Here is a 131,156-nt window from a genome sequence, read left to right as displayed (position 1 = left end):
CTGGCAGACCTTTATTTCCATGTAGCTGAATTCTACAGAAGCACACAGAGAAGACATAGAGGCACAGAGCTGGAAGGGATCTCGAGGGCCAGTGAAATGAAGCTACTGAGAGAGGCATGAGCAGTGCAGGGTTCATGTTGAAGTTTATCCAAGAGACTCACCCCAGGAAATGGCTTTGTAAAACTCAGCCATGTGTTGCTTTCCTACGCCCTCTGTCTTGCCACAGAACCTTTGGTGTGTCAGCCTCTGAGGGTGCCAGTTAGAATAAATGGTGACTGTAAATTTTATTGCATGAACACCTATCCAGTTTGAACTGGCCTAGGACCCCAGATTATATGAGCAAGGTCAACTAATCAATCTCAGGTGTTAATGAATTTTCCACTGTTGAGCACAAACCGGATTCAAAGCAGATGTCAGAGTTGAAAGCTCATTATTCCATAACTGATTTTACAAGCTACTCAGTCTCCACTTCCCACCCATCGTGGCTGAGCTTTCTTTTTTCAAAAAACAACAAAATCTGTTGCTTAATACAAATTCTTCTACGTTCAATAAAGCTTGGTGGTAAGTGTTCTCTGCTGGCTTTGTCCTGACCCCCAATTACCAAACACTGATAAAAATCAGAAAGTAAGTGGCTGGTATTATTTAACAAACGGAAGGTCAGAAGCACTGTCTTTCATCAAGGTCAGAGGTTACCATCACTGTCATTAAACAATATGAAAGTGATCTCTCCTGTGGGATTGCTAGATCTTTCCCAGGATTAGACTCCAGTATCTTAAGAAACATGGTCTTGGAGAAACTTATTGCCTCCCTGATTTGGTCCTTGTTGCTGCTTCTCTTCTCTCGTCTGTTTTTACACTTTGGCTCTCAGTATGCTGAGAAAGATATGAATGAGCTGTAGGACCATGGCAAATTGCAATGGGACATTCAGGTCCACTTCCCATCTTAAGAGTACTATGGAAAGCCAGCCCATGATTAGCAACCATGCTTTATTAATGCTGTGTGCTTAGCCCAGTATCTAGTTGTTCTGTGTTAACTGCTTTGAGAGTACTTTTGTTGAAAGATGGTCTAGAAATATTATGAATTACCGTAATGAGAAACTGGACCAAATCAAGGATTCATCTGGTAAGCTGTGAACATGAGAAGCAAAGAGCCATAAATGTTTGGGCGGGGGGGGGGAGAGAGAAATGAGCATAGAAAACAATATTCAGATGTGACGTGGGCTTGGTTTATATCATGGTTTGTCTGTATAAAATGGTTTTATGGGACGGCTAGCTTACGTATGCTAATAGTATTGTCTCTTTTAAGATGTCACACTGATAATCATCTGAACAATGATTGGGAGCACATCACAAAATATCATGTCTCATTCCTCTCCTCTGCTTTTTCCTGCTGATTCTCCTGTTCTTTTCATGGTTTGACCATAATTTGCCATGACATCCAAATCAGGCAAACTGATCGAGCTAACTAGACTGCCTCCAAATAGGTTTGTTGAAACAGGTTTGTAATCTATTGTTTGGAGACAATCCCAGTAGCACTAACTATAGTTTATCCAATTCACATGTCAGAAAACCAAGAAAGGTAGAGAGGAATATGGGTGTAAGAGAACAGGAGAGTCTGCAGTACATTCCAGATTTTACAAAAATGTGAAAGATCACATCTACATTTTATGCATTACATTTATACAGTTATATCCCATCTTTCCTTTACAGTGGATCTGAAGGAGACATACACGGAGCTCTCAAGCTATCTCATAGACAATCACTGACCAGCTCCAGACTTGAGCAGCTTCAGCAAAGTTGCTGCATTACATGTCTTCCCACCATGCCTTGGAATAAATATATTGAGCCATTTTGTACAACTTTGCTCATTCTGCGGCATAATTGCTCTTCATTGCAGTGTGTGTATAGAGTTCCTGCTCTAGAATGGGCTGATTTGTTCAGCAGGAACTTGTTACTAAATACAAAGTCAAGGAAAAAGATGCCACAGAATATGAGAAGAAAAGCTTCTTGGAGATACTTGGCATTTCCCTTCCCTCAGTACTGAAGGAGTGTGTTTCAAGCATATACTTATGTTTTTTATTTGTAGCACTTTGTTCTTTGGCTATCTGACAATGTGCTAGGAACACACTGTTTGTTTTATTACCAAGAAACTGTAAGATTTACTTCAAAGAGAAGGAACCAAGCACATTCTCTAGGAATACACTCTCGCTATACAGTTGCTAGTGTACAGTATAAAACAGAGCTCAGCCCACGGGGGAACTGAGCTTTTCCTCCCCACTGCTACACCCATGCCCTCCCCAACCCTAAAGCTTTTCCTCAATAACACCTCCTACCTCACCCCATAAACCACTGGGGACTTTTCTCACACCTCTTAGTAATGAATTTGAAAAGGGAGTACAATAAAAAAAAATTAATGTGCATAGCTCTGTATAAAACAAACACAAAATGTTTTGCAGACTAACTCAATCCAAACATTTGTTACCAAGGGACAGAGGGCATCTTTTATCCATGTTCATTTCTTCTCATTTATTTGCTCTCTGGTCTTCCCAGTATACCTCTGGCTTCTCTGTGTTATTCCAGGTTTCTACCTCACTTTTTTCAGACTCTATAATCAGGCTTCCCATCCGTACGTCACCATTTTGCATCATGGCTTGATTACGATAACTGCTTTCCTTTTCAAATAAAGGGACATTGTGCTCCAAATACATGAGTATAATCCCTAAAAGTACTCAATCCCCTCATGATGGTTCTACCGATTTCATTCAGTTTAAGCTACTAATTAGATTCCTAATTATTTTTCATTACATTTTAAAGGGACATTTAAGCCCTTAGATTTTCCATGCTGTTTAAAAGTCTTTTCTTTTCTATCAGTTTACTTGAAGTCAGTGCTTCACTTATTTTTTTTTCATTTCACTTGTGATACCATTCAGAGTTACATCTTTCAGTGCTAAGCTATGCCAACCTTTTCTGGTAAGAAAGAAAAAGTCAGACATAAGTCTCACGCTTCCAAACGTGTATTTAATTAATTCAAATAGTGTTGATTATGTGTTGGAAGCCACCCAGAGTGGCTGAGGCAAGTAGTAGTAGTAGTAATAATAGTAGTAGTAGTGAGTGTGAAGTAAGGAATGACATCACATCCACACCATACATTTAAAGCATATAGCTTTCCCCCCAAATCCTGGAAGCTGTAGTTTCCTCCTCACAGAGCTACAATTCCAAGCACTCTTAACAAACTACAGTTCACATGTTCTCTGGGGAAAGCTATGTGCTTTAAATGAATGGGAATGAACTGGATACCCACATGGTCATAAAGTTAATAATACCAAAAAGTGCCCTCGGTAAAATAAATAAAGGAAGGAAGGAAGGAAGGAAGGAAGGAAGGAAGGAAGGAAATAGAGATTGCACCTAAAGCCAAAATTATGTATACTCAAAATACATTGGGTTCAGTGGCAGGTGGGATTGCCAAAGTCTTTTTTCCACAGATGCCTGCCCCCTTTTTAAAAAATTTGCCAAGCTCATAAAGCTGAATGTGCACAATTTAAATGTGTGTAAATTGTGGGCTTGTTGTACACACACAAACAACACACGCACACAGTGAACAAACCCCCTGGAAGCACATATTGCCATGTTTCTTCAGTTTCCATGAAAAGACGAGGTGGGTAATTCTAAATGCGCCAGTGCCCTGGATGCATTCAACATCTGGAACCCCTGTAGTAGCATTTCAGCAAACAAACCCCAACAGGCCAGTGGGTCATGATCAGAACATCTGTGCTGAGGAGTTGTATAGCATGTTTTCACTGCCTTCTTTTGGCATGATATAGGAAGGCAGTGTGCCCAAAGAGTGTGATTATCATGCCCAGGTCCAGGAGAAGACAGGCAATAGGCGCCAAAGAACTGCCTTAATTAAAGTATGTGGTTACATGTAGTTTTCTCATTCTTTTTACTTTATTCAGCTCTTTCCAGGGAATTTTATTCCCAAATCATCTGTTGCCACTAAGGAAAATATAAAGTTACTGTACAAAAAATGCTGGTATGCTGCTCACAATGTCCTGAAATGAATGCAGGGGTTGACAGAATGCAGGGCTGCCAACTTGAATAAAATAGGGGAGGGGCAGGTAAGCGCCATCCCGCGAAATCGATCACATGACACAGCGCACGTGCACCATTTGAATGGCAATGCCCGTCAACTTGGGGGGGGGGCTCAAATATTTTATTGGAGTTGTTTTATTGGAGTTGTTTCCTATGGCAACCAACCTACATTCAATCAATCAGTAGTGACTGGCCAGATCCAGTTGGTTGTGGTCTGCCTTGTGGCAGTTCAGCTGGACAGCTCTTTCCAGAAGATGGTACTGAGGAGTTTCTGCTCAAACCAATAGCACAAGTTTTTATTTTATCCCTGTGATGTTCAGCATCTACATGAAATTGCTGAGCAAAGTCCTAGAGGGGTTTGGATTTGGATTTGGTATCCCGCTTTATCACTACGCTAAGGAGTCTCAAAGCAGCTAACAATCTCCTTTCCCTTCCTACCCCACAACAAACACTCTGTGAGGTGAGTGGGGCTGAGAGACTTCAGAGAAGTGTGACTGGCCCAAGGTCACCCAGCAGCTGCATGTGGAGGAGCGGGGAATCGAACCCGGTTCACCAGGTTACGAGTCCACTGCTCTTAACCACTACACCACACTGGCTCTCTGGCTAGAGGGGTTTGGTCTGTGATGTCATCAATATGCAGATGACACACAACTTTATTTCTCCTCACCGGAGCCTGGTGAGGGTTTGCAGATGCTGGACTAGTGCCTGGCCACAGCAATGGACGCTTTCCTCAAAAAAATATGGCATCCCTGCCACAGAAGCACAGCTTTGATGGGAGACATGTCCTGTCTTCCATCAAATGAGCAACAATTTCACATTTATTGCACAAAAGGTATTTAGAAAGGCCTATAGAATAAAACTGGTGATGAGGAAGGGGTATTCCTTCTGGTTTTCAAGATGTAGGAAAGGGAGCATTGGCTTCAGAGAAAGCTTTGCCCTGTTCCTGAAATCCAATCCACACTCCCCCTTCCCCAATCTTGTGGTTCAATCTTGTGATCACATCAGAAGAAACTTGAGCCTCCTGGATGGCAGAGAGTTGTAGAGACTGGGATTAAACGATTTAATTTGCTAATACCTTTCCCCAATACTGGCACCCAAAATTCTTCAGTACCTTTTATGTACAGACTGGGTATGCACTTTCAAAAACAAAGGACCTGAATATATGATTGTTTATATATCAGACCAACCTTGTGTTCAATACCTTTTTACTCAGAAGTAAGTCCCACTAAATTGAATGGCACTTTCTCCATAGCAGGTACATTTAAAACAACAGCCTTAGAAAGCGCATAACGCTGCTTCATATTAGGTTGCTAAATTCAGCTTTAGAAGCAGCTTCTCTTATGTTAATGGCATAGCACTCTTGATTTTATGTGCTGCATCTGTGTCCCATCCTTCCCAAAAGAGGTCAGAGCAGCATTGCTTTATCAGAGTGTCATTAGACTGAGAGGCAATCTTGCCACATGAACCTCAAATGTTTGTTCACTTTATTGGAAGTGAGTCCCATTGAATTCAGTAGGATTTCCTTCCAAGTAAACATGCATGAAATCGAGCTGTACACTCATATAAACATACATCTAATTCAGAACAGGAACTGTCTCTTTTAATTGCAGATATGAGCTCCTTAAGGGGGGTTGCATGAGAAATATTTGAAATAGTTAATGGATTTATACCCCCAGCTTAGCAACAGCAAAACACAGTAGAGCATATGTAGCTTACAGTATATTAAAGAGTGAAGTAAAGAAGCTACCCTGTTGTGTTTTATATTGTGTTGGGGAAAAGTTTTTGCTGAATGTTCTTTTTCATTGGCTATATTCAATCTCATGATTCAAAAGATGGCACCAGTAGGGACGTGGGGTGGAAAATTGGTTCGTTTAATGTGAACCTACTTAATTCATACTTTCTGAACGGATACACAAACCAAAGCACACTTGTTCTTTAAAATTCATCTTTAAAATTCAAACTTCTCTGACTATTGTGATTCTTTTCTCCAGCCAAAAAATGCCTACCATAAAAGTGTATATTAGGGGGAACTGTGCATTAACATGCTTATATTTGTGAAATGATATACTATAATTTCCCTATAATAGGGAAATTGCTTGAAAAATGCATATATTTTGTGAAATGTACATGAAATTCTGTGAGGGTTTTTATGCAGACCTTTTTTAAAAAATGCAAACTGATTTGGAAAGGTGTAGAATGGGGCTCAGCTATACAGCTGCAAATACACCTTGGAAATCGAACAGCTTAGTTCCTGAATGTTTTGGCTCCCGAACAGCGCAAACCCAGAAGTGACTGTTTCGGTCTGCAAACTAATTTTGGAAGCCGAACTACCAACGGGGCTTCCATGGCTTCCGATTGGCCGCAGGAGCTTCCTGCAGCCAATCAAAAACTGTGCTTTGGTTTCCAAACGTTTTGGAAGTCGAACGGACTTCCGGAACGGATTCCGTTCGACTTCCAAGGTACGACTGTAAAATGTTTTAAGTGTGTTTTAAGTGCAATATACAATGTGACACTAGGCTGGTGATGGTGAGCCTTATGGAAAATTCAATGTGTATTTTAAAACACTTTTTAAAAAAGCATTTTCAAAACAGTATTTATATGTGTGTAGATTCCACCTACGAAATGAGAACTGTCCATCCCTTGCCACTAGCAATGGAAAGAGAACTAGTAATTGAGAGTGAACACATCCATTTTTATATTAATGGGTGACAGAACAGTGCCTGCCTTTTAAATAAACTACCTGTACAGTGGTACCTCGGGTTACATGCGCTTCAGGTTACAGACTCCGCTAACCCAGAAATATTACCTTGGGTTAAGAACTTTGCTTCAGGATACGAACAGAAATCATGCTCCGGCGTGGCGGCAGTGGGAGGCCCCATTAGCTAAAGTGGTGTTTCAGGTTAAGAACAGTTTCAGGTTAAGAATGGACCTCCGAAATGAATTAAGTTCTTAACCCGAGGTACCACTGTAATGCATTCAACTGTATTTTGTCTTTGCCCTTCCTGCCTGACTGATTTTTGTTAGCTCAAATGACCTAATTATAGAGTACACTTCCTATGGTCTCTCTCTCTTCCCCCCCCCCCCGATTTGTGCCTTCCCACCCTCCAGTATAACAGTGTAAAAGAAAGGAAGACCTTTGTGGGTTTTTATTAAAAAAAACAACAACACAACAATAACAAACCATTGTATACGCCAGCTGACCACCCACATTGACCAACTTTGTTAATGCCATCATTTTATTTGACTTCTAAAGTAGATGGGCAAGCATTGCACCTGAAAAACTCACCGTGTGGAGAAAAGCTCCCTGGAGAGTGATTTACAGCAGCTTCCATGTGACGAGTGTTTTATGTGCGCAGGGCCTTGGCAAGTAGAAAATGTTCATCAAAAACAAATGATCATGGTGAGCAGGATTGAGACTCCCTTATCTTGAGTGTTCTGCTAAGCAGAGTGCAGCAGTTTGCTGTCCAAACGCAGCTGACAGTTACAAAAACAGGCACAAGATGTTTCCTAGGCAAACACAATCTGTTTTAATAATACTTTAATGGGTGTTATATGGCCTTTTTATTTCTATTACATTTTGATGGAGTGCAAGGGCAAATGAAATCACGTTCCCAAAAAGCAGAACAAGCTTTGAGTACATTAAGTGGCATAGGATTATGTGGTTTGGAGAGAAAGAAAACCCTTCTCACATGTGAAGCTATTCGTGCACGGGGGCGGGGGGGACTTTACTGGGTCCTCAGAGCATTCTAGTGCCCCAGGAAATGTGGTTCATAGGTGTAGCATGTAAAGATTGCCTTCTGCTGTGCAACTTTGCACCAGGGAGTAAGCAGTGGCAGCTTCTGAGGGGGGCGAGAGGATGGAATGGAGGAGCAGGGCAGTAGGGGAACAGTGTATTTCATAGGTGGGAGCAAGATATCCCTGAAAGAGCAACTACAGTATATGTCATGGTAGTGCCCCCATCCTAAACAAATTCTATCTGAGGTAACTCTTAAATACTTTGATGGTGTTAACTTTCAAGTTTGTATGCTTAGGACTGCAGACTTGTTTTAATTCCCAGTTTATCATTGTTATAATTTGTATATGAAAATGCCAGCAATCACAGGGGTCAAGCATTGAGAGGAAGTATATGCTCTATGGCAAGCATGTCCAAACTTGGCCCTCCAGATATTTTGGGACTACAACTCCCGCCATCCCTAGCTAAGAGGACCAGTGGTCAGGGATGATGGGAACTGTAGTCCCAAAACATCTGGAGGGCCAAGTTTGGCCATACCTGCTATATGGGGTATCTGCCCAGCTTTGCTGCCACCTGTGGCTAGTAAGAGACATTGCATGAGGCTAATTGAGAGTGCAGTCCCAGGCACACAAAGGTCCAAGCCACACATAATGCTTAGCATACAGCATGCAGCTATAGCTTCAGTTTTATTTTAATTAATAACAGGAGCAGAAGGAACAATTGTTCTCAGGATCACAAGGCACAGGGAGGGGAGGTTTATTCTTCCCTCCAAGCCAGGATCAGGTAAAAAACGGCACTGCCTCCAGCACAGCTACAACAGTAAGGAAAAAATCTCCATAGGTGCTAATGGAAATGTTTTCTTAATCCTTGTAGTTGCATTGCAGGGCAGGAAGGGATAAACGTCTTCTCCACTCTTCAGATGCTGTGATCCCGAAAACAGTCAGAATTATGGGCAACCTGCAATTATAGAAATATATAAAACTTGGAGACATAACTTCACTCTAAACAGTGCTTTTTAAAAAAATGTTTAGGGGAACTCTCATTTTGACTCAAGAAAATCACCATTTTATCATTCAAATTGGGGAAAATACCATAAATACAGTAAATGGACAAAAGTACAAAGATTCACAAAATGTTTAGGGGTATGCACACCCCTGCGCCCCCCCCCCCAGAAACAAAAGCACTGACTCTACATATCAAGTGTAATGTGTAGTTTGGCCTTTAGAATCCCAGAATCTGAAAGAGACCTCTAGGTCATCTATTCCATCTCACTCTTAATGCAAGGAATCCACTGCGAGAGCTTTCCCTGAAAGGTGCAGGTGGCCACTCAGCTTCTGTTCAACAACCCCTCCTCCTATGAAGGAGAGCCCACCGCCTTGCAAGACAGCCTGTACTGCTGTCAAACAGCTCATACAATCAGGAAATTCTTCCTAATGTTCAGTCAAATCCCTTTTCTTGTAATTTGAGCTCACTGGTTTGGGTCCTACCCTGTGGAGCAACAGATGTTGAAGCAAATTTGCTAGCTTTTATGTAAGCTACCTTGGGCGCCTCTGTTTGAGGCAACGAAGTGACTTAGCAATGGGGGATAAATTCAATTCAGATTGCATTTAAATATGAACCTACCTAATCTCACGGCTTCTGAAACACAGTCATGGAAATTACACTTCTCTGAACTTTGCAATGGAAGCCAAGTAACTAACTTTACAAACATGCCTATATTGGGGTAAAATGCATTAAAATGCATGTATTAGTTAATATAAAATACAAAAAATCATTTACATCAGGGGAAATTGCTTGGGGGGGGGAAAGGTGTACGCTGGGCAAGACTGCATACAAAAATAATTTTGCACTAAAATGCTGATTAATTTTCAAGAGGCTTTGCACACACACACACAAAAAATTCCAGTGATGTGGGAATCTGGAGAACTGAATTTAAGAAATTAGAAAATTAGAATAAATTTCATGCTACTCCAGCTGCTGTGGCTGAATTAGGGGTACAGGACTAGCCTATCTGATTAAGTAGTTAAGCTACTAAACCCATTGGATGTAACTTTTTATTGTATAATTGCTGTTACCTACCATGTGCTATGGCAGATTTATCAATATAAAATAAATTACTGTGTGTTACAACAGAGTTTACCTGCTTTGTTAGCATTGGGGAGGTACCCTGGCAACTGCAACTTTTTCTAACAGGTTGGGTGTTTGATACTTATCAGCCTAAATGCAAGTCGTTTCTTTGCCCTTCAAAACTCTCCAGGGAAATCTCTGGAGCCATTGTGCTGATTGATCTGGGTGTTCTGTGACTTGTGTTTGCAAACACCAGCGTAATTGTTTTCACAATGTGGAAGCAATTAATGGTTCCTTTTCTTTTTATGCAAAATGCAGTTGTGCCAGCTTAACATCTGGTACTTTGTAAGCAAGGAGATGGTATCTTTTAAGTAACAAGCTTCAGCTCCCACTAAAGGTAGGTTAATGTTTCTTGCCTTGTTTTTAGGGTTTTAACGAAGTTGGAGAAGGGTTAGAATAGATTAAAACCACATAGCACTGGATGACTAAATTCCAGACTGAAGGAAATTCTGAAGATGGAACAACTCAGTCTCATACAAGCCTATGACTTGTAGTGCAAGAAGTAGATTCTAAGATTATTTTAGAATATAGTTATGTATTGGTCAGATTTTGGAAATCAAATATTTCCTTGTGTGAGAAAACTCTGTGGTTCTCAGTGTGTGGAGGTAGACCTCCTTAAGGACCAACCTTACAATTTCCAACCTTCTGTTCAGTTCTCCTCTTTTCCACATTACAGTGGTACCTCGGGTTAAGAACTTAATTCGTTCCAGAGGTCCGTTCTTATCCTGAAACTGTTCTTAACCTGAGGTACCACTTTAGCTAATGGGGCCTCCCACTGCCGCCACACGATTTCTGTTCTCATCCTGAAGCAAAGTTCTTAACCCGAGGTACTATTTCTGGGTTAGCAGAGTCTGTAACCTGAAGCATCTGTACCTGAAGCGTCTGTAACCCGAGGTACCACTGTAGTTTGCAGCTAGAGTCAGTGTGGTGTGGGGGTTAGAGTTTTGGGAGACCAGGATTCAAATCCCTACTCTACCACGAAGTTCTCTGGGTGACCTTGGGCCAGCCACTGACTCTCAGCCTAACCTACCTCAAAGGATTGTTCTGCAGTTGAAATGGGGGGTGGAGTGGGCAGGGAACCATATAGCTCCTGGGAGAAAAAAATTCATCAGCTTTTTAGTACCAGTTTTCCTAAGCGACATATTTTTATATTCAATTTTACCAATTATATATTTTTTTTGCAAAGCAATGTTCCCAAATATAGTGCTTTTTGTAGGTTATTTTCATGAACACATGGATATTTATGCATTACTTGGCTGGAGAACTGCATTGCAAAATTCAGAAAAGTACAAATCTTAAAAGGATGACTATGTTTCAGCTAGCACAATGTTCCACCAAGTGAGATTTAGGTAGGTTCGCCTTGAAATGAGAACTGAATTGAATGACTTCTCCATCCCTACTCCCAGTTCAGTGTGTATAGGATTACAGCCTTAATAAAAAAAAATCTACTTTTACTGCCAGAGAAAAGGAGAGGTGTTTGTGGGGCCAGTAATTTGGCCAGCCTTTGGTACTGTGCACCTTGCCCTCTGGGGCCAGCCCTGATGGGTATACAGGGAATTGTCATAGGAAACTTGGGCTGCCTTCCTGAGCCTTGAGTGTCCCTATTGGCTGAATAATCTGTGTAGCAGTCCTTGCCTTCATTGCTGCTGTGAAGGATATTTAGTAGAAGTAGTAGTAGTAGTAGAAGAAGAAGAAGAAGAAGAAGAAGAAGAAGAAGAAGAAGAAGAAGTATTTCTATACTGCCTTTCTCCCAAGTTGGGGTTCAAGGTGGCTTTCAACATTTAACAAACATTATTATAAAATAAAGGTAAAGGTAAAGGGACCCCTGACCATTAGGTCCAGTCGTGACCGACTCTGGGGTTGCGGCGCTCATCTCGCTTTATTGGCCGAGGGAGCCAGCGTATAGCTTCCGGGTCATGTGGCCAGCGTCACTAAGCCACCTCCAGCGAACCAGAGCAGCGCACGGAAACGCCGTTTACCTTCCCGCCGGAGCGGTACCTATTTATCTACTTGCACTTTGACGTGCTTTCGAACTGCTAGGCTGGCAGGAGCAGGGACCGAACAACAGGAGCTCACCCCGTCGCGGGGATTTGAACCGCCGACCTTCCGATCGGCAAGTCCTAGGCTCTGTGGTTTAACCCACAGCGCCACCCGCGTCCCTTTATTATAAAATACTAAGTAATAAAAACAAACAAAAGATATATGGGACAGCCATTATTCCCCTCATACTCACATGCCCCTGGTGCCTTCAAGCATGTAGTGTTTCGTGTGATCCTGTTTTCTTTCAATCATTGCATGTCTTTGGGCCTGTGCTCATCACAAGATAGGATCGTTACTAGTTGAGCCTGTCAGTATAAAATGATGCTTGGATAGCCATTTCCTGGCTTGGAAAGGGCTGCTCTCGGGAAGAGTTCAAGAATCTCTGCTTGAGCTGGCAACATGATGTGGGAAAATAACTTTATTGGGGTTTGGCCTCTGGATGGCAAGAACACAAGTGCTGTTACGAGAAAGGGAGAGGCTGTAGAAACCTCTGTAGCTGCAGGAGACAATGTTTTTGGTTTAGCACAACAGGGATGAGGCCCTTCAGCTGTCAATGCTGGATGAGGCTGACAGATTACTAGAAACAGAACTTTTGCAGCTAAATATGTTTATTCACAAATCCGTTCCACTGAGTTCCATGTGGCATATTCTAGACTGAGTTCAGGATTACAACCTGAACAAAACAGCGCTACTCATTCTTTGTCCAGGAAATTTGTTTCCTGCATCATGCCACAATGTGAGAGCGCACCGGTTCTAACTCACACAGGGGGGGATTTCTGGTTATATGGTTACAGTTGTATAACTGTACTAAAATGCATTAAGCTGATTGCTCAAGCCGGTGGTAACCTTGACGGATGACTAGCTGGCTCTGTGTACCCTATAAATCCTGCCTTGTAAACATTCCTAGACTCCTTACATCCTCTGTCCTCATAAGAATGTCAAGCAGGTAATTCCTCTCATACAACATTTAGGAAGCCACTCCTGGGGAAAATGGCTTGCAGGAGATCTAGTTTGTAATTTAAATATGTTCCTTCTGGGGATTTGCATGAAGCAAATAATTAATGGTGATGATGATGATTTAATTTCTTTTATCTTCTTCTTTCTCCAGTCAGACAGAATGATTTAATCTAGCAGAATGCTAGGGCAGGGGGTGATGAAAAGTGAGGTGCTTTGCTCTTTTTGTCTGAAGAATAGATCTACTTTTTTCTTTTTCTTTTTTAATCTGCTCTTTCTGTAGAGCTCCTTATTTCTCTAGGTCATTGACCTTTTTCAAACACATCTGGACAGGCCAGAAGGAGCCATCTCTCATTCCCTACGTACGGTGAACAGATGTGCTCTGTGTTCGATGGACAATTTATATGGACTGAATGTTTCATTGTGATGATGGGGAGATAGTAAATTAAACGGTTTAGAAAGGGTGGCGGAGGCAGCAGCCTTCAGGAAATTGAGAGCAGGGCAATATGTCTTTGGAATGATCTCCACATAGGGAAAAGAAACTTAGACAATGCTGCCCTCTTGCTCCAGAAACAGTATTACATCACACACACTCTTCACCCTGCATAACCAAATATGAGAAACTTTCATTGTTCAGAGCCACCTATTTAAACAAATCTGGTTTAGAATATAAACTGGCTAAGCCTCTGTAGACAACAGCAAATATTTGTTGAGAGGAATTTTCTTCAAGAGCATGAATTTGTGTACAGGCAGAGAAAGCAATCAATAGGAAATCTCAGGGATTCAGTAGGTGGAGGGGACCATAGCTGTCACCTTTTCTCTTTTTTTAAGGGAAATTCCCTTATTCCGAATAGGATTCCTCGCAGGAAAAGGGAAAAGTTGACAGCTATGGAGGGGACACTGGACCTGACACACAGTATTAGTCCAGGAAGGAATAGTGGAGCCACAATTAGGGTGTGCTCCTTCCCCAGTGATGTAGCAGGAGAGGCAAGAGAACTTAAGCAGAAGAAGGACACCAGGCATGAATAAGTTGGCAGGAAAGAAGAGCAACAGTAGTAAGGAAAGAGCCTGGAAACTGAGGCAGCATACACACTATACCTTTAAAGCACATTCAAAACAAATTTCTCCTTTCAAAGAATTCTGGGCACTGTAGTTTGTTAAGAGTTTCTGGGAATCATAACCCTGTGATGTGTAAACTGCAGTGTTCAGAATTCTTTGAGGGAAAGAATGTACTTTGAATGTGCTTTAAAAGTATAGTGTGCAGTGCTTTCTTTCTAAAAAAAATGTTTAGGGGTATTCTCATTTTCCTACTCAAATTGAAATACTGCCCCTCAATGAGGCCAAACTTAGATTCACAAAATGTTTAGGGGTATGCGTACCCCAGCGTACCCCCAGAAAAAAGTACTGACAGTGTGTATCCCTCTTCTTCCCCAACCTTATAATGTACTCAACGCTAAGGCCTCACAACAAATGTAACCGATCTGTAGAAAAGACCTTACAACCCGGAAAAAAAGAAACAATGCACATACTTTTGTAAACTAATAAAATCTGTAATAAAAATATTTTTAAAAAACGTATAGTGTGTTCACAGCCTGAGGCGCAGAGTCAAACTATTGTAAAGGAACATTCTGGAAGATGACCAGAAAGTATTTATAGGTAGCTAAAAGTCTGTAGTTCAGCTGAAGCCACTGAGTAGAGAGACAAATGTTGATGGAACCAAAGATATTCAAGAAAACCAGCTGAGCACATGTTTCATGCACACTGGGCAGTAACATTAGGAAAATAATCATCTGAATTCAGTCATAGAATCAGAGACACTGAAGGTACCTCCAATGTCATATAGTCCACTATTTCCCCACCATTGCACAGGAAATCCATTGCTACCTACAGCATCTTCATAGATGGCCATCCAACCTCAGCTCAAAAACTTCTAATGTGTAGAATATTATTGAGGAATATATATTTTTTATGTTCTGAGCACTTTCTTCTTCTGGCTGAGGCAGACGTGACCAGAGTCACTCGGAGAGGGAATTGCTTGGCTGAAATAAGAATGTATCTTGGAGGTGGACAGAAGAATATTTTCATAAGAGATAGCCAGTGTGGTGAAAAAAATAAACATAATCCCTGTGGGAAGGAGATTTCTGACCTTAATGACTTCCTCTTTGGGGACAAGATCTCTAAAAATGATTATGAGTAACATAGTAATGCTTTGAAGACAAGTTGAAACTAAGCACAGTTTGTACCTTTTCTGGATTATGTAGTTTGTGTTTTTGTTACGTCTCTGGCCTAGCTACCGCTTTTTCTAATTCTTGGAACTAAGATGTCCCTAGACCTCCAAAGTACCTGGGTGCTTGAGCCAGGCACTGCAGCTGTGTGATTGTTGACCTTTGAGCTCCATCAGCCAAGTCTGCTACCCTTCCAGATCCCTCTCTGCAACTGGGTGCCTCAGCAAACTTCTTTCTATCAAGCCAAACAACTCCTATATAAACACAGATCTGCTTTTTTTACTCAAAAGCAGAACCATGCTCCAGACATGGAGTATTGGGTAGTTCTAGCTTGAGTACCCAGCATAAGTCACCCTGCACACAGTAGAAAAACACATTGGGGGAACAATTTTAGCCTAGAGCTCCCTCTGATGTGCTAGTTTACTACACGATGCAGGGAACATTTTACATATGATCTGCTCGTCTGTAGTGGCATAGTCCACAATTCTTAGTCTACTCCCTCAAACATGCTGCCACAAGCATAAACCTAATCAAGTCCTTAGAAGGTGCTTCTGTGCTATCACCAGAAAGTATGGATGACAAGCACAAACTGGGGTCTTTTAACCATGGGGTGGCAGATAATGAGGCTCATCTCAGCAATAACTTCACCCCCAAAGACATCTGCCAGAGGGCATTGCCACCACATATTAAAATAGAAGCCTCTGAAGCCACATATCCTGTAGTTGTCTGTTGATCCCTCTCCTCAGATCTAGGTCATGTGCACCAGCATGAGGTACCAGGTTTATGGTTTTAAGAGAATTTCCCCATAGGTTGGCTGACACTGAGCTAAGGGGCCCTTTGTCCCATATGGCACTCCAGGTTTTGGGGTCTAGGAGTTCCCTCAAATCTGTTCCCCATGTTCCTTTGAGGCCATCAAAATTATTTGTGGAAAGATGGTTAGGACTTTTTAAGTCTCATTTCATTTGTATTGATTTCCATTTGTAACCATGAAATGTGCACTTAGCAGCATAACTCATGACAGTAAGGCAGAGCTGCCAGCGAGCAGTAAAACATTAACTAAACTGATGGAACTGAGATTGAACAATCAATAGGAAGGCATTCGTATGATGTATAATGGCTGAAATATTATTAATTCAGCTAAGCATTCAGACAGTTTACTACACAGGCAGGACAGCTCCCAGGTTCAACTTTTATTATAACTTTCAAAAATACCCTTTTTAAGGGCAAAACGTTGCCAAAGCAGCTTACAGCAGAACTATTGTATCAATAATACATTAGGGTTTTTTGAAAATTAAAATATTAGAACCTTTAAAAAGCAGCAGTTGAAGCAAGACAGTGACCTACAGATTTTTAAAACTGTTTGAAATTTAGAAAGTCTTCAGGGTCTATTTAAAAGCCATTAGAGTAGGGGCCATACATATTTCTCTAGGAAGAGAATTCCACAATTCCACGGGGCCACTACTGAAAAGGCAATCTGTCTCAAGCCTGCCAACTTAACATCTTGATGTTGGGCCCCCAAGCAGGGTAAGGTCTGGGCCAGTTCTAACATAACCTGATCCTAAGCCGTTTAGCGCTTTAAAGGCCAGAAACAGGCAACTAAAGCAGCTGGTACAGTATAAGCCAGCCTTCCTCAGCCTCGGCCCTCCAGATCTTTTGAGACTACAATTCCCATCATCCCTGACCACTGGTCCTGCTAGCTAGGGATCATGGGAGTTGTAGTCCAAAAACATCTGGAGGGCCGAGATTGAGGAAGCCTGGTATAAGCATTAGATGTTCTGACAGCTTTGGCCTTAGAAACATCCAAGCAACTACATTCTGTACCAGCTAAGGTTTCTGAACTGACTTCAAAGGTAGCCCCACTTAAAACACGTTATAATTGTCTTGCCAGAGCATGTGTGTATTTAAAGAAAATGGGCAGGGTTAGCTATAAGCTGAGCATGTTGAGCCACTGCAGAACTTGAAGCCATGTTTGGTGTCTCACACAGGGCATGTGCATGACTCAGAAGGTATGTCAGTACTAACTCAAACCACATGATGAAAATGACTTGGATAAGAGAAGCAAGAGGAAGAGAGTGCTAAAACTAAAAGGAGAACTGATGAACTGCTAATGTTCATTCCATGTACTGTACATTCCCCATAAACTCAGGCCCCTGGAGTCAAACGAGACCTGGAGAAAGAGCATCTTTCCCCCCCTCCTGAGCAGGTGTCCTGACCCACTCCCCGGAAGTATTTGCTGTTCTCTGTTTGCAAATCTCTCCTCATTTATCAAAGAAGCCGGATCACTCTTCACCTCCTAATGTTAATGCTACCTAATGGAGCCACCAACTGCAAAAGTGGCCAGGCTGTCACGCTCCAGCTCAGTAAAGGTGGAGCCTCGCTTGGCAAATATTGACAGACCTGAAAGCACCAAAGGGAAAAGAAACCTTTCAGCAAAGAAGGATTCCTGGTTCTTTTGCTGATGGAAGATCATGGAAGCTCTTAGGCTGGTGGCACTGTGCCTCTGTTTACAGAGCAGATGGAGGAAGAGTATTTAAGCAGCTGGAAGGACAATAGCAAGTTGATGAGCAGATGAGTAATTGGCGGGCTACTCAATTGCAGCACACAATGGTTGCAAGCAGCACATCAGCATCCGGAACAAGCAGCATTGCCATCTCTTGTCCCCAAGCCCATCTCTCAGATAATCCAGGAACGGATTTATTATGGGGAAGTCACAGACATACATATATATTGCTGAACCATCTCTTTCTTCTGTTGTCAGTTCTTTCTCTTCCAAAGCAATGCACAAGGCTATTATAAATCTGGATTAAATTTACCCCTGAAAAAGGGACTGAAATGCATTGAAACAGGGTTTTTTGGGGGGCGGTTGAAGGAGTGGGGGCAGAATGCAGGAAACAAATGAAAGATAGAAATTCTCCTATGTTTCCCACCCCACACCCCTCACTCATGTCCGTGCACTAAGTGGTCACTGCACGGCTGTTTAACCATTCTGAATACACTTCTGCACTGAACAGATAGGAATCCCAGATGGAACCTTATGGAATAAGTTGCCCAAGGCAACTGTGGGTTGAATCAACTGTACCTAACTGAAGTGGTACAGTCCTCACTTGGGGACATGCAAACTCTGTATGTGTGTTGTCTCCTTCACAGGCTATACCAAGCAAGCAAAGGGGGTTAGGCATGATCCTGCTCCCCTTCTATGCCTCTTCAACCTAAAGTGTAAGAGTTTGAGAGACAGCACAAGAGGTGGTGGACTCTCCTCCCATGGAAGTTTTAAAGCAGAGGTTGGGGACTTCCGGGTTAGCGCCATCGGCTAATGGCGGATTCCCTCCGAGTTCCGGAGGGAATCGGCTCCACAGGATTAGGGTCTTACCGCTGCGGCGACGCAGGGACCCTTAAAAATCACAGGCGGTGAAGCCTGTGAACCTGGTGACTCGGCGGGCACCATTTGCGCCCCCCCCCGACCTGAGAAGGAGCCTTTTTAAAGGCTTCGGAACGGGGGACGGGGTGAGCGGCGCAGTGCTGAGAGTCGACTGCTTTTCCTGCGGAGTGAAGCCGCGCTGCCATGGCCGGAGAGCGCTGACTTATTCTTGTGATTTGGACTCTAAAATAACAACCCGTGAGTATTACGGAAATTGGATTTCTAAGGAAATTTTTCTTTTGTGAATTAGGCACGATCGGGGAAGGCGTAAACAGGAAGTCCGTCTCCCCGTCCTGTAAACAATCTAAAGCAAGGACCTGCTAACTAAGGTCGAGAGAATTCTTTCTTTTATTATTGGGTAAAAGATATTAATTTCACGATTTGGCACTAGAAGAAATTTTACTGGAGGATAAGAGCTAATTTTGGGAGCTGAAGTGCCACCACCCCCCCAGACCCAGGAGTGATCTACGAGAGAGCCTGTTGAAAAGACATCGAAGAGTTTGACAGCTGTCAAATTAGCTGTCAAGACGGAAAAAGAGAACTTTGTTTCTGCTGCTTCTGCTGGCTATATTTGTTACAATTTGACTATACTTTGTTGAAAATAAGGAAGAACTGATACAAACTAATTTGACTTTTGGATTTGAACTGGAAGGAACACTAAGTAACCAAAATCCCTCTAGAGGGGATTTTGGGACATTACAAGAATGGCTGAAGGAGGGAAAATTCAGGCTGAATTGGACAGAGTGTTTCTTCTCTTGGGAAAGCTACAAGGCCAAATTGATGTTTTGGCTACAAATGTTGCAACTCTGGACTTAACAGTAAACAAATCCATTGAATTTGATAAGGACTTGACTCAGGAAGCCCATGCAGCTGGACAAGAAGAGAAACTTGAGAGTTTTGAGAGTGTGAAGAAAGAGATATATGTTGTTTCTGAGGAAAAGGAAGGAGGAGATGTAATGTTGCAGAAGACAAAGGAGAGCCAGAGGCCTGACATGATGGTTACAAAGGAAAATAAGAACTTGATGGTGAAAATTTGGTTTGAATTGGAGACTGAAGAATGGAGAGATCTCCTTATGTGGAGATCGGAAGACCCAAGGATTACAAATCTGATTAAGGTGGAAGTTGGAGCTTTGGGGACATTTGGACCTGAAAGGAGTAAGAAACAAGATTCAGGCTCCACTTTTAAGTATGGAGGTCTGGCTGGAAGAAACATGGACCCTATTGGACTAGTGCTTCTCCGAGATTTGGTGTTTAATACCAAGGACTATCAAAAAAACCGGCAGAGAGGAACTGAGAGAATTAAGAGCCTCGGACGTGAGATCTCCAGGCTGATAGTAGATTGATTGATGGACGTCTGTTGGGGATTGAAACCGGGAAAGGGGGGGTGGAGTTTGGGAATCCAAAGGGTGTATAATTATAATCTGTTTTGTTTTTACTTTTGCTATCTGTTTGAGAATCAAGGAAATCGTGGAAGGGAATTTAGGCCGACTTTAGAAAAAGGTTTTAAGAATAAGCACTGATGTATTATTATTGATGTTTATAAGGCAAAATTGGTTTTTTAAAATGAACTAAATATAAAAAGGTTAAAAATTAGGGATAAGAACTTGTTGAACCAACAATTTGAATTGGAATACAAGAGGGGGAGGTGTGGGGAAGTCAGGGAAATATGTTATTGAAAATAAGGATTGTGAATTCTATGTGTTTTTAAACTTTTTTGTTTTTTCTTTTTTGATTTTTTAACGTATTACAATGGAAAATCTTAATAAATATTTTTTTTAAAAAAGGAAGTTTTAAAGCAGAGGTTGGATGGCCATCTGTCATGTATGATCTAGTTGAGATTCCTGCATTGCAGGGGTTGGACTAGATGACCCTTGCAACTCTCCGATTCTACAACAATAAGATAGGGAGCCTTATGCTACAGACAGCAAGTAAGGAATTGGGAATGTGTGTTGTTGATGAGCCAAAATTTTACCAGCCCATCCAGAACTTCAGCCTCACAGTTGATCACCATAACGTATAGCTGGAAGCAATTCCAGATGCATTGCTTTTGCTCTTTGTGCAGATACATGAGCTGCCATAGTACAGCCATCAGTATAGTTAGCAGGTATATTTTCTGACATATTTTCCACCACTTTAATACATATTAGTATTAATGCAGTGACAGGTGTTTTGGGGAAGGAGGCCAAGAAAGAAAGAAAAATTTGAAATTTCTGCAAAGAATGCATCATGGGCCCCTTGTCTTTCTACAGAAGCATGGATTTAATCCCACAGCTAATGAGACAGAAATATGTCATTTTAGAGTTAAAATAAAAACTGACATGTACAGGGATCCCCACCACCACTGCACCCCACTCCAGATTTTATTGCTTGCCTCTTCCTTCTTGTCTCCTGCAAGTAAGAAGAACCAGAATCCCTTATCATTCCACAATTCCAAATTAAAACCCTGATGGAGTCCCACCTAATGGATGTTGCGTATTGCTGCCTTGTGTCTGACCAAGGTAAAAAGACCAGGCAATGAGCTATATACACTGAGGTGGATCTGGAGATGTGATGCTACAGTGCAGTCCTGGAGAGGGAGTTGCAACTTGACGACTGTTTATTTTCCCTGGCAGTTGCTCCAGGACTACACAAGATCTCTGCCTGCAGGCTGATTTCCGGGAACAAGTGGTTACACATTTGTACTTGAGCTGATTGTGTCCTGTTTATAATGGCCTCTTAAAAACTGAATGCAGTGGTTGTTGATTTTAGAGATAGAAGGATGATGTGCTCCTGTATGACAAATGCTTAACAATTTGCTATGCATAGACTAGAAAACATCAACTATGATCACCGACTAACCTGTGCCTCCAGACAGGTTTTTTGTGTGTGACAAGACTCAAGTGAGCAGACATGCACAAGCCATCATAGGGCTGTGCCAATTCCTGTGCTGATCTCTGCTGGTCCTCATCATGGCAATGTGGGGACTAGTAGGAGCAGAAAAGGTGGCAAGACTAACAGATCACAACCTTGCCTCATGATCTGTTGCTTGATGCTTTTATTGTTCTCATGGTTCTTTCTCTTCCCTCCAACTCATTTCAAATTTAATAACTACAGTTCTATACCAGCCATAAGGAGAACGGCCCTCTGGCCAAGCACTTTCTCCTGGACAATGAAGAACCGTCTTGATGGCCCAATATCCTCCAGACAGCACAGGTGCCTTGCCAGTTAAACTAGTATGCAGCCAAAGCTGTATGACTAAAGTCAGTTAAGACCTTCCCAAGATCGATGTTGGCATCCCTCTGTCTCGGGAGACAATGGAGGAGGAGTGAGCTTTTGGGGGTGAAGTCAAACCATTGGATATGGAAACCAGCTGGGCTGCAGGAGTTGCAGGAAGGAGGTGTACAAGGCATCAGCCAACCGCCTTAGGGACTTCACTCTGGATTTGTGCAGGGTTTACTCTTTGGCCTTTTCTTCTCCCAGAGATGTCCCACAAGGCAACAGGTATGGATTATTCCTCAGCATTTACTCAGGAAATTCACAACGATATCTGACATTTCCTTTAATTGCTTAGCTGCCCTTTCTACTGTAGGGACCGTTCTCACTGAGAGGACCGTTGCCCCCTGAGCCCTGGATACACTTTTATGAACTGCACCCAGGTTGCAGGGGATTGTATGGGTTAAGACAGGGGTAGGCAACCTAAGGCCTGGAGGCCGGATGCAGCCGAATCTCAATCCAGCCTGTGGATGTTCCGGGAATTAGCATGTTTTTACATGAGTAGAATGTGTGCTTTTATTTAAAATGCATCTCTGGGTTATTTGTGGGACATAGGAATTCGTTCTTTTCTTTTCAAAATATAGTCCGGCCCACCACATGGTCTGAGGGACAGTGGACCAGCCCATGGCTGAAACAGGTTGCTGACCCCTAGGTTAAGATGTCCTGCATGTTGCAAACCGCTTGTTAATCTTTGCATCCTACTGAGCTTTCAGTGGCATCAAGAGGGGATACCTGGCAGGCCCCAGGTTCTTTGCTGAAGGTCTGAGGGATTAAACACATGTTGAGTATTTCCCTTTTTCTGGTCTGACCTATTAGGCAGCAGGCTCAGTGACGTTAAGATGTGCCAGCCCTGCAGGCGAAACCACAACAGGTGAAGGTCACGGCTGTTGTGAAAAAAAAGGAAGCCACTTCCAACTCTACAAATCTATGATTCTATCCAATCTCCCACACATGATTGCAATACTGAAGCAAGTGATAACTGCAATCAAGTGTTGCAGTGTGGAGTGCTTCAGCTCAGAGTTCTAGCCAACCACACAAGACCCTTTCAAAGATATTCACTCTGTTCGCATTCTCATCCAGTCCCGGTTTTCTTCCACCACTCCTTCAACGCAAACACTTGGCTTGCTGTGGCTACTGACCATGTTCAGTTCTCATTGAGCTGTTTGGAGGCAGATTGTTGACTTAGTTCCCCTCTCCCCAGATCTTCTTGTGCTTCTGCAAACTTTGGGGTTCCCCTTAGAATGCTGATACCTCCCTCTTGTTTCTTAGGCTGGGTACACACTATACCTTTAAAGCACATTTGAAACACATTTCCCGCCTCAAATAATTCACTCTAATAGGGTTGCTGGAGATTGTAACTCTGTGAGGAGGAAGCTACAGTGCCCAAATTCCTTGAGGTGGGAAATGAACTTTGAAGCCAACCTGTGTGGCTCTGTTTTGATTTCTGAGATGTTGGCACTCAGCACCTGATTTTGCTGTTAGAGGGAGTGATGGTCTTACAGTACAGCATTGAACGTTGAAATACGTGGAATGGCCGTATTACAGTATAAATCACTGTCTTCTGGAGCATCCCAGGAATCTATGGAGTGCTAAAACAAACAAACAAGCTAGTGTCCCACCACCAATTGGAAGCATTTGAGTTCAGGACAGGGACTGTGCAGGGGCCAAGGCAGGGCCACTCCTTGCACAGAAGAGTTCCTGGCCAAAACACAAAGAAATAAAAGATTTTTAAAAGCACAGATGCTTTCTGTGCATGTCCACCCTATTCCTGGGAGGCAGCCCACTGCAGCTGTTGTCTGCCTGAGGCTCTGTTCACTTAGTCCGGCCAGCACTGAACCCTCCAAGCCATTTTCTCTGTGTTTGCCCCTCCCCCCGACTTTTGTACAAATACAGAGGAGACTGTATTTGTATATCCACAAGAGCTTTCTTCGTATTTTCCTTTTGGATCATCCCAAAACAAACCAGAATGTTCCTGTGGAATCCAAGCAGCATGTAGCTATTAAGACTATCACTTTCCTAGAAGAAAGATGTTAGCGTGTACAGTGTTTGAAACCAACTTTCAGGTCATGAAAGTCTAGGGCTGTGTACACACCATACCTTTAAAACACAAATTTCCCCCTGCGCAAAGTAGTAATATACTGTACTACTCACAGAGTTGCAATCCCACAAATGGATCTACTCATGAGAAATATTCCCAGATTATTAAAGGGTAGCTCCCCAAATAGATCTGCTGGCAGGAAACTGCAAAGCTTGACTTTCATTACTAAGGTCCCCAAAGTGTTCATTTTCTAATATTTTTCTTTGCAGAAGTCCAGTTTCATGCCCATTTCTGCCATCATTGGTTTTTTTTATCACAGTATAGTGGATCCAATAGCCATTGCGTTATGCAGTGCCTGAAGAACATGACTGTCTGCACTGACATAGAACACAAGAAACTGGATAACATATTATAATTTGAACACTTGGAAAATCCAACATCTTTAAACAGAAAAACAAAACCTGAGAAACACTGTCTGGATCCTATGCAAAAAAAGGGGGGGAGGCTAACAATTCAGAGATTATTACGCAAAAACAACAATAATCTTAAAAGTCCCTTTGAGCAGCTTACTTGGGATAATTCAATTTGAACACTCCGTATGGAAGATTTGGTATCTATCCAGATGGTGTAGTCTTCCTTTGTAAACTGTGTTGTCAAAATTAATCCACTCAGATTATATTAGCCCAGCAAACACGGCTATTACTGATAAATTTACTGTTTCCATTTCCTTGGGAAGAGCAGTAGCAGACAGTATGTAGGGCTGTCTCCTGTTGTCCTGTTGGTCACTGCCACTTAACAGGAGGTAGAAGGGGAAAGCATGGGATGCGAGTGGCGCTGTGGTCTAAATCACTGAGCCTCTTGGGCTTGCTGATCAGAAGGTCGGTGGTTCGAATCCCCATGACGGTGTTGAGTTCCTGTTGCTCTGCCCCAGCTCCTGCCAACCTAGCAGTTCAAAAGCATGCCAGTACAGGTAAATGAATAGGTACTACAGCAGCAGGAAGGTAAAGGGCATTTCTGTGCACTCTGGCTTCCATCACGGTGTCCTGTTGCACCAGAAGCTGTTTAGTCCTGCTGGCCACATGACCCGAAAAGCTGTCTGAGGAAAAACGCTGGCTCCCTTGGCCTGAAATGAAATGAGCGCCGCAACCCCACAGTCGCCTTTCACTGGACTTAACTGTCCAGGGGTCCTTTAGTTTTACCTTTAGAAGGGGAAAGGAGAAGCAGCAGATTGTCAGGTAAACTGGGAAAACTTCACTGTTTATCTGAAAAGTAAATTTCGTTTTAACGCGATATCCAGTTCCAGAAGGCATCTTAGGAGTTTTCATAATGTCAGTGAAGTGACTAAAGCCTTTTAAGAATAAAAATTCTCCCTGAAGCGGATTTACAGAAAGTCTTATTGTTTCCACAATAGTTGCCTGAGTAAAGTTGCTGTGGCATCCTCAGAGCTAACGGGGGCACATGCTTACAGGTGCATGAGTTGCAATGAAACTCAGCAAAAGCAGTTCTGCATTGTGATCACGAGAGGTCACAATGCGAAAAGCCATTTTTATATGTGGGGTTTACTGCAGTTGCTCTATATTGCAACAGATTGGCCAGATTTGTATTTCAAAAAATAAGGAACCTCAGAGAGATGTGGCTCCAAGTGGTTGTGGACATGTTGGTGACAGAGAAGTGAGCATGGTGTTAGTTAACTTTATTAGACCTTCTCCCATTTCTGTGTCTTACCCAGGGTTTTTCAGAAGCTCCAGGGTCAACAAAGCTTGCTGCCATTTGAGCATCCCTGACTTTCATATATAGCACAGGTTCTGTCACGTCAACTAAAACTAGGCAGTCTCAGACATGCATATAGTGTTAGCAGCACACTAGGGATTTGTGGTATAAGTACAGTGGTACCTCGGGTTAAGTACTTAATTTGTTCCGGAGGTCCGTTCTTAACCTGAAACTGTTCTTAATCTGAAGCACCACTTTAGCTAATGGGGCCTCCTGCTGCTGCCACGCTGCCGGAGCACGATTTCTGTTCTCATCCTGAAGCAAAGTTCTTAACCCGAGGTACTATTTCTGGGTTAGTGGAGTCTGTAACCTGAAGCGTTTGTAACCTGAAGCGTATGTAACCCGAGGTACCACTGTACTGAAGAAAGAGAGAAAGCCAGGGGGCGCCATTTGCTGCTCTGCCTCAAGGCAGCAACATGTCTTTGACCAGTCCTGCTAGCCATCATGGAAAGATGCCTTTAGGCAGTAGATGGCAGTAGGAAACTATGTAATCTTTTTGTTTACTCAATGTTACTCAATGGAGTACAGGGAACAGGCAGTTGAAGGCGGAAGTACGTAGCTAGGAAGGTTTTTCCATGGGCATTGTCCGTGGGTCAAAGCTGAACTCTTGTTGATTCATAGGCCCATCTTGCAGACATGTGGCAGCAGATCCTGCAGAATGTCAGGTGAGTGTAAAGAGGAGGCAGCAGGCGCTGCTCTTGGGGGAGCTTATGGGGTGGGATAAGCTGGACTTGGTATTTAGCTAGAAGCTAAATGGCGAGGGACTGGTCTGAATGCTGGCTGCAGAGTCGTGAAGCCAGGGCAGCCAACCCAGTTCACTGTGCTCTGAAATTAAGAAGCAAAGGGCAGTTCAAACTCCTTATTTTTATTGTGGAGCAATGAAACTAGAATAGCTACCAGCCCAGGTAGGTAATCACAGTCATGTTTCAAGTAGATCGGAATACCTACTTCCTACATAAACATACATAGAAAAGAGGTCTGGACATGGGCGTAGCCAAGATTTATGTTAGGGGGCGGGCATGACACCCACCTGTCATCATTCTCCGTCTGGCTCTGTCAAACAGATTCTGAATGAAATATCTCAGCAACAGTTGTTTTAAATTACTTTTTTTTTTCACCCCAAGTGCTCAGAAAAGTCTGTCAAAATCTTTCTACAGTTTCTCCTTTTAGTTAAGTATTTTTATTTATGCGCTTGATGTAGGAACTGCCCCCCTGGCTACACCCATTGGTGGGAAGATCCCCCAATTTATTCTTTTTATCCACAAGCGGGTGTTCATCAGGTTGCTAAACACCATGTAGCTCTTAATTTAAATGCATAGTTAAGTAGAACGGCTACTTTGTTTTTAAAGCTTCCTTCAAATATGTACCAAAGGACAGTCTGAAAGGAGCCTAGGACTGTTTGCCGCGGAAGTGCTGGAAAGATAGACCCCTCCATAAAGCCATCAAGTTCTGATCCTGCTTGAGGCAGATTAGCACCACTAAAGCTGCTTGGTGCTGAATCAACGCCATATCTTACCAGGATAAGGCCTCTGAGTAGCTAAATCCTTGTGAGATTTAAATAAACAAGGATCTGACTACTCTGCTTCTAAGGAGCTCGGAAACTTAGAAGAGGGGGAAGTTCCTGGCTTGCAGAAATCCAGGTGTCCCTTAGTAGCAAAATTGCTCACTATGTCATATGTACCCAAACTGGTGGTTTCATGGAAAGCTACTTTCTCCTGCCACAAACTCACCAAGTGGCCTTAAGTAAATCATTGCCTCTCAGTGGAAAACCTCAACTGCAAAATGAGGGTAATACAGGACATAAGGATTGCAAGAAGATTGTGCAAAGCATTTTGAATGTTCAGAAAAGCACTGCTTAACTGCTTCTGCTGGTTCCTCTATTGTGCTCGGACAGGAATTGAAATGCTATGTGCATTAATAAGCTTGATTTTTGTTACTGTTGTGCCTGGGACAAAGGGCAACCCTTCAGAGAGGCATTGGCAAAAGAGCCAAAGTGCAACCCACAATCACATGCCAGGCGCACAGTTTACATAAGAGAATGGAACAAAGTTTAGAAAGAAGGATGGGTTAGCAGGCATTCACCCACTCACCCTACCGCTGGGATTATTTGAACGAAATGCATATTCAGTTATAATCTGTAGCCTGAAAAGTACAGTTGATAACTGGAAATTATTAAAACAAGGCTGCAATCCTAATCATGTCTACTTGAAAGTTCATGCAATCAAAATCAATAGGGTTTACTTCTGAAATATGTTTGGGATTGCAGCGTTCGTGTAAAATATACTATTATTTATTTTACAGAAACCTAACACATAGACCAGGGACACAGGTGGCGCTGTGGGTAAAAGCCTCAGCGTCTAGGACTTGCCGATCGCATGGTCGGTGGTTCGAATCCCCGCAGTGGGGTGCGCTCCCGTCGTTCGGTCCCAGCACCTGCCAACCTAGCAGTTCGAAAGCACCCCCGGGTGCAAGTAGATAAATAGGGACCGCTTACTAGCGGGAAGGTAAACGACGTTCCGTGTGCTGCGCTGGCTCGCCAGATGCAGCTTGTCACACTGGCCACGTGACCCGGAAGTGTCTGCGGACAGCGCTGGCCCCCGGCATATAGAGTGAGATGAGCGCACAACCCTAGAGTCTGTCAAGACTGGCCCGTACGGGCAGGGGTACCTTTACCTTTACCTTTACCTTTAACACATAGACCAAATCTTGCCCTATAATCCCCTTTGTGTCTCCATCGACCCCAATCTTTACTTCTCGGGCCACTGCTGAGCCCAACAAAGAATGAAATTTCTGTTTATTACCTCTTGCAAGCATAAAAGAGTGATTAAAATGTTTAAAGAACACTTGCATATACAACCTTTGATTATATGTTTTTTCAGAACTATTTTTTTGTCCTATTAATTTATACTAAGCTACAATTTTAAATACCGAGAAGCATTTCAGTGAAAGCCCACCATTTGCTTCTAAGGAGACTTGCAAGTACTCCTTCTTTTGCACACATAGATTGCTTATCAGCCTTTGCCTCACAGAATGTTGGGTGCCTTTCTAGGTCTTATGACACACCCCAGAAAAACATGATTGCAGCTTCTTGTGCGCTCGGAGGTGGAGGCCTCCTAGTATATTGGCTTCTGTCTAGGCAGAGGACGAAGACCCTAGAAATGGGAGATGGATGGTGGGGCTCTGGAGAGAGACCACATACTGATGAAGAAGATAAAGGAATTAGACCCTTCAAAGTAACGACATCAGAGGAGGAAATCCAGGTACTAATGAGAAGAGGGAAATGGGGGGGGGGGTGTTATGTGTAAAATTCATGGTACAAACGCGTTTACCCTGGCTTTTGACACCTGAGATGTATATTTTTAGGACCCAGCTTATTTTTGTGATTGTTTTAAACTGCTTTTAATATTGTGTTTTGATGTTCTAACTGCCCTGTGAGAGCTTGAGAGTGTGTAAGTCTGCCAACTGAGTAGGATCACACTAAGGATTGATCACATTCCAGTTCTGTAGCTGCCTACCTTCTTTTCAGCCAATCATGTTAGTCATGCTTTTTAGGTCAGATGAGGGTGCTGGTAAAGCCCAAACTGGCCAGGCCAGTTTTCCTGTGTCATTGGGATACTATGCTAGCAAACAAGCTTTGTATCACTGTGACTCTCCAGCTACTAATTACTTGAACTACAGGTGATCCTGAGGTGGCCATGCCATGCCATCTGATTTTAGAAGGCTGCAGAGGATTGTGGTTTAGCTGAAACAGGGGGAGGGTGTCAGGTTTCATCACCCTAGCAATTCAAGCATTACTGTGTTGGAGGAGGGCTGGGAAGACCTCTATACATTGCCCTACACATTGTTGAACTCCCCACCGGGGTAGAAACCATATATCGAATAGGTGGAAAGCTCTTTTAACTTGAGTAGGCTGAAAGCAAAGAGTAAGGTTACCATAACTTCCATCATAGAGCTTCAGTATGCTGATGACAACATACAATAGTATGTGCACACTCAGAGGATGACCTCCACTTTTCCTACCTAGGCAGTTATATTTCCACAAGGGCAGCTTTCTCCCGATTGAAGTGCAGAGTGTTTGAGGACCGGGACATTCGCAGGGAAACCAAAATGCTTGTTTACAAAGCTATTGTACTACCAACCTTACTGTGAAACATGGACCACTTATAAATGCCATCTCCAACTCCTCAAAAAATTCCATCTACGGTGTCTCTGAAAATTTTTGCATATCACTTGGGAAGACAGGTAAACTAATGCCAGTGTACTGGAAGAAGCAAAGATCACTAGTGTTGAAGCAATGATTCTTCAACATCAACTTCATTGGAGTGGTCATTATAATAATAATAATAATTTATTATTTGTACCCTGCCCATCTGGCTGGGTTTCCCCAGCCACTCTGGGCAGCTTCCAACAAAGATTAAAAATACATTAAAATGTTGTTTGGATGCCTGAGTATTGTCTTTCAAAGCAACTACTCTATTCCAAATTTAAAAATGGAAAGCATAATGCTGGTGGCCAACAAAAGAGGTTTAAAGACTATCTCAAGACAAATCTAAAAATCTAAAAAAATGTAGTATAAACACTGACAACTGGGAAACACTGGCCTGCGAGTGCTCCAGTTTGAGAACAGGCTTTACCAAAGGTGTCATGGACTTTGAAGATGCTCAAACTAAGGATAAAAGGGAGAAATATGCTAAGAGGAAGGCATGTTTGGCAAACCCTCACCGTGATCAGCTCCTGCCTGGAATCCCATGTCCCCACTGTGGAAGGACGTGTGGATCCAGAATTGGCCTCCACAGTCACCTACGGACACACTGTTAAGACCGTGTTCATGGAAGACACTATTACACTGCTATGAGTAATCGCCAAAGAGAATAAGAAGAGAGAGAAGACCTCAACTAATAAATTGTCACCTGGTAGCTTATATTGGCAATATGCTATCATTGACATGTTCAAAGCAGCTTCAAAAATTGCAACAGCCCCTTTTCTGTAAGGGACTTGAAAATCTTTCAAGATGTTAAGATATGTTTCGATGGTCACATTTTCTAAATAGGAACAAAATTAATCATGCTGTCTAGCACCAGGAAAGCTCTCCTGAGTTTTGACTGTTTCAGAATCTTTTACCCAGTATTTGGCATGCATTTTAGGACATGGAACACTCTCTACGCTTCCCATTCCCCAATCATACAAAACAAATAATTCTTCCTAAATGAAATGAAAGTTTCTCTCGTCTGTTTTTAAAAAAACTCTTTTAGTTTGAGGCCTTCAGTCAAAGTCTTTATCCAGCCAGAAACCCATATGAACAACACTGTTCTGCATAATATTCCTTAGGGCCATATAGAAAGCGCAATCTTTGTGCACCCCTAATATATAGTGGAAAGCCTTTGATCCTCTAAGAACTATTCATAGAGGTTAGGATGCCTCACTTTTGAAAGTATTTTTTATGGGGACTCTCTCTCTCTCTCTTCTCTGTAGGATTTGTACCAGCGTCTCGATCAGACCCGCTACACACCACCCCTAGAAGGGGCTGCCTTCAACTACGGTTTCAACTCCAACTATCTGCAGAGAGTGGTCTCCTACTGGAGAACCCAGTTTGACTGGCAAAAACAAGTTAAAATCCTCAACCAGTACCCACATTATAAGACAACCATTGAAGGTGAATTCTTTCCCCATTGAACTACACATAAATATATCCTTAATGGGATTAATCCTTTCAGACCAACCCCAACCCCATTTTCCACAGTGAGCTTTCTCTGCTGCAGCTAGCACTTAAAACTTGTCTGTTGGATTTCTGGCAGGAATTGAAGTTCATTTCATCCATGTGAAACCATCTCACACCCCGAAAGGTCAGAATGCTAGGCCGTTGCTGATGGTGCATGGTTGGCCTGGCTCCTTCTATGAATTCTATAAGATCATCCCACTGCTTACGGACCCTGCTGGTCATGGACTGAGTGGTGAAAATGTGGTGTTTGAGATCATCTGTCCATCCATCCCAGGTTATGGTTTTTCAGAGGCCCCTCACAAACAGGGTAAGTGGCAGATAAACCAAGGAGGGATTTCCAGGGCACTGCTTTTAATTAAAAGCTGTGGTAGATGTCTTTTACTGATACAGTACTTTTTGTCCCCACTGACAGGCTTTGATTCATTGGCTGCTGCTCGAATCTTTCACAAGCTAATGCAGAGACTCGGCTTCCAGGAATATTATCTACAGGGTGGAGACTGGGGTTCCAAGATCACCACAAACATAGCCCAGATGGTGCCACAGTAAGTGGTGGAGGTCCTTCTCTCTATTACATATTCCTCAATATTCAACATAAATTAGTGGCTGTGCATATCTATACATTATAAAGGTAAAGGTAAAGTGGGTGGCGCTGTAGTATAAACCACTGAGCCCCTTGGCCTTGCCAGTCGGAAGGTGGTTCGAATCCATGCGACAGGGTGAGCTCCTGTTGCTCTGTCCCAGCTCGTGCCAACCAACAGTTCAAAAGCATGCCAATGCAAGTAGATAAATAGGTACCGCTGCAGCGGGAAGTTAAACTGCATTTTTGTGCGCCCTGGTTTCCGTCCCATTGCACCAGAAGCGGTTAATTCATGCTGGCCACATGACCCGGAAAGCTGTCTGTGGACAAACGCCGGCTCCCTCGGCCTGAAAGCGAGATGAGCACTGCAACCCCATAGTCGCCTTTGACTGTACTTAACCGTCCAGGGGTCCTTTACTTTTACCTTAAATGTAAAGGGACCCCTGACCATTAGGTCCAGTCATGGCCGACTCTGGGGTTGCGGCGCTCATCTCACTTTATTGGCCAAGGGAGCTGGTGTACAGCTTCCGGGTCATGTGGCCAGCATGACTAAGCCACTTCTGGCGAACCAGAGCAGCGCACAGAAACGTCGTTTACTTTCCCGCCAGAGCGGTACCTATTTATCTACTTGCACTTTGAGATGCTTTCGAACTGCTAGGTTGGCAGGAGCACGGACCGAGCAATGGGAGCTCACCCCGTCGTGGGGATTCGACCCACCGGCCTTCTGATCGGCAAGTCCTAGGCTCTGTGGTTTAACCCACAGCGCCACCCACATCCCTAATTTTACCTTACATTTACGTTATAAAGCAGGGGGTTATCTAGGCATAATCTTTCTTCATGCAACTTGGTTGCAGGGGTTGCAAGGGTTGTTGTTTGCAAGGAAGGATGTCGGAGAATATAATGAGCATTTGTTGTCAAAGCAGGACTCATGGAAGTAATTGAGAACAGAAACATACGTTTTGGATTACATCTGCATGAGGAATCAATTTCTGCCCTGAAGAAAATCCAGATTTTGCTCCTAATTGAACTTATGGCAAGCAACTGAGAAATGCCAGCTTGCACAAGAACCACTATTAAAAGCAGTATTAAATAACAGCAATATATCCCTGCCTGTGTATACAAGGGATGATTATGTCTCTTTCCTGGATGTCACTTCTCCCAAGTATTTTCTCATTGTTCTTCCATATTTGCTGGTTCTGACTCTAATGCTAGCCAAAGCACATTTACTAGAAAGTTTAGGAAAACTCTCCATGCCTTCTTTTCAGATCTGTAAAAGGGCTTCATCTGAACATGGTTTTCATCAGTAACATTAGCTTGGTTGGTTTACTACTGGGAGCCTATGTACCATGGCTGGTGGGCCTCACCAGGGAAGACGCACGTCGTTTATTCCCATACTTTGAGAAGCACGTGTATGAAATTTTGCGAGAATCTGGTTACTTACACATCCAGGCCACCAAGCCTGACACAGCAGGTTTGTTGATCATCCTGTGTTTTGTGAAGCCCCCACTGAAAAAGAGGCATTTTAGTCTTCCCCATACAGAATGAAATTATACTAGCTAAGGCACATAGGAATAACTGCAGTAAATTATAGAGATTTGGATTAATCAGGCTTCATTAATTATAACTTTCTATTGCAAAAGAGGAGTGTATGGGGTGTGAGGGGATGGGTAGTAGCACTGGTGGGGGAACATGCCATGCTCCTACTGGAGTAGCTTGTCCACCTTTGGTCCTCACTCTGCACTCAGCTCTCACCTGTGGCTCCTAGAAACCTTCATCCCCAGAGGTGGACTCCAGTGTCTTGAGACTGAAGGATGCCAACAATTGCAGAAGCAAATGAGGAAGGGCAAAGTAATACAGTAGGATTACAACTTATGTGCATTTAACCTGCATGATCACAGCTGTACGTGCTTGGTAGCTGGCCAGCTGATATTGCACAAATTAAACACACACAAGGCAGAGAGCTCAAAAGCTCTTTCCATGCCAGGTTTTCCCAGCACAAAAATAGCTTTTAAGCTCTCTGTCCTGCTTACCAGGCTCTGGGAAGGTCTCACACTTGCTCTGTCAGGTAAAATTCCAAGGTGTTGTTTCGGCTATATGTGATTTCATATTTATTCCCCTCCCCGGAATGTAACACCTACACGAGACTACTGTACACACACACAGATCTCTGCCCCCCACTTTTACAGACAGCAAAAATAACTCTGCAAGTAAACAAGATTCACACAATAAGCTCCCCTGGTAATGGGCTTACATGGAGGGGGGGTGGCGGGGGGAGAGCAAACTGCCAAGGTACCATGGATGAGTCAGCAGCAACCCCTGTGCTCCCAGTGGCCAGTTTTCTAGCCAAATGCTTTTTTTCTCCAGCCAGGTTAGCTAGATCCTTGGAAGAACCAGGCCCTTGCAGTTAAGACATCCAGAATGATGTGGCATTAAGTTGGTTGCAATCCAAAGCCCTAGTTCTCACTTTGATCTCTGAGCAAGTCCCATGCAGGGCCCAGTTCCTAGCCAGAGGTGGTGCAAGTGTCTCATGTAAACGGTAATATGCTGTTTCCCTGATCTAGGCTGTGGATTGAATGATTCTCCTGTGGGACTCGCTGCATACATCCTGGAGAAATTCTCCACCTGGACAGACAAATCATTCCGGAACATGGACAATGGAGGTCTGGAAAGGTCTGTACCACGAGTGTAATGGGGTAAGGATCCTTTTTAGGAAGGGGGAGGGGAGTTCTCATCTCAAACAGCCAATAAAATTGGCATTTTTTTTAACCCATTACTGCTTTTTTCAGTATACTCTTAACACACCCCAAAGGTAGCATGTTATTAGCTCACTTTCTATTCTGTATTAGTAGACCAAATTGCAGTCAAGTACCAAAGGTATGATGGTAAAACTATGATAATGCTTTAAACTCCTCTCTTTAGGAAATACTCTCTTGATGACCTTTTGACCAATATCATGATTTACTGGGTCACTTCCTCCATTGTACCATCAATGCGCTTTTACAAGGAAAATCTTTCCCAGAATCCCCAGAATGCTCCTGACAGCAGGTAAGGAACAGGATCCAGAAGCTGTTTTAAGAGAAGTCATTGCACTGCAAAGATGCTGTGCTTTCTGTCTTAAGGCATTTTTATAGCTGTTATGGTGATAGTAGCAATAGCTGGTTACATAATAGAAGCACAATACTCCTGTTTCATCACATCCAGAAGTATTTTCTCCAAAACAACAAATTTGCTTTTGAAAGCAAGTTTTGAAATCTTACATGCTTTGATTCAAAGGAAATAAACAAAGCCCCAACTAGCATTATGGAATTCTTTGGCCATGCCTAAAGATCAGGGAATTGTTCTCCAAGTTTTAAGTTGTCTAAATGATTCACTAAGAGAACAAAGTCCATGATGGCTTCTTTCCCAATTACCAAAACTATCACAGGTCCATTGTTGCTCTAAAGCCGGAGTAAAAGCTTCAAACCAAACTCTCTTGGAACACATCTGCAAGAAGAGAACCATTTAGCCCTCATGGTTGCCAATATATTAGTATTCACTAGTAAAGTTATATTATTTCTCCTATAAGAGCTCAGGGCAGCTTACAATTAAAACATTTGAGTGCATCTCTAGATACAACTCCCGTAATGCAGCAGACAAGACACTATTGGAATCCAGTTCACATTTATGCCCCCAAAGTCTGAGCCTTCAGTGCACTCCTGAAAATTATCCACTTAGGTGACAGACATTCTGAAATGGGGTACCACCAAGGAGAAGGCCCTATCTCTGATCATTACACAGCAAAGGGACCTTGAGCATGGCCTCCCTCAAAGATCTCATAGCAGGATTCAACAGGTACTTAAACCCCATACCATATAGACCACATTGTGGAACGCTTCCACATCCAGTTATGTGGTTATTAGAACAAGAGTTATAAAGGCAGGTTGTCCCAGTCCAGGAACGGCTATAACTAGTGAACCAGCCATAGTTTAGTTTGCATGCGTGGTAAAAAATTGGAGAAGACAAACAATGCAATATGTATTAATGGGTGGGCTATGGAAGAGCATGTTCTCTTAACTTGCCACAGTGAGGCTTACTAAGAAAAAGTGTTTTGCAGTTCCTATGTTATCTAGTAAGCTCTTGAGAAGTTATGGTATCTTCTGCTACAGGGTTGAAGTCTATGTTCCTACTGGTATTGCTGCCTTCCCTGGTGAACTTACTCATATCCCACGTTCCTGGGCAAAGAAGTTGTTTAAGAACATTGTCACCTATTCCTACATGCCACGGGGCGGACATTTTGCTGCCTTCGAGGAACCAGCACTTTTAGCTCAAGACTTCAGGCAGTTTGTGAAGAAGGTGGAACACCTGTAAATTAATATTAAATGGCACAAGCATTGCAGAGAGCTCTATGAACCAAAAGTTGGAAGCTTTCCGACAACTAAACAATACTTAAAGCATGTATTTACTCCTTATGTTTTGGGTAGGCAAGTATTTTTCTATGAGGCTAGCTGTGGAAGCCATACAAAGTTGTGTGAAAAAAGGGAAAAGACACTGTTTACATTAAAGCAACTTCTTTTTAAAGCCAAGGTAGTAGAGTTCTTGTCTTATTATGATTTTACAAGATTTGTTACAAGACAGATTCCTTTTACATTTCATTTCACCTTCACAAAAATCAAACAGAAACATTTCCCAGGGATGAGGAGCCTCCCCATCTGGCAAGCAGCCTCTCCTCTTTCAGTCCTGCCTCACCCAGGATTATGCTTTGTGCAATTATGCTTTAGAAAATAGGCTTTAGCTGCTTCAGTGGAAGCAAATTGCCATGCAAGGACGACGATTTTTGGTAGAAAGTTACAGCTGGGAAGGAGCTCCCCCCCCTTGTGAAAAACAGCTTGCATTGGTGCCAGTATAAGCCTAACTGCTGTGCAGGGGAAAAGGTGGCCTGAGAGAGAGAGGCAAATGGAATGAGGGTGTGTATTAGTGGCTATGAACCTCACCCACTACTGCCTTGTAGTCCCCCAACAGATTTTCCTCAAGGAAATATGGCAAGTGGGAAGAAGCAGTTCCTCAACCTTTTTAACACAGCGTTCTGCATTGTAAGATTATAGTAGATTACCACTGGGTTTGTACGTAGGGGCTGTAAAGTTAGAATTAGGAACACTGTCAAGTTAGAATTAGGAACACTGTCAAGGGCTGAGCTCCACTATATAGGCAGCCTTTTAGAAGGCAAGTCAACTTTCCTCATAATCCATGCTATTTTCTCTGAAAAAAGTGTTGTTTTAAAAAAATACATTCAGTAGCTATAATATTTTGTTCTACAGTAACCGATGCAGCTTCTTTTGTGCTTCTGTTAGCTTTCAACAGGCATTTTTTAAAAGCAGGATGTTTGTTTAGCCTCTCCCAGAACAATTAGAACACAATACAAAAATGTCCCACAGGTCAGAAAATGCTGTTCTGGCCCAGAACAGGCAAGCAGCTTTGTAAATAATAGTTTAAATGGAGCTCAAATGCCTTTGGCCCAAGAAGTAACATATGTTCTTAGATCTCCCATAGGTCTCAGCTTTAACCTGAAAACTTCAAGCAGAACAAAATCCAGCTTGCAGTTCCTTATTACTCATCCTTCCCATCCCAAAAATATTTCCTTAGGGAACTGAGGAAAACCTATTACATCCAATTATCCTTACATCTGTCTTGAGCTTCTTTTGATAAATGTTACTCCCACCTAAACACATAGGAATCTATCCTCAGGAAAGCCACGCTTCTCCAACTAACTAACCTCTTCCCTCACTTCAGTGTAAAGCGTTCAGACCCTTCATAGTGGGTATGTTCACATTAAGTAAAATGTTGCCCATTGGTTGGGAACAAGATGCTAGTTCTCTTAATGCTTGCTCAACAGTGGTTGTCCCAACCCCCCAGCCCTACCCTGCAGTTTACCTTCATTGATGAAGAACATCAGTGCCATGGTGCACTGTGGCAAATGAGTAGAGAACCTGCCTTGTCACCTGCTTTTACATCATCAATACCAACTTTATTCCCTGTAGATGCTTTGGATAACAGCTCACATCCTTTACCACTGGGTATGCAGGCTGAGGTTGATGGGAGCTGGAGTCCAATAACACCCAGAGGACACCAGGTTGGGGAAGGCAAAACTATAGCTTCACTTTGATCACAGCAATTGAAGATGAGCAAAACATCTTGTGCAGCTTTATAGAAGCTGATATTACAGCAAAGATTGTGCTTCAGAGCCTTTTCCAAAAAGAGCACATTTACAATGTTAGCTTCTAGTTTTGACTAACAGAGACAAACACAGGAGGAGGCTTAATCAGAGTACTCATGTACGCAAACTGTTAGGAAAGCAAAATGAGCTTTTCAATACGAGAGATAACATTTGTACCCTACTCTTCAGCCAAAAAGACTTCCATTATTTTACATTCCACAATTTAGAAAGTGTTTTCACCCCAATTTGTAATTTTTCAGACAAATCATTGTTCACAAGCAGCCTTCCCTAGTGCCCTCCACATGCTCTGTAACTCTCAGGACCTGAAGCCAGCATGATCAATGGTCAGGGATGGTGGGAGTTGTCATTCAAAGCACCTGCGTAGCACCAGATAAATATTTTTAAACCAACTTTTCCCACTCTAATTATCCTGTGGGGATGCAAACTTTAAAAGTTATTAGGCCTCCAGTGTTGAGGGGATTTGTGCTGCTCTTAATTATGGCCACAACCCTTACAATAGCTCCTTAGACATTTATTACTCAGGAAAAAGCAGAAAGTTATATGGCTTTTGCCAGATTCTTGAACAGTCACAGAAACCAAAGTAATTCATGAACACTGTAGTTATCTACCTGTAAACATAGTCCATAATATAACATTATGTAGGAAGTTCCCCCCGCTGGTATAACTATTTCAAGTAACATGTAATAGGTTTCGTAGGCCTTAAAGCAATCTCTTTTCCCTTTTGAATCAATTCCCCAAAGGCCCTTCCTATAGTCCTAGGTGGATCTGCTTCTAAGCTCCATCATTTTGAAAGGAAGTTAACTCTGGAGAATATGATAGTGCTCATCTGCTCATCACAGATTTCTAAGGGGTCTGGCAAAAAGGTTCAAATGAGGGGAACTTGTGGCTGCAGCTGATCAGATTTATTACAAAGCAATATGGAGACAGGAACTTAAGCATTCTCTCTTAAAAACGTTGTCAAGAGTAACGAAAGCCCTTCACTGTCACTGGAGCTTGAAACCATATGTAATCATCCAAGTTAAAGTTCATCTCCTGGTTGGCAGAAAGGGATGTATTCTTGCTGTGACTGCACGATAAGCTGACCGTCAACTTCCTCCCTCGGGCTGGCACTTTGTAGTTTAGTTTTGGTCTGAACCAGTTAACACCACAGCTGCGGTGCCCTTGAACCATAACAACGACACCCATAGTGGGAACGGCTTGAAGCTCGCTGAATACATCTGCCAGGAAGAGTGAACGGAAAAGCTTGCGAATACAGGCTCCTGTCTGCAGACTCTCATCAGCACTGCTCATGGAGATACCTTGCAGATTGATCTCATAGAGTTCTTTGGGACTGACAGCGGTGCCCCCAAGCAGAATAAGAACTCGTGGGACCAATGTCAAACTGAACATGTTTTCTAAGTGCTGAAACATTCCTTCAAGTTCACTCAGTACTTGCTGACACTTCTTGTTGTTGCTGTCTTGATCTTTTGGATTGATTTTTTTGACCACATCTTCATCCTGTGAGGTTAAGGTGGTTGAAATGATGTCAATATTTTAGGTGAAAAGATGACAATATTTAATCTTGAATATAGTTATTTCACACATTATCTCAAAGTCTAGGCATATCATTGATAACATATAGAACAAACCAGAAAAAGTGTCATAATCATAACTTACCAAAATCACTACTTAAATAAAACAAGCCAGTTACTAATAAGGTGGTTTGTCTTCAGTGACCACTTTTCTCTTAACTGCTGCACAGCACCCATTAAATTATGGAAATTCATTCCCCCAATAAATACAAAGACTTAATATTTCTGTAGTGCCATTTCACCTAAAGTTTCTCTCACACCATAAAATCTGCATCAGAATATGATCATGTTTGGGAATGGTATGTCTGCCCTTTGAAAGGTGTCAAAACAAGTATAAAAGCAGGTGTTCCCAGTTTCATACTAAATCAACAAACATACAATAGGCAAGTTCCACAGAAGATGCAGCCTTGGCTAGGAAGATATAATGCAGGAGTTCAAAACGCTGCTTTAGAAATTGGAAAATGTGAGGTTTTGTCTGCTTAGTATGTTTCATACAATGCATAATATTCCTATTAATGCAAGAGCCATTCCAAGTTCAGTTGTCGTATTGAAAGGAGCTCTGGTAGGGGGCCAAAAGTGCAAATCTGAAGAACGACTGCCAGTCAATCAGAACTCTAAGCTCCGGAAGATGCCAAAAAGGTGTAGCTGGTGAGTACCTTAACGTACGAAGCTAGCCAGGGGTTTGCCATATTGTAAGTCATTTCTATAATAGCTAAATTTGCTGTTATTAATATTAGCAGATTAGGGACAATTATTAGAATACTACAACTGCCTATATGCTAGGAAGTATCATGTGTGCATAGTAGGTTCATGGCCATTAATTATAAGCAGTGAATCTTTATTTTAGGATTTACCTCTTTGCTAGGAGCTAGTCATAATGATGTATTATACTATGTTCACTACAGACCAGCTCACCACATCATTTGTTGTTTTTATTATTTTATTTATGAATCTCTTCCCATGAGTCATCTATCTAGATGTGATTTACAATGAAGCGACATATATAGAACTGTTGCATATATAAAAAGTTTAAAAGCAACTTTTAAACTTTTTTATATTCATAGTTTTTTAAACAGCAACACATATATATACATAATATCAATTCAGATCCTGGGCAGATACCAACTGGGATAAAGATTTTAGAGGACTTGTTGAAAGAAGAACTTCTTAACCTGGCACTGATACATCAATGGAGAAAGCTGCTGCCTGATATGCAGTGGGAGGGAGTTTCAAAGGGCAGGTGCTGCCACACTGAAGACACCACTCCAACATGGTGTGTCACATACCACCTGGTAGAATGGTACCTGTAGGATGCACACTCCAATACCAAGCTCTGTAGTCATTTGGCAGCCAGTGGAATTCCTTCAGCAGAGGCATAATGCAATGGTCATATTCTGCTGTTTTGCCCTAATAAGTAGTCCAACTGCCACGTTTTGCATTTGCTGCAGCTTCTGGATCAGCCTCAAGAGCAGCCCCACTTAGTGCATTGCAGTAAACCAAACTGGAGTTACCAGTGTGTGAATAACTGGTCAGGCTAAACCGATGCAGGAAATGCCACAGCTGTCTTACCAACTGAAGCTGATGAAAGGCTGCCCTAGCCATTGAGGTTACGTGGACCACTAGTAGCAAAAGTGGGTCCAGGAGTACCTCCAGATTGTGAACCTGAATCTTCAGGGGGATTACAACTCTAGCCACAGCAGACAATTGACACCATGGTAAAGACTCCAAAGTGGTAAAGGCACATTATCAAAGTTTATAATAATGAAACAGTAGTATAGCGGGAAGGTAACAGTGTTTCCGTGCACTGCGCTGGCTCGCCAGAGCAGCTTCGTCATGCTGGCCACATGACCCGGAAGTGTCTCCGGACAGCGCTGGCTCCCGGCCTCTTAAGCGAGATGAGCACGCAACCCCAGAGTCGGTCACGACTGGCCCGTACGGGCAGGGGTACCTTTACCTTTAGTAGAATCATAGAATTGGAGGGGACCACAAGAGTCATCTGCTCCAACCCCCTGCAAGGCAAGAATCTTTTGCCCAACGTGGGGCTGGAAGGCACAACCCCATGCTCTACCAACTGAGTTACTCCCTCCTTCCAGTAATACTGCATTTTCCAGCACATGATTGTTGCAGGTACATATGCCAAGAAGTAGGAACTGTTTGTGGGTCCTTGTGATGTACACAGCATCAGTAGCACCCATTACTTCAGAACTCCTGATTAATCCAGTCCTAAGAACAATTATTATTAGTAATTAAAGCCATATGATTTAACCTTCAAAAATAAATGAAGAATCCAACCACATGCATCCATCACCCATATAATCAGTGAGGTAGGCTACTCCACCCTATAGAACCTCAAAGCATAAGAACATTTTCACCCAATGCATCTGAGTTAGCCTGTGATGCTCTCAGTCACCCTGTTAGACTCATAATCAGGAGTTTAATAAGGTATGATTGCTCCCATTTTTAAAATCCCTTTTAAAATGCACAAGTTGTTATCACCATGCAGAGGCTGCCCCCAAATACTTGCCATAACCATATGAAGCCACCGAAGATAAACTGCAGCTAAATCTTCAGCGACCTCCAGAACACAGGAAATACTTTTAACCAAGTCTAAACCACCCAGAGGTAAAGCGAAGATCCCAATTTGTATTTGTGGTTGCAAGCATGAGGAAAAGGAAGTTGAATACATCCGCACGTGTGGCTTAATAGCCTACCCCCCCCCATCAAAAAAGCCCACATTCTCTCGTCTCTGAAAACATGCGGAAAACCGTGCGAGAGACCGTTTTTTGCCACACAAGTGAACATCCTGGAGCCAGTGTCGGTTTGATGCGCCTGAAGCGAAAGCGAAAAACTCAGCCAGCGCTTCCCCGGGTGCACAGCTTGTAACGCGAGGATGCGATCCCGTGTATGCGCGAACAGCCTCAACTCACCTGGCCGGGTGATTTCGGAAATTGCCTCCGGGAGAAGCAGGCGAGCTGCTCGTAAGGCAAAGGCAGCTGCTGCCTCTGGTACAAGACGTGCTTCATGAACTCGGAGGTGAAACGGAAGCAGCCCTCGCGGGTCACGAAGCCGGGGAAAACCACAGACACCGAGGAGGCGCCGCCGGGAACCGAAGCCACGGGCGGCGCCGGCGCCACAGTCACGGCAACGGCGGGAGCGTCGCGCAGTTCCAAGCCGGAGTCGGCTGCGCAGAAAGAGAGAGAGAGAAGGCGGAGCGGCCTCGTCACTCGGCCGCGGTGATGCAGAAGGCCCAGAGACCCAGAAGGGAAGGGAAGGGGCCGCCGTGGAAAACCCAAAGCCCGGCCTTACCTTCTCGTTGCGTCGCTCCGGGCGCGGCCATTTTCTGCTCTCCGACGTCGCTCTGGTTTGAATGGCCGCGCTCCCGGAGCATCATGGGAACTTTTTAGGGACGTCAGTGGGCGGGGAAAGAGATCGTGGCGCCAGTAGGCGCGCCGCCCTTCAACCCAAAGGAAAGGTCGCCTTTTAACTCAAGGCTGGCCCGAGACGTTTTACTGCCTGAGGGGAGTGCCGCTTCCTCTCCCCACTCAAGCCAAGTCAAGTTATATATATTATCAAAATATGTTGCACCAGAGACTGAAAATCAACAAACTCCGTTTTTTCTGGAAGTAAAAATACAACAGTACTTTAATGAAAATCACAAATTGTTGTACTTTCATGACAACTAGTGCCAGCCCTGGTTCTATTCCATGTTATAAAATGAAATACATTTTATTAAACTTGAATTGCTTTTTATTTCGCTTATTACTTTTGTATCCCTTCTCTCCAAGGAGCACACCACAGTTCTCCCCGCTCCTCATTTTATCCTAACAAGCCTGTGAGGGAGTTTAGGTTGAGAGACAGTGACTGGTCCAGTAACCCAGTGCAATTCATGGCTGAGTGACTATTTCAATCCTAGTCTCCTAGAAAGAGGCATAACAAGGGTGGAGAGAGATTGGTTGTGTGCAGATGCGATCTCTCGATTCCTTGGGGGGGGGGAATCCTGGAGAGGAGGGGACTTATGCAGCTGTGGGGATGTGGGACCTTCAGTACAGTGGTACCTCAGGTTAAGAACTTAATTCGTTCTGGAAGTCCATTCTTAACCTGAAACTGTTCTTAACCTGAGGTACCACTTTAGCTAATGGAGCCTCCAGCTGCCACGCAATTTCTGTTCTCATCCTGAAGCAAAGTTCTTAACCCGAGGTACTACGGTATTTCTGGGTTAGTGGAGTCTGTAACCTGAAGTGTCTGTAAACCAAGGTACCACTGTATCAGCAACTGCTTCATGGGTGACAAGATCTACCGGAGATGAGTTGCTGTGCTCATTAAGGCTGACAGGTCTGTGCCAATCACATCTTTATGAATGAACTACTGCCACAGTGTGATTTACTACCAGCTCACTCCTGACAGATGTGCTCTATGGGGAGGTGGCTTCAAGCACCTGGTCCTGGTTACATCACTACCCTTTCCCTAAACTAAGCCCTCTTCATCTACAGAGGGAGAGAGGACTCCATTCATATTATTATTATTGCTGTTAATTTTTTTATTTATACCCTGCCCATCTGGCTGGGTTACATTCTAACACCTATTTCCTTTGAGCTGCTCATGGTTAATCCCCCCAGACAAGTAGTTTTCAACCAGTGTGCCGTGGCACCCTGGGGTGCCTTGAATGGTCATGGGTGCAGTGGGCAACACTGGCCTCTGTCCCTCTTTCCTTCCTTCTCTCCATCCTCTGATGCCCTCTTGCGTCTCTGCCTCCCAAAGGCTTGTACAGCCGTTAGTTGCAGCAGTTCTGGCTACAAGCTCCGCAGATGAATGGTGCCTCTGGGGCTGGCCAGGGGGTAGTGGCTGTCAGGAGTTGAGGCAGCCTCGGAGTAAGCAAGCAAGCGGGCAAGGGAGCCCAGCCAGCCAGTCTACCAGCCCTTCCTGTTGGAAAGGGACAGGCAAGTCCCAGGCCCCTGTGGGGCAGTGTGAGGCAGGGGTGGCAGCAGCAGCTGCCCAGAGGACTCTCAAGGAGGCAAGAGAGGAGAGGAGGCTGAGGGAACACTCCACAAGGGAACATGTTTGAAAAAAGGGTGAGGGGTTACCAGCTCTGCAGGCAAGGGGTGACATAACTGGGCTCCTTAGCCCACAGGGGTGCCACAGAAAGAATGAAGATGTTCAAGGGAGCAGTGGACTCAAAAAGGTCGAAAACCTCTGCTCCAGACGGTCTGATTTCATTAACACTTGTTGATTTTACTAGGATTACAGTGTCCAATTTGACCAAACTGCGGGAGGCAGTGGAAGACAGAAGTGCTATTTAAATGATAATTGTGTCTTTGCTATGGATAGCCCTAATGACAATTAACCTGACACAAAGCATCACATTTAACTAAGTTTTACTTAGAGTAGGACTATTGAAATTAATGGACCTAATTTAGTCATGTTCATTAATTTCCGTTGGTCTTCTCTGAGCAAGAGCACCCACAGTGACCGCCTTTATCCTATCGTAAAAGCGGTTTCAGTAAGCAAATATACTTTTAGTAGTTCCTGGATGGAGTAGTTGTCACAGCAAACAGCTGAGCCACACAGAACATGCCCTGAACTTTCATCTCAACCTGATGTAATGACCGTATTAAAGAGAGCAATCCCTTCCAACTGATGCAATGCGTTGCCATCAACAGAGACTTAGCACCGAGGAAGTTCCTGAAAGAAATATGAAGATGTGGCTATACTATTTGAAAACAAAGCCTCGCATGAATGGGGGAGGAGCTCAGTGCATATGTTCCGATTGCATGATGGTATTTGTAGTTCTGCTGCTTTACTAGTGCACTTAGCCTTTCGTTATTTTGCATTTCTACGGCGTGAAGATACATACCAACGTATCGTGTATCTGAGACTGTTACTCTGAGATGACTTGTATTTTTGTGTCGCTATGCAATTGCTAAACTGCACTCCTTTTCCATTAAATTGATTTTCGAGAGTTGCAATAGATGCAAGAAGCAAATAAACTGCACCTCCATAGCTCTCTAAGCAAAGGAAATCCCGGCTAATCCTGAGGACCGTGGTCCTAACCTATTAGTGTCATAGAAGAAACAAATCTTATATCTATTCAGATACGCAGCTGCATAAGTCACCCCATATACGTTGCTGGAAACGGTGGTTCTGCACCCCGTCCCGAGATTCGTCCCTTAACGCTGCCCGACCCGCTGTCATTGGAAGAGAGCGTGAGCGAGAGCGGCATTCTATCCGAACGCGGCCCGCGCGGCGAAGAGGACTCCGGGAGTTGTAGTCCAGCGGCTCTACTGCCCTGTTTCCCGTGGTGCCTTGCGGTTCTTTCTCACGTCAGGAGCCGGAGTTTAGAGAGCCGTCATAAGCCAAGTCCGGGGCTGGGAGGCGGCAGCAGCATCCGTGGCAGGGGGAAGGGCTGGAGCGGGGCCGGGTGTCAGGCCGGCCCAGGATGGACTCGGGGGTGTCGGAGCTATTTGGGGGCTGCTGCCGGCCTATGGGGGGCGGGAACGGCGGTGCCCTGCGAGGCCGCGCAGGCAGCGGCTCCGGTAGCGGCGGAGGGTCTTCCAGGGGGAGGAAGAAGAACGGGAGACACCGGGGGGGCAAGGCCAACAACCCGCCCTACCTGCCCCCGGAGGTGAGTGAGGCGGGGCTTCGGTGGTCGGCTGTCTTTGCAGGATCCTCCTCTCGTGTTGCATCCGATGGGCTTCTCTCGGGGTTTTCCTCCCGCTTCTGCCTTTGTGGTCCCCCTGACTTTGGGGAAGGAGGTGGCAAGCCCCCTGTGGCAAATCGGGGTGTGGGGGGAGAGAGGGAGATGCTGAGCCTCCGTCTGGAAACGTACAAGGCTGGGCTGCATTTTAGGGGAAAGGGGTAGAAGACCAACCTACCAAGACTGCATAGCCCTACCGAATAGGGCCATTTGATATTTTGGACAGCTGGTACTGCCATCGGCTTCACACTCGTAGCCCGGTTGTTTTGCTCCGCAATGTACGCACATTTCAGTTGCAATATCCTTGGACTGAAATGTGTGGTTTTATAGTAGAGTCTCTCTTTCCTTCTCTCCCCCCTCCCCGCACTCCTTTTGCCTAATAGATGACAGCCACACTTTGAAGTTTCTCTTGACCTCTCTGACAGTGAATGACTTGAGCTCTGAAACTGTAGGTTTCCTGAGTGTCAAAAGGGAAATAGATACCATTTTTGTCAACTTCTAGCAGTGTTTCTTTTCCTCTCTTCCACTTGTGGCGATTCTGAGTCACTAAAGTTGTGCTTTTATTGGTTCATACAGCTGTTAACTTGAAACGAAGGCAGCCAGTCCAATTTGGAAGGACTAGGACTCTCTTAGACTGAAGCTTAAGTTCATTAGTAGTTCCAAATGACCTTAATGGGCAAATATATTTAGTCCATATCTACTTGGATTGTGGATGGGAAACTCTGTAGTATGTTGTTCTCAGTGCTATTTTTCTAGATAAAGAGGTGCTGGAACTCACCACAAATGCCTCCCTTGTTCTTTTATAATGGCAATGGCGCCCACCTGAGAGGTGCCGGAACTAAGTTCTGGTGAGTTCTGACTGAAAAAAAGCCCTGGTTGTTCCTGTGGAAAGCTCTGTCTAGCTCTCATTGAGGTCTTCTGTCCAATTTAATTCTCCAATTAAAAAGGTCAGATAATTTGTTATATGAAAAACCTTGAACCAAAGCCCATCAGATCTACTGCCAGACAGAGTGTTCAGTATTCAGTTAGATGGAACAATGGTCTGACTGAGTATAATATAGGTTTCTTTGAATTTCAATGGCATGCTTCAGTCTATAGTTAGGGGCTCACATAATTGCATGTTCTTCGATCCTACTGCTATCTCTTAACAGTTGCCTGTACATAGAAAACATGATGTCAGGAATTTCTTTTTAACCTAGTGTTTTCACTAACATCTAGATTTCTATGTGCAGGTGGTCTTTTTTTGGGTTGTGATATAGAGAAGCACTGTTAAGTGAGCCCCTACCTGAAACTGTACAACCTAGACATAGGTTTACTACTTCTGTTAGAACTAGTCCCTACTGTGTGTCACCTGGCAGTGGCAGATTAGCTTGAACGTGGGCTGGACCTTGATGCAGATAGTCTAGAGCAGGCATCCCCAACCTTTGGCCCTCCAAATGTTTTGGACTACAATTCCCATCATCCCTGACTGGTCCTGTTAGCTAGGGATCATGGGAGTTGTAGGCCAAAACATCTGGAGGGCTGCAGGTTGGGGATGCCTGCTCTAGAGACTCAAGGCTTAATAAAGCTGTATTACAGTCTCAAACTCATTCTGTTATCCTGGCTCATTTTCATTCAAAACTCATATATGCATACACACATATGCCTCTTCAATTCTTTCATATTAGTGAAGGTTGATCTCTTACTGTTCTGTTTGTGTGTCTCATCAAGCGTTGATAGCAGTCAGAATCAGTGTGAAGCAAACCATGTAAGATGTGCAACAATATTATTAATAATAAAAACTTGGTCCTTTGTTTTAGGAAGGTGAGCCTTCCTTTCCCCCCTGAATTAGTCATTTCATCCCCCCTGAGACTTTATTGGTACTGTACTTCCTCTCTGCCCTCAGTTGACTTGAGTGGACTATTTTGGGGCATGCCTAAGCTTGTCACTTTTTCTGCATCACTTCTACGGCAGCTTCAGTAGATAAAAGTTAAACAACTTATTGCTTCCTAAAATACATTGATATGTTGTGTTTCTAAGGCAGTGATTTCCTAGGCACTCTAAACTCAAGCTGGTGGGAATGGTGCTACATGAATAAAATAAAAGCTAGAAGATTGAGTGGGCATATTAGGAGAAAAACTCAGCATTATACCTGTCTCATTTCCAGTATGTAGGTGGTTTATTCCATGATGTTGTTTACTATGTGTTTCCCTTGCCACCAACATTTTTTAGCTAGAAAATAGCAGCAGGCTGCATGGAAAGAACTCTGAATCTGCTCATAGAGGGAGTGTGATAATTACTTCCAGAAAAACAAGATTATTTCAGGAAGAATTGAAATTTGAGTGGATCAGATTTCATGCTGCTGTTAGTCTTGTTTATTACACTTTCCTTCTGCGCTCACACCACTGTCTCTGAACTAAGATTAGCAGGGTACAATTCAATGTCACATATCTACTTTTTAGAGATAGTCTGGTCTCCCCCACCCCACTTGAGTAATTTTTAGTACTAGCTATTAACACTTAGCTCATATGGGGGTGTCTTCTGGAGAAGTATTTTCTGAGTACTTAGGGAATGTCAGAAGTAGCGATCTGCCTGTGGATCTGCCATGGCATTGGGATGTTTTTTGTACTACAAGCTGGTTACTACCGTAGTTTCTTCTCCCTCAGCTGCCAGTCACATTAGTCATTCCAAGCCCTGTGTGCTTGAAGGAAGAGACCAGCATAAGGGACATTTGTTAGAGAACTATGCTATTTGCTACAGCAATATGAGGTAGTGCAGGAGAATACCTTGGGAGGGTGAAAGGAGGAAGAAGATATCTTTAAGACACAGACAGTGCTTGCAGGTGTATGGCTTGGTTATTGATTAATGAAGCAAGGTGTTTTTCTCCTCATGTCTATTCCAGTTTCCTGACTTACTATGGAGCTAGATGGTAGTCAGTTGAACTTGTTTTACAGATTCAGAATTTTTGATATTGTTGATCAACATAAGCTGTTCCAGTTAGTTGTAGAAGCTGAATTTGTGAGTTCTTACTCCACTTCAAAAAATAATGTCTATCCACAGATTCAAAAACTGGCAGCCAGCACACAGATGTCAGGAGGTATCTTGGAGATAGAGGCCCAGTGAAGGATTCAAAGTGATTCATGCAGGCAGAGTAGGAGACTGGGTCTGTTTGAAATACTGACCTGAGATTTACTTTTTCTTAAGAGAATGATTTCTGAAGCCTTCTCCATGATCTGAGCTATTACAGCAGCTGGAAATATACTACTAAAACTCACAGTCAGCTCTTGTGGCATTCGTAAATCTGCTTGTTGTTTTGTTTGCAGAACAGTGATGACCCAGGCAGGCATAGTTCTAAAAGTGCACTATGGGAGACATCTCATTACAGTTTGGTCCTTTTTATAGATATGGAGCCCAGAACTATAGCATTTAGCAACTCTTGATATAATTGATTCTTTCTAAATCAGGCACTGCAATGTGCTGGCTTCCCTGAGCTGACAAATGAGATGTCAAGAGTTGTATGCAAAATGATGAGCAGTGCAGAATTCACTAACCTGTCATGTTTTCTTCTTTTAATTAGGCAGAAGATGGGAACATAGAATACAAGGTGAGTTACTTGTGGGATGGGCTCTTGATACCAAGTTCTTAAGAGCCATATGTCAAATTATGTTACGAGTCATACTAGTACCTAGCAATTAGAGTATATTGCTGCAAACAAAACAATACTTTTTGGAAGACACAAAGCAAATGAAATGTTTGTGGTTGTATTGGATATCTCGTATTTAATTTTACTGAATCTGGGGACCTCTCTTCAAAAACTAATATTAAGTAGTAGACAACCTGTAATAATTAATCAATATATTTTTGCTCTTGGATATTTTTTCAGATTTGTTACCCAGTGAATTGTTTTTTTCTTTTATTGAGCTGCCTGGAGTTTAACTGCTGCATCTGAACTTGACAGTCACTCAGAACAAATGATAAACTGTTCAACCCAATTCATGACTTGTATAAAAATGGTCAAACTCTAGTGAAGAACTCTACTTTTTTTCCTTTAAAAAAAAGCAAATTGCTTGCCCATATCAGATCTCCTTGCTTGTTGACTGTAATCACTCCTTTCTTTGGGCAGCTGAAACTAGTTAATCCTTCCCAGTACCGCTTTGAACACCTAGTAACGCAGATGAAGTGGCGACTACAAGAAGGCCGTGGTGAGGCAGTGTACCAGATTGGTGTAGAGGACAACGGACTGCTGGTAGGACTGTCAGAAGAGGAGATGCGTGCCTCTCTCAAAACACTGCGGCGGATGGCTGAGAAGTATGTGCATCTGTCCTACTTCTGGGCCAGAGCAAGCAAATTATGCTTCATTATTTCCACAAATGAGCTGGCATTCTGGTTTTGCTATCCCACAGAATATTTCCAGCCTAGGAAAATGCATTCCATGCACCAAGTCCTTTGCCCTAAGGGTTTTTTCTCACATTACCATAATCTCTTAAGTGCACCTACTGGCAAGTCACACTTGTAAGAAGAGAGTGTTCCTTAAAAAAAAAAAAATCCTATGTAGTTTCCTTGCATAGCAGGTGCCTGATTCTGTCTGAAAAGAAGCCAAATCTGGCTGGTTTCTCACTAATCAGTGCTAATACTGTCACTATTCCTCTCTATTAGATTTATTTAATGAGAACTACATAGTTTGCTATATTTGCACACATTGTTTTAACCCACTTTACTCCTCTATGGTGAGAACTTTATATGTCTGTGTTGTCATGTCTAGTGATTTCAATTGAGCAGCTGTGTGGTCTGGCTAGTAAATGGTTTGTGATATGTGGTGGCGTACATTTCCCTAGAATCCTTAGTTATTAAATTTGGAAAACTGGGCTAATATCTATGCTGAAATGTCACATGTGAATGTCCTCACCCCCACAAAATTGGCAAGCAAGCTATTACTTAATGGTCAGAGATCAATGAGGGCTCGCCAAATGGGGAAGCAGACAACATTTTCCCTGAATTTGTAGGCTGTGTCCAAATGAGGCCTTTCTGAAAGACACAACAAGATAGTCCTGTTCCATCACCTATTGAGGAAGTCATTGCAGTTGATGTATTAACACCCAACGGCTTTCTGTTTTATAATGTGCAGAGTAGGAGCTGACATCACGGTGCTACGGGAAAGAGAAGTGGATTATGACAGTGATATTCCCAGGAAAATAACCGAGGTCCTTGTCCGAAAGGTCCCAGATAATCAGCAGGTAACAACCCACTTGATTCAAATGCCCTCTGATACAAGCAGTTTGTTATTTAGAAAGTTGCAACTGGAACTTCATGTCCCATGAAGGTATTTCAAAGGATGCTCCATTGGTTAGTGCTTTGGAGAGCTGCCACACATCACAGGCAATTATACAAATTGTCCTAGTGATTTTGGATCCCTTAGTGTTTTACTCTGCAAGGCAGTCAAGGTCTGAATCACACCTTGCACTTCAAAAACTCTTCTACAGGTTAGTTCTGTTTCAAAATATGCTTGTACAGCTCTTCATTTCCCCCTTAAGTTCCTAGATCTGCGAGTGGCTGTGCTTGGGAATGTGGATTCAGGCAAATCAACTCTGTTGGGTGTCCTGACTCAAGGAGAGCTAGATAACGGGCGAGGTAGAGCTCGTCTCAACCTCTTTCGGCACTTGCACGAGATCCAATCTGGGAGGACGTCCAGCATCAGCTTTGAAATTCTTGGCTTTAACAGCAAAGGAGAGGTAGGTTTGTGCTGCTTCGTTGCTGTCTTGCTCCTTTGATTCAAAATATGGCTTCTTGACTTGGCTTTTGAACACTCAACAGCAGTGTCTTCTGTCTAGGTGGTCAACTACAGTGATTCGCGGACAGCTGAAGAGATCTGCGAGAGCTCCTCTAAGATGATCACTTTCATTGACTTGGCTGGCCATCACAAGTACCTTAAAACCACTATCTTTGGGCTTACAAGTTACTGCCCCGATTTTGCAATGCTGGTGGTGAGCGCTAATACGGGAATTGGTAAGCTGCATGTTGCGTGTTATGATTTAATCATATTTTGAGACCTAGGCATGACACATCTCGTTCGGAGATGATGTGCAGTCAATAAAAATCAACACCTCACCCCTTGTAGCACAGTAATACACATGCCCATTTCAAGCAGAATGTAAACTGCTCTGGGGTCCCATCTTCTCAACTTGTTTCCTCCCTGCCATCTTATCTCTTGCAGCAGGCACAACACGAGAACATCTTGGCTTGGCTATGGCCCTCAAGGTCCCCTTCTTCATTGTCATTAGCAAAGTGGACTTGTGCTCGAAAGCCACTGTGGAGCGGACAGTGAAGCAGCTGGAGAGGATCCTGAAGCAGCCTGGCTGTAACAAGCTCCCCTTGCTAGTAACATCGGATGACGATGCCGTCACTGCAGCACAGCAATTTGCACAGTCTCCCAAGTAAGAATCACTTGCCCTTCTCGGCATGGGAGGGAAGATCACTTGGTGACATGGGTGGTGCAATTGCAACGAACTCGCTAGAGGAAGAGTGGATTTAAGGAGAAAGGTGCGAGTACCTCCAGGTCTGTGGAATATTGCAGTGTGACTAATGGGATCGCTCTCATGTTCTACTTTTAAAAACCTGTATGGATGAAGTCCTTACCCCACTGGCTTAACTAGGTGGTACAGGGGTTAGTAGTTCTAGTGCTGCATTATGGGACTAGATAACTTATGCCTCCGATATGATTGCAACCTGAACTGTTGCAGCCTGTAGTACATTTCCATGAGAAGGAGAAACAAGCCAGGTTCTCTCTGTTTTGAACGGACTTTTTATGTTTTTGTATTTTATTTAAATGTGAATTGTTAATGTAAGCCTTCCCAAGGACTCCTGTTACAAGGCAGTATTTAAATAGGTAAAATTATAAAGGCAAGTGGGACTGGGACTGCAGTACAGAGCTAAGATCAGACTTATTTATGGGCACAGCAGCAAGTTCGTGTAATCCTAGATGTCTCCTCTCAAACTTCTCTGGGAGCCAGTCATAGGGACTTCTTCCCTGTGCCTATTTACTTGTAAAAGTCAACTTCCCATTGTGTTCAATGGCAATCGTACACAGAATTGCAGCTCACTATCTTATTTCTTTCATGTGTGTTGGCAGCATCACTCCTATCTTCACCTTGTCCAGTGTTTCTGGAGATAACTTGGATCACCTGAAAGTTTTCCTCAACATCCTTCCTCCTCTGACAAACAGCAAAGAACAGGAAGAGCTCATGCAGCAACTCACTGAGTTCCAGGTACGCAAGGCTCTCTCAATGTTATTGGGAGTCTCAAACAGTAAGTACCTTCATGTGACGAGGGCAAGGACATCTTGGAGATGGAAGGATGGTTGCCCAGTGAGATTGTGGCTGGCTCTTTTTATGGTTGGCTTTTATACTAAGAAAGGGATTTGATTTAGGTCCCTGGTATCATTTAGTTGTGGTTCTCAACCTGTGGGTCCCCAGATGTTATTGGACTACAACTCCCATCATCCCTGAGTTCTGGCCTTGCTAGCTAGGGTTGATGGGAGTTGTACTTCAACAACATCTGGGGACCCACAGGTTGTGAAAGGCTGTGTCTAGGTTATTTCATTTGTAGACAAACATAGGAAACGCCTGCAGAATGAGGAGTATTCACGTGAGAAATAGTGTAAGGAAGAAAGTGCTCAGGAATGGGTCCTGAGGTCCTGTAGACAGAACTGTATTGACATTCATGGGGGGGGGGCAGGCCTAGCCATATAGCAGGTCTCAAGCTCCCGATTTTGTCTTGCTGCAGGTGGATGAAATCTATACAGTACCAGAGGTGGGCACTGTTGTTGGAGGAACTCTGTCAAGGTGGGTGTTGCTATTTGCATGGTGCCTTGGGGTCAGTATTGATAGGGAGGGGATGCAGAAGAGCTTCTGTCCCCCATCAGGGGAGGACTGGCAGTGTAGTTTAGCATTTCCTTCCTCATTGTAGGCTTGGGAATACTGTGCAGGTGGAAGCCGAACACCTTGTCTCAATAATCAAGGGGATACAATTTCACTTCAAGGACAGAAGTGACTGTGAAAGAGAAACGAGAATACATACAAAGGGATTCATTCCATGTGGGATACAGAGGGTAGTTGAGATGGGAAAGACTGTAAAGAAACTGCCCCAGGGTATGTTTTAAGAAGGTAGAAAGCAAAAGCTTTCCCTTTCTATGAGAGCTAAATACACACTCCTGATTTTTGTGCCCTTGCCAGCGGGATATGTAGAGAGGGAGATAACTTGGTGGTTGGTCCAACTGATGATGGCAAGTTCCTCCAGCTGAAAGTGTGCAGTATGCAGCGAAATCGTTCGGCGTGCCGTGTGCTTCGGGCTGGGCAAGCTGCCACGCTGGCTCTTGGGCACTTTGACCGCTCGCTGCTGCGCAAAGTGAGTCCATCTCCTATTTCTGGGAGCTGTGGTTTTAAAAAGCTTCCCCCTACCCTCTTGGGAACCATGTGTTGTGAAGGGATGGTATTGTGAGGGACTGTGGTTCCTCTGGAACTCCTGCTTGAGAAGACACCCTAAAATGCTGCAGACAATATAAATTCACTTAAGTTATTTTGATTCAGGATCAGGGGTTGGGAATAGTTGAATCCATGGCTTTGGGTGGTTTGCTTCCACAAAAAACTACAATAGTGAAGAAGATGGAGTGAAAGCCATTGAGCAGAAGGGGGCAATTAAACACTCCCCACACATCCTCACCCACTGTTAGTCTGTCTTCATCATGTACACACTTCTTATCTTACCCTTCCATTTTTTGGCTTTCTGTGGAGAGGCCAGCTTCCTGCAAATGGAAAACTGGGCACTTCATGAAGGACAGTAGCAGTCCACCTAGTGTGCATGTATTGGGGAATAGAGGAGTACCATTGTCAAGAGTATTGGTTCAGCTGTCTTGCTGTCACTTAGGGTATGGTGATGGTCAGCCCAGAGATGAATCCCACCATTTGCTCAGTGTTTGAAGCTGAAATTGTTCTGCTCTTCCATGCCACAACTTTCCGGAAGGGATTTCAAGTAACGGTGCATGTTGGCAATGTACGGCAAACAGCAATTGTGGAGAAGATCCATGGGAAGGTAGGTCTTTGAGAAGAGGGGTGCTTTTCTAGTCTATTCAAGGAATCCTTCCATTGCTTTCACGTCTTCATCCTGCATCAGTTATTGTAACCATGACATTAGGACTCCCTTCTGCAATGCCTTCACCATTTCAGAAGAGAACCTGCATAGTTAAATCCACTAGGAGTTTCATAAACACGCAAAGCATATTGGGACTGAATTGCTCAGTGGCCTTAAACATCCCCCTCATTTCTTAGAATCCCTAAGCCGAGTAGCTAGGCGACTGACCTTGTAACTCCTATTATTTCCCTCCTTCAGGATAAGCTGCGTACAGGAGAAAAGGCTGTGGTATGTTTCAGATTCATTAAACATCCTGAATATTTGAAGATAGGAGCCAAATTGCTGTTCCGTGAAGGAGTTACCAAAGGTATTGGACATGTCACTTATATCCAAGCCATCACCATCGAAGAGAATGGACTGGATCAGGGCTTAAGTTCTGACCTGGTCAATTTCTGACTCACAAAATCAGTGGGGTTTCCTGATGTTAGCAATAGGGGAAGGGAAGAAAGTCTCTCCCCACTGTCCAGAGCTGCTGCTGGCCAGTCAATTTACATGGACAAACCCCTTCTGCTCCTGCGGAAGCTAGAACTGCTGCTTGGATTGAGTGCCCCTCCTGGAGCGAGTTAAGCATGTTGTTTGTTCATCACCTGCTGCTTTCATGTCCCTTCCCCGGAATAGATGAGAGCGGCTGCATCTTTGCCTGGACCGGCAACTCTTGGTTCTGTTGACTTTTGTTGGGAAGTTACTGCCGGGTAGAGGGCAAAGCCATTAGTGTGTTGGACTGCAGCTTGGGGATTCTGCTTCCTGAGGCAGCAATAGTGGACATCCATTGCCCACAGCACTCAGACTCCATTGTCCTGCTGCCTGATTTTTACAGGCTGCCTGTGACAGATGAAGAAGCTTCAGCTGAGAAGTTTGCATTGCCCACAGTACAGCTCAGGATATTTGTGATTAATTTTAAACTGTTTGTTGGTTTCATTTTAATCTAATGGCTTATTGGGTCTCTCCCTCCCTACTACCGTTGTGTGCTGATTTTTAACAGCTAATTTCATTGTGGGATTTTTGTTTCTGCTTCTAGAGAAAATGTGGGGTTGGGGGTGTGGGAGAAGAGGGACATTTCCCTTAAATAACCCTGACCTGATGGAAACCACTGTCCCCATCTCATGCAGCAGGTACAATCACAAACATCTTAAGAGAACTTATTCCTGGGCAGAGGTGAGCAGCTACCCTATATATAATGTGGCTTCCTAAAGCAGAACCCCCCCTTTAGCTTTGACACTACTCAATACTTGGCTGGTGGTTTTCTGAGCCGCTTCTGTTCACCATCTTGACTGAAAGATTGGTACTGTCTGGCTTTTGTTAGGAGTTCAATAGCACCCCAATCCAACTCGTTCCTTGGGAAACATGCCTTACTTTCTCAAAGCCAAAGCAGCAAGCACTGCTTGATTATCCCAGGAAGATTTGAAGTGTTGCTACAATTACTATTACTACAGTTATCAACGCTGCCTACTGCAGCAGTTTGTCTATATTGCTGGTATGCACCACAGAAAACCATACGATACCTAAGATTTCAATCAGTCCACTTAAAGCTATAGTGAATGCCTAGAGTTTGCAATAGAGCAAGACAGTCAAACATTGGGGGATATTTTTAACATTTTGGTAGGAAATTATATTTTAAAAGTCAGCAATACATTTCTTGTTTTTGCTTATCCCCATCTTAGCCACTGTTGCACTGAGTGTTCAGCTGCTACAGCCAACATGGCCAGTGAAAACAACGATCCATTTTTATTCACTATAAAACGCACACCCTTCTGCTAGTTCACCTCAATCCAACAGCTGTTTATTTAATGCAAGTACTCTTTGAGATTTAACTTGTAGCTGCGCAACCATACAGCCAGCTTCCAAGTTGATGCTTTTTAAGTATAACCCACAATCATTTATCTTTCTTCTAATCATCCTTTTAATAGCACAATGGACACTTAACTATAAAGTAGTAGCAAACATGGCCCAAAGCATCATGGCTATTTGCTGATTAAATTGGTTTCTCTCTCAATTGCCCTTTAATCACTTGGATTGGTTCTATAAGAGGCATTTTTGGATCGCTTGTTTTAGAAAAGACGAAGAAAATTTGCTGCCTAATGCACTCCTCTAGAGGGTTTGCTGTAACCCATTGCCACTACATAGTTGTCCTGTGGGAGGAATAGGTGCTTTCCCTGCAATTTACAGTTCTGGCAGAGTTAACCCCATTGCAGACAAACATTCAAAGGTGCTCTTTCTGGTTGTCTTTTCCTTGCCTTCTGTTGTGTGAGTGTTCTCGGTGCCATGCTTTTCATATTCACTGTTTGTGGATTCTTTAAAAATCAGAGAGGTGTTTTCATCTCTCTCTATATATAGATATATAATGTACAAAATAAAGATGTTTTATTGAAAAGAATAAAATTGTGCTGTACAGCTGAACAGCAACTTGTGCCAGCATTGAGACACCAGGCAATATGTGGAAGCTTTCCTGTTAGTTTTCCATGCAGATGAGTGTTTACAAGTTGGTAGCACATGCTTATCTGACATTCCGCAGTGCGTGCAGAACTATCGGCCTGACCACAGCAGTTTTGAGTATAAAGGGGAGGATTGTATGCTGCTGCTTGCTTGCAGAGATAGTGAATTTTTGAAGGTTTCTCTACTCCCACACTATGCCAATAGGTCTCTGGATAAAGATAACGCAAGAACTTCTGCCACTTGCATTTGAAATAGCAAAGTGCCACACGTTTTGCCAATTATACGACTAGTTCCTTTATCCTAATAGCACTGACTCCACCATCTGTGGGATGAAGCTCTTGCTTAGCCTGTTTGTTATGTTAGTAATACTGCCTAAAATCGGGTGCTGTTGCTAGCATTGTTTCCATCCTATTGTGGACAATAACAACAAAACAGGCTGCAATTTCTATGCAGAAGCCCCAAACCTGCCAATATTTCTTTCAACACATAAAATTTCCCCTTATTCTGCTTTACTGGATAGTATTTTTGCCTATGAGGAAAATTCCTTTCCAGCAACTTCCACAGAAAAGGGGAAAAAGCAGACCAAGGTTTTAGCAGCAAGTAAAACAAAACAAGACCAGATAGATATCTTGTGTCTGTAACCTGTGCCTAATAATGCACTCTCTAAAGCCCTATAACTAGTTTGAAATCCTGTCCCTGATACCACCGAGTGCTACAGGCTGTTAGGTTTTACACTAGCAGTAACCACATTTCAATGGTTCCAGAATATAGTTGAAGACTTCATACATCATGGGTTTCATATGGAATATACTTAACTATAGCTCACACCCAAGGAGTTAGAAAGCTGCAATTGGACACTTTTATTTATATCCTACCTGTCCTCTAAGAAGTTCAAAGTGCCATACATGGTTCTCCCTCCCCCCCTCATTTTATCCTCACAAAACCCGAGTCTAATTAGGGTGAGAGGCTGACTGGCTCAAGGTCACACAACAAGTTTCATGACAGCGGTGATTTGATCCCTGTTCTACCATCTCCTAGTCCAATACCCTAACTGCACCATGGGGCAATAAGTGTATATGTTTGTAACTATCCAGGTAGTAAAGTTAAAGGTGTAAAACACCCTAAATCATACTGGACAATTTTATTTAAATAAGGTCCTGCTTTTTCATATAGATAAAACCTATACTCATCAAGTAGATCTTTAATCAAGCCATCAAATTAAAGTACAGATGTTATAGATTTGCCTCAACTTTCCATATGTATACACTGGTTTCTACACTTTATTTCATAAAATTTATACACCACTCGATTGGAAAAATTCACAAGCATACTTTAAAATACACAAGTTAAAATATTAAAGACAGATTAAAATCACCTCAGCTTTCTAAGCATCTGGTTAGGCTTGTCTAAACAAGAATGTTTTTAGCAGATGATGAAAAGAGTACCATGAAGACGCTTTCTTAATCTCAGTAGGCGGGGGTTCCAAAGTGCAGGTGCTGCCACACTAAACAATCAGATTCTTAAAAATGCAGAACAGTTATCACATAGCGCCTAGATAGCACCAATTCCGCTGATCAAAGTGGTCAAATGGACACATGTGGACTTTCACAGCGCATATTCCAGTATCCATTCAACTCTTAATGACTGTCTTGCCTATGGAAGGGCAATCCCCACCACAGTAAAAGCCAGTCACAACCTACAACTCTGATCTAAGCAGCTCAATGAGAGAACACATGAGCAGGATGCAGAAGGGCCCAAGTTCATCCCTTGACATTTCGTTGCCTAGAGCAGGCCTTGGAAAGCCCACGAGCAGCACCTCTCTAGATCTTCAAAAGCATGTACAGTGGACGCTCAGGTTGCAAACATGATCCGTGCAGGATGCACGTCCGCAACCCACAGCGGCACGTCTGTGCATGCGCGGGTTGCAATTTGGCGCTTCTGCGCATCCGCCAAAACTCAGAAGTAACCCGTTCCACTACTTCTGGGTTTTGGTGGTCCGTAACCCAAAAAAACGCAACCTGAAGCGTCTGTAACCCAAGGTATGACTGTATTGCATTTAATACCTCTCTTCTGCCAAGGCAGTTTACAAGTTTAAAATACTAAAACAAATGAATGACGTACAATGTAAAGATGGTCCTGTGGAGGGGACAGTCTGACTAGAGATGGCCCCAATGACTACCATAAATTGGCAGTATCATTAATATGGCACCTTGATGCGAAATCTGTCACCATCTGAAGCTACAGAGCAAGAACGTGCTACAGAAGGCATAACAACCTTGACTACCAAGTGCAGGTTCTTGTAACAACAACGGGGAGTCCTGTAGCTTTCCAAGCACCTGTTTGGAACAATTTATTATCCTGTTTATTTACTTACTTATGGATATTAGATAAAGGCAAATAAAATTGCACCTTCTTTTTCCAAGGTAAGCTGCTCAGATGAGCTTCATCCTAAGGAGGTGGCCGCTTAAAAAAGAAATCCAAAGTCCTATCTGTGCTTTGCCTTGGCCTTTTGGCCCTAGAGGCTGTGGGTGTCTTCTGTTTACTTTTGCCCTTACTTGGAGGGCTGGTGGGAGGCAAAGATGGCCTGAAGGCGTCAGTTCCTGAGAAAGAATTCTGCAGCTCCACAGCAAAGTGGTAGTCCGAGTGTTCTGTGAACTCCCATACCAACACCTGTTGATTACATTTCTCGCACAGCATCGTGTCACCAGTACAGGGCTGAAGAGCCCAACTATCAGCCCCTACCTGGGAAATTCCAGCAGCAGGATGCACTTCCTTTTCCTTGCACAGATCAGGGAGCTCTGAAGAGACCTCAGGCACTTCTGTTTCTAAAGGGGTCTCCAGGAGCCCTGCTTCGGAGCTGGCCACAGACTGCTCTACCGAGAGCTGTTTCTGCATGCAGTCTGGGTTGCTCCTGGTGATACTTTGTTCCGCAGGAGCTTTTGGAATCTGGCTGTTAATGGGGGTGAGTCGTTTATCCTGACAGATACTGGACTCTGGTACTGATGGTAAGTTCATTTCATTGCTGACACCAGGAAGAGAGTTCCTGACCATAGCCTGGGCCTGTTTCTTTTCCACTGCCCTCTGAAAAAGCATCTGAATAGGATTGGTTGTCTTCTTGAGGGTCTCCTTTTTGGGGCTTTCAATGGACTTGCCATTTGGGCTGGATGCACTGGTGCAAGTGGCTTGGGTACCTTGGTTGTCAGTCGTCAGGAAGGATGTAATGTTCACGGAGGAAGCACGAGCTTCTGAAAACTTGCTCGCAGAAAGCTGAAGAAGTGTAATTGGAGGAGACCTGTAGGCGAGGGCACATTAGCAAACAATTCAGAGGGAGTAAACTCAAAAAACAAGGTTACACAGATATTTTTCAGCAGTTTGCTAAGCCTGGAAGATGATATGTGATGAGCAACCCTCATCTTGGCTCTAATCGGAATAAACGTTCTCATATCATAAATATGACTTAACAGCATGGCTGTCCAGCCCACTAGCAGTTCATTTTCTGTTCTAGCACAGACTCTGCAATATGTACATTGGAAGAAGGGATAAAGCTAACATTTCCTCCTCTGCAGTTACACTCATGTGTCCAAGGGGAAAAAAAGTTCTCACCATGCAGCCTGCTGGCCACCTGCAGTATTGCAGTTCTGGATTAGCACAAAAGCATCTCTGCTGATTTTATGGGCGTCATAATTTGCTAAGGCACAGCAGCGGGATAAGCTGTTGGCATGTTTATAGCCCTGCATATGGATCCCAATAGTCAGCTGTTTAGCTACGCGGTTGTTCTGTTGGAAGAAAGATATACAGTATATAAGAATCCTGACAAGAAATACTTCAGATATCAATAACTTGGATTTTAGGAGGACATTCTTAAAAAGGGGTAGTGGATATCAGGCTGGATCAGGCATAGGCAAACTCTGGCCCTCCAGATGTTTGGGACTACAATTCCCACCATCCCTGACCACTGGTCCTGTTAGCTAGGGATGATGGGAATTGTAGTCCCAAACATCTGGAGGGCCAGAGTTTGCCTGGGCTGGATTAATCCAGATGTGTTTCAGTACGGAGCTTAACCCTACTGTCTTTCTCCATGATTCTCCAATGAAGCTAAAAATGTAGGAAGACTACAAGGAACTCTAGTCTTTAACAAGAGCTCAGTGCTCATGAGCAGCTCACCTCAACCGTGACATCTGTAAGGAAAGCCCAATGCTATAAAGGGATGTATCTGTGTTATTTTCAGGAAGTGATCTAAAGGCACACGCTTTAGTCAGCTTAATAAAATGAGCTGGTGCTTAGCGGAAAGATGGATATACCACCCATAGGCTTCATATGCTAACTAAATAATGGCACAAGTAGAATGACATCCATTCTGCAATGGGACTTGGTCGTCCTCTCTGTGACTCCATCCCTGCTCCCAAATTACTACAGAGGACTGGCGGGGGGGGGGGATGGGGACACCCAGAACAGATTGAGGGGACATACCCCTGATTTGCTGAAGATACTTAACTACTACAGACCTCTAGCAAGCTACATCCAGACAAATGATATGTATGGTTACCAGAGGCAGGCACACTTGCTCTTCTCAACCCAATTCACAGAGATCTCCTTCAGGCATCAAGTACTCAATGAGATAATAGGACTCTATCTTTCTCTACTTACTTGGTCTCTGTCCTTGTTCAGTCTCTCCTCCAGCTCCAAGGCCAGCTGCAGAAGCCAATGCTGCACCTACATACATAATTACTGGGGTTTTTATTATTGTCTTGGGACACTGCTCAGTTTACTACAAATAGAAAACCAAAATATGCAAGGAACATCCACAGGACATTTTTATCAGATGGAAGGCCAAGAAGAACAACAAAAGCTTTGGGATCTCTAAACAAACAATACTGTAGGGGGAGAGTACTGTTTTCATTTCTGGTTATGTTTGTGTTTCTATATTGTAAAGCACCCTGTGGTCTTGGGATGAAGGGCAGTATAGAAATTTAATAAATAAAATAATCTTGAAATGATCAGAAATGTTACCATGGAGCAATTCAATTGCAGGGAAAGATGTGGTTACAGAATGCTCAAAGGACAGGACACCGCGCTAGATGCTAAAATGGAACAAGGATCTCATTTGCTAGCACCTCAGAGAGAGATCGTGGTCCAAGGAATAATTCCTCCTCTGCTATATTAGCTCATCGGCAGGTCACAGGAGACATTTGGCACTCCCCTCCCACTGCTAGAATTCTTCAACAATTTATTGACCATTTCAGAGCAAAGTGATGCTGAAAGGTGATGACCAAATTAGGCTTGAGAAAGGGTGCAGCAATGTGTGCTGCCTTATCTTTTATTCCTGCTCTCAGGACAAACTTGGTTCAGCTCTCTGGACACTCTCTTACCTGCTTCTGAGTAACCAAAGCTGTTTTCCCACGGAAATTCTTACTACAGCCAATGGATTTGGGCAATTGTCTAGGTTTCACAGGCTCATGCTCCATCCCTCTGCACAAGTCATACAACCAGGAGCTGCAAAGCATATATGGAAACCCGAGTTAAATAAATAAGTGGTTCCAAGGTTGGAAATGTTACTTATTTACTTAGAGACATCCAATGTATCTGGCACCTGCACACAAATCAATGGAGATGAGGATCAAGTCCAAGAGTTAGATTCTAAAGAGAATACAGGCAAGGCAAATGGAGAGCTCCCTATCATAAGTGTCTCTGCCACTTAACAGCACATCTGAATAGATATTGGTATACAAACTGTATGGAGTGGCTATTAGTGATGCACCCTAATCTGCTATGACATATTTTGCTGGGGTGCAGTGAATCAATAGCAAGGACCAAGCTGGATATTATGGGAAGAACATGGAAATATGATCCTGGTAGATCAGCATCAATTTTGTGTCCAAAAGATAGTTGATGACATAACCCACTGCTACCATCTGTATCTTTCTTCTTCCTTTGGTGATTACTTGTAGCCAAGGACAACTGTCTTCCATAAACATGGTTTTAGCAATGAGTCCGTAAGTGAGTGTAGAGGCTAATTCTAGATCCACACATCCTTCCACAGTGGGGACACAGGTTTCCGGGCGGGAATTGATCATGGTGAGGGTTTGCCAAGCATGCCTTCCTCTTAGTGTGTTTCTCCCTTTCGTCCTGAGTTTGAGTGTCTTCCGAACCAATGACACCTTTGGGAAAGGCTGTTCTCCATTTGGAACGCTTGCAGGCCAGTGTTTCCCAGTTGTCAGTGTTTATACTACAGCCCTCTGTATAAAACCCCCAGAGGGTATATTGTTTTGATTTCATAATAGCCTTATTGGGTTAACGGAGTCAGATAAACTCTGTTGTCCCACTTGGATAAATATGTAATTACATGACAACCTCATCTGCTGTAGAAGCGAATATGTTAAATAAATTGCAGCTTCCTGCTATGGGTGACCATGAATAGAACATTTGGACAGTAAAAACAACAGTCTATTACATATCTATCACCTGAGGATGACACTCCATATGCATCTAATGAAACAGACTATCCTTTGAAAGCTTGTGCCATAATAAACCTGTCAGTCTTTAAAGTGACCCAATAGTCTTTTTGCTGCAGCTAACACAGATACCGCTATAGAATTTGCACAGTATATGCATAACACTTGCTTCCCTTTTGTTATTTTGTCATATTAAGTGTTACTTCAATGCAATGACTAAAGTGAGCTTTTTTAAAATGCACGTGCTGCAATCTTCTCTGAATCTTGTAGATGTTTCATCTGGCTTTAAGCAAATACACTGCCTCTTAATGTGTTTGTGTCAAGTTCTCAGTAGAAATGAGACTTTGGAAACTCAAGACAGACCCTGTCGTGAGCAGAATCCTCAGCAGCATAAGCAAACATGAATGGAACCTGAATCTGTAGCAGAGGCCAGAACTTTAGTGAGCAACTTACCCAGTCTTCTCTCCAAAGTGGGTCTGAAGCTGTGATTCGCTGAACTGGATCAGCTCTCCTACATACTCCACGCCCAGAAGTTCAGTGATAGAGGCCCCAAGCTTCCCTCCAAGGTTGCGGCTATGGGAGAAAAGGAAAGCTGTCATGTGTAAAAAAGCAGAAGTCTTCAGACACAGGTTCTTATGTACCAGCTAGCAGAAGGCAGACAGATAAGCAGGACAAGGAGAAAAAGCAATGCAAAACTTGGCTTTTTGAGACAAGCATGGAAAATATCCCAATGGAGCAAGATATTAACAAGCAGCATCTTCCTTATCTACACTAGTATGTGCAGGAGAAGAAATCAGCTAGGAAGTTAATATAATAAAACAGCACCACATATTTATTAGAATCATTTACATTTGCAACCAGGCCTGAAAAATCCCAGTCCACTCCCTAATAATAAACTGGCATATAAAAATATTGATAGTTTATCAATTTTTGCACAAAGGAAGGATGGCTGAAACATAATTATGGCTCCCCAAATTCTGGTGCTTGCACGAGGAATTTTCCCCCCTCTAGCATCCATTCTTATTATTATCTCTTGACTGTCATTGGTCTGATGCTTACAGTATACCCAGAATAACCCTAAACAATAATGTGCAGAAGAAAAATGCTAGTTCCGCGATTCATGAGTGCAATCTCATATGGGGCTTCTAGAAGCAGATCATCAATTTTACATACATGTTGCTGATTGGCATCTTGCTAAAGAGCTGAGGGACGGAACCCTGTGACACCAGAGTCTGACGATTAGGCTTGTTGAGACCACAGGCCAGCTTTGCTAATACCTAGAATAAAGAAAGCATTCAATTTAGGAAGCTTGGCTTTCCAAGTTGGGTTTCCAACACACACCTGGTCTATCAGAGTTTATTTTGTCATCTTAGAGAAAAGGCTGAATTGAATACACAAATACTGCAAGTAATGAGCTGGCAATTTATGTTTTCAAATGCTACCTTGGATTGTTTTCTTTTGCAAATCACACCCAGTGTTTTTAGAAAGGAATTCAAAATTAAATGAAACTAGACATTGCATTTGTGGCACTAGAGGGATAGAAAATCTCTCATACTGTCAGATTTTGGTTCTTATAATCAAAGAATAATTACGTCCTGCTGAATTTCTTAAACTGAAAGTTTGGAGGCAGGGAGAAGAGAATCTCTACTCTAAAAACATTTACTGCTTCAGAGCTTATTATCTGGGCTAATCTTGTCTCCTCAAAGGAAACCTCATACAATGATACCCTCTTTTTATTTGGGTATATGACTTTTGTCTACAGCCTGTGGCTGAAAGATCCAACAATAATTTGTTTATTCCTAATGTTTTGAATACAGAATAATACTAATCAAGTAAATAGTACTACTTCTAAGGTCTACTATATACACTAAATCTAACATTTTGCAGAATAGCTGTGTGGAAGAGGAAATCTACTATTCTCACTCTCAGGTGCTAGGTATCCTAGCCTCCACCTGTGGCATCAATACAGTTATTACCTAGGGCAGGAATGGCTAACTCCATGTTTTTTGTTATTACAACTTGCATCATCTCTCCCTCTATTAATCTCTTCTATAAAAGTGCCAATAGTTTTAGAGCAAGAAACACAATAAGATGTTGTGCCTGCATGCTATAACAAGCAGTTTTCCTAGCTTCCGAATCTGAATACTTCATTCCAGCTTGATGCGCTCTGTATAAGAAGGTTCAGAGGCAACCGCCATTAGTAACTGACTAGGTCCACACAAATGTGATCAGTTGAAACCTGTTGAATAACTCAATTAGCTAGCCACACATCTATGTCTAGGAAGCTTACAAGAGGCTCAACATGGAGATGTATTCCTGTAAATCCTGCTCTACGTTAAGATGCCAAATTCTTCAGTCTATCACATCATCCAATCTCACATTCTGGAGCTGTTCATAAAAATACATTTTACCAAAACCAGATTGCTGATGGTATTTACTACAATCATTGGGTCTAATCCTATCCTGATTTCTCCATTACTGTTTTCTGTGCCAGGTCACAATAATAATCTGTTCAGAACAGATTCCACTGAATACATAGAGCAGCCAAGAGGTACACCACTTTAGTAAAGTTGAGTTCAAAAACACAAACATGCTGGTCGTACATATACCTTGTTGTGAGAAATGCCAGCAGAACACCTAAATCCAGTGACAGATTCCACAGCTGCCCTCATTTCTTCCATAATGACAGCTCCCACAGTCAGCTGCAGCTCTGGACTGCTGGGATCTCCAAAAGGCAATGATTCAAGCCACTGTCGCAAACCACGTTCCCGCAGTTCTTCTAAAAGGGAACACAAAGCAACCTATCTCCAATCTTGAAAGAATAATTATTGTCATGGCAGAGTGGCAGGTCAGGAAAGCTACAAAAAGCATACAGTGTTGTAAAACATCTAGTGAAGAAGAAAACAGGAAGAAATCAGAAAGCCCTTTATAAGGCCATCCTTGGTCAAATAAGCCCAAGAAAGAAAGAAAGAAAGAAAGAAAGAAAGAAAGAAAGAAAGAAAACTTGCAGGGCAAGCAAATAAACAGGAGGCGGCGGGGGGGATGGTTTTGCATTTTTGTAAAAATGTTTGCAGCCAAAGGAGGGCTACCCTTTAGGCAAGTCTCAAAGATTAGATTAATCAAGGTAAGAATGCAACAAACAACCTAGCATACAGCTCTCACAACAGGGAAGTTTCATACCATTTGGCCTTTAAAAGATGTTCTAACACTAGTAGCAAGGTAGCTGAAGATGTGCAATACAATCATACCTCGGGTTGAATGTGCTTCGGGTTGAACACGTTCGAGTTGCGCTCTGCAGCAACCCGGAAGTAATGGAGAGTGTTACTTCCGGGTTTCGCCGCTTGTGCATGCGTAGACGCTCAAAATGACGTCATGTGCATGTGCGGAAGCAGCAAAACACGGCCTGCCCACGCACGCCGTCGCTTGTTACGTTCGCTTCAGGATGCGAACAGAGATCCCATTCACATCCCGAGGTACCACTGTAAACTTAAATGGCTTAAAATAAATTTCCAAATTTGGAACTGAACTAAAGACAATAGCCACATGGAAAATAGCCACACAGACTTGAGCAATAAGCTCTCTCAAAGTACATCAGTTTTGGCAATTCCTACTGCTTTTACTCTTAACCTTTCCCCAGATCTCTCCACTTGCAATACTGGCCTTTCAGCAGCGGACTAATCACCTTCCTTTGTTCCTGCTGCAGGTTAGAAAGCAGACATGTCTTTCTTCTTAGGGAACATTTTGCTGAGGTCAAATTAATCTGGTCTTACAAAGCTGAACAAGAAGTGCGCGAAAGATTAGAAAGTGACAAAATAGAGAAAATATACTTGTATTATAAGCTGCAGCTCAAGAAGAAAATGCTATGGTACCATATCCATTACCTCTGAAGGGCACACTTCCAATTTCATACCATCCCTTCAAACCTTTAGTACCCTCACATGAACATTGAAGCAAAGAGAAAAAGAAAAATATATGCTAAACCTGGGAGTCGTGGATTGGCTCCAGACCATCACCATGCTCTTCTGTAGGCACACAAGTTTGAGAATGAAAATACCTCTGTATGGAATTATAATCTACACAGGATTAAGAGCAAGGGAAGTTGAAGTAAGAGTGGAACAGTATGTCTGAAGGCATGCAATACCTTTGTTGCCTGTATTCTCTTCTGCTGCGAGGCTGTCTGGCCATCCTTGGATGTAGGTAGTTGCCAACAGCTCTGCTACAATAGCCTGCCCTTTCATCTTCTGAATCCTTTCCTGCACAGCGCTAGTCAAATCCATGTAGGCTTCATCAATGCTGGCACGTTCAATCACAGCAAAGCGTGACATCACTTCCATCACCTCCACGCTGGCTTCTCGGTACCTACGTAGGAAGGAGACCCAACAATGCTCTAATATTCCCATTCCATCTTAACTGATAATTGGGGTAGCTAATTAGCAATATGCCATCAACAGTGGTATTCCAGAAAGCAGCAGTTGTCGTCCCCGCCCCCACCTCGCATGCTGCTAACAGAGCTATCTTACCTATTACAGATAAACTGGCTGAAAAAGTACTGAGCTCAGTTCACTATACTCTGAAGAAAGCCTGGATTGTTCAATTTGCAAAGAACGGTAAAAATAATTTCTAGAGAGACTGCTGCCTGAAGACCCAGAATGAACAAACTGTATCCACACTGGAAAAGAGACAGCAAAAGGGGATTCCAAAAACTTTCCAAGAAGCAAACCTTAGCCCCAAAGCAGAAAACTCATCAAAAGCGTATCTGATCAGTAACCATCCTGAACCCTATTTTGTTTCAGAGTACTTCACAATCACATGGACAACAATAGCTGCAAGAAATAATCAATCCAGGACTTACTTGGTGAGATCTGCTTTACCATGGGCCTCTGGTACTCGCGCTAACAGGAGATCCGGACATAGTTTCTTTGCATCAGCAGCAAACATGTTTCTGGTAACTCCAAAAGCTCGAGCTTCGTAGCTCACTGCAATGATTCTGAGTTGGGTGAGGAAGAAATGATGAGCTATTAAGTTATGAGTTTAAGACAGTGAAAGGAACACACAAACCCAGGCACTTTTTTGGTTCAGTTTAGCATTAGATAATGAGTCTTTAACAAATTAACATGTTAAAAAAAACCCCCACCTACAAATTACTGTAGCTTAAAAGAAAGGAGAGTTATCCTTGCACGTTATAATATTTTAGCCATCTTAAGAGGAAGATACATTTTTAAAGGTTTTGAGGAGATATTGAGAGGCTGGTGGAAGACTATAAATAGTTTATGGAATGCTAGAATCAAATTGAGTCCAGAAATAGATAATTGTTAGTTGTATAATGACTCAGGGAAGTGGATTCCATTATGCTGCATTTGGCTTTCCCACCCTGAGAGGTGAAAACCGAAGTCAATTTTAGACTGGGAGTGTGCAGGAACGCATCCTATCATTTTGGGGGGAGCGGGTAGAGGGGGAAAAACAGAAATATGGGTCACAGGAAGGAGTATTATGAAGCAGTTGGGATGGGGAGGCAACTTAGGAAGCCGCCCTACACAGTATTGACCCCACATCGATCGATCAGCAACGATTGTGGCGGCGGCAGCAGCAACTCGGCAGGATTTCTGGTTTTGTCAGCCCTCCCTGGGGGTGCGGGCGATTAAAGCCTTTTGCTCTGACCACTAAGCCGCACGGCCCCTTTCCCCCAGCTCCTCCGCGTCAAGATCCTCCTCCTCCCACCTCATTCCGCCGACACGAGCAGAGCAGCAAAGCTAGCAGGGCCAAGCAGCAGCAGCAGCTCCGTACCCGCCGCCTTTCCACGTCTTGTACTGCACCACGGCGCACGGCTTCCCGCGCAGGCTGGGCTCCAGGCGCTGCTCCACCTGCATGTAGAAGCAGTCCATGTCCGCCAAAGCCACCACCCGCTCCCGCCCGCGAAACATGGCGGGCCACGCGGGGCCGCCACGGCCAGCAGGCGGAGAACGGAGCCGGGTTCGGCTTGAGGGCCGCAGGAGCGACGCGCGGAGGCTGAACAAGCCCAGGCAACAGCTCAGCTGCCTCAGCCGCTAAAACTCCCGCCTTCACGCCTAAAGGAATATAACTCCCAGCATGCCTTTAACTACCTCCGCGCCTCGAACGCAGTTGGTTATACCGCAATGCATATTGGGAAATGTAGTCTTCGGGGGGGGGAGAAGGCCACGGGCTAGATAGACCGAGAACGGATTTCCCTCCGCCCCGTAGTGGAAGGACATCGATTACGTCATTCTTTCAGGGACACCGTGACGCGACTCTTCTTCACCAAACTAGCGGGATGATAGATGTAGAAATGTTAGACTGGCAATTCCTTGAGCTGCTCAGTGGACTTTCTGGATTCCACCCCCGGTCATGAGGAAGGTGGAGAGGAATAAAAGTGACAGCTGCTCGTTCAGGGACAGTGGAAGCTGACAGTAACCCCAATTTAAAATAAAATAAAAAAGCACGCATGGATTACTTTACAATTCTGTCACTACACGTCAGAATCGGGTTATGCCGCTTATTATTGTTCCAATTGATGCATAGATTTACTGCGGACATACACAAAAAGCAAACGCACGGGGCTCATTAGACTTTTCTTTTCTTCCTAGGGACGAAAGTAACTCTTTCCCTAGAAAGTAACTCTTCCAGTTAGTTTTCTGAAAGCTGAAAGAGTTACTTTCTAGGGAAAGATTTACTTTCGTCCCTGGGAAGAAAACAAAACTAGAAAACTAGCTGAAATCCATTATGTTAGCTGAACGGGGCGGCAAAGTATTCCCCCCTCCAATAAAAAGTAGAGGCAGAGAGAGGTGTTATTTCTAGTCCAAGTCTTACTTTATGAGAAAGATGCGTGGACTAAAAGTTTAAAAAAAAAATTACAGGAGCGAGCCTGAAGCAACCCGAAAGTTCCACGTCAAACAACGAAGCCTCTCTAAACTTTCCTATCTCTACATGACGATCGTAGAGCTACTATCGCATTCACTGCCGGCGTTTAAGAATCGTGTGCGAAAAAAGGTCGCCGGGGTCGCTTGCGCCTGCGCACTGCGCCACTTTGGCCGTCGCACCCGGCGCAGCGTTGCTCCCCTTACTCTCCCCGAGCCCGGTTGCCCGGGGCAACAGCGGCTTTCCTCTCCCCCCGTTCCCCCCGCCCCCAGCCCAGCCCCGCAGCGCCATGTCGTGGGACCCGGTGAGCACCCTCTGCGAGCAGCTCGTGAAGGCGGTGACGGTGATGATGGACCCGGCCTCCACGCAGCGGTACCGCCTGGAGGCCCTCAAGGTACCGCCGCGCCTCCGCCTCCCGAAGAGCCCCCTGAGGCCGGGCGCGGGGTTGTTTTTCGGGCGGGGGGCTGCCTGAGGGGAGCCGGGATGGGCGGCAGGCGGACACATGGCCGGCGCCAGCTCGGGACCCCCGTGCGCCTCTCGCACCGCTGCTCCTTCGGATGCAGGTCGTGCCTCGTTGGCTTTCCGTATGCAAAGCAGAAACTGCGGCGGTTTCTGCCCCCCGAGGCCTCTCTGCTTTCGGAAGGGCATGCCCCGCCGTGGGGAGCCTCGGCCTCTCTTCTTCCAGAGTGTGGTGTCGCTCCACGGCCATGCTGCCCCCTCACCCGCCTGCCCGCCCTGGGGCCCACGTGGCCGCGTGTCTCCATTGCAGGGGCTGAGCATCCCGCATGGCCGGCTTCCTACAGTGGTGAGCGGGAGCAAAAAAAACCTTGCCTCCTCCGCGGACTCTCCGCGCTGGCCTGGGAGTGTGGCAATGTGTGAGTGTGCCCGCTGGGTGCGATCTCGACAGTGCAAGGCAGATTTTGTTGTTTAGTCGTTTAGTCGTGTCCGACTCTTCGTGACCCCATGGACCAGAGCAGGCCAGGCACTCCTGTCTTCCACTGCCTCCCGCAGTTTAGTCAAACTCATGCTGGTAGCTTCGAGAACACTATCCAAACGTCCCCTTCTCCTTGTGCCCTCCATCTTTCCCAACATCAGGGTCTTTTCCAGGGAGTCTTCTCTTCTCATGAGGTGGCCAAAGTATTGGAGCCTCAGCTTCACGATCTGTCCTTCCAGTGAGCACTCAGGGCTGATTTCCTTAAGAATAGATAGGTTTGATCTTCTTGCAGTCCATGGGACTCTCAAGAGTCTCCTCCAGCACCATAATTCAAAAGCATCAATTCTTTGGTGATCAGCCTTCTTTATGGTCCAGCTCTCACTTCCATACATCACTACTGGGAAAACCATAGCTTTAACTATACGGACCTTTGTTGGCAAGATGATGCCTCTGCTTTTTAAGATGCTGTCTAGGTTTGTCATTGCTTTTCTCCCAAGAAGCAGGCAGATATAAAAGGGGAAAGAATGCTTGGGGGGGGGGCAGGGATTGTTATATTGGGATTGCCACCTTCCTCCTCCTTTCTCTCACTCCGTCCCCCACCCAAGCATCCAACTGCGCTGACAAATTAAAAACCAACAGATGCAGGTCATGTAAAGCCACACCAGTTTTTTGTTTTGTTTCTGTGTTGCATTTATATCCCATTGCAGAATGCACAAAAAGTATTCAATTCCTACAACAGACACAAAGCGATTGGTTCCTGAGTATGCCAAATCTATCCAGTAGTAGAAGTGCTGGGGAAGGCAGCTCCAAGAAGTTTGAGGTGGTGTACATAGTTTACTTCTTCCCCATTTTGTCCTGATGACAAGCCTGTGAGGTAGGTTAGCCTGAGAGGTAGTGACTGGCCCAAGAGCACCCAGTTAGCTTCATGGCAGAGTGGGGACCCACTAGGTCCAACCACTGCACCTCCCTGGTATTTCTACTTGAATAGGTTCTCTCTGTTTTGTGCACAGAAGAGCCCTGCCAGAATTAAAGGAGATGACACAACCCTGGATGAAGCAGAGTAACATTGGTTGCATTTCCATTTCCATTCAAGGTGATGCTAGGATAGCCCCAGAGAAGCAGGATTTCTGCAAAGGGTGTTAAATCAGGAGGGGAAAGATGTTGGTGGCATAATGGTTGTGGAATGATGAGCAAAGACAGGAGTAGGAAAACGGAATAAAAGAGGCATAAACAGCAGTGAGAGAAACTAGAGAGATAAGAGACTTATATGAGGGAATAGCAGACAGCCTTTAGCGTAATCTCTAGCAACTTGAGGTTGATGCAGAAAGCAATGAATTAATGTATATAGACAATTGAGGAGAAGTGCTCTAACTTGGTGAAGGGAGAATGGTTTTGGTTACAAGCTTTGTGAATTGACACAATAAATGAAATTACCAGAGAGAAGACAGGCAAAATAAAGCTGTAGTGGACGTAATGTAATTGATGTGTGCACAGTTGTCTATGTAGCACAGAACTTATCAGTTCTTACATGGAAAACCCCCCACAAGTATGGGGGAAGGAGGAGTCCACTGAGATTTGTGTGTTTCACATATTAAAATAGAAAGTGAAAAAAGGAGTAGTAAGAACAGCAGTTTTACTGGTTATAAACCCTAAAGGTTGCATTCAAAACCATTATATGCTTCAGATTTTTGACAGTTGGTGCACATTTCAGTACCATATGCTTTGTTGCCTTAGCAAGCCCTTTATATTCTCAAAACAAGTGTGAGGGGATTTCCTTTCTAGGAACAGTTTATTTGAAAACCAGTACTGGCCTTCTCACACATCTTTCTCTGCATTATCTTGGAGGGCGGATATTTTTTGAGCCAGTGTGGTATAATGGGTAGGCTAGAGCTGTGGAGACCCAGGTTCAAACCTTCAGTTATGCATCTCTGCCTAACCTACTTCACAGGGTTATGGTAAGGATAAAAGGTTGGGGAAGAGCCATGTGGGATGCCTGAGCTCATTGGAGGAAAGGCAGGATATAAATGTAATAAATAATTAAATATGAACGTTCTTGTTTGCTTAAAAAAATAATTCTTGCTCTTTTTCAGTTCTGTGAAGAGTTTAAAGAAAAGAGCCCAGTATGTGTTCCCTGTGGACTGAAGTTGGCCGAGATAACACAGACTGCTATTGTCAGACACTTTGGTCTTCAGATTCTGGAGCATGTGGTGAAGTAAGGAAGTGAATGCAAAGCAAGTGGTGTGGCATTGCAACTTTTGAGAGCTTTTTAGCAGAAAATCAGGCGTGCACCTGTCACCATAATTATCTCTGGTTGTTAATACTTCTACAGTTTATATATAGCAAGGGAAACCCAGTGACAAGCTGAATAAGGAATTTATAATCAGTATTTTTTGTGTTAGTTCAGCAACGAGATCACTCCATTGTATGGAGATCCCACTTTTCTCTTTGCTGAGCTGTCTAGAGATTCCACTTCCTCCTCTCTGTTTCTAGCAAACTAACACCACCTTCTCTCTCTCTGTGTGTGTGTGTGTGTGTGTGTGTGTGTGTGTAGTATTGACTCCTGCCTATTTTCTTAGCTGTGCTAGGTAATGTTCATGACTGATTGTTTCCAGAGGGGACTGTGTTGATGACAGAGACTTTAAAAGAAGCCTTTCTGGATCAGATGAAAAGGCCACCTAGTCCAGAGTTCTGTTTCCAACATTGGCCAGCCAGATGATTGTTGAGAAGTCCACAAGCAGAGCTTGTAGCCCTTTCCCACTGTTGCCACCCAGCAACTGGTGTCCAGTACAGTCGTACCTTGGATCCTGAACGCCCTGGAACTCTGACGTTTTGGCTCCTGAACACCGCAAACCCGGAACTGGTTGTTCCGGTTTGTGAATGTTCTTTTGGAATCCGAAAGTCTGATGGGGCTTCCATTGCTTCTGATTGGCTGCAGGAGCTTCCTGCAGCCAATCAGAAGCCGCGATTTCGTTTTCAAACATTTTGGAAGTCAAACGGACTTCTGGAACGGACTTCCGTTCGACTTCCAAGGTGCAACTGTACTGCTTTTTAGCCTGGTGGTCCTATTTAGCTGTTGTGGCTGCTAGCCGTTGAAAATCCTTTCCTCCATGAATTTGTCTAATTCCCTTGTAGAGCCATCTAAATTGGGGGGCATCACCACATCTTGTTCTATAAGTGCATTGTCTGTGTGAAGAATTACCTTTTTGTGCCTAGTTTGAATCTGCTTCCAATCATTGGGTAGCCTCCGATCCAAGTGTTAAGGGAGAAAGAGAAAATACTTTCTCGATCCACTTCTGTCCGTGTTATGCATAGTTTTACAGACATCTACCATGCTTCTCCTCCCTATCTTTTTTCTCTAAACTTAGAGACCCACACACTTCAGCTTTCACTGTGTGTTTTATTGGGCAGGTTCCAGTGGAGTAGTGTGAGACAATTTGAGAACCAAACTTCTCTCTTGCCCTAGCCATGTTAACTATGCTATCAGTGTATTGTAAAGATGATGCCTCTGTGTTTTATTGGGCAGGTTCCGGTGGAACAATATGGGTCGGCTTGAGAAAGTCTTTTTGAAGAACAGCGTTATGGAGCTCATATCCAATGTGAGTCAAGCTGTTCATGAAGTTAAATTTCTGAGTTATTTCTTTTAGTAATAGAATGTACTTCAAGGAAGCGAGTTTGAGGTTCCGCTCCCTCTCCTTTCTTCATTTCAGATCACATGCAGTTTCCATTTTTGCTTGTTAATATCAATATTACTCTAGTGCCCCTTCCTCACTTGTAAATATTTTTTTATCTTATACTTCAGAGAGGGTTGCCAAATCATAAATATATAAAAGAAGCTTAGAATAAACAAACTGTGGGCTTCCCTCTCCCCAGCTGACTCTCACGCCAAAGAAATCTTAATCTCAATTCAAACTTTTGATCTATGTAGCTGGTATATTCAGCAGTATGTTGTTGCAACCTTTTCCCATCACATGCCAGTACTTTAAAGCCAATTAAGGATCCAATTAAATGGAGAACCTCTGCTTCTTAATGGCGGCATAGGAGGGTTTTTTCCAGGGAAAGTGCTTTTGCAATCAGCGCCTCCCCGCCTCCCACATTCCATGCTGGAGCAAAAGCTGGGTACCGAGATGAACTGCAAGTGAAGCCCATTCCCCCCATCCCTGGGGGGAAGTTGCAAGGATGATTTACCCTCTCTCATCCTTGTTTTTCATTCACCGATAATCCCCCGCTGTTATGGGGGCTGTCTCCATTAAGGCACGTGGGACCGGAAGCCACCTCAGTTCCATTCTATCCTTTGCAGTTGTGTCACTGTATTTGACCTGTGAGAAAGAGAGAACCCATAAATCAGCTGTGGAAGGGGGTGCTCATGTTTGTGAGACCTTCAAGTGGGGAATGCAACTTAAGTTGTCCTCCTGGGACAATTCAGTCATATAGCCCCGTTCCACTAAGAAAAAGTTTATCTGACATTATAGAGCAGTGATTCCCTAAATTCCCTTTCCCCAATGTACTGCTTGACAGTTGCTGAGAGTTTTGACAGACCACTTGATGATTTTTCTGCCTTCTGTAACAATTGTAATGTGTTGTACTAGATGCGGCATGATTTTTAATTTCATTGTAATTGCTTCTTTTATTTCTTATATATTGTTTTGTACTGTGTTAGAGTTTGAAATCCATAGCATGCAAATGGTAATGCAGTAAAATACTACGTAAGGAATAGAAGCCCATGAAATACAATAAAAAATCAATATGAGTACTTCATGTGATGGATGTGCCATCTCCCATCTTCGACCACAAGTCCACAGAAATGTCACAAGCCACAATAATGAAGCTACAGACCACAGTTTGGGAACCTCTGTTTTGGAGAATAATTAATAACAAAACTCAAAGCTTACTGATCTGTCTCAGTACAGATTGTCCCTTTCTGATAGATCTATTTTTATTGAAGCAACCGTTACCTTGGCTCATGGAGGCTCCCAAGGTATGATAGGCTAGGATGGGGTGCAAATTTCATGTGAAGTTTGTTTGGTCTGGAATGTGTCTATAGCAAGCTTTTGCTGCGGGGTAGGTATTGGATGATCTAAAATTTCTGTCTTGTAACACTTTAATTTTTCATTTACAGGGTACCCAGAATATTTTAGAAGAAGAAAGTCACATTAAAGATGTTCTCTCTCGCATTGTAGTAGAGATGATTAAGCGTGAATGGCCCCAGCACTGGCCTGACCTGTTAAATGAGCTGGACACTCTCTCCAAACAGGGGGTATGAAATACATCTTACAATCGAATTGCTGCATCTTTTCTGGGCTTAACTTGTAGGATATAATTGTATCAAAGTATACAGACGTAATGCATATGTGCACTCCTCCTGCATTATCCAAATATGTTCTTCAAAGATCACAAGGTTATTCCTGTATTCATTCTGTCTATTTGTGTTTTTTGTTTTGCTTGGGACTCTAGGAGACTCAGACAGAGTTAGTGATGTTCATACTTTTACGACTGGCAGAAGATGTGGTGACCTTCCAGACTCTGCCAGCCCAGCGACGACGTGATATCCAGCAAACTCTCACTCAGAACATGGAGACTATCTTTAGCTTCCTGCTCAACACCTTGCAGCAGAATGTAAACAAATACAGACGCATGGTAAGAGTCTCTTTTCTTTTGGCTTATGATGTAGTCCTAACCCCACTTACCTGGGAGCAAGCCCCATTGAATTCGTTAGGACTTCTGAGACAACATGACTAGGATTGCATGGTTAGGATTGGAGATCCTCATTCTACAATAGCAGCCCTGCTGCTGCTTAAATACTGCAGGTGGAAGAGGTGATATGTAAGCTCTAATCTTGGCAGCAGAAGTTGGCTATTGCAATATACTTGAATCTGTGATCTACCCTTCAAAGTGGAAACAAATGAACTTGAAATGTGGTAGTAGTTGAGCTGTTCAACTTGGTTCATTTAAGAAGAATATAGACGATAATAATGATGGGGTGGGAATTAGTAGTGAGAAGCCATGTACATGTCAGTAGCTCATTCATTCCTTATTCTCTTTTCCAGAAAATGGATGCAACACAGGAATCAAAAGTAAGTGGAGCCAGAACAAAGAGGCACATTCCCCCCCCCCTGCTGTTCATTGTGCTGAGCTAGCAGTCTTTTGCTGAACTGTGGTTGTTCCATATAAGTTAGCAGTTACCTTTGATGGAGTAATTGTGAAGAATATGGAGAAACTTCTCATTTTATTTGTGGCGAGTAATGACAGAGGTAGAAGGAGAACCCATTCATCCTAAACCAATTTTTCCAAACTAACTTTCACAAGCATGCTGGGAAACTTTCATAGAGCTGCGTCAACTTTATTTCTACTTAGTTCCTCTGTATCCATAGGAGAAATAAGTTTCTCATAGTACTTAGTGACTTGCATCAGAACCAAAACTTAGTAAAAAAAAAAGCTGTTTATTTTAACCTTTCCATAGGATCTGCTCTCAGTGATGCCAAAGTATTATTGTTCTTTTTGGAGTGTGTGAAGTAGATTGCAGAATCCAGTATTGACTGTTTATAACCTCTCAATTACTTTCTGTTCACAGGCACAAGCAAGTTGTCGAGTAGGGATAGCAGCACTCAATACTCTGGCCGGCTACATTGACTGGGTGGCTATGAGCCACATCACAGCAGATAACTGCAAGCTGCTAGAGATGCTATGTCTGCTCTTGAATGAGCCAGAACTTCAAGTGGGAGCAGCAGAGTGTCTCTTGATCGTGGTCAGCAGAAAAGTGAGTTTCACTTTTCTGTCCCCTTCGAGGTGGTGTTGTTGTTTTGGTATGAATATATCTATGGATATAATCCAGGAATGAGTAGGGTAAGGCCACAAAGTTATATCTTGTCTACTGAGGATTTTGTCCTGTTCTGCACTGCAATTAATTATTCCTCTTTGATATGAGGGACATGTTGTTCAGGAAGAAGGAATTCTGTAGTATGATACCTGTTGTCTGCCCTTTGAGCACTGGATGAGTTATTGCTCCATTTCCTATCCCACATTAACCTGTAGCAGCATTTGTGCTTTCTATTGGTCACATCTGTAAAGAAAGCTGACATGTAGTATAAGTGGTAACTAATGAACTGGCAGCTGCTAGTTGATGTTGAAGAGCTAATTTCGTATGTTGTGACAAAGATCTCCTTTGTTTTCTGCTCAGGGGAAACTGGATGATCGCAAGCCCTTGATGGTTTTGTTTGGGGATGTTGCCATGCACTACATCTTCTCTGCCGCCCAGTGAGTAATATCCGCTTCTGTGAGCACATGATGACTTCCCAAGGGAAAGACGCTGCTCTTAGTTTTGGCACAAAATAGATTGTGGAGCTCATAAATCTTAGCCAGTGGCTCAAGAGTTGGACGAAGGTACCAGGAGCACACCATAGAATGCCTCCTATTCCGGCCATGATCCGTAAGTCCAGATTGATAGAGAGTGCCCCCAAATCCTCAGGTGGATTTTGGGTGTGCTGAGGAGGATGCAGTGCAAATGAGAGGAAGGAGAAGTCCCATTTTACACAAGCAGAGCCCATTCCTTAAGCAGGACATCACTTTTGGATGTCGCCCACAGCAGTCACCACTTGAGATGGGAGTCACATGTTGCTATTGATCTCAAGGTGATTTTGTTAGAATGATGTGAGTTGGCATTTGCCACATCAGACTAGGCCACTGGATGCTAGGTGTTTCTTTCGCTATGCACAGGTGCTGAAAATTGATGTGATAAAATTACCTTGTGATGATTTCCGCCCATTCCTTTTTGGTGTGGTAATGGCCACACCTTACCTCCTGAAGCATGTTGTCTTGTCAGAAGATCTGGTGCTATAAAACAAGTTCAGTTAAGATAGTTCTTTGCTTCCAGTGTCCTCCTTCGTGTCCTACCCTGCATAAAAATTTGTGATTGATTGAGTTGATACATGTGGTACTTAATCCAGTAAGGTTTCTTGTTAAAGTTTCATACTACTTAAGTTAAATCCATAAACTGATGTTGACAGTATTCCATAGTAATACATGACTTCTGCTTTATTTGTACTTTTCAGGACAGCAGATGGTGAAGGCCTAGTAGAGAAGCACTATGTTTTCTTAAAGAGACTTTGCCAAGTCTTGTGTTCTTTGGGTAGTCAGCTGTATGCATTGGTGGTGAGTTTTCCATCACAAAGCAGGTTTCCAAGACTGTTATTCAGTGACTGTTACATAATCTCATGCCCCAGGTTGAACTGCTCTATACAGTTCCCATCTCTTTCCAGTGCACTTCATAGCTGAGTGGAAATTTGAACCCTGTTCTCCCAGGTCCTAGTTTGACATGCCAACCACTACACCAGAGCTTTCCAAATTGTGTGTCGTGACACATTCGTGTGTTGGCTGCAGTGTGTAGCCATGTCACATGAATGCTCCCTGTGCTCCTCCCGGGGCTGGAAAGGGGTTTGTTTTATCATGGAATTCTACTCAGTATTGATCCAGAGCAGAACTCCAACATATAGTTAGCAGAGTAAAAACTTAAAACACATTGCAGGATTCTCAAAAAATCGTCCAGAGGCAATTGTATTTCATCCAGCAGAGCTTTACTGCTACTGAAGGTAAATAAGCATAAAGGTCACAAATCAAATACATTGGGGATTGGCACTGTCCATAAGATGTCCAGTTGCAGCAGATTTGACTTAAACTTATAATAACTTACAATAAGTCTAAACCTTAACACTATATACAGAACACCACACCAGAAGGAAAGAGAGACAGAAAGAGAGATCCAGGCTCCTTCTGGCCTTACTATTATAGTCATCATGACCTTGACAGAAAAGATAACAGAACCAGTTTAAGCCAGCTGCACTCAGCTTCTCTGAAGGAATAACTGAAACATCATGAACCTTCTGCTTGTTTCTTTCACACAGAGAAGCTTCCAGGACCCTCTTGAATTAATTAGAATAGGAAAGATCTCTACACATCAGATGAACACTCTCTGTACTAAGAAATGCAAATTGACAAGTTTAACCTCCAGTTTAATAGTAAAACTGAATTACTGTGTTGCAAAATAATGCATGTCTGAAAAGTGTGTCACCAACATGAAAAGTTTGGAAAGCTCTGCACTATGCCATACTAGTTTTTCTGCAGCTGCCATGTGGCAGCTTGTCATCTGAATCCACCTTTGAAGTTTGCCTCCCCTCTCAACAGGGCTCTGATTCAGATGTGGAAACACCTGTCAACCTTGGAAAATACCTCGAGTCATTTCTAGCTTTCACAACCCACCCCAGCCAGGTAGGTAAAGGGGAAGGTTTTCCAACCTCTTGTGTATAAAAACAACCATTTGTGCTCTGTGCCTGTGTACTGAAAATGTTTTCGGTGCCTTTCTCAATGGAAGAAAGGCTTTGTTGTCAGCAGCATGGCACTTAACCTTAAACACTTCGTTCTCAGTGCTGATTTGATCTGTTTATGTAATTCAGGATAGTAACTATTGCATACTTGTATCCTTTCCTTCTCTGAAAATCTGTCAAGTGATGTGGCATGCTCTTTCCTGCCATCCAGCATTCATGAAGATCCAGCTTGCAGTAGCAAACGGTGGTGTGTGTGTTGAACAAAAGTTTCAGTTGTTTTGGCATGTGTTTGTTGGAAGTAATTGCTGCTTGGTTTCAGCTGAGCTTGGGAGTATTTACCAGTGCCTAAGCTTGAGAGGATCAGTGTGGATCACTATTGTCATTTGATTGATTCCTTGTTTTTCCCCTAGTTCCTACGCTCTTCCACCCAGATCACATGGGGAGCTCTTTTTCGGCACGAAGTCCTGTCACGTGATCCTCTGTTGTTGGCTATGATTCCAAAATACCTGCGAGCATCTATGACTAATCTTGTGAAGGTATGGTGCCATGAGAGTCTTTAATTCTAGAGTGTTCTTAAGACCTTTGGTTTTCCAAGTGTGGAGCGGCAATCTTGAAATAGTTGGAAGGCTGCTGGTATGCTGGTGGAGGTCTCTGCCATCATCTCCCTTCACTGGATATTTTGATTCAGCCAGAAGGCAGAACAATAACAATTTATGCCCCCTTTCGGTTAGTGAAGATAATGTCCCAAAGGGACAACCTATTCCCCCCTCCATGCTTTTTTATTCTGAAATGACAGCCCCCTAGAAGTCTTGCTGCTTAAACTTATTCTAGATTAAAAACCTAAGTAGATTCCATAAGGCCACTTGCATAGTTATATCCTAGTTGAAATTTGTGTGGCTCAACAAGCTGAGTTCTTGAAAATGTTTTGCTGCAACACACATGAGAATTCTGCCAGCGGGAGAGTTCTGTGAAATTACTATTTTCCCACTCAATCTCTTGAATCTGACACCCCTTCTTTTTGCAGGTGGGGTTTCCTTCCAAGACAGACAGCCCCAGTTGTAAATATTCTCACTTCGACTTTGACAGTGATGAAGACTTTAATTGCTTCTTCAACTGTAAGTTACCTTTGTTCTAGTGAAACCCATCTCTTTGGAGGATAACTTGGAAGTTTCCCCCTATGCTCTTCAGTTTGAATGGCATTAACAGAATCTCAGAATGGGCCATTTGAGAGCAGGAGGAGATACTTCGGTGTGAAAGGTCCCCACATGCCTTCAATCTAAACAGTTTCATGAAAGTATATCAACAATTATTCGCCATGGTAGATAAGTGGGCCCTCTGGCTTCAGAAGCAATATGCCTCTGGATTCTAGTTGCTGGAGCACAATCTATTGCCTTCATGCCCTGATTGTATGCTTCCTTCAGGTGTCTGCATCCCAAATCTTCCTTCATCTGACTTAATGTTCAATTGTTGAAGTGAGCAAGCAGAAGCAGCTGCCACCTGGACACCCCTCGTGGCGATTACTGCTGCCTTTTACATGACTAGATTATTTGAGCTGTAGCAGTAGGTGCCCCTCTAATTTAAAAGCATTTTGAAACCAAGCCTTTCATGTGTAATTTCCTTGGCAGCTTTCCGTGCACAGCAGGGAGAGGTGATAAGGATGGCATGTCGCTTGGACCCTCGAACTGGCTTCCAGATGGCTGGAGAATGGCTGAAATACCAGCTGTCCACTCCGGTTGATATTGGACCCGTGAACTGTAAGTTTCCTTAGTGGGAGGGGAAGTAGGCTTGGTCTCCAGCAGTGGTAGACATTTTGCTTTACCTTTTCCTCACCCAAACAGTTCCTCATTATTTTTTCCAGCCGAGACCTTCCAGCTGGAGGGCAAGGGGTTAGTACCTGATATTGGTTGAAACGCAAACCCTGCTCTTAAATTTGTAAACAAAAAAAAACAGCTTGTAAACAGGCTACCAAACAACTGGATTTGGGCGGGGGGTTCATAGGGCAAGACTTTTGAGAACTTTTTACACTGGTGTAGGAAAGTAAATTCTTGTCCAAAGAGAGAGGCCTGCACTGCTACAAATCTGGAAGTGTTCTAATGCTTTCCTTTTTCTTCCTCTTATAGCTAAAACTGGTGAAGGCCTCTGCTCCATCTTTTCAGTTTCTTTTGTGCAATGGGATGCTATGACCTTTTTCTTGGAGAGTGTCGTTAGCCCGATGTTCCGGTTCATGGAAAAGGACGTATGTAGTCTTGGTGTTTCATTTTTTCCTGCCTCGGCTGGCTTGCTGTGACAACAGTGTCTCTTGAAGAGCATGGAGTGGGGATGCTAACTTGACCACATTGTATTACATTTAAAGTAGCTCATATTATTTGGAAAATAGTAGCTTAAGGAAGTCTTTCAAGCTCTGCTATTTTTATGAAGAGCAAAAGAGCCAATGTGATGTAGTGGTTAGAACAGTGGTTCTCAAACTTTTTCCTCTGGGCTACATTTTCAGAATAAAAAATTGCTGGCACCACATCAACTCTTTTATTAATAAGAAATATATTGGAAAAGAAAAAGAAGCAACTCCTAGCAGCACTTGATTTATAACATAGAGCACAACTACTTTATAACATAATCATGAGACATCCAGAAAGTATACAACAATGCAGCTACATAAGAACTTTAAATGTTTCTTTGATTGCCCTTGAACCTTTCTGCCACACTTGCTATCATCTCCTGCCACACCCTTGGGTTAGAATGTCAGACTGTCTCAGATTGACCTACTTCACAGTATTGTTGCAAGGATAAAATACAGTGGTTCTCTAATGGTTCTCTAATGGTTTAGTTGCCGAACAATTTTTTTTTTTTTAAAAATAATTTTTATTAAGTTTCCATTTACCAAATTAAACATATCATACCAATTAGTCCAAATTGTATCAATACACATCATAAAGTCCAAATGCTTTCCAAATTATAAATTTTTGGGGGGGTACCCATGCTTCGCGATCGGCAGGAGTCCAATCATCTGTATTTCTGCTGCTTTCATGTTTACAATGATGTTTTCAGTCCCATCTTCTCAACTCTTTGTCGTTACTCATTTTCCTTTTCAGTCACCTCCGAGTTCTCTCCACAAGTGGATTGAAAGAAACAGTCTTATTTATATCTCTGTGTGGGCTTTGTAATGCTCTCTCGTAGATCTCTCACAGAAATCCAATAGTCCAGGCGTTCGTTCGAGCAGACATTCGCCATCTTGCCACTCCGATGAAATACAGTCTAAATGTCTGCTCATTAATTTTCCAGACCCGCTGCCTCATAAATTAGTCTCTCCAGGAGGATAACAGCCCTTTCAAATTTACGATCCCAGCCTGATAACCGATCCACGGCTCTTCCTCCCTAAGACCATATATCGTGCAGCAAAGGTCTGCCTGTCCATATCGGGTCACATTTCTTGCTGCGTCACAAAGAGAGCCTCTTTTCTTTCCCAATCTTTCACAGAATAAAACCTTTAATTTATATTGGCTCCCGAACACTGCAAATCCGGAAGTAAATGCTCCGGTTTGCGATCATTTTTCAGAAGCCCAATGTCCAATGCTGCTTCCGGTTGAGTGCAGGAAGCTCCTGCAGCCAATTGGAAGCCACACCTTGGTTTTCAAACGTTTTGGAAGTCGAATGGACTCCAGGAACGGATTAAGTTCAAGAACCAAGGTACCACTGTATGTGGAAAGTGGGGAGTTCCATGTATGCCACCTTGAGGTCTTTGGAGGAAAGGTAGAATGTAAATGTAATAAATGTATAATTATGTGGTTACATTTTTCCTGACATTATTTTGCCATAAAAAGGCTTCCAGCAGTAGAACTTGAACAATAAAACTAAGACTTAATTCACACAATGCTTTTACAGCGTGGTTGCCACTATAAAACGTCTCCCCTGTGCCTATGTTTTGGTTCCTCTGCCTCTGAAACTGGATGGAAGTTCTACCTCAGATGAATATTTCCATTCCCACATCCCCTTCTGTTGGAGCTGCTTTTGTGGGATCAAATGTTGCAGAATATTCATACATTATCAATATAGTGTGTGAATTGAACTTGGTGATGGGCAGTTCTGCAGCCAGTTTAAAAACGAGCAGGAACACGTGTCACTAATTTCAAATGCAGTCATCACAATGTTGATGTTTTGTGATTGTGACTTCTGTCTGACCGGGTAAAGTAATTCTTCTCAAAATGTGTCTTTGCTATTCTGGAAAGTGCTCAGATGGGGGTAGATCCTGTATTAGAACTTGCACAGATCACAAATAGTGAATCCATGAGACTCGCTCTCTACTGTGATGGTAAAAGTTGAACAAGAGACTATAAACGATTCAGTATGCCAGTAGCTGTGCTGATATTGCTAAATGCTTTTGACTTTGTGCAAGTATGTCACCAAAAGCTCTACAGAAAAGGAAATGATAAGTTCCCTGTATATAATGAGCCTAGACAACCACTGGTTCGAACTTCTATCACATCATTGGCTAGTCATTTTTAAATCCCACTCATGGCTTGAAATACCTTTGTGTTAATTTGTTATGCTTTCTGTTGAATAATACTTTTCATATAAACTTGTTAATAGGCTAATGTGGCATTTTTGCAAGTATTATGTTTGTCACATTTCAGCTAAAGATACAGGCAGCCTGCCTTGGATTTGCCTGAGAAAGAAATAGTGACATTCTACAAAGCCAGAGTGCATTGAACATTGTTGAATTCTTCTCTTCTCCTAGGAGATCCCAGTATCCGATGGCATAGAACTGCTACAACTTGTCCTCAGCTATGAAACAAAGGATCCCCTCATCCTGTCCTGTGTCCTTTCTAATGTTTCGGCACTCTTTCCATTTGTCACTTACAGGCCAGAATACCTGCCAGATGTTCTTTCAAAGGCAAGCCCTGTTTTTTATCCTGTTAATATGATGAGGCTTTTAAAAGTGATACCGTGTAGATCCTTACCTGTAAACGTTTCATAGGATAGATCTAGGGAGGCTAAACATTTTTCTCTGATCATTCTAGAGAATGGATGCCCTAGGAGGGACAATTTTTGTTGTTGAGGTGACCCATATCCAGCATGCCAAGTTTTTCTGGTGGACTAAAGAACACCCCCCCAATAATGTGGCTGAATTTTAAAGTTTGTGCATGTGTGTATCAGATATACGTATGTATGTATGTACGTACATATATGTACATATGTGTGTGTGTTTACATCTATTTATATGTGTATATGTATATGTACATTGCAGAGACATACTTAGAAAATATATGGTTGTTTCTTTTAAATATTAGAAGTTCAAGGAGAGATTGTGTTGCTTCTAGTAGCTGGTGAGGTTTGGTACTTGATTCTGTACTACTGCTAGTCTGCCTTCATGCTTACAGGTGACCCCTCAGTTCTCAAAATGGAGAACGCTGAAGAACTGTGATACACTTAATTCCCTGGGTAAAATATGTTTAAGATCTGAACACAGTGCTGGTCTTGTCACTATTAAGGGAAACCTCCTCCTACCTGATGGAATCCTTGTCTTGTGTTGAAATAGAAAAGAGGAAACTTTGCTCTGATAAAGACATTTTCGTGGACTTGGGACAGCTATTCATAGACTAGTGACTGGTATGCAGCACATTCAAAAGCATGAACCATTGATAAGTGGCTTTTGTTCTTGTTCCCATAGCTCTTTGCCTCTGTTACCTTTGAAGTTGTAGAAGAAAGTAAGGTAAGATAATTTTGGCCATACTGCACAATGTATAGGTGCATGGATTAAACTTCCACATAGCAAAGTAGCATGCTTATATGCAATAATGTCACTATAGACTAAAATTATATATATAATTTCTTGGATACCAGTTCTTTCATGGGACTCTTGGGGGAAGTACATTTCAGTACTGACCACACATGTCTTTCACTAGTTCTCTATGGATGCAGTTGACATGGATGTGATTGATAAGCAACTGCATCCATGCCACATAAGCAATGCTTATATGAAGCATTTAAACAGTGTTGGGGGGGCGTGGAGAATCATAACAAAAGGTTGTGTATTCCACAATTCTGAGCAAGTGTTACAGAATCTTACATTAGGTATAGAATTCGGTTTCCTTAGAATATCAGTTTTCACTTTTTAATTTTTTTAAAAAGCAAGTCTTCAGCCCATATGACTGTAAAGGTAGGTTTGAAAATGGGTCAGGAAAGCCAAATAAGATATCAGCAGCAGAATGGTGACTGAGCAACATTTCCAGTTACCTGAGGGTGGGGAAGGGTGTGATTTCAGTGCAGTGCAACTCTTTATCCCTCCTTGTAACTAGCCAAAGCGGAAAATATTGTGCAGATGTTCCTGCATACCTCTCCCACACCTTGGGATTTATGGTCACCAGAGGCTTGCTGTTAAGGGTTCAATCAGCATTAGAAAGTCAGGTGGTCTTGCGATGGGAAGCCTGTGCCTTTAGCCTGCCCAGGGTGGCTTGTTGTGTTGAATTTCGACTGTCCTTTTGACAGGTGCTGAAAACGCTCCTGTTTTAAGAGGGCTTTTGACCTGGGGTGGTAATTTTTTGTTTAATACCTACAAAAAAGCTACTGATCATGCTGTATTTCATGGGGTCGGGCTAGATGACCCCTGCGGTCCCTTCCAACTCTTTTATTCTAAGTATGACCAACAGCTGATTCTGTTAAAGTGTACAGAGCCAAGTGCAATCCTCAAGCTTTATTGACTGATTCTCCTAGGCCCCAAGGACCCGTGCAGTGAAGAATGTGAGAAGACATGCGTGTTCCTCAATAATCAAGATGTGCCGGGATTACCCTCAGCTTGTCCTGGTACTTTATTGAATTTTCTATATGTCATGGAGCTACTTGGTGTGTGTTGTGGGCCGGAGCGGGGTGTGTGTGTGTGTGTATGCTTTCGTTATTCCCCTTGTGGTTTAAAGCTCCTGTGTTTGTTCTACGTGTGGTTGTTAGTGTTTGGTGGCAGTGGCATTGATCATTTGTCATCCACCTTTCATGGACGCTTGAGGTCTTGTCTGTCTGTCTGTCAGTCAGTCAGTCAATCTTGATTGTTTCAACCACGAGGGCCTTCTCAGCAGTGGCGTCCTCCCTGTGGAATGCCCTCCCATCCGATCTCAAGGAGATAACGAACTACAGACCTTTAGAAGACATCTGAAGGCATCCCTGTATCGGGACGTTTTATATTTGACGTTTTACTATGTTTTTATAAATGCTGGAAGGTGCCTAGAGTAGCTGAGGGAACCCAGCCAGATTAGCAGGGTATAAATTAATATTATTAGTCACAGAAGAGAGAAGTATTTGTGGTAGAGGTTGGAAAACATAGGGGTGGAGTATATATAAGATTCAGCATATGGATACAAGAGCTAAGAACCTAAAGCAGCAACTGAATACACCTTCACACATAGTGAGGTCAGAAATACTGGGTGGTTTCCATAGCAAATGTGTAAACACCCCATTCACAATTGTACACGTATTTTTAGGCACTAGTGCATATGCATCTGGGAAACCTAATTGTTTTTCGCTGTTCACTGTTTGGTTCAGGAAATGCTGTGGTTTCTGCAGATGCCATAAGCAACAGGGCACAGCTCAAAGGAGACAACTCCTAGGGGGAAGATCCCTTCCCTCCATAAAATATTAGAGGGGACAGCTCCCCCCAAATTGATGGGCATTGCCATTCAAATAGTGTGTGCCCCCTCCCCAATATTATTTTATTCAAGTTGGCATCCCAGGCACAGCTAATCCGTTTTTTGTTCTGGAATAAGGTTCTATGTGATTAGGAAGTATCCTGGCAATACAATGAGTTACTATTACGTTATTGAATTGTATTAATTGTTTTGATCAATTCATAGCTGTTGTTTGCTTTATTTGCTTTATTTATAGCCATTGCGTTTGATATTATAGTGATTGCAATGTTGGTTGTCTTTTTAATGCTACTGTGATTATTGCGAGCAACTTTGAGCTGAAAATTTGTCGCTGGGAAAGCGGGATACAAATGTTAAATCAAATAATGCATGGCGTTGCCCCGAACAAAAGCAGTCTCCCACCAAATAGTCTGTGTAGGAATTCCGCATGTATTCAAGAAGTCTAGTCTCGTGTGATTCTGTCAGTTGACTGACCTTTGCTTGAATCTGTTTCTTCTAGCCAAACTTTGACATGCTGTATAACCATGTAAAGCAGCTGCTCTCCAATGAGCTACTCCTGACCCAGATGGAGAAGTGTGCTCTCATGGAAGCCCTAGTCCTCGTCAGCAACCAGTTCAAGGACTACCCACGGCAGAAGGTTTTCTTGGAAGAACTCATGTCTCCTGTCACAAACTTGTGGCTGTCTGAAGAAATGAGGAGGTGCAAGGACTTCCTCCGTTCTTTCTCTAATGTAGTACAGTGGGGGCAGGGGGCGGGAATTACAGTGCTAGGCTGTAAGATTTAATAATATCCTGTACAAGAATCACACCAGCAATCCAGATCATGAGATTCAGCATGCTAACCATTGGCAACATAATCTTACACAGCTCTCAAGCTGAATCTGACTTCTTCCTCTCTTTCTCTTTCTGTTAAGAGTCCTGACGAATCCTGAAGAGTTTGTCCACTATGTTGGTGCTGATAATAAACTTACAGACCCAGTCATGGACGATCCCTGTGGCCTAAACCGTTCTAGAGTAAGTAGTTATTAAGCATGAACCTTAGAGAAGGGGGATTTAGCTGTTTTCTGGAATATTTCTCCTTGCTCAGTAGATGCGTAGTCTTTGCTATTTCATAAAGGACTTTTTGAGCATATATCATCTCTGGAAAAAAAGAAAACCTGATACATCTGGGATCTGGAACATTTTCGAGAATGAGAGCTAGAGTGGGTTTTTTTCTACCTCTTTTATCTATATTGATTTGGCTGGACCTCCTACAAAGGAATTTATAAGTGACATGGCCTAACCAACAGCTAGTTTTGTTTCTTGTTTTAATCCTGAACTACTAAAAGCAGTCAAATAGCAGATGGTTTCTGCTGTACAGCTACATAAAAGTCATAGAATCCTAGAACTGTAGAGCTGGAAGGGATCCCAAGGGTCATCTAGTCCAGCTCCCTGCAATGCAGGAATCTCAACAAGAACATACATGACAGATGGCCATCCAGCCTCTGCTTAAAAACCTCCAGTGAAAGAGAGTCCACAACGTCCCGAGGGAGTCTGCTCCACTGTTTTAACAGCTGTTACTGTCAGAAAGTTCTTCCTGTTGTTTAGTCGGAATCTCCTTCCTTGAGACCTTCGGGTATAGGGCGGTATAGAAATAAAACAAGCAAATAAATAAATTGAAGCCATTGTCAGAGGTTTTTATACACACAGCCCCACATGCATCTTTCCATTGTCCATTCAGACAAGCAAAAGGCATTCAAGTGACACATATCCAACTAAGCAAAACCACTTAAGGAGGATGCTGAACAGGGTCAGTGAGAGCTGTGGTCTGGGGAGGCTCCCGAGGGCCAAGTAGGCAGCCCCGAAGGGCCAGATTTCCTTCCCCTCTCCGATGCCCAAGATTTTCATAGAGGCAGAAAGCAGTCTTACCTAGTTGCTATATTGAGAAGTTCCAAGGAAAGTGACTCCTTCGGCCTCTTGTTGTTCTTTCTCTTTAACCCTTTGAATCTTTCCTTCTTTGTTTGTTTCCCTATAGATAAGCTTTTGTGTGTATACCATTCTGGGCGTTATAAAACGGGCTCGTTGGCCTGCTTCCTTGGAAGAGGCGAAGGCTGGAGGATTTGTGGTTGGGTACATGTCTAATGGCAGTCCAATCTACCGTAATCCCTGCTCTGTGCAGGTCCTGAAACTGTTTGACAACTTGCTTGCGCTCATAAGGTGGGTCAGCTCAGCTTGATAACAGTCTCGTAGTGAAAATGCTATGTACTCTGAGCAGTGTGTTTCCTCATTGGAGCCAATTCAGCTCTTGCATATTGAAATTTTGTAAGGAAGTAGATAAGGGGAAAGAAACCCAGTTCTACCCTGCACATATCATAGAATTGTAGAGTTGGAAGGGACCCCTGAGGGTCTTCTGGTCCAATCCCTTGCAGTGCAGGAATCATGTTCACAGCTGTCCCTGAGTGGGCTTGAACCACCAGCCTTCTGGTTAACAGCCCAATACACACACTTGTGGGAATTCTTATTGGAGGAGGTGTCCCCAAATTTCATTGAACATAAAATTAAAACACAGCTTGCTGCCTCCACTCCTTGTTGTTGTGCATGGTCTCTTTACTCTTCCTGAAGATAGAAATTGGAGAGGAGAGTGCAAATCAGCCTTACTCAGTGAAGTTGTATGTGGTGGTCTGGGGAACATTGTGATGACCTGTTCCCTGATTGCTAAAATGGCAGCACTTGTGAAACCGTAACAAGGAGCGATCCTGACAGTCATGGTATATGTGGGTTATCAACAGCATTTGAGAGATTTATTAATAATAATTATTATTATATTATTTATACCCTGTCCATCTGGCTGGGTTGCTCCAGCCAATCTGGGGCAACTGCCACGAGAAATTTCCATCTCCCCCATTTTTGTCTTCTTGAAGATTATATATTTTTCATGGAGGAGAAGGCTATTAGTAGCTACTTGCTATGATAACTATGTGCTGCCCTCAGTATTGGAGGTAACATGCCTCTGAATACCAATTGTTAGGGGAATAACGTTGCACTCATGTCCTGCTTGCACTCAGTTTCCCATAGGCTTTTGGCTGGCCATTTTGAGAACAAGATGTTAGCCTAGTTGGATTGTTGGTATGATCCAGCAGGACTCCTCTTGTGTTTTTATGTTCTTTGAAGCTGTTATGGCTAACAGTATATAAGTGGTTTCAAAAATCCATAGACAACAGACATCTAACAAAAATGGGTGGCAGTGTGTATTCTGATTCTCAAACTGGTTATTACTTCCAATTCCCCACCCCACCCCAAAAAAAGATGGAGATCTGTGACAAGGACATTATTTTCCTGGCTTCTTGTGTGCCTTCTCCGAGAAATAGGGTAAATGGGCACTTTTGGACAGGAAACTAGGCTAGGTGAGCCTTTGAACTCATCTATAATGGCAGTACCATATGCTCTTGTGACTAGCAGTGGAGGTGATGCCATCTACTAGAATCAAAAGAGAGTTAAACAAGGGATGGGAAGTGAAATCATTAGGGTTTGTTTTATTTTATTGTAAAGCCCACATGGAAGCTCTTTAGCTGACCAGTTAAAAATGTATCTAATAGAGATACTGAGCCTTGACCATGGTAATCTGTATTTTTATCTTCATCCACCCTGGGAATAATTATATCGAAGGGTGGCATATGAATGGTCTAAATAAATATTTTCCTTTGACTTGGATGAATTGCCAAGCATTTCATGGCAATGGCACCAGTTAATGCACAATTTTCTGCCTAATGGAGCTTACGGTAGCCAATCCATAACTTCATAGTTTTTTGGATGCTATTGTGATAAAAGGCCAAGAGCTTCCACCTTTTTATGTTAACAGCTCTCAGGTGAACTTAGCTTACACAATTATTCAAATTTTTAAAAAAGGAAATGGGAGGGGAGTCAAATATGAGCTTGAGTAGGCCCTTGCCTGTGCTGTCTTAGACCACATCGCAGCACTACTGTGAATTATGGTAGCTTGCAGGATGATGAGAATGTCAAGTAAATGGTTGCACTTGTTCTTTGGGGGTTTTGCATGGTGCCTTGTGCTCAGTGTGTGGCAGGTAAAGCTGTGGATACAGCTCACAGTCTGCACAAAGGTAACTTAAGTGTGTTAAACATTCTCTGCTATGCCCTTGAGAAGATGAACAATTCATTATATACCCTTAGCATGTAAGTAGCTTAAATATATGGAAATCTTCTGTTTAGGGAATCCATGCTTAACAGTTATATTAGCTTCATATCTGCATCATATTGGATATATACAGTTTTGCTCTGTTACCTATTAAATGCAGAATACCTCCTTTTACTCCCTTTGGTACTTCATTTTCCCTAACCACTTCAGCTTTTATTGTTTTGTTGCTGTTTTTATTTTGTTAGAAATTATTGAACCAGACTAATGGTTCCTTTTGTAGAGATCTCATGAGACCCTTTGTGCTCACCTGCTGTCTCCTGGTCCCATGAGATATTTATGCACAATAGTGAATGAAACAGGTTAGCCTGTATGCAGCTATGGGACTGTTCTGTGATTTGGCGTGTAAGGACTTCACTAATCAGCCTGCAGAGGCCATCCTAATACTGCTAAAATGCAGAATCCTAGAGGGAAAGAGCAGTCTGGCAGAATGGGAAAGGGACGGGGAGAGTATGTTGGAAAACATTGTAAATAGGCAGCAGTTTGCGGGGTGGGGTGGGGACTGCAGAAGGCAATGGGGGCAAGCTTCTGCTGAGGGAAAAGGTTTTTCACTTTTTTCCTTGGGTTTTAAAAAAATGTAATGCTCATGTGGCCTTGGTAAACATTCTCCACATCCAGATTGGCCTTCAAGAGTCCTAATAATTATTATATTGGATCATTCTGGAGACATTAAAACACACCAGCTAAAATCATTCATTGATGAATGTGTCACATGTTAAATGGTCTTGCTTCAAACCTAATGTGTGGTAGTACATACATTGGTAAAATCATAAGATAGTAAGATGAATATTGAGCTCTACAGGGCACTAAATGAATAACATAATGAATAAAACTGTGAATAACTTGAAATAATTTTTCTATCTGCTCACTGCTATTTCCAGATCTTAAATTCTATTCCACATTAGTTTTTGATAGTAGGTATTTAAAAAATTCTATTTTGGCATATGCAACAGCATTGGCCTAGTTTCACGATATGCTTCAAAAGACTGACTTCTGTGAGCTAGGGTCAGTCACGTTATGAGAGTATTCCTCAATAGAGCACTAAGCTGCAGAGGTGAAACTGACTACCAGTGTCCTTGGCACACCTGGCCTCACCAGCAAGGATCTTCATGATCCCCCTGCTTTATTGCTGAGAGCTTCATCCTTGCACTTTAAGGAAGGCATATGGTATTGTACAGAGGCCAGGCTGTGGCGTTCATACTCAGTTTATGCATGCTCCACAACCATGCATCCTGTGCTGCCTATTCTGATGTTGATCAAATACTTTAGTTTGAGTCTGATCCAAAAGCCATCTTAGCTACAACAATAAGATTTCAAACCAGGCTTAGCAAACAACATCTTTGTAAGTGTTAACATTCAGCGCTGTGAAAAGGGTTCTGGTTGCCATCTTGGGATGTATAAGACCTCTAAGGCAGCATTTCCCCATTCTCTTCACAGTTAGTATTCTCTTCAGGGTAGCACAAATGATTAAACAGTAAAGTCCTCTATATAGTGTTTGCAGGCTTTTGCCAAAACACGTCGTCACTTAGTCTTCATAATACGATGCTTCTCCTCTCTTGCAGCCTCTGTTAGCACCCCTTGAAATGAATGGGCAGTTCACACCTCAGAACTATTGTTCCAGGCTGTCTGCAAGCTCAGGCAAACATCGCTGCATTGGTTGCACTTTGATCACATTCTTGGAAGGTTTTGTCTTCACAAGCATAGAGACTTCCTTTAGAGACTTATAAAAATGAAAGATGAGACTCTGGAGGGCAATTGAGAGGCCTGCCCCTGCCACCCAACGTCCTAGTCCTTTGTTACCCCTGTACCCTCACACTTTGGGGGGAAATGCTGCTCTAGAGGGAGATACTGAGTTACCGTTGATCACCTCTAGCAGCAGGTACAGTGGCATTGCAATGTTGGCGGAGGCTGTTGGGCCGTTTGGCTGCAGAATTTGTGCTGTGTGCAGTTGCCGAAGCCCTGAGTGGAGGTCTGTGGTCTCAAAGGAGAGAGGTAGGTGAGACAGAGACCCTTCTCCCCACCCCACCCCCACTCAGATGACACATCTAGCAGGTGAGGGACCCTGCGATAGCCTTGATGGCAAGAGAGAAGCCATCTGGGGCTGGACAGAGGCTCCTCCCTGGCAGCGTGGTGTGGACAACGCAGAGCTGTTCTCCTTTCCAGGGGTCATCTCTCTGCCACACAGCTGCTTACAGCATACAAGCACATCCCTTAAGAGCTGTATATTCCTCCAGCGTCAGCTGCCATTGCAGGGACTGTGATCCCTCCTCAGAGAGGCACTCTGTGTCTTTCAGAGGTGGGATGGCCTCTCCTTTGCTGCTCAGCGGGTGCAGAGCAGTTTGCTAGAAGCAGAATTTGCCTGTGGGTTCCAAGGCCTCTCTCCGATTGTGGCCTTTGATGGTGTCATTGTAGCCAGTATTTCAAAGGGCTGAGGTGAGGTGAACAGAGGGTAACTGTTGTGTGGGGCAGCTGGTACCCTCTGTGTGATAAAGCGGAGATTTCTCCATGTCCCCAAGAGAGTATAGCGATTTTATTGGTAAGGAAGGGGGATCCCATGCACAAGTGCATGGTCTCGCCTTCCTCATCGCCAGACACAGGAGCTGTTCGTAAGATGATGGTGGCTTCCTGCTGTTGTTAGGTACAACTTGTGACTGTGCAACATCCTGCTCTCTTCCAGGACTCATAACAATCTGTATATGCCAGAGATGGTGGCCAGGTTTGGGGAAACCTTTGCAAAGGCCTTAGACCTGCTGGAAGTGGAGAAGAATGCCATCCTAGGTATGTATCTGCTCCTCTTCATTGCACTTCTACACCTTGTGTGTTAATCTTTACAGCCGCTGTGTTCTCTTTAAGATGCAGAAATTGTTACCTTAGCTGCAGTCAAGGGCATTCTGCTTAAAACAACCATATGCTGCATTTCTCTAGCTCAACAAGAGTTTGAAGTAGGCTTAGGCAAATGTAGTTACCCAAGGGTTGAGCTCCTGCCTACTTGTCTGCTTGCCTGCCATGTGTGTGAGAGAGCAACGTTTTTTGTGCAAGATTTTTGCTGCCTTGATTTTTGCTGGGAACAGGAATAGGCACCATGTCGTATAATGACTATGGAAGTAATACTAAACTGATTTAGTGGTGCATGCATGAGCAGGAAGGAGCTGCCCTGATTCTTGGGCTGCCCACACACAAGAGAAAGACCTCAGCAGAATTTTGTTTTCCTTCCCATGAAACGTGGTTTGTTGTTCTGTACAAGCCAGAGTCTGGAGTTTAAAACAAATTCATTTCCCTTGTGTCACTCAAGGTATGTCCTAAGCCTTTGATTTGCCTAGTTTTTCTAGCAAGATCAAAGAAGTTCCTGGTCCAGGAGAAGGGCTTTTTAATTTCTAGCTGACTTATTTGCCATCTTCTGGCTCAGTTGAGGTTGAATTGGCAGGTACTTTGGCCTAACAACACACAGGTTCACCATTTTCCGGTGGCCCATCACCAAGAGGCTTTCCAGATCTTAACTCTCAACCCCAAGGGTCAGGAACCTCAGGCCCAGGGGCCTAATATGGCCTTTCGGGTGTTTCTGACCTCCTCACAGCCCACACACCTCACAAGACTTTTTCCGCCACCCTCCTGCAGTGCTTTTGTGTGACTGGAATGTGTCCCTGAACTGTGGTACTGCCTCTTGCTTGGTCTGGATGGAAAGGAGGGTGGGTATGTGTGTCAAAACCTCTGACTTGCAGGGCTGAAATGTGGCCTACTGTACAAAAGGAAGAGTCACATCCGTTGCTGCTCCCACTTACGCCTCTAGCCCTGCCCCCACCATTGATTTGCATCTGCCAGAAGGTTGCCCATGAGTGAATGCAGTCTTGGGACTGAAGAAGGTTCCCTACTTCTGCTCTAAGTCCACCACATTTTCAGAGGAGGGTTGACTTTTAGAGATGATCTGTACAATTGTGACATGGAGCTGGATTCTAATTCTGCCTCAGGGCCACTTCTTACATAAAGCTTACAATGTGGCTAGCTCTATGTACCTATGTAGCCTGTGCTCATGTCATGCCAGGTAGAGACGACTGCTTTAGATTTGTTTTGCAAAGGATATTCTAAACCATTTCAGGCACTGATGCATCTTAAGTTATACAATCTCTGACGCAGGTAGAAATGTATATGATTAGAATGTCCAAGTTGCTTTTGAGAAATTGTTAAAACATGCCAGCTTTCTTCTAGTTCAGTCTGAGGTAATGTGACTAAAGTATCACATTTTTTTCTGGCCTTCCTATCAGTTTTTAAAGCTGTAGCAGCAGCGTTGCTCTAGATAGACCCTGAAACCCTGGTTATATATCCACATCTATGTTTGCTCCTTTTGTTGGCTCCCCGAACATTCTCATTACATGATTTCCTGTAATAATATTTTTTTCTTCCATTAGCATTTCATTTGCTTTTAGAGATGAACCTATTCACTGATAATATTTCACTCTTTTTAGGCCTTCCTCAGCCCCTGCTGGAAATTTATGACTCTCCTGTTTACAAAACAGTGTTGGAAAGGATGCAGGGCTTTTTTTGTACCCTGTATGACAACTGGTAAGAACTTCAAAGATTTAGGAAAATAAACTTGTGGAATGCACAAAAACAGCAGCAGATCAAAAGGCATACAGTGCGGTTTGGCGCTATAATTTCTTGTCTCACGAAATTTTATTGCCTCATTCAATAAAACCATCACCGTCCTGGGAGCTGTTGGTGCAACCTCACTCCCACCACCTTCCCTGGGCCTACTTAAGAAAGACCTGTGTGCCCTGAGGGAAGCCAGAAACAAGGAACCTCAGACAAGGAAATGGGCCATCGACACCTGAGGTTGGCCTGAGAATATTTTGTACCAATTGTTTGTTCTAATATTATAAATGTGTAGAGCACCTTGGGTGCCTTGGCCCTTGGGACAAAAGGGTTGGTATCAGTTTATGTCCTGCCTGTAAGCTTTGTAGGAATTTCTAACTGATCACTGTCGAAGACAGAATGCTGGACTAGTTGGACTTTGGTCTGACCCCAAAAGGCAATCCTCCTTTTCACAAATGAATAAGCAAACACAAATCTGTATCTTCAGAGCAGAATGTCTTCCAACCTTCATGTTTGTTGTCTAAATTGAATTGTCTTTTGAATTGCAGTTTCCATGTCCTGGGGAATGCTGGCTCATCAATGCAGCAAGATTTCTACACAGTAGAGGGCCTAGCTACTGAGCTGCTCAACTCTGCTTTTCTCAACCTAAACAACCTCCCTGACTATAGACTCCGCCCCATGCTTCGTATCCTTTATCTGCTGTTTGTTGCTAGGTTCTCCTTCCGAAATCATTTTTTACTTCCTCTCTTTGTCCATGACATGAGAGGTCTTATTTTCAAAGTAGCACTAACGATTTCCTGCTCCCTTTGCCTTCCTTCTGCACCTGACTACTCCTGGTGCAGATAGTTCACTTCTCAGAAAAATATCTGGAAAAGAGCATCTTCAGAATATCTGGAGGAGGCATGTCTGCTAGGGTTTCAAAACAATATGGGAAGAAATGGCTCAGAATGGTTCTGGTTCTGCGTCTAAGTTGGAGATTTCCAATAGAGTTCCCAGTAAATGATTTTCATGTCCAAACAACCACAGCAATCATCCTAGTTCTTCATCTTCACTTTCAACCAAAATGGTAGGAAGCCCGGTTTGCAGAACTTGTGACCCTCTTTTCAGAATTCTGCCCTCCAACCATGTATAGTGGCCTGCCATGTGTTTAACTCCCTTGTTTTGCAGGCAATAAAAAGCCTGTATAAATTGGCCTTTGCATTCTTCTCAAATCAGATTTATGGAGCATTTTAAGTAGGAGCGGTTTGTGCAGTTGCCTGTACTGATCAGGCTTTGGGATTTCTGGTGGTGGAGTTGGTTTCCTAGTCTGTTTATCATTAAAGGATCGCTAAAGGAGAGCTTCAGCCACAGGGCTGGGTGGTTCAGTAGTTTGTAGTGTGGAAATGCTAATGCTTATGCTGGACTTCTTTAACTCGCTCCACACAGGTGTGTTTGTGAAGCCCTTGGTCCTTTCTTGTCCATCTGAACACTATGAATCTCTTATCTGTCCTATACTTGGACCACTCTTCACCTACTTGTATGTGGTAAGAAACAGCATGTGTATGACTTGCATCATTTGCTGCTGTTACTGGCCAGGGCTTCCAGACTTCATTGTCGTTCGGGGTTCTGAAATGTATTTGTTACATTTACATCCTGCCCCTTTGCCGGAGAGCCCCGAGTTTCACTTCAGCAATATCGTATGAAGCAGGTTAAACTGGGATAGAATTTATTAAATTCGGTCACAGATCAGTTCCAGCTCACATACAATATCAGCGAAGTCATAAAACACAATAGGGATACATTTGAATTTGCAATTGGGTATAACAGGGGCAATACAGATATAGCAGCAGTTAAGAATATGTAAGTTAAATCTTAATCACTAAAATATAACCTATAATTGTAAAACTGGGATATGGTGGCTTGCCCAAATACTTAGGTAATACTATCGTTGGGGACACATTTTAACCAGGTTTCATGGATGCAAGACAACTCTCTAGAGATTAATGGACACTGGCTCAGGCTTCAAATTTTAGGCCACCAATAAGGTCTAGGAGGCTTCATACTCTGTAGCAAGGTGAAGCTTAGTGAAATCTCAAAAGCTGAAGGGGCTGAGAAGTGCAGCTGAGCAAAATGTCTTGCAGGAAAGGGAAGGCTTTCATGCCCTGCATAGTTATCTGCTCATTTCTATAAATAGCAGAATCAGAATTGATGAGGTGTTACTTTGCATAATTTAAATGGATTACCAAATTCAGTTTTTATTGTCACATAATTTGGGTTCCCTTGACATGGAACACACACAGCCCTGAGTGTATCTCATTGATTGCCTTTATGTTATGCTACTGTCCTTTGTTTGTTCCTTTCTGTCAGAGGCTGTCCCAGAAATGGCAGGTGATCAACCAGCGAAGTGTGCTTTGGTAAGTGTGATGGCTTAAAGGAAACCAGGGGGACTGCTACTCGAAAATGCCATTTGATGTCTGAACTTCTGCAGTCTCTCTTGAAGGGGACAACCAAAGCAGTAACATTTTCTAAAACACCTAACACCAACTAAAAGATGTGGGGAAATTAAAAGGTTTTCACCTCGTGCCCAGAGGTCAAAGAGTTCAGAATATCTTTTCTAAAGAGAGTGCTCCAAGGTCTGTGTAGCGCAACCAAAAATATCCTTTCCCATGCTTCCTCTGATTGTGGAAGTGCCTAGAGAAGGGCTCTACCGACAGTGTCTAGCATCAGGCAGCTTCATGGGAGTGCAAACAGTCTTTTAGATTATCTGGGTCCCAAGCAGTTATGGTTAAGACCAGCAGCTTGAATTATGTTCATAAATAGGCCAGAAACAGTGAGAGATGTTCCTTGCGGCTGTATTTTGCACCATTTTAAATAGCCAAGTACTCATCAAAGGTAGCCCCACATATGATACATTAAAATAGAATAACCTGGGTGTTCTGAGGGCAACAATAACAAATACCAGATTGCTTCTGTCCAGGGTAAACAGACATCTACCTAAGCTGTGTTTTCTATCACAGATAACTATTTGGGCATCAAAAGTAAAGGCTAGATCTAATTGCACCCCAAGTTATGAACCTGATTCTTTAGGAGAGTGCAACCCTGCCCAGGACAGACTGAACCTCACTGCCCAGGACAGATGAGCTACCCATCAACATTACCTTCGTCTTGGTGATGCTATCATGCTCAGCTTCAGTTGTAGTCCTCAAGTCTATCTTGCGTTTTTAAAATTGATCGTCTTTTCCTTCAGCAGTGACGAAGATGCAGCAGATGACAACCCAGAATCCCAAGAGATGTTAGAGGAGCAGCTAGTTAGGGTGCTTACCCGAGAAGTTGTGGATCTAATTGGTGAGAGAAACTAGTAGGTTGCATGAAAAGCCTGGGCCATCTGTAGTATGTCTCTCTGAGCAAAATAAATTCCAGTAGTATATTCTGGGATTTGTGGGACCACAGTGGCTTGTTGTGACAATTCTTAATCTTGTTCTTCATGCTCCAAAAGTGCTTCCATTGTCAAAGCTGTCATTTTTCAGTCTTACGCTGCACACCCAATTTAGGCCTAAATAGGGCCTAGAATACTGGTTTTCAGTCTGTGTTCCTTGGAAGTTTATTAATTCCTTAACTGGGAAAAATGGTAGTGAGAGACAAGCTGCCCAAAATGTATGGCAACAGAGTTGCGCATGTTGTACAGCACACTATATTTTCACACAGGGTGGCATCAAGGCCAAAACAATTCTGCCAGCACCTTGTGGGATCTGATAGCATGACCTAAAATGTGGCCCAGAATCCTTTGCAATATGTGGCAATTTTGCAGTAGAGGGACAGGACTTCCTTAGCAGATAAATGGCCGTAGAAATTGTTCCCTGAGAATAAGGAGTTTGGAAGCCACTGACCTAAATAATTGCCATCCTTTTTGGAATTGGGTCTTATAAGCTTCATTTGCCATTTGGTTTAGGTGTCCAAGACACATAACCAAGCAATAGCTTTTTTCTAGTGACCTCCAGAGTGCTTCATATGTAGGTTTCCAACCATACCAAACCTCTCACCCTGATGGGAGACTTGGAGGAAATACTGTTCCATTTGAAATACATTTTTGCTCTGCAAAGGTGGGTTTCACTCCTTCCTCCTTATTATACATTATCAATATATAGTAATATCTTCCTATAGACATAAAAATGCAAGGCTGTCATCATGCATAGCTCCCATTGGAAATCCCATCCTGGATTTGTGTGAAGTCAGGGTGGGGTATGGTGTTGAAGATGTGAGAGGAGAAAGATGCCGGAGGTTCCCACAGGAGTGGCCAGTGTGAAAGGGAAATTGCACAAAGGATGGGGGAGGACACACGAACACGGGAGCGAAGGTGAAAATGAGTACAAAGTGAGCCTGGAGAATGGAAGAGAGGTGGTTTTAGAAATGGGGTGGGGAAGGTGAAAAGTGAACTTAGTTGTTGCTTCAGGTGAGAAGGGGAAGCCCTAGGAGGTTAATGTGGAGGAATGGGAGGGGGATTGGCTAACAGAGTAAGGAGGGCATGGCCTTCAGTGCATTGATATACATTATATACATATAAAGGCATTGCAAAGGAAGAATTAAGTTGGGTAGTCCTGAGGGGGGGTTGTAATGTCTTGTAAAGTTTTTTTCCTATGAATATCTCACATTTCCCCCCGCCCCCGGTGTATTTGCAGCTGTTTGCTGTGTCGCAAAGAAGGGTGCTGAGCAGAACAGTGCTGTTGCTGCAGATGGAGATGGTGCGTAAACGGATTGTCCTTTCTGTTCCACATTTGAGGTCTATTCTGGATCAGATTAATCATTAAGCTAACAAATCAATGGGCTCTCAGTTTCCCACCTCAGCCATGAAGCTGAGGTTCCATGAAGAATGCATTCACATCGCCTTTTTTTCCCCGTAGATGAGGAGATGATGTCTACAGAGGTGACTCCACCATCTAATTCTGAGCTCACTGAATTGGGCAAGTGTTTGATGAAGCAAGAGGTAAGGAAGCTGAGCTTCCATTCCTTCCCCATGTTGTGTGCACATTTTGAAAGAGACTTTCCTTTAGTAGACCCTTCTAAGCCTAAAACAGAGCTCTGAACTTTTATTGGAGAAACACTTGGCCTTAGAAATTCAGTAAAAGTTGTGAGCTTCAGTCAGCCAAATGCGCCCTCCACATATCAAGGTTCCTGGGCAAATCTGAGTCCGAGATGGCTGATTGTCCTGGACAAACTGGAAGGGCATCAGGGAGCTTTCATGGCTGATAAATAAATTAAATTCATAAATTCTTTTTCAGCCTTTTTTACTTTGGCCTTCTTCAATATCACAGCACACTGTACAATACTTAGAATCAAGAGCCTTTGTTCTCAGGAACCAAGAACAAATCTCACAGGCTGCCACGTGTCTGTCTTTTCTCTCTCCAGAACGTCTGCAGTGCGCTGCTGGTTACAGCCTTCACATCCCTTTCATGGAAGGATACATTGTCCTGCCAAAGAACTACCACAAATCTGTGCTGGCCGCTGCTCAAAGAGGTGCTTCCATCACAGGGGCTAGTAGGGTGGAGTGTGGTGAAGATGAATATGGCCAAGAGTTAGTGATTCCTTTTGGGCACAGTGTGCATAGCATGAGTGAATCGTAGAAATCACCTTTTCTGGGAAGATGGGTAGAATCTGGGTTATCTTGCTACATGTTCATCTGTCTTCTGTAGGTGCTTACAAAGAACATGATGATTCCTGAAGCAGTGAGCTGGTTTTTCAGAAGTGTACTGACAGGTTTACAAGTACATGGGCAACACGACGGGTGTATGGCAGCTCTCGTTCACTTGGCCTTCCAGATCTATGAAGCTTTGGTAAGGAAATGCAGGGGAAAGAATTTCTCTTTCTCTCTCTGTCTGCTGCCATCTTTGAGGATTAGTGGTGATGCAAGCCCACTGAACCAACCCCTACGACCTGATTTGGATCTGGGAGGGAGGCTCTTAATTTCCCAGGGCTTATGTGTTGGTTTTGTTCTGGTAACGATCCTTCTTCACTATCTTCTTTGCTACTTGAAGCGTCCACGGTATGCTGAGCTGAAAGCAGTGATGGAACAGATTCCAGAAATTCAGAAAGACTCCCTGGAACAGTTTGATTCCAAGCTACTCAACGTAACGCTACAGAAAGTAACAGACAAGCGCCGGAAGGACCATTTTAAACGCCTGATCGCAGGCTGCATAGGGGTAGGTTGTGGCATCAAGCAGCACAGAAACAGCTCTCTTTCCTACCTCCAGGAAAAAAATTGGAACCATGTTGTTGTTTTCATTTATTCATTGCTTCCCATGAGGCATCCCGAAGCAATTTACAACTCTCTCTACCTAGGCTACTGTTAAGATCAGTGACAGCTTTTTTTAGCCTATTAGTCCTGACTCTAGGTCCCACCAGCCTCGGGTTAGTCACAACAGTAGCAAAACTCAAATGCCTTTCTCTTGAGATCTATTTCTCTTTTTTTTTAAAAAAAGGACCTAGGCATGTATTGGCTGCATGGATAAGTATACAGCTTCAGTGCGAGATCCACTGTGGTGTAATTGTTAAAGAGTTTTGGACTAGGACTTGGGAGACCCATGTGTAAAATCCCCACTCAGCCATGAAACTCATGGGGTGACCTTGGGCCTGTTGCTCTCCCCCAACCTAATGTACATTTGGGAGGATAAAATGAGGAGGCAGAGAACCATGTTTGCCACTTAAAGCTCCTTGGAGGAAAGATGGGATATATAATAATAAAAATATTAAATAAATAATCACAGTTTGAAAGCACAATATGCTGATCTTTAGAGCAAAGGTTAAAAGTACCTCTCTCATAGCTTGTAATCGGTGGCAGGCCAGCTGTTAAGAATGCATTAGCAGGGAGAAAGGTAAAGGGACCCCTGACCATTAGGTCCAGTCGTGACAGACTCTGGGGTTGCAGCGCTCATCTCGCTTTATTGGCCGAGGGAGCCGCTATACAGCTTCCAGATCAAGGGGCCAGCATGACTAAGCCGCTTCTGGCGAACCAGAGCAGCACACGGAAACGTCGTTTACCTTCCCGCCGGAGTAGTACCTATTTATCTACTTGCACTTTGACGTGCTTTCAAACTGCTAGGTTGGCAGGAGCAGGGACCGAGCAACGGGAGCTCACCCCGTCGCAGGGATTCGAACCGCCAACCTTCTGATCAGCAAGTCCTAGGCTCTGTGGTTTAACCCACAGCGCCACCCACGTCCAGCAGGGAGAAAAGTCATTAGCAAAGATAGCATTTTGTTGCTGGCATGCAGCAAGTCAACTCTTTGTTTCAACGAACTGGTAGAAGGATGTTGGCAAGGCTTAAGGTTCCTTGCAGACACTTGAATTGGCTTTGACCCTATCATGGCTCTACCACCAGTAGCCCAGGAAGGTTGAGTTGTTACAATCTCACAATGAAAGGGTTGTGGCAAAATGAAAGTGTTGTATTGGCATGGGAGATATTTTTTCAGCAGAGGAAATTCTACTGGAGTTATTGTGCATGTGCAATGCCTAATGGAGACTTCTCTTGTTCCTTACAGAAGCCCCTTGGAGAGCAATTTAGGAAGGAAGTTCATATCAGAAACCTTCCCTCTCTTTTCAAGAAGGTGAAGGCACCCCTAGATACAAATCCATTGGATAATGAAGATGGAAGCCTCATTGCGCTCTTTGAGCAATAGAAGCTCAGGACACTTTCACTACCCCCTTTTCTATTCTGTGTTCTTTCACAGTAGCCATTTGCCTACTTTGTCTACTCTTCCCCCTGTGTTTGGATTCAGCTCTCTCACTGGCCCCCCAGCTCTTTCTGCTTCGGAGGCTGGAGGACTGAGTTCGTCACATCCCATCTACTACACAAAACCTGTTGGATTTCCCTATTTCCATTTGCAGCTTTATTGCACAACCTCATTTTCCTTGGATGGAGCCTAGCCATTCAGCCCTATCAATCAGTGGACCAGTTCTGTCGGAACTAACTTTCACATGGGCACACAATGCTTTTCCAGCGAAGGCAGCATGCTGCCAGATCTCTACTATGTCTTCAATCAGGATCCCTGCACTGTGGCTGCCTCAATATGGCACTACCAGAGGACTCGTCTGCTTCCCTTTGGAAAGGCCCAGCTCTTCCAAGTTAACCCAAGTCTGCACACTGAGCACTGCTGAACCCGCCAAGTCTCGGCTGACTTCATGTTTCTCTAGAGAAGCAGCACTCTGCCATATATCCCATCAAACCGGAGACAGTTCAGGAACTGGTGAAGTCTCTCCTACTGTCAGTTTGGCTCAGCCGTACCTCAGGAAGCCTGAAGTGAACTATCGGTCCTCGTTTGGCCTAAGAACATTATCAAAATTGTATCCTAGTTTGAACTCTGGTCTTTGCTGTCAGACGCCCGAGTACTGTAGACAACAGCCCAGGGATACTTTGTGCTGGTCTGAAATACTTAAGAACAACTAGGATGAAATGCTGCATTTGGGGGTGCAGCAGCAGAGTTCTGGATTATTCTCTGCAGTGCCTGGTGGTTCAAAATGCCTCCAAATCGGGCCTTAAAGTAGGTTTGGGTATAGCATAGGATTCCTAGCCCGCTTTAAAGTTTAAATCTTCAGCACTAATTTGGTCTTTGCTTAACAACTGCCGCAGTAGTTTAGCTGGAGATGCAAAAGAATGTTCATTGGAGAGAAGTACCGGTATGTTTTTAAGTGGCTTTGCAGTGCATAGATCTGGTCACATTAATAGAAAAGTGTGAAGGAAGCAGGCCTTAAGCTGGTGTTCAGATCCTCACTAGTACCCCCAAATCTACTCCAACTTCTGTTTACCCTCTTAAAGTCTTGATCTCAGTGTAACTTTTATTAAAACAAAACTGCCACGACAAATAGCGTTGAAGTCTAGCCTAACTGTATTTATTGTGTCATGAGTATATTTTTAATTTTCTGTGGCCATAATAGAAAAAATAATAATAATGTTAAGGGGTTTTGGTAGGGATGTTGTATCTAAAGATGTCTCCAATCAATTGTGATACACCTCTGAATGTCAATAAAGCTCTTTCAGTTTTATACATAAATTCTTGGTCCTGGGTTTATTCTCACTAATTTGCAGTTAGTTCTCACTGAAGCAACTCTTCTCATGTTTTACAGCAGCTTTTTTACTATGACAAAACTTTTATAGGTCAAAAGCTACAAGATTACATTTGCAGCTGGAAAGCTCACAAAAGCTATTTAGTCTAAGTGTTCAAAGGTAAAGTTCATTGCTAAAATTATCTTGGCTATTCATTCTGAATATGGGGTAAAGATCAGTCCCTTAAGCAGATAGTTTATCACGCTCCTCAACAGTTGAAATTGCCAAACTACATATAAGCTATTAGCTCAATAATCAGCCCAACTACACCTCCGTTCATGTATTAAAATAAAGCAGTTAGAAGATAAAAAAATCAGCTTACTCCATAGGCAGTTGAGGCCTCAAAAATATTTAATAAATAATAGAGAAGCCCAATGACACCATATTTTTTAGAATTCTGCTATTTGAGTGGCAGAAGAATCATCATAGGCATTAGACCTTACTGTGTAGCACCTTTGAGATTATCCATCAATATATATCAGTGGAAAGTTAATGGCAATTCTCAGAAAAGGTGGTCCTGATACAGGTCTGATGTAGTCTTTAAAAAAGCAACTTAGAAGATATTGCAATTGCTGGAGCCTACCCATCTTCTGCTTGCAGGATATTTTTTATCCACTTATATCTGGCAAATTTGGTCTTTGCAATAAGCTGCCTAGTGGCATCACATATCCCTGCCTTTTCAGCCACATATCAAATTGAGTGCCACAAAAGTAAAAGGTACACAGCCACTTGCTTCAGTCTTTCACATCTGTGGTAGAGGGTCCATTTCTCCTTGTCTATTGACCCAGACTTGGTTGACGCCCTCCTTCATGACACAGCTGCAGCGATCCCAACCAAGTGAATCCTTATACTGAACTTTTCAGAAAGAAAAACTTATTTCTTTTGGATGAATTTAAGCTCCTCCAGGAACTGCTGACACTTTCCTATCAATACCTTGATTGCTTCACTCATCAGCACATCTGGAGGCAAGACACCTGTTGACTCAACAGAAACTGAAGAAATGGGATAGAATTAGGTCCAAGGTAGCCAGCTTAATAACTGAAAATACACAAAAAAAACCCCACCCCAAAACATGCTCCAGGCAAGGCAATTCAATTGGCAACATAATGCCTCAATGCACTGTGTGGTCTTATGCTCTTGTTAATAACCCTAAGAATTCAGAACAGTCTTGACATCCAGTGGGGGTGGCGGGAAGAGAGGACATTTCTGCTCTTTGAAAATCAACCATGTAACCATCAACAGCACTTTACTGTTTTTAGATTTTTAAGCACAGTTGAGGGGTAAGCTTAAACGTTTGAAGACTGAAATCTGGGGCTAAATCTGCAATCCCGACTATTCAGAAATAACTCATATTTATGACTTACTCTCAGGTAAGTAGAATTAGGTTGCAGCCTTACTCGGCTAAAATGATTGCCAACTTTGTTTCACATCAGTACATACATAAACAGATTTTATATAGAACTATAGGTAAAAGCATAGAAAACTACTTGAGGTCCCTTAGACGCATGACTACCACCCAGTTACTACATATAGTAAAATGTCAGAGAAAGGGGCAGCGACAGAAGCATTTGAAGGCTTACTCACAGATGTAGTGATCTCGCACCCGAGCCAAGCGCACAAGGTTTTTCAGGTCATTGTGACGAAAAATTTCTCTACTGAATGTGTCCAAGCGAGCGTTAGCCACTCTTGCCACTTTTTGCCCTAGAGAAACAGACCAACACATAATATGCTAAACAGGTATGCAAGTGTGTTTACTGAACGTTCCCTCTCTACTGCTGAATTACGACCCTTTCTGCATCCCAAAGACAAGGGACATATATTCTAATGAGGAAACAGTTTCAAAGAATTTCCTCAAGGCCAGAGCAGTGGGGCCAAAGGTGGCATTTTCCAGGCTAGCCAGAGGGCAAATACAGTTTAATCTTATTATGCATAACAACAGGCCTCAAGGGAATTTTACTCCCCAAGTATGTGTGCATAAATCATATTACTATTTTAAGGAACTCACCAAGACCTCAAAGAGAGTTTTCACAAGCTAAAATTATCCTGACATATGGATGGTCAGATAGGATAGGATAGGATCCCTGAAACATTGTGCAGACAACAAGCAGAAGGAAAGAATCGTAGCCCCAAGTTTTCAATTTCTACAAACCACACTCGACAAAATACCTGGGGGGCAAGGTGCTGTAGGCCAGAAATGAGACCTCAGAAGAATACACATTTACCCAGACTTGGTATAGAGATGGGGTATCAGCCTTTCTGGTTTTCTCATCTCAATAAACATAGCCTCTGATTTTTGCAATCTAGGGTAGAGATTGGCCCTCCAGAAACTGTTGGATGCCAAGTCTCTCTCATCAGTCCCAGTCAGCATGGCAAAGTCAGAGATGATGGGAGCTACAGTCTTAACAGCTTCTAGAGGGTCACAGAGTCCTCAAAGGGGAGGAGGTACAAAATACCTTTGATTTCCTGGACCTCAATAACCCCAGCAGAAAAGCAGTTCTTCAGCCTCTCAGCTGCTTCTCCTTCGATAGGCTGTAGTAGAGTGATTTCTGGCAATAGCCGGTAACTGGCTGTAGCCACTGGAGAAAACTTTGCATGGTCTTTACCTGAGTAAAGAGAGTGTTCATTAAATAAAAAATTGGAGAGGGACAGCCAGTAAGCAACATGGAACTGTTGTTTTGCTTTAATCAGCCACCTAAACTTATATACACAGCCAGTTCCTTGGTGGTTAATAATTCAAATTACCTTCACTACCTGAAACAGATTAGAAATCAGGTCATTTGGAATTCAAAACAGAGAAAGAATCTATTTCTGTTGCCGCATGATGGACCACACGCATATGGACTTTCATTAGCTGCAGAGACACCTTTGATATCCATTTGCTTGTGCAACAGGGCTTTCAGTTTCTCCTCTCCCACTGCAGTAGCCCAGGCAGGTGCCCCCTAAAATCTGCTCCAGAGAGTCACCCAATCCCTGGATTGGTAGAAGGTAGACGGGTGGACTCTTTTTGAAAGACCTCCACCCTTCAGCATCAGACACAGAATGTTCACAGCACCTAGTTACATAAACCCATCAGTATCTTTTACGCTAGGAAAGCCCTTGCTAACTAATTTGAGTTTCCAGTACAGTGGTACCTTGGTTCTTGAAACAGATCCATTCCAGGATTCCATTCAACTCCCAAACTGTTTGAAAACCAAGGCGTGGCTTCCGATTGGCTGCAGGAGCTTCCTGTACTCAAGCGGAATCCGCATCGGACGTTCAGCATCCAAAAAACGTTCGAAAATCAGAACACTTACTTCCGGGTTTTTGGTGTTCGGGAGCAGATTTGTTTGTCAACTAAGCCGTTCAAGAACCAAGGATCCACTGTACCTATGCTAATACAGATTGATTCAAATGATTCGGAAAGGTAGACTTTATACCTGACATGTCAAACTGGTAACAAGGCTGATTAACATGTCACATTCCTAGACACAAAAAACACCACCACTTTCCCTCCAAAGTTACCTAAGGTTGATTGGTCAACCTAAGTTCTAGGATGCTTTTCCTTGGCTGTTCCACACAATTTAGTCTTTTACCTTATGAAAATGGAAGCCTATAGTACCAGTCCTGCCAATGTAGATACAATTCCCATCCTCAAAATACTGATATTTGGTTGTTCAAACGGCAACCTTTTTAGGTGCATCCAATTGACGTGCGATGGCAGACAGGAGCCAGGAAAGTAACTCCTGCACAAAAAGGTCGCCGCCTGTACTTTACACAGCCCAAAGGTCACAGGCAGATCTTTAGCAATGCAAAGAAGTGAGAACTGCAAGGCCTCGCCATGGACCAGAGACAAGCTTCTTCCTTAAAGCAAAGGCAAACTACTGAAGAACAACCCAGAATGCCCATTCCAACAAACCAAAGACATCCTATCCTCTTGTAAAAAGGATATTAGCAAAACACATCTTGTAAATCACCAAGGAGCAAATACTAGCCAAACCCAGAAATCTCAGTGGTCCCATGCCCCACATTTCCAAAAAGTTTGCCAACTCCATCCCAGCACTCCAGCTGCCTCACCAATGCCTTTGACGCAGTGCATAAGTACATCGATCTCTTGGCCGGGACGCAGCTGGGCAATGAGGATGTCGTCATGTACAGGACGGAACTTGGCATTCATGTTGTCGGCCTGAGAGCCCAGTGGCACCCATTCCATGTGCTTGCTGTAAACTGAAAAAAGAAAAGGCCAAAAAAGACTTGCGTCTGTAACAAGGCAGACAACTGAATCAACTCTTAACTCCTCTCCCCACAAAAGGAAACAAACAATAGGCTGGAAGCTGGGGAAGGCATAAAGCAACTAATAATGCAAAGCAAGCTCTGGTGTTGTCATCTCAGAGCTTCAATTGTGAGAGAGCAAAGGGACTGGGGAATGTCTCTCTCATGACACTAATAGCCGAAGAAGGAGCAGCTTTACCTTTATGGTTGATATACAGTTCGTTAGGGTCAGACGATTCCTTGGCTGCCTGAGGATTCCTGTGGCACTTTATTTTCAACTGGAATTGCAGAGTGTTAATTTCATCACATTCATCTTCTGCAAAAGGAACGGAAGAATAAACTGAAGCTACCCTGAGCAACTGCCACTTCCACTGGATGCCCAGGTTCTTCTGGTGCAGGGGATGGCTAATCTCTTTGGGGGCCAAGCATTGCATTGACCCACAGTTAACCACTGGAGGCCAGGAGTCAAAGTGGGTGTGGCCAAAGTGTAAGAGTGGGTGTGGCCAAATTCTAAGGGATGCCTTTTTTTAAAGACACATTTTGTTGCGGCACAAATACCTTTTGGTATTACGCAATCACAGCAGTGGAGCCATGGGTTAAGTAAAATAAAATAACGATACATTTTTTTACTGGACAAATTGTGAAGAAGGCTACAAAAATCCTTTTGGCATTGTAATATCACGGTGGGAAGGGAACGGTAAAAAATAAATAAATTGTGGGGGGTTCTTAGTGGGCTGTATGCAGCCTGTAGACTAGCCACCATTGTTTTAATGTCTAGTCTGTCCTAGCCAATGGGATCTTCCACAAATTCTTCTCACCTTCACTCTTGTATTCAAAGAGACGAGGATCTGCACAGATAGGGATCAGTCCCAAGCGATGAGCTAGAATTTCATCCTGCACAATGGAGGTGTTATTGTACACAAAGACCTTCTCTACGGCCATGGTTGGCACCTAAGCAAGAGAAAGGGGGGAAAAAAGGTTGTTTCAAATCGATATCCAGACACATTTCCTCTCAAAGCAGCAGTCCTCAATAAAGAGCTACAGCGATCATTTCAGCCCTACCTGCATTGAAAGAGGCTGTGGTGAGGCTGCTCCTAAAGACGCTAGCTCTGGACCCTTTGGATTCGAACAGGTATCAGCCAGAATACCCCTTTTGGGGGAAGCTGACAGAGAGGGCCATGGTAGGGCAGCTGCAGGCATTCTAGGAGGACAACTTGGGACCAGTTTGCCTATGGGATCACCTTACCCCACATGTGCCCACTTGACCCCTTCAAATGGCAGAATTGGAACTACTACAGATGCCACGTAATACCTTTTTGAAATAACTTGGTTATTTAGTGTGTGTAAGTTCCCTGCACTTTGGAACTCCCCGCGCCTGCTAAAAATATTCTTGTTTAGACTAGCCCAATCAGATGCTTAGGAAGCTATGGTGATTTTAATCTGTTTCCATGTTTTAACCTTTGTGTGTTTTAAAGTATGGCTGTGATTTTTTCTCAGTTTTGTTGTTTTATCTTTTTGTAAACTGTTTTGCAGGTGTTTTTTTACAATGAAGTGGTGTATAAATAAAATGAAAGTTTGTTTAAAACTTCACTATTGGATTTTAAATTGCTTTAACCTGCCCTGGAACCATATGGTAAAATGTAGGTAAGAAATCAAGTAAAAATAATAGATGAGGACCAGTTTAGTGCACTGATGAGGACGCTGGGCCAGGAAGTTTATCTACACCTCACCATTAGCAAATTCATCAAGGATGGTTTAAAATATTACCAAGGCGTATTATTTTAAGAATGAGCTTGTGTGATTCAGCAAGTGGCCTATCTACTCCATTAGTGTGTTTGCAACAAAGACTAGCCAGGTGCCGCCAAGAATCTCATAAGCAGGGATGCCACCATTCATTCGTTAGTATGCAATGCAGGCGACTAAGATTGCTTCTAAATACAGAAAAATTAGCAGGAGTCTTGTGGCACCTTAAATTCCATCAAATGTATTATGGAATTAAGCTATCATGGAACAGCTCAGTTGGTTTGAGCATTGATAGCTCAGTTAGTTAGAGGGTGGTGCTGATAATGCCAAGGTCGCAGGTTCAATCCCCATATGGGACACCTGCATATTCCTGCAGTGTAGGGGGTTGGACTAGATGACCCTCAGGATCCCTTCCAACTCTACAATTCTATCATAAGAATATGAAGGTTTTGTGTAGTCACATTGGCCAAGAGCTGTTCCTTGATCCATGCTCTATGAAAGTGCCTAACACCAATGGCCACTGACACATCCAATAAAACACTAAAAATCTGATTTATACAAATTATCCCCAAAGGATTAGATAATCTATACACAGCACCAAGCTTGCTGTTCCAGACAACAGTTTTTCTAGATTCTAATGGCATCTGAAATTCATGAATGTCTGCTTGCTTTCCACAACAGAGAAGTATATTTTAAACATTGCAACGTTCAGTAGTGTTTCTATATATTTCAAATGGTTCTCAAGGCCTCCTACCTCATTTTGCCCACATTAGAGTCTTTAACTAACCTGCTCAACAGATTTCCCCCCCCCAACATATTTTTATATATTTTTCAGGGAAATCTGAAATACATTTATTTTATATTCTAAGACAACTCCATTCTGGTCTTTTTGTACTTGCAGAAAGGAGTAGCAGCCAATCCTGGGCAATAATGTTCAACTTGCAAGTGTCTTAGTAGCTGCTTGGGAAGAGAAATGTATACCTCAGCAAGCAAGATGCGTCGGAAGGCATTAGCAATGGCAGCATCAATCCCCACCATGTCAAATTCCAAAGTGCTTTCGTCCATGTGCGTCACATCTACTCTGAAATTCTGTTCAGGACAAGAAGGACAAGTGTTAAAAATGTACATTGTAGGCTTAATGTGATAAAAATGCCTTAATTGGCATTAAATAAAATGTGGCAAATAACCCACACAACCCAAGGACCTATGGCTGGTGCTCATTGGAAACCGTAGGGTGGAAGGCAAGGAGTCCAACATTAGGTGACACCAGAGCCAATGTCAGATAGAACCAACTAATTTTAGCTTTGCTACTATCCACCTCCCTCCTGAGTCATACAAGGACAACACAGAGACCAAGCAGGAGGAGGTTCATGGCCAGTGCCACTCCCTGGACTGGATGTAAGGAAGAAGGCAGGCAGGTGAGGACTGGTTCAGGGTTAGGTGAGCTGAGTAGGGCAGTGCCATATTTCTTCTAAGAGACCACCCTCCACTGACAACAGTGCAATATGACACAACAGCGTAAAAACTTAATGACAGAATGGGCAAAGGGCAATTGAACCAGAGTGAAATGTTTGCGTGAATAAACATGTTTTAACTGCCATTGGAGACATTATAATAAAGGTGCCTCCTGTATCTCTGACTGAGAGTCATTTGCCTACCAGCAGCATCATTCTCAACAAACCTCAAACTAAAATGCACTTTTTCACTTGTGTACCTTTGAAAAGCCTCCTGCGGCACACTTTAAACCCACAGCCCAGATGCATAGTGTCCAACTAGGCTGACAGCATTTCTGAATCCTTGTCTGAGCAGTACTACAGACTGAACAAAGCTACAAATCATTCCTAACCACTGGACATGCTGGCTGGAGTGATGAGATTTTTGATCTCAAATATCTAGATGAGATCAGGTTGGAGAAGGTTGACCTAGAAAAACAGGATATTCCACAACCCTACAGGTTGCTATTGTTGCATGCCCCCACAATCACTGAGTGATGCAAGATTCCAGGGGTTTAGGTGCTTACCCAGGGTTCATGTTTCCTTTTGGAAATGAGGAATAGTGGAAATTGTGGTGTCTTTCCAATATATGGTTTATTTACACATATATACAACCTGAGCCTACAATGGAGGGTCTTGTTTTTCCCATAGCCGCAGACTTTGATTCAATCAGAAATCAAACATTGCTCTCAAACGTTGTTATGACTCTCCCTTCAGCGTACTGCTATAGTTCTACGTCACCTCACTGCCAACTCTCAATTCTTGCTTTTGTCTTTTTCCAATTACCAGTCAGTTGAGGGAAGAGGGCATCCATTTGCTGTCTCACACAGATCCACTTTCCTTTGTTTCCTTTAACGGCGCATCACACTGGCTATCACCTCAACACAGGAAGCTAGCCTAGCTTATACTTTTACACTTGCTGGATCCAGGGGTTAGAAGGGAGCAGCATACAGCCTTCTTCCTCCCACCACAAATTCATAACACTATGAAGGACATCAGTAGGAACAAGAAAAAAACATTAAGAAGAGGTGGGAAACCTGGGGTTCTCCATATGCGCATGGACTACAACTTCCATCATCCTTAACTATTGGCCATGCTGGCTGGGGCTGATGGAGTTGGAGTCAAACAACATCTGGACGGCCACAGGAGGGGGGATCCCTGGCCTAAAGGAAGCCAGCATTTTAGAATGTCCAATAGGAAGATGTACTCCAACCCATTTACTTAAGCACCAAAAGTACTCACCTTTTCAAACTTCTCCTTGTCCCAGGCATCATCATATCCAGAGTAATTCCCAGGAAAGTCTGTTGTGTGGACCTGGAAGAAGAAAAGACCACAGCTCAGTGGTATAGCATGTAGTTTGCACCCACAAGGTTCCAGGCTTAATCCTCAGACAGAGCTAGGAAAGGCTCTTGTCTGAAACCCTGGAGAGTCACTGCCAGCCAAAGTATATGATACCAAGATAGACAGACTCAGGGTCTGACTCAATGTAAGGCAGATTCAGATGTTCAAAGGGCAGAAGGAATGGCAGATATTCACTTTATGTAGGTTTCTGCAGCACAAAGGGAGAGGGCAGAATTCACACGTGTGTGTTACTGGTCATCTAACGATTGCCCAATAAGTCGACTTGCATGTGGAAAGCAGGCAAAACTTCCCAAGCATCTCAGACACATCACTTCAACTCTAACACATCACTTTGTTTTTAATGAAGCCATTTCATATCTGCCAACCAAAAGATGTTTTCTGTATCAGTACAGTATTTTAGTTGGGTTTTTGCACTGGGTTTTTATTTTGTAATGGACATCAGTCATTAAAAAGACAGTATATATTAAATAAATATGAATCGTTGAGCAGGAACTACGCCTGTCCACACCAAAGACTGGCGCCACGCGCACGCAGCTCTCGACGCGTGTATGCCTTCCAGTCCCCATGAAGCCCCACACTCAGCCCTTTAGCTGCCTCCACTTCGGGACCAGAGATTGTCGCTCCTCCGGCACCTTTCCCGCTCTTTGACTTACGTTGCGGACGCCAAACTCGCCCAGGACCACCCGGCTCCGCATCTCTTCCACGCTCCTGGACGCCGCCATCTTCCCCTCCACCGGCTGCGGAAGAAACACGCAGCGGCGGCGCGCGGCGTCGAGTTTTGTTTTCAGGAGGAAGGCGGGGGGAGAGCAACGCTTTCTGAGTCACGTGATACAGGCCAGCCTATGGCTAAGGCACGTTCATAGACCGAAAGGAAAACACGTTGCTCGCGTTCAACCTGCCATGTTGTGCGTGGCGTAAAAAAAACGCTCTTTGTATCGGTTAGGCCTAGAGCTGAATACATATTGGCCTCGGGTGCTACCTGTTAGGCTTTCCTTTTCCTCTCTGTCCGTCTCTCACGTCTCGCGGCTTCATAGGTCCCTCCTTGGGCAACCTAGGCCGGAGCAACCAAGATGGCGCAAGGGATAGGTCGCCTGTCACGAAATGTCGCGAGAGCTCCTAAGTCTCCACGTCCTCAGCTTGGCTGGGACGGTCCATAACCTTATTGGGGAGGGTTGCCTTGGCTTCGTTACATCCGGGTCCCTCTCCCTGTATCTCCAGTCGGGGCCCTGGTTTCCTGTATCCTCCGCTAGTGGGGTGAGGCAGGAGGGCGGGCGCCTGCTCGCTCCCCGCAACTGGTGGCAGGAAGATGTCCGGACCCGGGGTGCCCACGGCCGCAGGCGCCGGAGGGGCGAGGAGTCCTGGGGCGGCGCCGGAGTGGGGAGCCTTCGAGGACAACATGCAGGTATGCGAAGGAGGGAGGGAGGAGAGAAAAGGGGTGCAGGATAGAGCCCCATCCGCGATGGTGTATGTACCCGGCGGGTTACGTTTGCTGCCCTGTTCCGGAGTAACTTAACCCGGAGTAACTGCCACCCTTCACATAATCATGGAAAATTACCCCGATTCGGGGTAAAGCCCATCAACCAACCCGCCAAGATGCTATGGAATTTACAATATTAGATGAGGAATGAGGTAAACTATGGTCAGATCCAACCCCACAGATCAGCTTCAGTCCGAGTAAAAGAAAACACATAGGTGGCATTTATGTCCGCAACGTTTGGCTAGAATTACAAAAGAGGGAGATCTGTCTATCTAATGTATTAAGACCAACCACAACAACTCACCAACCTGCTTCAAATGCTCCTCTTCTACTTGAAAGTTAGGGGAAGTAGTAATTATTTTCATAGCTGGCGGCTGTCAGTCAGGGCCGTACACCTCAGTCCTAACCATGTTTCCTCAGAAGTATGTTTTGTTGAATTCAGTGGGGCTTACTCCCAGGTAAGTAGGATTAAAATTGCAGTCATAAGTGGTATTTGCTTTCCTCCAGCCCTGCTGGAGTTGGTTTGAAACTGCCACATCTGGTATTGGAGGACGGCAAAATGTTCTTGGTTTTTAGCAATCTGTATACACACACACACACATATATATATCCAACCAAAATGTACTTCAGGGAGAAAGATGTTCCGGTTTAAGGAGCTGACTGTCAGTTTCAGGCATGGATGCCAGGTCTACCGATGTATTACTTATGGCTTCAGTCATAGAATCATAAACTTGTAGAGTTGGAAGGAGTGCTGAGGGTCTTCTGGTCCAAACCCCCTACAATGCAGGAATCTCCGCTAAAGCATCCATGACAAACGGCCATTCAACCTCTGCTTAAAAACCTCCCGAGGGAGCCCATTCCACTGTCAAAGAGCTCTTAGTGTCAGAAAGTTTTTCCTGAAGTTTAAGTTGGACCCATATATAATATAGGGGAGAAGTGGGGAAGCAGCATCTTGTAAAATGTAAAATTTTGACTAGCAGGTATCAGCAAATTGTGTCACTATTTAGGTAAAATATCATTCATTTTAGGCTTTGTTAAGTTGTCCTATGAATATTTATGCTTACAACATATTCAAAACTTCAGTAAAATAAAATCTCCACCTTGTGCCACAAGGTGAGAGCAAGGCGAGGTTCCTTGAGAACGTTCCAGAGGTGTGGGATTGTAGCTGAGAAGGCCCACTTCCTGATCATCAGGGCCTTGTTTTAAGTAGTGAGAGCACCCATAATTACTGTAGTGTACAGACTGGTTTAGGTGAGAGCAGTGTTAGAAACTGGGATAGAAGCGCTAGGACCCAAATGGCTTCTGGCACCTGGGTTGTGGGTGTCAAAACAGAATATCTAGTCACCATTTGCCGGGGGGGGTGGTCGGCACCACTTTTTATGTATTATTTTGATAAGCATGAATTAATACGCAATTCACGTAAGTGACACATTGTTAATATCACATTTTTAGCAGAAATTGTTAATACATGTTTAATTTGGTGTTTACAATAAAAATACTCTTTATTGTTAAACTCCTTAACATATTGTCTATCCTTAAGATTTATTGTGAGGCTTCAAAGCACATGCGTTTCAGTAATCCTTGGGTGTCAGCCAGGCACAGCAAATGGCACCCAGCTACCTTTAATGCTTTGCATATCTTTGCATTATTCAGGGCGGGGGCTCTGCTGTAATTGATATGGAAAATATGGATGATACATCTGGCTCCAGTTTTGAAGACATGGGTGAGATACACCAACGCATGAAGGAAGAAGAAGAAGTGGACGCAGAGGCAGCAGCTGCAGATGAGGAAGATGGCGAGTTCTTGGGAATGAAGGGCTTTAAGAGTCAGTTGGGTCGGCAAGTAGCTGATCAGGTAAGCTGCATTATAATTGGTTTGTTCTTGATTCTCTGCTGTGAAGAAGTTCTAAGCCCAGAAGACTGCTGGTTCCTGCAAGCTCATTGACTGTAATCCTCTAAGGACAATGATTGGCGTTTCTTCCAAAGCATAGTCTTGGGTTCAATGTTCACATTTGTCTTTCTCAGATGGACAACATATATTCTGTGACCTGCACATGGGCCACAGGCCTTGTTATATGCATGCAAGACTGCATGCAAGATTTATGAAAACCTATTACCCAAATTTAGATTTAGCTCCTGTTCTTTTAACCCATACAGTAGAAAACAGACCGTTTATTTCTCTTCTGGTTGGAGAAACATAAGCTAGACTTGTAAACTTCTTTGACATGTGTTTTTTTTACAATCAAGCAGTATATAAATAAATTTTATGAAAATAAATAACTGCATATCCCCCTGTCATGCTCCAGGGGATTCCCTCCGGGGCTAGAGTCTCAATCCCAAGAGGAAGAAGCCAAGAGCATAAGGTCAAACAGATTCCTCGCTGGCCTTGCAGACAACTTCATTGTCCAGAAAGTGGGAGAAGCAACAAGAGGAACAGCTATTTTAGATCTGGTCCTAACCAATGTTGATGACCTGGTTAGTGGGGTAGAAGTGGAAGGATCATTAGGCGCGAGTGATCATGCTCTTCTGAAGTTTACAGTACAGCAGAAAGGAGCAGCCAGGCATACTAGGACTCAGTTTCTTGACTTTAAGAAAGCCGACTTCATAAAACTTAGGGAAGTGCTGGGTGAGATCCCATGGACAGTAATACTAAAAGGAAAGGGAATTTATGATGGCTGGGAGTTTGTTAAGAGGGAGATAGTAAAAGCACAACTTCAGGCAATACCAATGAGACAGAAACATGGAAGGTACCTAAAGAAGCCAGGGTGGCTATCTAAAGAACTTTTAACTGAGTTAAGATTAAAAAAGGACATGTACAAAAAATGGAAAAGGGGGGAAACCACCAAAGAGGAATTCAAACAAATAGCCAGCACGTGTAGACACAAAGTCAGAAAAGCTAAAGCACAGAATGAACTCAGGCTTGCTAGAGAGGTTAAAAGCAACAAAAAAGGCTTTTATGGGTATGTTCGTAGCAAAAGGAAGAACAAAGAAACAGTGGGGTCACTCAGAGGAGAAGATGGTGAAATGCAAACAGGGGACACAGAAAGGGCTGAACTCCTCAATGCCTTCTTTGCCTCAGTCTTCTCCAATAAAGAAAACAATGTCCGACCTGAAGAATTTGGAGCAAATGATTCAGCAGAGGAAACAGCCCAGAATAACTAAGGAGATAGTACAAGAATACTTGGCTAGTTTAGATGTATTCAAGTCTCCAGGGCCAGATGAACTGCATCCAAGAGTATTAAAAGAACTGGCAGGTGTGATCTCAGAACCACTGGCAGTCATCTTTGAGAATTCCTGGAGAACAGGCGAAGTCCCGGCAGACTGGAGGAGGGCAAATGTTGTCCCTATTTTCAAAAAGGGGAAAAGAGAGGACCCAAATAATTACCGCCCAGTCAGTCTGACATCAATACCAGGGAAGATTCTGGAGCAGATCATTAAGCAAACAGTCTGTGAGCACCTAGAAAGGAATGCTGTGATCACCAATAGTCAGCATGGATTTCTGAAAAAGAAGTCATGTCAGACTAACCTGATCTCGTTTTTTGACAGAATTACAAGCCTGGTAGATGAAGGGAACGCAGTGGATGTAGCCTACCTTGATTTCAGCAAGGCATTTGACAAGGTGCCCCATGATATTCTTGTAAAGAAGCTGGTAAAATGCAGTCTTGACTATGCTACCACTCAGTGGATTTGTAACTGGCTGACTGACCGAACCCAAAGGGTGCTCATCAATGGTTCCTCTTCATCCTGGAGAAGAGTGACTAGTGGGGTGCCACAGGGTTCTGTCTTGGGCCTGGTCTTATTCAACATCTTTATCAACGACTTGGATGATGGACTCAAGGGCATCCTGATCAAATTTGCAGATGACACCAAACTGGGAGGGGTGGCTAACACCCCAGAGGGCAGGATCACACTTCAAAACGACCTTGACAGATTAGAGAACTGGGCCAAAATAAACAAGATGAATTTTAACAGGGAGAAATGTAAAGTATTGCACTTGGGCAAAAAAAATGAGAGGCACAAATACAAGATGGGTGACACCTGGCTTGAGAGCAGTACATGTGAAAAGGATCTAGGAGTCTTGGTTGACCACAAACGTGACATGAGCCAACAGTGTGACGCGGCAGCTAAAAAAGCCAATGCAATTCTGGGCTGCATCAATAGGAGTATAGCATCTAGATCAAGGGAAGTAATAGTGCCACTGTATTCTGCTCTGGTCAGACCTCACCTGGAGTACTGCGTCCAGTTCTGGGCACCACAGTTCAAGAAGGACACTGACAAACTGGAACGTGTCCAGAGGAGGGCAACCAAAATGGTCAAAGGCCTGGAAATGATGCCTTATGAGGAACGGCTAAGGGAGCTGGGCATGTTTAGCCTGGAAAAGAGGAGGTTAAGGGGTGATATGATAGCCATGTTCAAATATATAAAAGGATGTCACATAGAGGAGGGAGAAGGGTTGTTTTCTGCTGCTCCAGAGAAGCGGACACGGAGCAATGGATCCAAACTACAAGAAAGAAGATTCCACCTAAACATTAGGAAGAACTTCCTGACAGTAAGAGCTGTTCGACAGTGGAATTTGCTGCCAAGGAGTGTGGTGGAGTCTCCTTCTTTGGAGGTCTTTAAGCAGAGGCTTGACAACCATATGTCAGGAGTGCTCTGATGGTGTTTCCTGCTTGGCAGGGGGTTGGACTCGATGGCCCTTGTGGTCTCTTCCAACTCTATGATTCTAAGCCTCTTCGTGAAACACTCAATAAGGGCAGCAGGGTTGAAGGTTCAGCACAGGCCAAGTAAGCCAAATTCAAGCACTGGAAACCAGTCTAGTTCCAAAATGTGATCCAGAGGAAAGGTCAGGCAACAGCCAAAGCTGAATATCATAGGAGTTCAGGCACGGAAAAGGAGCTGAAGACCTGCATTGTTTCCAATGGGGCTCAAGAGGGAGACCTTATATCTTGGCTTCCTAGACCACACCCTAACCACAACTGCTGGTAGTAAAGGAGTTCTATGGGACTCACAAGTAGATGCTTCACAAGCCTTGCCATGGCTTTGGGTCCAAAGACCTATGTTATGTCATCCCTCTTCAACCTGCCCCTTTTGGCGGCAGCATTTTCAAGAACTGATGGGTGGCTTCACCTGCTCCTTTGACAGCTCCAAGCCTTCCTTCAGCAGGGCCCCTTGAAAGAATCCTCAGCACTGGTTCCATGAGTCCCTGCCTGTTCCTCAAGGTCCTCAACCTGTGGACTGTCTGGTTAACTCTCCAACGGCTTCATGTCTGGCACTGGGTCTGGCCAGGCATGACACCCCCCTATTGCACGATCTTGCATTCCTCGTGAGAAACTGAGCAAGAATCAGCAACATGCCTGAGCCTTCTCCGCATTCATTTGCAGAGGTAGTAGTCTCTACCCACAGCTCCAAACTACTGTCTTAACTTTCATAACAGCATAAATTTCTGTTGCACAAAGATCACTGGTGTGTGGTGCATTCCAAAATATGGCATGAATGTTGATCCCTTTGCAAAAGCTGTAGAATTCAATGCAATAATCTGGTCATCAGCACTAAGAAAGGAGAACTCAGTTTCTTACAATCTCTCTTTTCTAGATGTGGCAAGCAGGAAAGAGACAAGCCTCCAAGGCTTTCAATCTCTATGCCAACATTGATATCCTTAGGCCCTACTTTGATGTTGAGCCAAACCAGGTTCGGAACAGGTAAGCAAATGGCAGGTTCATCCTTCCACTTTTCCAGCTTTGCCTTGTCTACCAGTGGCTTTCCAAAGGCTGCTGTTTATTATGTTAATAACAGAAGCACAATTCATTTAAGAAAGCAGTTACCTGGCACCCCACATCTTTGTTATTAATAAGCTGGCTGTTCAGATTATAGAGACAAGTACCACACATCCGTTTTGCTTACCAGCCTTTTATAATGCAGCTTTAGGGGAGATGTTCAAGAATTCTTTTAGCTGTGCTGTAATTTCTCAAACCATTTATTACAAACTTTTTCATTTTCAATCTTTTGAATTAGACAGGATCAGGGTTGTATATATCTCCCACCTACCAACCACCCCAGGCTTTGTATCCATTTTAGTGGCATGCTAATGAGACTGGGGGTGTACCCCTGCTCTTGCCTCTCTCCTCGCCAACCCTCCCCATGAACCTTGCCAACCACCTCTACTACCTTTAGACCTCATCATACCCACCCTCCCTCTCCTTAGACCTCCTCCTGCTCATACTGCCAGCCTCACTAGCAACACTATTTCATCCTTAGCAACAGAGAGTGAGGAGGGAGGTGGTGGCAGATCAGGATGGTTGCTGGGAAGCTGCCCTGTCCTGCCTGATGGTTCCTCCATGGCTCACCTGAACAACCCACCAACCTACCTCTGTCTCACTCCTCCACTTCCCTTCTCACACTCCTGTGCTGCTACGATGTCCCAGCAGCTTTTAGAAGTCTGTCATCACACTCAGACACCAAGTGAACTGCAAAATGACATTAAGTTTTTATTGTATGTTAAGATATGAAGCCTTCCATCATTAACATTTTGATCTACAGTATCAGATCTGTCATAAGTTAATTTTTATTTATTTTTTAAATTTATAGCCTGATTTTTAGTCTGCTAGTTGTATGTGAATTTTAAATGAGATGTTTGTTCTAAGAGACCTTGCTGCTTGTTCATTTGTTCATAGCTATTAACTCTCTCGTGCACATCTTGTTCTCGTTTAGGTTGTTGGAGTCTATGATACCTGTTAAGATGATTAATTTTCCCCAGGTGAGTTTGTGTGGTAGATAATAGGTTTACGTTTTTTGTGTCAGAAGAGCAGGGAGCTTTTAGCTGGGGCTCTGCTTCACTTTCCCCCTCTCTAAAGTTGGTGAGGTACTCTACCTGTGTGCCAGTGTGGATGTGCATTGGTGTGTCCTCGGATGTGGAATCCGTAGGTCAGAAGCTCTTTGGGGCAGGTTGACTGCTTTCCTATTCCAGACATAGTGGGGCCATACTTTTGTTGTTCCTTTCTGCATTTGTATTCCTCTTCACAAATTCATGTGTCGTTAAAATCCCACCCAACTGATCAATTACACCTTTCCTCTTTTATAGAAGATTGCTGGTGAACTTTATGGTCCCCTCATGCTGGTCTTCACACTGGTGGCCATCTTGCTCCATGGAATGAAGACATCTGATACTATCATTGTAAGCAAAAGAGCTGGTTTTCCTGACATGTTCCTATCCAGAGCCTTATTTAGCTTTTGAACTTTCTGCACAGGAGTGTTGAAGTATCTTAAACGTTCTATGGTGAGAGAGAGTTCTGTGTATGAGGTGCAAATAATTACTACTACAGACTTCACTCCAGTTGACTTTCATGGCAATTACTGCTTGATAGTCCCATTTCCAGTTTGAAAAGAGTGCTCCTCTAGCTTCTCTTGCTTTTTCAACAGAGGGAAGGCACATTGATGGGTACAGCAATTGGCACCTGTTTTGGTTATTGGATAGGCGTCTCCTCCTTCATCTACTTCCTGGCATACTTGTGCAATGCTCAGATCACCATGGTCCAAATGTTGTCGCTATTGGTAAGTAAGAATAAGCTCTCCAATCAACTAACAGTCTCCGAGAGTGTCTAAAGCAGGGGTGGGGAACTGGATCCAGCCAGTGGACTCAATTTTACTCTCCTTTAACCCTATGGGCTAGATTAGGCAGGAGATGGGCAGGTACCTGGCATCCATGTGAAATCGGGTGACACAGCGCTTTGAAGACCCAATAGTCAGTTGACCATTGAGACATCAAATCCTCAAGCAGGGGCTTGCAAAGAGCTTTGCACTGTGCATTGAACTCCTGACATCTGAGCACCAGTGCTTCAGAAGCCAGGTGCACCACAGTTGCTGGTGTTTCAAAAGGCCCTATTGGCTCAGCCACCTTTTTACATGTACACATTTGACATCATGCATGATACCAGATGATTGGCAGATGGGCGTGGCTTGACAAAACGGTCTGGTGGGTCAAATAGGAAAGGCTGGGGAAGCTAATGACGCATGCGGGCTGGAAGTTCCCCAGCCGCGGTCTAAAGAGGACTGTGAATTTCCCTCTTGGTAGATAGTTTTGTATCTTCACCAAGTATAGAGCAACAGCTCTTTCTCTTTGGGGTTGATTTGAGTGCAGTGGTGAGGTTGTCAAGTCATTGATCTTCTTTGGTTAAAGAGATGTTTTAAATAATGCTTTAAATAAACTGGAAAGGGACAATGACTGTGAAATTAGGCCATTCTCGTTAGCTTCCAAACACTCTCCAGGCCTGTGTAGTGATTAACCCCATAATATATTCAGACATGCCTTGGGCATAATCTGACATTTGTCTAATAGCTCTAGTAGCCAGGCATAATTCTGACATTCAGCTGCAGTACATTGACTTGTACAGCTCCTGGCACTTTAGGCTGTGTGAGAAAATGCAGTCAGAATATACTGCTGCTTCTGCTTGGAGGTTTTCACATGCCCTCATGCTTGTCTCTAATGGGTTCCCTTCCTACACACAGGGCTATGGACTTTTTGGGCACTGCATCACCCTCTTTGTCACCTACAACATCCACTTCCACTCCCTTTTTTATATCTTCTGGCTGGTGATTGGCGGCCTCTCCACATTAAGAATGGTGAGTAACAGCATGTCATGCTTCATGCATATCAGTTTTTAGGAGTTGTTCAGAGATATGTAAGAATTAGTAGCTGCATTTTCTCCCCCCACCGCCACTTCCTTCTATATCCCTTTTTCTATTAGCATCCGGTAGATTGTGTATACCTGCCCTAGGTTATGAAATGTTTAATGTATTATGCACTCATCAGCCATTGAATGCCTCCCTCAAAATTAGCACCTCTATCATTCCAAGTATGTTGACTGAATAGCATTAAAACCATATTATATAGTGGCTATTTCTGGTTGGATGGTGCCTTGTATGCCTCCTTCTGGCAACTCCTGAGGTCAAGGTGGTTCCAAACATACTGCTATGCTTTCCTTTGGACCACATCAGTGAGGCTGAGAGGGAAGGTCTTGTCGTCTGGGCAGCCCAAGACCTCCATGCACGCTGCCCGTACTTGCACCCCAGGGAGGTCACTTCGGTGATGCTAACACAGTGGTTTGCCTTCACCCCTGGAGGCGCACTCCATTGTCTCTCGGGGCAGATGGATGCTGACAACAATGGTGGCTACTTTAGCCATCCATCAAATACACATAAAGAATACTAACAAAAGGAATCACAGGTCTGGTGATGTAAGTGCTTTTCGGACGCGGTTGAATCCCTCCCTCTCTGCTTTGGCTATAGGTAACGGGAGACTTGAAAGATGTTGTGTTTTGAAACTAAGGATCTCGTTTCCATTTCAGCACGTAAGAACTGGCTCTTGTTTAGTGGTGTGTGGATTCCCAAAGACCTCTGCTAACCTCATGCACCATTTTGTCATATCACTAGCTGGCAACAGCTGCTTTCTCAGTTTTCCATCGACACATTGCCCATGAGATCTGGTTTAAATACCCAAACTCTGGTGGCACTTGGAGGCACGGCTATAGGAAATATTTAAAGAAGGAATTGAGAGGTTTAAAAGTGTATTCATCCATGTGAAACCAAACCACACATCCCTGTACCTCTTAGGCCTGTGAATTTTGTGGGAAATGTTGCCATAGGAAATGATAGCTCTGTTGCCTTATGCATTTGTACTTTGGGTTTTATAGCCAGAGTTTGAGAAACCTATGAGATATGTCTTTCCTAGGTTGCTGTGTTGGTGTCACGCACAGTGGGGCATACCCAGCGACTCATCTTGTGTGGAGCGCTTGCTGCCCTGCACATGCTCTTCCTCCTTTATCTGCACTTCGCTTATCACAAGGTTGTAGAAGGTAAGAGAGATCAATGCTGGCTAGTAAGTTTTTGGAAGCACACACTTCCAGCTCTTTGTAGTTTTTGCCCCATTGAAATGAAGGCTTCAGAACTCTGTGAGAACATCACCCAAAGGATTCTCTGTTTCATGCCGCATCTTCCACTCCCTGTGAGCAGATCACTACTTGGATTTCATAAATTATATGGTCTGAACCCCATTCCTTCTTTGAGACCTTTCACACATAATGGTTTTCCTGCAGAGCTGAAACTTCTGCACATGGTAAATGTGCACACGTTTGTCACAAGTGATGAATGCACAGATGTATATGACATTATTTAAACCCAATAAGTAGCCACCTCTCTCACACACAGACACATACACACTGACTCTCATGTTATACAAATAAAAGCAATGAATTCTGAGTCCCTAAAATGTCTGAGAGGGAGTAGATTCTGTTTGTGTTACTCAGTACGGAACTTGATCAGGTAGATAGAGGCTTGTTTTTCAAGCAGCTTTGAGAGTGCACTGAAACAGTTGATGTTTTGTACAGTCTGCTGTGTTAACACTTGCATTCAACGTCTTGTGATCTGCAACAGTTGTACTGCTTATCATATCAAATCCTGAACTTTATTCAGCCTGAACCGACAGCAGTCTTGCATTGCCCCATCTCTGCCTTGGTGGGCAGAGTGAATCTGCGGCATGTTGCCCATGTAGCAAAATACTTTCCTAATGTCATCTGCTATGAAGAGCACAGTGCTCAGCTACACCATGATTCTGGAAGCTGGGTATATACACAGTTCCATCTCAAGACCAACTGCTTCACTGAACTGCAGATTTGATGTGTATTGAGAAAAATAACATCCAGGAAGACACACGCGTATAGGAGGCTGAAGATATTAATGCTGTGAATCAGCAAAGGGCCAGAGTAATATGAAACAAAACTGATGTAAGTACAGCCTACATTTAATATTGACTAGCCCTGTTCCTTTTCTCACAGGCATCCTGGACACGTTGGAAGGACCCAACATCCCTCCTTTTCAGAGAGTTCCCAGAGACATTCCAGCTGTTTCCTCTGTGGTACGGAACATGACAACCAAAGCAGTTGGACTTAACTTATAGCCTTACAGACTGTGCGCCCCCTGCCTCTACATAGGTCATGTACTCTGTTGCTGTTACCTGGGAAAAGGGACAAAGTAACGGGAGCAGGACCTGGCTTTATCTGCAGATCTCCCCTTGGAAACGGAGAGCAGCAGAAGAGAGAGAAGATGTATTTGTCCGGTTTTGGCCAGATTGTACTGGGCAAAGCTCTTTTTCTGGCCCACTTAGCTTGGATTGCATAGCTCATTCACTTTCCTCCATACACCCTTTGTTCTTGCTCTTGTCTCTTTAGCCTGTGTACTTGTAATCCTCTTCTTTGCTGAGGGAAGAATTAAATTTAATGGATGTCTGTTCTGAGCAATCTCTTCCATTGGACCCACGTCATAAATTAAGAAGAGCAGAGCAGATAGTTCTGTCCTGTTTGTTCTCCTGCTATGTTCTAAAATCCAACCAAAACTGGGGCTATAATTTCATTTGCCCAAGTTGCTTCCCTCAAGTGAGCAGCATTTGATTTTGGTTGATGCAAACAATGGCAGGCTATGAGCCTGTCCAGATCTCAGATTAATATGAGTGGTCAACCCTTTGTGCCTCTTTTAATTCCCCCTTGTCCATGTGGTGTTCTCTCCCAACTGCTGCTGTCCTCCACACTTTCTCCTTCCTAAATCTGGAGATTTAGTCTAAGAATACAGATAAATTTGCATGAGAGCCTGAAAGGAATTAAGGGCAGAATTTAGCTACTTTTCAATAATAAGGAAAAAGTCATCATTTAAAAAGAAATACCAGTGGCACTGGCTTTTCTGAGTTATTAATACAGAATAAATCTCTCTGGGTTCCTTACAGAAATTGCAGAACAAAAGGACATAACCCACATATTCCATTTACTGAGTTGTATTATTGTAAATAATGGACATGACTAATTTAGGCCCATTAATTTCAATAGGTCTCTGAATATAACATGTTTAGACACAAGCCTCTGATTGCACTGGAACAAAGATGTTCATTAAGCAGAATCTTATTAAATTGGCCAGTTAGTGAAGCAGAGAGCAGATCATTAAAACAAGTCAACTTAAATGCTGTCCTATCTTTGTAATTAGTTAATGTTGACAAGTGTGAAGCCTTCACAGTTACATAATTAGGAATATTGCTTTGGAATAGTGAAGAGCAAGACTTAACAGCTGAAATTCTCAGATAAAAATCCAGATCTATTAATCTCTGGATAACAGAAAGCTGAGCCTTTTTTAGACCATAATTACCATAACTAGTTAGGTTACATTTGCTGATACATGTGGCATGGTACATTCTATTCACAATTTCCATTAGAACACAAAGCACTTTCATTTATTTTTTTGCCCTGGTCTAATTCTCTCCTTTTTTTAAGGAGCCAGTACGTAATCAGGGATATAGAAAAGAGGGATTGAGATTCATTTAACAAGAAAAAGATTAAAGGTTTCTGTTTTTTGAAAAAATGGTATAAATAAAATGCAACTCTTAACACTAATGGGTGTATCATGAATATTGAACCTTACAAATCCTTCTAAATTTCCAGTGCCTTTTCAGATTACTGGGTTTCAATGTGATAAGGCCAATGTTTCCTACAAAGTACCTTAGCCAATAAGGGAATAAAACTTGTAATAGTGGTAAACCATTCTCACTTGTGGAAATTGGTGAAAACGGTAACATAATAGTTGGTACTGTCAGAACAACTGGAACAATTTTACCAGATTTGCCACCATATATTTGAAACTATGTCTGCATGGGAGGGTTACCACATTCTTTATTTTAAATAACCCAGCCATGTGGGAAACGGTATGGGGGGGTGGTGAAAAATGCTGCTGTATCTTCCACATGGCCTATACTGCACACCAAAAGCCCAGCGGCTGGCACATTGGACAGGTGGACAGCTATGCAGGTTGGGCTCAAGTATCCAAATGAGTGTATGTACTCAAAATATTTAATTTAATTCTCTCACTCACATACATACACTGACAGTTCTTAGCCCTGCATTCTCATCTGTGCACAGGCTTGGATCTGAAGAATCACGGCTTGAGTCCTGATTGCCTAGTAGAACCTTCCTGCTCAACGTCCCAATACATCTCTTATTCCCCAAGCCATTCCTGGGGGTGCAGGGGCCCTCCCAGGTGGTATGCAACATAATAATAATAATAATACCTTTATTGTCAATGTACAACCTGTGTACAATGAAATTATCCGAGCCTCCCTCCCCCCCCAAACACTCAAATCTCATTGCACTCTGTGTGCTTGTTGCACAACACACCAACCCCGAAAGTCAGTTGCACTATATTATTTTCCGTTCAGCAGCCTAACAGCCCACGGATAGAAACTGTTTGTTAGCCTGTTGGTACGACTGATTAGACTTCTATATCTGCTGCCCGAGGGTAGAAGATTAAAGAGGTGCTGGCTGGGGTGTGAATCGTCCCTGAGAATTTTTCTCGCTCTCCTAAGGCAATGATCCCTTGTGATGTCATCTAGCGGGCTCAGAGGACAGCCCATGATATCATGTGTTCACCACCCTCCGTAAAGACTTTCTGTCTGTGACTGTCAAGCCAACGTACCACACTCTGATACAATATAAGGACAATTTCTATTGTGGACCGGTAAAAGGAGGTCATCAATTGTTGTTTAACATTGTTCTTTCGCAAGACCCTGAGAAAATAGAGTCCCTGTGGGGCCTTCCTAATCACCTCAGTTATATTGTTTTTCCAATTGAGGTCTTCACTAAGGTAAACTCCCAGGAATTTAAAGGAAGAGACTCTCTCCACACAACCCCCCCCCCCCCGATATATAATGGGGCTAGTTCCCCTCTCTTCCTCCGAAAGTCCAACACCATCTC

The 131,156-nt window shown here is 43.4% G+C and overlaps 7 protein-coding genes across 13 annotated transcripts; 4 read left to right on the top strand and 3 right to left on the bottom strand.

Moving 5' to 3' along the window:
* The first annotated feature begins 26,156 nt into the window (after window positions 1-26,156).
* On the top strand, window positions 26,157-36,503 carry LOC128410969 (epoxide hydrolase 1-like). Its single transcript, XM_053382865.1, has 9 exons — window positions 26,157-26,310; window positions 28,695-28,905; window positions 31,118-31,298; window positions 31,441-31,671; window positions 31,777-31,906; window positions 33,207-33,412; window positions 34,503-34,611; window positions 34,861-34,986; window positions 36,087-36,503. Exons 1-9 carry the CDS (start codon window positions 26,282-26,284, stop codon window positions 36,286-36,288), a joined length of 1,425 nt encoding a protein of 474 aa, XP_053238840.1. The 5' UTR covers window positions 26,157-26,281; the 3' UTR covers window positions 36,289-36,503.
* Window positions 36,504-39,032: 2,529 nt separating this feature from the next.
* Window positions 39,033-43,199, bottom strand: MAD2L1BP (MAD2L1 binding protein). Its single transcript, XM_053382864.1, has 3 exons — window positions 43,030-43,199; window positions 42,651-42,904; window positions 39,033-39,649 (listed from the first exon to the last, which is right to left on the bottom strand). The coding sequence occupies exons 1-3, from the start codon at window positions 43,112-43,114 to the stop codon at window positions 39,110-39,112; spliced, it is 879 nt and encodes a 292-aa protein (XP_053238839.1). The 5' UTR covers window positions 43,115-43,199; the 3' UTR covers window positions 39,033-39,109.
* A 2,846-nt stretch (window positions 43,200-46,045) lies between these two features.
* GTPBP2 (GTP binding protein 2) lies at window positions 46,046-58,009 on the top strand. 2 transcript variants are annotated; one of them, XM_053382859.1, is made up of 12 exons: window positions 46,047-46,342; window positions 49,971-49,997; window positions 50,517-50,701; window positions 51,519-51,627; window positions 51,925-52,122; window positions 52,222-52,396; window positions 52,605-52,824; window positions 53,520-53,655; window positions 54,173-54,231; window positions 54,622-54,793; window positions 55,313-55,477; window positions 55,775-58,009. In XM_053382859.1, the coding sequence occupies exons 1-12, from the start codon at window positions 46,157-46,159 to the stop codon at window positions 55,970-55,972; spliced, it is 1,830 nt and encodes a 609-aa protein (XP_053238834.1). In that variant the 5' UTR covers window positions 46,047-46,156; the 3' UTR covers window positions 55,973-58,009. The 2 variants fall into 2 exon arrangements, with proteins under 2 accessions (XP_053238835.1, XP_053238834.1); XM_053382860.1 differs by lacking the exon at window positions 55,313-55,477 and having other exon boundaries at window positions 46,046-46,342.
* Window positions 58,010-59,135: 1,126 nt separating this feature from the next.
* On the bottom strand, window positions 59,136-72,113 carry POLH (DNA polymerase eta). Of its 4 annotated transcripts, none has more exons than XM_053382854.1 (10): window positions 71,878-72,113; window positions 69,314-69,448; window positions 68,603-68,820; window positions 67,071-67,240; window positions 65,635-65,738; window positions 64,915-65,034; window positions 63,379-63,502; window positions 62,657-62,722; window positions 61,613-61,785; window positions 59,136-61,301 (listed from the first exon to the last, which is right to left on the bottom strand). In XM_053382854.1, exons 1-10 carry the CDS (start codon window positions 72,096-72,098, stop codon window positions 60,458-60,460), a joined length of 2,175 nt encoding a protein of 724 aa, XP_053238829.1. In that variant the 5' UTR covers window positions 72,099-72,113; the 3' UTR covers window positions 59,136-60,457. The 4 variants fall into 4 exon arrangements, with proteins under 4 accessions (XP_053238829.1, XP_053238832.1, XP_053238830.1 ...); XM_053382857.1 differs by lacking the exon at window positions 71,878-72,113 and adding an exon at window positions 70,563-70,638; XM_053382855.1 differs by lacking the exon at window positions 71,878-72,113 and adding an exon at window positions 70,246-70,529.
* Window positions 71,516-107,003, top strand: XPO5 (exportin 5). 2 transcript variants are annotated; one of them, XM_053382853.1, is made up of 32 exons: window positions 71,516-71,728; window positions 74,359-74,480; window positions 75,792-75,864; window positions 77,385-77,522; window positions 77,720-77,902; window positions 78,313-78,339; window positions 78,837-79,022; window positions 79,443-79,519; window positions 80,314-80,413; window positions 81,443-81,526; window positions 81,993-82,118; window positions 82,607-82,697; window positions 83,208-83,336; window positions 83,703-83,818; window positions 86,315-86,470; window positions 87,248-87,289; window positions 88,291-88,380; window positions 89,710-89,909; window positions 90,124-90,223; window positions 91,224-91,405; window positions 96,076-96,176; window positions 97,859-97,955; window positions 98,534-98,670; window positions 99,411-99,508; window positions 100,332-100,378; window positions 101,215-101,309; window positions 102,641-102,703; window positions 102,863-102,945; window positions 103,368-103,475; window positions 103,652-103,792; window positions 103,994-104,158; window positions 105,495-107,003. In XM_053382853.1, exons 1-32 carry the CDS (start codon window positions 71,624-71,626, stop codon window positions 105,630-105,632), a joined length of 3,600 nt encoding a protein of 1,199 aa, XP_053238828.1. In that variant the 5' UTR covers window positions 71,516-71,623; the 3' UTR covers window positions 105,633-107,003. The 2 variants fall into 2 exon arrangements, with proteins under 2 accessions (XP_053238828.1, XP_053238827.1); XM_053382852.1 differs by having other exon boundaries at window positions 71,517-71,728; window positions 101,212-101,309.
* Window positions 106,821-116,976, bottom strand: POLR1C (RNA polymerase I and III subunit C). 2 transcript variants are annotated; one of them, XM_053382863.1, is made up of 9 exons: window positions 116,882-116,976; window positions 115,783-115,854; window positions 114,029-114,136; window positions 112,123-112,255; window positions 111,504-111,620; window positions 111,110-111,259; window positions 109,510-109,659; window positions 108,641-108,757; window positions 106,821-108,048 (listed from the first exon to the last, which is right to left on the bottom strand). In XM_053382863.1, the coding sequence occupies exons 3-9, from the start codon at window positions 114,110-114,112 to the stop codon at window positions 107,930-107,932; spliced, it is 870 nt and encodes a 289-aa protein (XP_053238838.1). In that variant the 5' UTR covers window positions 114,113-114,136; window positions 115,783-115,854; window positions 116,882-116,976; the 3' UTR covers window positions 106,821-107,929. The 2 variants fall into 2 exon arrangements, with proteins under 2 accessions (XP_053238838.1, XP_053238837.1); XM_053382862.1 differs by lacking the exon at window positions 116,882-116,976 and adding an exon at window positions 116,556-116,860.
* A 123-nt stretch (window positions 116,977-117,099) lies between these two features.
* On the top strand, window positions 117,100-128,654 carry YIPF3 (Yip1 domain family member 3). The gene is made up of 9 exons (XM_053382861.1): window positions 117,100-117,304; window positions 119,033-119,233; window positions 122,971-123,077; window positions 124,087-124,132; window positions 124,457-124,549; window positions 124,795-124,926; window positions 125,881-125,994; window positions 127,103-127,226; window positions 128,205-128,654. The coding sequence occupies exons 1-9, from the start codon at window positions 117,209-117,211 to the stop codon at window positions 128,324-128,326; spliced, it is 1,035 nt and encodes a 344-aa protein (XP_053238836.1). The 5' UTR covers window positions 117,100-117,208; the 3' UTR covers window positions 128,327-128,654.
* The last annotated feature ends 2,502 nt before the right edge of the window (window positions 128,655-131,156 follow it).

The sequence above is a fragment of the Podarcis raffonei genome, chromosome 3 (assembly GCF_027172205.1).
Source record: "Podarcis raffonei isolate rPodRaf1 chromosome 3, rPodRaf1.pri, whole genome shotgun sequence".
NCBI classification, from domain to species: Eukaryota; Metazoa; Chordata; class Lepidosauria; order Squamata; family Lacertidae; genus Podarcis; species Podarcis raffonei.
Note: the sequence above shows the minus strand (reverse complement) of the source record. Positions and strands in the feature narration are given on the sequence as shown.

Bases quoted from the DNA above. Each gene is read 5' to 3' on its own strand.
- LOC128410969 (XM_053382865.1), top strand. From the start codon at position 26,282: ATGTGGCAGCAGATCCTGCAGAATGTCAG. The intron at 31,299-31,440 runs GTGAATTCTTTC...GATTTCTGGCAG, and splicing joins TTATAAGACAACCATTGAAG to GAATTGAAGTTCATTTCATC. The intron at 33,413-34,502 runs GTTTGTTGATCA...TCCCTGATCTAG, and splicing joins CACCAAGCCTGACACAGCAG to GCTGTGGATTGAATGATTCT.
- MAD2L1BP (XM_053382864.1), bottom strand. From the start codon at position 43,114: ATGATGCTCCGGGAGCGCGGCCATTCAAACCAGAGCGACGTCGGAGAG. The intron at 42,905-43,029 runs GTAAGGCCGGGC...CTTTCTGCGCAG, and splicing joins CGGAGCGACGCAACGAGAAG to CCGACTCCGGCTTGGAACTG. The intron at 39,650-42,650 runs GTGAGTTGAGGC...TTAACCTCACAG, and splicing joins TTCCGAAATCACCCGGCCAG to GATGAAGATGTGGTCAAAAA.
- GTPBP2 (XM_053382859.1), top strand. From the start codon at position 46,157: ATGGACTCGGGGGTGTCGGAGCTATTTGGGGGCTGCTGCCGGCCTATG. The intron at 54,232-54,621 runs GTGGGTGTTGCT...TGCCCTTGCCAG, and splicing joins GTTGGAGGAACTCTGTCAAG to CGGGATATGTAGAGAGGGAG. The intron at 54,794-55,312 runs GTGAGTCCATCT...GCTGTCACTTAG, and splicing joins ACCGCTCGCTGCTGCGCAAA to GGTATGGTGATGGTCAGCCC.
- XPO5 (XM_053382852.1), top strand. From the start codon at position 71,624: ATGTCGTGGGACCCGGTGAGCACCCTCTGCGAGCAGCTCGTGAAGGCG. The intron at 75,865-77,384 runs GTGAGTCAAGCT...TTTCATTTACAG, and splicing joins TTATGGAGCTCATATCCAAT to GGTACCCAGAATATTTTAGA. The intron at 77,523-77,719 runs GTATGAAATACA...TTGGGACTCTAG, and splicing joins ACACTCTCTCCAAACAGGGG to GAGACTCAGACAGAGTTAGT.
- POLH (XM_053382854.1), bottom strand. From the start codon at position 72,098: ATGGAGACACGCGGCCACGTGGGCCCCAGGGCGGGCAGGCGGGTGAGG. The intron at 65,739-67,070 runs GTATATGTACGA...TCTTTATTCTAG, and splicing joins CTGGCATTTCTCACAACAAG to GTATTAGCAAAGCTGGCCTG. The intron at 61,302-61,612 runs GTGAGAACTTTT...CCTCGCCTACAG, and splicing joins GGTGGCCAGCAGGCTGCATG to GTCTCCTCCAATTACACTTC.
- POLR1C (XM_053382862.1), bottom strand. From the start codon at position 116,624: ATGGCGGCGTCCAGGAGCGTGGAAGAGATGCGGAGCCGGGTGGTCCTG. The intron at 115,855-116,555 runs GTAAGTCAAAGA...TTCTTCTTCCAG, and splicing joins GCGAGTTTGGCGTCCGCAAC to GTCCACACAACAGACTTTCC. The intron at 111,621-112,122 runs GTGAGAAGAATT...TTCCTTTTGCAG, and splicing joins CTTTGAATACAAGAGTGAAG to AAGATGAATGTGATGAAATT.
- YIPF3 (XM_053382861.1), top strand. From the start codon at position 117,209: ATGTCCGGACCCGGGGTGCCCACGGCCGCAGGCGCCGGAGGGGCGAGG. The intron at 117,305-119,032 runs GTATGCGAAGGA...TGCATTATTCAG, and splicing joins CCTTCGAGGACAACATGCAG to GGCGGGGGCTCTGCTGTAAT. The intron at 119,234-122,970 runs GTAAGCTGCATT...TCTCTTTTCTAG, and splicing joins GTCGGCAAGTAGCTGATCAG to ATGTGGCAAGCAGGAAAGAG.